The sequence below is a fragment of the Hyperolius riggenbachi genome, chromosome 2 (assembly GCF_040937935.1).
Source record: "Hyperolius riggenbachi isolate aHypRig1 chromosome 2, aHypRig1.pri, whole genome shotgun sequence".
In the NCBI taxonomy this organism is placed as follows: Eukaryota; Metazoa; Chordata; class Amphibia; order Anura; family Hyperoliidae; genus Hyperolius; species Hyperolius riggenbachi.
This window is the reverse complement of record NC_090647.1, coordinates 544,365,280-544,509,458: the sequence shown is the minus strand read 5'-3', so window position 1 is coordinate 544,509,458 and position 144,179 is coordinate 544,365,280. Positions and strand designations below refer to the sequence as shown.

The following is a 144,179-nucleotide window of genomic DNA, read 5'->3' as shown; positions in this document are numbered from 1 at the left end:
GCATGAGGGGAAAGCCTTGCCCACAGTCGGCGGGGAGAGGGGAAGTTCCCCCCTCTCCCTCACCTCGGGGCTCTCCCCTCTGCGCTCCCCTCCAGCTAGTGAATGTGTGTGGGCAGCGGCGGCGGGATACATACCTTCTTCCTTGCGTTCCATCGCCGCCTTCTCGCTCTAGCGGCTGACGTCACTTCCGGAAGCGGAAGTGACGTCAGCCGCTAGAGCGAGAAGGCGGCGATGGAACGCAAGGAAGAAGGTATGTATCCCGCTGCTGCCCGCTGCCCGCTGCCCACACACATTGAAATTCTGCAGGGGGATTTTCAGGTGTCTGCTGCCCACCTTATGATTTTCAGGTGTCTGCTGCCCACATTATGATTTTCAGGAGTCTGCTTCCCCCTATTACGATTTTCAGGTGTCTGCTGCCCACATTACGATTTTCAGGTGTCTGCTGCCCACATAACGATTTTCTGGTGTCTGCTGCCCACATTGCGATTTTCTGGTCACTGCTGCCCACATTACGATTTTCAGGTGTCTGCTGCCCACATTGCGATTTTCAGGTGCCTGCTGCCCACATTACGATTTTCAGGTGTCTGCTGCCCACATTACGATTTTCTGGTGACTGCTGCCCACATTACGATTTTCAGGTGCCTGCTGCCCACATTACGATTTTCAGGTGTCTGCTGCCCACATTACGATTTTCAGGTGTCTGCTGCCCACATTACGATTTTCTGGTGTCTGCTGCCCACATTACGATTTTCAGGTGTCTGCTGCCCACATTACGATTTTCAGGTGTCTGCTGCCCACATTACGATTTTCAGGTGCCTGCTGCCCACATTACGATTTTCAGGTGTCTGCTGCCCACATTACGATTTTCTGGTCACTGCTGCCCACATTGCGATTTTCTGGTCACTGCTGCCCACATTACGATTTTCAGGTGTCTGCTGCCCACATTGCGATTTTCAGGTGCCTGCTGCCCACATTACGATTTTCAGGTGTCTGCTGCCCACATTACGATTTTCTGGTGACTGCTGCCCACATTACGATTTTCAGGTGCCTGCTGCCCACATTACGATTTTCAGGTGTCTGCTGCCCACATTACGATTTTCTGGTCACTGCTGCCCACATTGCGATTTTCTGGTCACTGCTGCCCACATTACGATTTTCAGGTGTCTGCTGCCCACATTACGATTTTCAGGTGTCTGCTGCCCACATTACGATTTTCAGGTGTCTGCTGCCCACATTGCGATTTTCAGGTGTCTGCTGCCCACATTACGATTTTCAGGTGCCTGCTGCCCACATTACGATTTTCAGGTGTCTGCTGCCCACATTACGATTTTCAGGTGTCTGCTGCCCACATTACGATTTTCAGGTGTCTGCTGCCCACATTACGATTTTCAGGTGTCTGCTGCCCACATTACGATTTTCTGGTGTCTGCTGCCCACATTACGATTTTCAGGTGTCTGCTGCCCACATTGCGATTTTCTGGTGTCTGCTGCCCACATTACGATTTTCTGGTGTATGCTGCCCACATTAGGATTTTCTGGTGACTGCTGCCCACATTGCGATTTTCTGGTGACTGTTGCCCACATTGCGATTTTCTGGTGACTGCTGCCCACATTGCGATTTTCTGGTGACTGCTGCCCACATAAGGATTTTCTGGTGACTGCTGCCCACATTAGGATTTTCTGGTGTGTGCTGCCCACATTATGATATTCTGGTGACTGACTGCTGCCCACATTAGGATTTTCTGGTGACTGCTGCCCACATTACGATATTCTGGTGACTGCTGCCCACATTAGGATTTTCTGGTGACTGATGCCCACATTGCGATTTTCTGGTGACTGCTGCCCACATGGCGATTTTCTGGTGACTGCTGCCCACATTGCGATTTTCTGGTGAACTCTGCCCACATTACGATTTTCTGTCACACATTACGATATTCTGGTGAATGCTGCCCACATTACGATTGTCTGGTGAATGCTGTCCACGTTACAATTTTCTGGTGACTGCTGCTCACGTTACGATTTTCTGCTGAACTCTGCCCACATTATGATTTTCTGGTGAACTCTGCCCACATTATGATTTTCTGGTGAACGCTGCCCACGTTACAATTTTCTGGTGACTGGTGCCCACATTACGATTTTCTGGTGAACTCTGCCCACATTATGATTTTCTAAAGGCCCACATTACGATTTTCTGGTGAACTCTGCCCACATTACGATTTTCTGGCCCACATTACGATTGTCTGGTAAAATGCTGCCCACTTTACAATTAATTTACAGTGAAACGCTGCCCCATTACGATTATTTGGCACCTATGGGGGGGGGCCCCATCCAAATATTCGCAGGGGGGCCCAGTGATTTCTAGTTACGCCCCTGCCTTGTAGTACATTATCCTTGTAGTACATATCCGGGATACAAATCCGCTTCATCAGGCAACAATTATATTAACAAATATATTACATATATTACAACAAATATATTACATTTTTATGCCACTATTGAGATATATTCATAGCCAAATCAATGTCCGAATAATCAGAATGAATTTTGCCAAAGCACTACAATTCCATTTACTCTATTGTCTCTGTTACAGCTGTTTACTCCTATCTGTTGTTGCCTGATGAAGCGGGTTTGTATCCCGCAAAACGCGTTGCACTTTATTTAGAGTATCCAATAAAATTGTTTTGACTGAAAATCCACAGTCGTGTGTTCTGCTTGGAGGAGGTGAGTCCACCACTGCCTCCTCTGTTACCAAGATGGGTTTTTAAAGAGACTCTGAAGCGAGAATAAATCTCGCTTCAGAGCTCATAGTTAGCAGGGGCACGTGTGCCTCTGCTAAACCGCCGCATACGCGCCGCTAAACAGGGGTCCCTTGACCCCCAAACCCCCCACTGCGACACTTGGTCGCAGGCTTGGTCGCTCCTGGAGGCAGGGCTAACGGCTGCAGCCCTGCCTCCATTCGCGTCTATCAGCCGCGTATTGCCGCCTCTCCCCCGCCCCTCTCAGTGAAGGAAGACTGAGAGGGGAGGGGGAGAGGCGGAGATACGCGCTGACAGACGCGCGTGGGGCAGGGCTGCGGCAGTTAGCCCTGCCCCAACCAGGAAGCGCTCCCCCGCATTACGGAGGGGATTTGGGGGATCAGGGACCCCCGTTAAGCCGCGGGATAGCGGCGGTTTAGCAGGGGCACACGTGCCCCTGCTATATATGAGGTCTGAAGCGAGATTTATTCTCGCTTCAGATTCTCTTTAAGTTCTTTTAGTGTTTTTTCTTTTATCCTGTTGGCACCTCTGTTATCCCATTATCTAGCTAAGGCTAATAGCTGACCAGCAGGCAGCAGCTGGCCTGGTCTGTGCACAGCACACACACAGACACATAGCAGCTGCAGCAGCCCTGCAGCACACACTCTGACTGTCACACAATGAAATCAAACTAATTAACAATACAACAATAGTGTAGTGATAGTGAAGGGGTTAATCAATGAACAGCTTTAGGTTTATCACTGTGTACAGCACTTGCTAGGCCAGCAGCACTGGAGCATGTCTCTCAGTGAGCATTCACAAGCAAGGACGATATGTCTCATCATGGCAGCCCTCCTTATTATACAGGGGGGCTGGCCAGTGTTCCTTTCTGTGATTGGGTGCCAGGGCTTAGGCTGGGAGCCCTCTGATTGGCTCTATGACGTCCTGGGTGTCATACAGTATCTCAATAGTCGGATTTCTGTGGATATCCGCGGATATCCGTATTGCCAGCCAACTATCCACAGATAGCTATCCAGATTTCCACAGAAATCCGGTATCTGAATCCGAATCGGATAGCTGAAAAAAGGTCGGATATCCGGGTTACTTGGATATCTGGAATCTGTATGAGCAGCACTGGTTCTATGTTCACGACATCTCTATAAGCACCAAATTAGGAGGTGCTGTTATAGAATACATATGGCTGCAGGGTTCCGGGAAGGTGCTGCTAAGAAAATTATGCCTAAACCTCCCACCTATTGCCAAACCATAATTCCCCAAAAGGTGCTTAACCCTCTGCCTATTGCCTAACCATATCCCAGTAGGTGCCTACCCCCCCCCCCCCCCCCAAACACACACACACCTGCCAAGAAACCCTAACCTCCCTGTAAGTGCCTAATCTTAACCTCTATTAAGTGCTTAAAGTGAACCAGAGATGAAGCACCCTCATGTATTTTACCATATATATCAGTGGGAACATTAGAGAAAACACTTACCCTGCTCTCTGTTTCATTCTTCACTGTTCAGCTTGCTTGTTACCAGCCCTGATTAAAAGTCCCCTACTGAGCATTCAGTCTGGCTTTGCTATAAACGACTCAGCCATAATGATTCCTGAGCAGAGACAGAAGGGGGCAGGCTTGGGCTTGAAAAGACATCAGAGAAGACAGACTCAGCTATAATGATTCCTGAGCAGAGACAGAAGGGGGCAGGCTTGGGCTTGAAAAGACATCAGAGAAGACAGACTCCGCTATAATGATTCCTGAGCAGAGACAGAAGGGGGCAGGCTTGGGCTTGAAAAGACATCAGAGAAGACAGACTCCGCTATAATGATTCCTGAGCAGAGACAGAAGGGGGCAGGCTTGGGCTTGAAAAGACATCAGAGAAGACAGACTCCGCTATAATGATTCCTGAGCAGAGACAGAAGGGGGCAGGCTTGGGCTTGAAAAGACATCAGAGAAGACAGACTCCGCTATAATGATTCCTGAGAAAAGCCAGACTGAATGCTCAGTCGGGGATTTTATCAGGGCTGATTAGAAGCAAGCTGAACAGTGTAGAATGAAACAGAGAGCAGGGTAGGTGTTTTCTCTAATGTTCCCACTGATATATATGGTAAAATACATGAGGGTGCCTTGTCTCTGGTTCACTTTAAAATTAAACTCAAAACCCTGGCACCCAAATGACCATTAGTTTCTATATAGTAGCCAAACAGCCACTAACTGCATTATGCACCCAAATCACCGATAGGGCGCCTGATTACCACAGGCATACGCAGCCCTCGTAATGAAGCATCTGCCAATCAAAAGGACAGGATGCAAAAAAATAATTAATGGCTTTTTTTGCTTGTAAATGCTGTTATCTGTATAGCAACACCTGGAACCCTTTTTAATGTGATGCTCAGAGTTCACACTAATGCATTTAAAGCACTTTGTTTGGGTGTTGAGGCCATATTACAACACTGTTTATTTACAGAGGATTTTTTACTGGTAAGGAGATATTTGCCTTTCCCTTGATCATCTGCTGCGGATATCCTGCATCAATAAATGTCTTTATCCCCATAGTGAGCTCAGCGGTGCTATAGTGTAGTGTGGCATTTGTGTCAAGCATTTGTGTCAGTCTATTCGCAAGGCAGCAGTCATGGGGCTGGTTCACACTGCAAGAGCTTTTACCAAGTGCTTGTGATTTTAAAGTGTACCTGAGATGGGAATGTAAAGAAAAAATATACATACCTGGGGCTTCCCCAAGCCTCCTCCAGGCTTATCGCTCCCACGCCTTCCTCCACTGCCTGATTCATCTGCAACTCGCCCTGGAAAATCCTCCAGTCGGGGCCAGTCAGCGCAGGAGTAGCTTATCTGTGCGCCCTCCCTCGTCGCCTGTTTCACACTGCTGGAGCTTTTTTTTTTTTTTAGCACTTCTATGCCAGTGATAGGAGTGTGCGCGCAGGGGCGTAACAATAGACCCTGCAAGGGATGCAGCCGCAGGGGGAGCCCAGAAGCCGCAGTGGGCCCCATGGGGGAAGATGTTTCTTTTCCCTGTCCTGAGAGACTGACAACTAAGGAAACAGAGAGAAAAAACTTTCTGCTCTCTGCACAATTGTTCTAATGACTGCATCTGCTCAGCCACTGATAAGGAATCATACAAAGTGTTGCAGACAAACAATTGTAGACAGTCCCTATTCAGTGTGCCACAGGGTCTTGTGTACAGGCCCAGCCCCCAACCTCTCTACCCCTCCCCAAGTTCTGTGTACTGTAGTGATGCTGGAGAAGTCTGTAGAGCCAGCTCTGCTCCATCAATGATGGACAGAGTGAGTGTAATAAGCTGAGGCTGGGAGTACACTCGTCTGTCAGTTTTCTGTGTGCGTTTCTGTATGCTTTTTCTGCACACCATGGGCTCGATTCAAGAAAGTGTGATAGCTGCTATCACAGCAGTTATCAAGCGAGCTGCCGCGCAAAGGTTAGCACATGAACCGCGTTACTTTGCGTGATAAGCGAAGGTTTGCGCTTTTCACGTGAATAACTGATGTGTGTGATAACTGCTGTGATAGCAGTTATCACACTATCGTGAATCAAGCCCCATGTGTGTCTGTATGGGTGAAAACATGTACGTTTTATCACAGAAGCTAATGTAACTGATAGAGAAAATGCCTGTCGTGCTTCACTGCTGTTTTATCTACATAGAGAAAATACATTTAGGTGTGCACTAGCCAGTTGAATTACATTGTTCTCAGTTTACCTGTGCAGAAAGCGGTGGGAGGGGGCCCCCCATCCAAAGTTTTGCAGACGGGCCCAGTGCAGTGGCGTATCTAGAGGGGTGCTGTCATAGCTCTTGCCATGGCCACCACAGCACTATGGGCCATGCCATGCCTGTCCTCATGCTGCGCCCAGCATGCCTGCCCCAGTGTCTCCCTGTCATTCAGACCTCAGAGCAGCGGTGACCGAACAGAGAGAGACAGAGGGTGCACAGTGACCACAGACATGGAACACTTCATTTGCGGAAGTGACGTCATTGGTCATTTGTGAAGTGTTAGGGTGGACATTGGGAGATCTAAATTACCCCGCCAGGTGTTTTTGGGTACCCCTAGGAAAGGGACCTTTCCATGTCTCAATTGCCAGCATTGCAATGGCATCATAAGGGAGCCCAACATACAAAGTACTAGATCGGTTAAGCCGATTCCTATTAGAGATTTCGCTACTTGCGATTCGACGGGTGTGGTGTACTTAATCAAATGCCCTTGCGGTCTGTCCTATGTTGGCTAGACTTCAAGGGACATTAAAACTAGACTTAACGAGCATAAGAGCAACATTCGCCACCCCGAAGCGTGTAAAAAGAAAAAGGATGAGGAGAAAAAACAGGAATATCCCCTCGCACGCCATTTAGCGGAATTTAATCATGGCGTGAGCCAGCTTCGATGGCAGGTACTCGAAGTGGTTCAGCGCCAAGAAGGTAGAGAATTTAGGAGTGCGCTGTTGCGGCGTGAGGCTTGGCGGATGGACAGGTTGGGGACGCAGTCCCCCAGTGGCCTTAACGAGGACTTCAGTTTAAAGTGCTTCTTATGATAAATGGTTGTCCTTTCAGGAGTTAGGCCCGGTTCACATTAGCGGTCGCCGTCCGGAATCGCCGTGTCGGAGCCGGACCACATGCAGAACGGACGGAACGGACGCACGGCATAGCAATGAAAGCCTATGCGTCCGTTCACATGCGTCCGTTTCGTCCGGACCGGATCCGGACTCCGGCATAAGACCCAACATGCGCTATTTTTTGGTCCGGCTCCTCCGGCAGCCGTATCCGGAGCGGAGCCGGACTGCACCATCCGGCCAATACAAACCAATGAGAACCAGAGATCGCACAACACACTGGCTAAAAATCCGGATGTTCTACCCCACTTCCTATGCGTATTGTAGCGGCGATTTTGGATGGGGACACATGGGCAAGCATTTTGGAGTGGAGCAGCAGTGACTTTAAACGTGCTGGAGATGTTGGCAGTATGTCGGAGGTGGAGGTGAGTGCTAAACAGCGGAGGGCCTGATTCCACAGGTCCACCTTCTGCTGACCTCCCAGACCCCAACATTTTTATTCGGTTTCTACTATCTTTTGCCAAACGGATCCGGATCGCATCCTGATGAACACCTGATGCAACCTGACCGGATCCGGATCGGATCCGGATCAGAACCGTACGGTTCCGATCCGGATCCGGTCCGTTTGGCAGAGAACCGCAAGTGTGAACCGGCCCTAAGGGTTATTGTTCTGGAAAAGTTTTGTGCCCGCCCCTTAATGCTTTGGAGGGGTGTGTCAATATGTGTGTGTTTATATGAAGGTCTAAGTTTGTTCAGATGGTTAAGCACTTGAGAAAGGGCATGTAGCCCGAAACGTTGTGCTTTTTTGTCTGCTGTATAACCGCATACATTATTACAATACATTCTGAAGATTATTCGTGCAAGGGTTGAGTCCGGAATCGATTGTGTATGGACTGGATTATGATTGGAGGCTTGATGGACCTCCTACGATGATCTGTGACTCCCCGAAATTAACAGAGTGATTCTTGAGGTCTGTGGACAACCCCCGTTGTGTTTGTCCACGCTGGTACTGTGTGCCCGCTCTCTCTCTCTGGTGATCAGTGATCTGAGGTCTGTGTGCGTAATGGAGAGCTCACTGACACCAATGCAATGCCCCAATGAGGGGAGGGAGGGGGCTACCTATACTAAGAGGAGCTTAGGGGGAAAGGAGGGGGAACTGAGGGCACCTCTCACTACCTACACCGGGGGGCTACATATACAGGGCACCCCTGTCTACCTATACTAGGGAGGATAGCTCTAGATACCTACACTAGAGGGATAACTCTGTCGTAATATTGGGGGCACCTCTGGCTACATAATACTGGGGGGCACATCTGGCTACCTATTAGTATTGATGGTGGAGTTGGGAGGGGGGTGCAATTTCAGTGTTTGCCATGGGCGCTATATTGCCCATACACGCCCCTGGCCCAGTGATTTCCAGTTACGACCCTGCGTGCACAAGTGTCCTGGACAAGCATGAGCAGTTGGCCCCAGACTGGAGAACTTTCCGGGGCCAATTGCATAAAAAACACAGGAGGCAGAGGACAGTGAAGGCGCGACAAGCCTGGAAGGGGCTGGAGGAAGCCCCAGGTATGTATATTTATTTATTTACATTCCCATCTCAGTTTCTCTTTAAAAGCTCTTGCTAATGTAATGCCATTTTATAAAAATCAGCCATAGCATTGCAATAGCAGTAGCTTTTCAAATAACTAGTGCTAAAAAAAAGCTATTGCAGTGTGAACCAGGCCATACAGACTATCTGCAGGAAAGAGGTCATACAGACTATCTGCAGGGCAGCAGTCATACAGACTATCTGCAGGGCAGCAGTCATACAGACTATCTGCAGGGCAGCAGTCATACAGACTATCTGCAGGGAAGCAGTCATACAGACTATCTGCAGGGCAGCAGTCATACAGACTATCTGCAGGGCAGCAGTCATACAGACAATCTGCAGGGCAGCAGTCATACAGACTATCTGCAGGGCAGCAGTCATACAGACAATCTGCAGGGCAGCAGTCATACAGACAATCTGCAGGGCAGCAGTCATACAGACTATCTGCAGGGCAGCAGTCATACAGACTATCTGCAGGGCAGCAGTCATACAGACAATCTGCAGGGCAGCAGTCATACAGACTATCTGCAGGGCAGCAGTCATACAGACAATCTGCAGGGCAGCAGTCATACAGACAATCTGCAGGGCAGCAGCCATACAGACTATCTGCAGGGCAGCAGTCATACAGACTATCTGCAGGGCAGCAGTCATACAGACTATCTGCAGGGCAGCAGTCATACAGACTATCTGCAGGGCAGCAGTCATACAGACTATCTGCAGGGCAGCAGTCATACAGACTATCTGCAGGGCAGCAGTCATACAGACTATCTGCAGGGAAGCAGCCATACAGACTATCTGCAGGGAAGCAGTTATACAGACTATCTGCATGGCAGCAGTCATACAGACTATCTGCATGACAGCAGTCATACAGAATATCTGCAGGGCAGCAGTCATACAGAATATCTGCAGGGCAGCAGTCATACAGACTATCTGCAGGGAAGCAGCCATACAGACTATCTGCAGGGAAGCAGTCATACAGACTATCTGCAGGGCAGCAGTCATACAGACAATCTGCAGGGCAGCAGTCATACAGACTATCTGCAGGGCAGCAGTCATACAGACTATCTGCAGGGAAGCAGTCATACAGACTATCTGCAGGGAAGCAGTCATACAGACTATCTGCAGGGAAGCAGCCATACAGACTATCTGCAGGGAAGCAGTCATACAAACTATCTGCAGGGAAGCAGTCATACAGACTATCTGCAGGGCAGCAGTCATACAGACTATCTGCAGGGCAGCAGTCATACAGACTATCTGCAGGGCAGCAGACATACAGACTATCTGCAGGGCAGCAGTCATACAGACTATCTGCAGGGCAGCAGTCATACAGACTATCTGCAGGGCAGCAGTCATACAGACTATCTGCAGGGCAGCAGTCATACAGACTATCTGCAGGGAAGCAGTCATACAGACTATCTGCAGGGCAGCAGTCATACAGACAATCTGCAGGGCAGCAGTCATACAGACTATCTGCAGGGCAGCAGTCATACAGACTATCTGCAGGGAAGCAGTCATACAGACTATCTGCAGGGAAGCAGTCATACAGACTATCTGCAGGGAAGCAGCCATACAGACTATCTGCAGGGAAGCAGTCATACAAACTATCTGCAGGGAAGCAGTCATACAGACTATCTGCAGGGCAGCAGTCATACAGACTATCTGCAGGGCAGCAGTCATACAGACTATCTGCAGGGCAGCAGACATACAGACTATCTGCAGGGCAGCAGTCATACAGACTATCTGCAGGGCAGCAGCCATACAGACTATCTGCAGGGCAGCAGTCATACAGACTATCTGCAGGGAAGCAGCCATACAGACTATCTGCAGGGAAGCAGTCATACAGACTATCTGCAGGGAAGCAGTCATACAGACAATCTGCAGGGCAGCAGTCATACAGACTATCTGCAGGGCAGCAGTCATACAGACTATCTGCAGGGAAGCAGTCATACAGAATATCTGCAGGGCAGCAGTCATACAGACTATCTGCAGGGAAGCAGCCATACAGACTATCTGCAGGGAAGCAGTCATACAGACTATCTGCAGGGAAGCAGTCATACAGACGATCTGCAGGGCAGCAGTCATACAGACTATCTGCAGGGCAGCAGTCATACAGACTATCTGCAGGGCAGCAGTCATACAGACTATCTGCAGGGCAGCAGTCATACAGACTATCTGCAGGGCAGCAGTCATACAGACTATCTGCAGGGAAGCAGTCATACAGACTATCTGCAGGGCCGCAGCCATACAGACTATCTGCAGGGCAGCAGTCATACAGACTATCTGCAGGGAAGCAGTCATACAGACTATCTGCAGGGCCGCAGCCATACAGACTATCTGCAGGGAAGCAGTCATACAGACTATCTGCAGGGCAGCAGCCATACAGACTATCTGCAGGGAAGCAGTCATACAGACTATTTGCCATGCACTGGGCCCCAGGCACCTGCCTAGGTTGCCTTGTGAAAAATCCTGCTTTGCTTTGCCTTTATGTGTACAACACTAAATAGATAAAGCAATGCTATTCAGTGTATTAGGATGTCAAACAAGAGAAAGGTGTTATAAAGAAGTCTCCTGCTGTTCACGCTGGTTAGCTCCATTCCACCCAGTACTCTTCCAAATATAGCTATTTTTAATGCTATTTCTTTGAAAAGAGCAGGATTATTATTAACAGTAACTCTGTGTGAAGTTAATGTGTCACTGTTGCTGGCAGGAAGCATGCGCTGACTGAGCACCTCCATAAGTTTTATTAACTAGTGGTGGAATGGCCCAAACTTCTGAAGTTTGCATTCCTATGTGTATACATGGTTGAAAGTGCTCTTAGCTTTCCTGCTACTCATACAACCCACCAATGCCCAGCGCAGAACACAACTTTAGTCCAATGCCTCAGTTCTTACTTCGCTGTTTTACCACAGAACATTGGCAACCCCATCTTCTGTGGCCAACAAAACATGGACAACGAGGCCACATTTCCACTACAGGGGACAGCATAGTGGCGTATTGGATAGCATTCTCCCCTGCTACTCATAAAATTACTCGATAGAGTCTGCAGATTCTAAGCTTAACTCCTTCATGTGAGCAGCTATACTGTTTTTTTCTACAGAGGATTGGGTTAGAATCTCCTCTAGGAGATAGAGGGTCCAGTTATCGCTAATTCAAAAGCATATCTCGCATTCAAAAACATATCTAGCATCCGACCATTTCTCACTCAAGATACAACTAAAATGTTAGTACACGTGCTTATAATATCTCGTATGGACTATTGTAATATACCTCTTTGTAGACTACCAGCTAACAGACTGGCATTGATCCAAACCTGTACTGAACTCGGCTGCTCATTCATCTTTCTTCGTCTTAAACGCTTCCTGAAAACACACTTTTTCCGACAAGCATACGCTGGATCTATGGCCATTTCCCCTTTTGACCATTGGCCAATTTGCACTCCTGTAGTATACTCCACAATTCCTCAGCGCTCCTTAAAGGGAATGTCCAAGCAAAATAAAAAAATGAGTTTCACTTACCTGGGGCTTCTGCCAGCCCCATGCAGCCATCCTGTGCCCTCGTAGTCACTCACTGCTGCTCCAGTCCCCGGCTGGCAGCTTGCCGACCTCGGAGGTCGGGGGCCGCATTGCGTACAATTTTACGCATTCCCGCTAGTGCAGGAACATTAACACATACATTTTTACGCATTACTGGTTCATTGCGTAAAAATGTACGCATTGAACCAGTAACGCGTAAAAATGTATGTGTTAATGTTCCTGCACTAGCGGGAAATGCGTAAAAATGTACGCAATGCGTCCCGCTCACCTCCGAGGTCGGCAAGCTGCCAGCGGGGCACTGGAGCAGCAGTGAGTGACTACGAGGGCACAGGATGGCTGCATGGGGCTGGTAGAAGACCCAGGTAAGTGAAACTCATTTTTTTATTTTGCTTGAACCTTCCCTTTAAAGCGAATTTGTCACCATAAAAATCAAATTTCAACAGCAACTGGTCTGAGTGTATTAAGTGATAAAGATGCTAATCCTGCATTCAAAACTTGCAAAACTTTTTCTGCTGTTATGGTTTGTAGTTATCACATACTTTAGGAGCACTGGCCCTAGTGCCAAACAGTGCCAAAGAGTTGATTGCTGGGAGTTCTTTTTATCTATAATATATTCCTCCTCTTCCATTTATTTTCCTGCCTAGCTCCTTATCAGAAACACCCTCTGATCACTTGTGCTTGCAAGCAAGGCTGAGGTGACTCAGTGATTGGATGTGTAAATAAAAAAAAGACAGTGCAGTTCCTCGTATACACCTCAGTGGGAGTGTCTGAAGACTCTGGGAGGAGGGCAGCTAATGAATACACAATGAGCCAGAGAAGGGAGGGGGGAAAACAAGAGTCAGGGAGGATATGATGTCAGCATTAGCCTGGCAAGATGGCCACTGCCTAGAAAAGGATTTTCTGCTTTTCCTTTATAAAATTCACAGGAATCATTACGTGGATAGCACAATACAGTACATCTGTTATGTAAGTAGAAGTAGTATTTATCTACTTATATCTGTGTTTTTTATTTCTAGGTTAGCATGGGTGTCGCGTGTTCTTTAATATGGCGATTTGCAGTCACCCAGTGTAATAGCCACTCAACAGGTGTCCACCACCAAATAAGCCAGCATAGAGATGGGTCAGATCACACTATACCACTTAATATCACAGGTTCATAAAACAGCAATAACAGTTACAAACATGAAAGCTGATACTCACATTGTGGGTCCTTAAAGAGACTCTGTAACAACAAAAACCTCCCCTGGGGGGTACTCACCTCGGGTGGGGGAAGCCTCCGGATCCTAATGAGGCTTCCCACGCCGTCCTCTGTCCCACGGGGGTCTCACCGCAGCCCTCCGAACAGCCGGCGACTGTGCCGACTGTCAGTTCAATATTTACCTTTGCTGGCTCCAGCGGGGGCGCTGTGGCGACTTTCGGCACGGAAATAGACGGAAATACCCGATCTCCATCGGGTCCGCTCTACTGCGCAGGCGCCAGAAACTTGCGCCTGCGCAGTAGAGCAGACCCGACGGCGATCAGGTATTTCCGCCTACTTCGGCGCCGAGAGGCATCAGAGCGCCTGCGCAGGAGCCAGGAAGGTAAATATTGCGTCACCGCTGCACGGAGGGCTACAGCGAGACCCCCGAGGGACGCAGGACGGCGTGGGAAGCCTCATTAGGATCCTGAGGCTTCCCCCACCCGAGGTGAGTACCCCCCAGGGGCCGTTTTGTCGTTACAGTTCCTCTTTAAATACAGGACTAGAGTTGGGCCGAACGGTTCGCCGGCGAACGTAGGTGGTTCGCGTGCGGGTACCGCACGCGAACCTTTTGCGGAAGAAGTTCGGTTCGCCCCATAATGCACTGAGGGTCAACTTTGACCCTCTACATCACAGTCAGCAGGCCCAGTGTAGCCAATTAGGCTACACTAGCCCCTGGAGCCCCCCCCCCCCCTTATATAAGGCAGGCAGCGGCGGCCATTACGGCCACTCGTGTGCCTGCATTAGTGAGAGTAGGGCGAGCTGCTGCAGACTGTCTCTCATAGGGAAAGATTAGTTAGGCTTAACTTCTTCCTGGCTGCATACCTGTTCTGTTCAGTGAGCCCTCAGCCCACTGCATACCTGTACTGTGATCCTGCCACTGCATACCTGTTCAGTGATCCTGCCACTGCATACCTGTTCTGTTCAGTGAGCCCTCAGCCCACTGCATACCTGTACTGTGATCCTGCCACTCCATACCTGTTCAGTGATCCTGCCACTGCATACCTGTTCTGTTCAGTGAGCCCTCAGCCCACTGCATACCTGTACTGTGATCCTGCCACTCCATACCTGTTCAGTGATCCTGCCACTGCATACCTGTTCTGTTCAGTGAGCCCTCAGCCCACTGCATACCTGTACTGTGATGCTGCCACTCCATACCTGTTCAGTGATCCTGCCACTGCATACCTGTTCAGTGATCCTGCCACATGCAAGATGTTTTAAAGCACTTTAGGCCTGTCATTTAGCATTCAATGTGATTTCTGCCCTTAAAACGCTGCTTTGCGTCAAATCCAGATTTTTCCCGGGGACTTTTGGCGTGTATCCCACTCCGCCATGCCCCCCTCCAGGTGTTAGACCCCTTGAAACATCTTTTCCATCACTTTTGTGGCCAGCATAATTATTTTTTTTTTTCAAAGTTCGCATCCCCATTGAAGTCTATTGCGGTTCGCGAACTTTAACGCGAACCGAACGTTCCGCGAAAGTTCGCGAACCCGGTTCGCGAACCTAAAATCGGAGGTTCGGCCCAACTCTATACAGGACCCAGATGGAAAAATGCGCCTTTAACACCCTCGGTGTACAACGTGCAAAATGCACTAATCCTTAGGAGAGTCTTTGCCCACCTCTCCACTCCCTACCAGGTTTCGGCGTAAGCCACCATCAGGGGATCCCAATTATGCCTAAACATTTTATTCATCATGTTACCTTTGTCGCTCGCTGTAATTACCAATCCTGTATTTTGTATATTGGTGTATACCATGTTCCGTATTATTATGTACCCCATGTTTGTTTTACTTTGTACAGCACCACAGAATATGTTGGTGCTTATAAATCCTACTAATATAATAAATGGGAAAGTTCGGATGTTTGGATGTTTGTTACTCGATCACGCAAAAACGGCTGAACGGATTTGAATGAAATTTGGCACACACATAGTAAATTACCTGGAATAAAGTATAGGATACTTTTTATTCTCATAACTAAAAAGAGACAAATACAAATTTCACTGGAAAATGTAAACTGCAGCCATTCTTACACTGTTACACTGGAGGTGTGTTTAGCTTCTAAGGGTAGAATGGTTAATTTGCATATATTCAGCAGTGATGCACTGGGAGACATCGCAAGCTCACTCCAACCTGAATTATCGCAAAATTCTTTCTGTTTTAAGAAAGCAAACTTTTGTTTTTCTTAACATCTTAGTAAGGGGGCTTTTAGGACCATTGTAGTCCCTTACACACTCCAATGAGTTCTGGGTCACCATGAGCTTGCTGGGTAGCCTGTACCTCTCGGTGTTACAAGCCCTACTGCATAGAGCCAAATTAATCCATACCATGCACTGATGAGGATCAAACAATCCAAAACAGTCTGTATGCATGTTGGATTTTTATGCTCTGTACAAATTAACAAACTGACACATCATTTCATTCCAACAGTTCTGGAGGTGTGTTTAGCTTTTAAGGGTAACAATGGTTAATTTGCATATATTCAACAGTGATGCACTGGGAGACATTTTAAGCTCACTCCACCCTGAATTATTGCAAATTCTTTCTGTTTTAAGAAAGCAAACTTTTGTTTTTCTTACTCTGTCAATAGCAGGTTTCTTAAACTTTGCACAGTTGGTCACTGGGTGACTGGGATTAATATTCAGAAAAGTGGGTGGAGCCTACAAAAGCTAATCAATATTCACCTATTGATTTTCAAAGGAGTGGAGCCACAGCCAATTAGATTTATTTCATTTCAATGCCAATTATTGATGCCAAAGACTGCAAAGCTCACAAACTAGGTCATCCTTGAGTAATTGTGTGTTAGGATTAGAAAAAGTGGGCAGAGGTAACACTAGCCAATTACATACCCGGGCAACGCCGGGCGACCAGCTAGTCAATAATAATAATGACTACATTTCCAATGCCTCTCTTATAACACAATCTGCTACCAGGGATGGATCTGGGGGGGGGGGGGGGGGGGGGCGGACGGGTCTCTTGCCCCAGGCGCAGTTTGTTGAATTCTTAAAAAGGCGGCAAAATTTGGATGGGGAATGGCAGTTTAGGTGCCAAAACCTGACCTTTAGGCGCCAAAACTGGATGGGGAATGGCAGTTTAGGCGCCAAAACCTGACCTTGCCCCAGGCGCAACTTGGTCTAGATCCGTCCCTGTCTGCTACAGAATTAAAGGACCACTAAAGTGAAAAAAAGTGAGCAGTTAAAATCTGACAGAACCGACAGGTTTTGTAGAAGTCTATCTTCTCATGGGGGATTCTCAGGGTTTTCATTATTTCCAAAAAGCATTTTCTGAATGGCTGTTGCTAAATGTAACTGCCAAAATAGTAAGATACCAGCCAGCCTTCCTACTCACTTGCACACTGTTTTGGCAGTTAGACTTCGCAACTGTCTTCCAGGAAATACTTCTGAAAACAAAGGAACCCTCATCAGGAGATGGACTAGTCCAAAACCTGCTGATTCTGTCAGATTTTAACTTTTTCTCTGTAGTCGTCCTTTAACAGAATTCTTCCAAATTTCTGTTTTGTAGAGCTTACTTGATAATATATCAATGACAGTAAAATCCCTTTATAATCCAATACACACTCCAATGAGTTCTGGGTCACCATGAGCTTGCAGGTTAGTCTGTACCTCTCGGTGTTACAAGCCCTACTGTATAGAGCCAAATTAATCCATGCCATGCACTGATGAGGATCAAACAATCCGAAACAGCCTGTATGCATGTTGGATTATTATGGCTCTGTACAAATTAACAAGCTGACACATCATTGCATTCCAGCGGTTCTGGAGGTGTGTTTAGCTTCTAAGGGTAACAATGGTTAATTTGCATATATTCAGCAGTGTTGCACTGGGAGACATCTCAAGTAGTGTTGGGCGAACAGTGTTCGCCACTGTTCGGGTTCTGCAGAACATCACCCTGTTCGGGTGATGTTCGAGTTCGGCCGAACACCTGACGGTGCTCGGCCAAACCGTTCGGCCATATGGCCGAACTAAGAGCGCATGGCCGAACGTTCCCCGAACGTTCGGCTAGCGCTGTGATTGGCCGAACGGGTCACGTGGTTCGGACCCGAACGCGCTCTGATTGGCCGAACGGTCACGTGGTTCGGGTAAATAAATACCCGAACCACGTCATATCTCCGCCATTTGTCTGTGGGTTTAGCTTTGGGTAGGCAGGCAGGGTAGTTCGCGCTCCAGCCACGCTAGCCAGGGTCCCCCCTGTCATTGTGTCACTGCTGGGAACAGTAGTACACCGCTTGCTCAGCCACACTATATAGCATTCTGTTTACTGCCACTCTGTGTACCTCGCTCAGCCACACTATATAGCATTCTGTTTACTGCCACTCTGTGTCTGCTGGGAATAGTAGTACACCGCTTGCTCAGCCACACTATATAGCATTCTGTTTACTGCCACTCTGTGTACCTCGCTCAGCCACACTATATAGCATTCTGTTTACTGCCACTCTGTGTCTGCTGGGAATAGTGGTACACCGCTCGCTCAGCCACACTATATAGCATTCTGTTCACTGTTCTGTGTCTGCTTGGAATAGTGGTACACCGCTCGCTCAGCCACACTATATAGCATTCTGTTTACTGTTCTGTGTCTGCTGGGAATAGTGGTACACCGCTCGCTCAGCCACACTATATAGCATTCTGTTTACTGTTCTGTGTCTGCTGGGAATAGTGGTACACCGCTCGCTCAGCCACACTATATAGCATTCTGTGCACTGTTCTGTGTCTGCTGGGAATAGTGGTACACCGCTCGCTCAGCCACACTATATAGCATTCTGTTCACTGTTCTGTGTCTGCTGGGAATAGTGGTACACCGCTCGCTCAGCCACACTATATAGCATTCTGTTTACTGTTCTGTGTCTGCTGGGAATAGTGGTACACCGCTCGCTCATCCACACTATATAGCATTCTGTTCACTGTTCTGTGTCTGCTGGGAATAGTGGTACACCGCCCGCTCAGCCACACTATATAGCATTCTGTTCACTGTTCTGTGTCTGCTGGGAATAGTGGTACACCGCTCGCTCAGCCACACTATATAGCATTCTGTTCACTGTTCTGTGTCTGCTGGGAACAGTAGTACACCGCTCGCTCAGCCAGAGTATATAGCATTGTGTTTACTGCCACTCTGTGTACACCGCTCAGCCAGACTATATACCATTGTTTACTGACACTCTGTGTACACCGCTCAGCCAGACTATATACCATTGTTTACTGCCACTCTGATTCTGCTGGGAACAGTAGTACACCGCTCGCTCAGCCAGACTATATACCATTGTTTACTGACACTCTGTGTACACCGCTCAGCCAGACTATATACCATTGTTTACTGCCACTCTGATTCTGCTGGGAACAGTAGTACACCGCTCGCTCAGCCAGACTATATAGCATTGTGTTTACTGCCACTCTGTGTACACCGCTCAGCCACACTATATAGCATTGCGTACTCTGCCAGTCAGTGTGTATATTGCTGGGATCAGTAATACTCCACTCACCGTCAACCACTATATGAGCTCAACATGAGTTCCCCAGAGACCTCCGCTGTGAGCAGCACTCCCAACAACAGCAACAGCCAACGCCCCACGCAAGCTATAACATCCACCCCAGCAGCCAGTGGTCAGCAGCAGCCCTCCCCGGAGGAGAACGTTGTGTCCATCAGTCCGTCGCCAGAGCGATTAATGAGGGCTGCCATTGAGGAGATGATGGGGCCTGATGTGGAGGAGGAGGTCTGGCTCAGGCCAGCATCCCAAGTTAATGTTGAGGACGATGAGGGGTCTGTGTCTGGGGATGTTGGGGTGGCAGAGGTGGTGGGTGGGTCAGACTCAGGAGAAGAGTTGTATGATGAGGATGATGATCGGGACCATCTGTATGTGCCTCAGAGTCCGACCCCGGAAAACATGTTGTATCGTGTGTTTAGGTACTAAAATCTGCGTTCCCTCCCAGTAGTGTTGGGCGAACAGTGTTTGCCACTGTTCGGGTTCTGCAGAACATCACCCTGTTCGGGGTGACTATATAGCAGACTATATAGCATTGTGTTTAATGCCACTCTGTGTACACGGCTCAGCCACACTATATAGCATTGTGTTTACTTCCACTCTGTGTCTGCTGGGAACAGTAGTACACCGCTCACCCGCCACTGTATAGCATTGTGCTCTGTGTCACTGCTGACAATAGTGGTACACCGCTCACCCACCACTGTATAGCATTTCTGTACTGCCACTGTACTGCTGCCAGTCAGCGTGTACTTTAAGGATAAGTGAAATGAGGAAGAAATCCGGTGAAAGAGGGAGGGGCAAGGGAAGAGGTGTTTCCCCTGACGGTTCACGTACAGGCCACAGGGGAGCACCCAAGAAAACCCACTCAATACTGCCCATGTTGTCCAGGACAACAACCCTCACAGATCCAAAAGAACAGGACCAGATAATTACTTGGATGACCTCTCAAGCGTCCAGCAGTGGGTTAAGCAGCACCAGCACATCACGCACGAGGTCCGAGTCCTCAGCCAGTTAAAGTCTGGGCTTTCTTTGAAGACTGCACTGAGGATGTTACCATGGCGATTTGCAAGGTGTGCAAGACCCGCCTGAGCAGGGGGAAAAGTATTAACAACCTCTCCACCACCAGCATGAGCCGCCACATTCTATCCAAACATCCCACTCTGTGGGCAAACGCGGCAGGACAGGGTACCACCAGCAACACTGCCTCCCTTGGGTTCACCAGACTCACCACCAGACCCGCCTCAGCAGCAGCAGTAGCCCAGCCATTGCGTGGTTCACAACATTCACAAACATCAGACGATGCTGACACTGTCACTTTCCGGACTAGTGCTCTTGAGGTCTCCCAGTGTTCATCAAACACAACAACCAACAGCCCTTCGGTGTGCAGCGCTACGGTTGAGTTGTCTGTCTCTGAGATGTTTGAGCACAAGAGGAAATTGCCAGCAAATGACCCCCGGGCCGTGGCAGTAACAGCCAGCCAGCATAGCCAAGCTTCTGGCCTGCGAAATGCTGCCATATCGAGTGGTGGAGACAAACAGCTTCAAGGGCATGATGTCAGTGGCCATCCCACGTTACGTTGTTCCCAGCCGCTACCACTTTGCGCGCTCTGCAGTGCCTGAGTTGCATGAGCACGTGGTCAGCTAAATAACCCGAAGCTTGAAGAATGCCGTTGCCTGCAAGGTTCACCTCACCACTGACACCTGGACGAGTGCGTTCGGCCAGGGTCGATACATCTCCCTTACCGCGCACTGGGTGAACCTTGTGGAGCCTGGCAGCGATTCCTCACCTGCTACGGCGCGGGTGTTGCCCACGCCGCAAACAGCTGGATAACAACAGCAGCACCTACCTCTCTGACTCCTTCTCCTCCAACGCATCTCAAAGCTGTACCTCATCCGGAAATGCTAACCCAGCACCAGCAGCAGTAGGATCGTGGAAGCAGTGCAGCACAGCTGTTGGCATGCGTCAGCAAGCGTTGCTGAAGCTGATCTGCCTTGGGGATAAGCAGCACACAGGGGAGGAAATTTGGAGGGGAATAAAGGAACAGACGGATTTGTGGCTGGCACCGCTGGACCTGAAACCGGGCATGAAGCTAGACACCTGGCACGAACTGGCAATGTACGCAATAGAGGTGCTGGCTTGCCCGGCAGCCAGCGTTATGTCGGAACGCTGTTTCAGTGCTGCCGGAGGCATCATCACAGATCGGCGTATCCGCCTCTCCACAGAAAATGCAGACCGTCTGACTCAAATTAAAATGAATCAATCCTGGATTGGAAACGACTACGCAACACTCCTGGACCCCAACCAAGTAACATGACCGATGAACATCTGGGATGGTTTAGCGTTTCCGGTCCCTGTTTATTGAACCTCTCATCTGTATTACATTTATGACTGCATGGCGGCAAAAAGCATTGCTGCTATATCCGCACGCTTTTTGTCCTCATGCAAGGCCTGGGTTGTTGTGTCTCACAAAGCGTGGCCTTCTCCTCCTGCGCCTCCTCCTGTTCCATCACGTGTGCTGCTGCTGCTGCTGCTGCTGCTGGGTTACCGTTGCCGGTCCCTGTTTATGGAACCTCTTATCTTTATTACATTTATGACTGCATGGTGGTACAAAGCATGCTATCCGCACGCTTCTTGTCCTCATGCAAGGCCTGGGTTGTTGTGTCTCAAAGCGTGGCCTTCTCCTCCTGCGCCACCCTCCTCCTGTTCCATCACGTGTGCTGCTGCTGGGTTAGCATTACCGGTCCCTTTTCCTGGAACCTCTTATATGTATTACATTTATGACTGCATGCCGACAAAAAGCATGTTACCTGTGCAAAGAAAACAGACATTTCCCGCATTTAAAAGACAGTTTTCCCTTTGAAACTTTAAAATCGATTTTCTCAAAAACTATAAGCTCTTTTTGCTAAATTTTTTTTTCCTCTTGTACCCACTCCCAAGGTGCACATACCCTGTAAATTTGGGGTATGTAGCATGTAAGGAGGCTTTACAAACCACAAAAGTTCGGGTCCCCATTGACTTCCATTATGTTCGGAGTTCGGGTCGAACACCCGAACATCGCGGCCATGTTCGGCCTGTTCGGCCCGAACCCGAACATCTAGATGTTCGCCCAACACTAATCTCAAGCTCACTCCAACCTGAATTATCGCGAATTCTTTCTGTTTTAGGAAAGCAAACTTTTGTTTTTTTTATCCAATGTAGGGAGAGGAAACTAGCACAATTAATTTGTCTGTGATGCAAGAGCGCCACCCAGTGCATACAATATAGTTATCGCAGGAGGGATTACAAAAAGGTAACGCAGAAAGGCAATGATTCATCAAACCTGCAAGCAAAATCTTTTCCCAAGAGCTTGCAGAAAGAGAAAAAATAACTTGTACTAGCGTTTACTCCTTTGACTGCCTGATGAAGCGAGATAGAACCTGCAAAACACAGGTTAAAACCATAACAGATTTCAAAAACTGTAATGTTGAAAACGATATTTATCGACCGCCCTTTTTCCTGCTTTGGGCGCTATATTAATATATATTATTATATTAGGTGTGATATTTGCATTAGCAACTATGGCGGCACCCAGATTGTACACTAGCCACTGGTGCCCTTTTTTCCTGCTACCCTGTGACCCTGTATTTGTAAAGTGCCACAAAATATGTTGGTGCTGTGTACATTTATAATAATAAATAAATAGGTACAATGAATAACTACTTACTGCTTTGTCCCCAAGAGCTTTTTTGAGGCTTAGTCGAACTTTAAAGGCTTCTGGTACACCTGTGGGTAGGAAAACATTGAATATAATTTCCCATATTTATAGCGCGGTTAGGCCCCTTTCACACATAACACAATTAGTGTCCGATTTTCCAGATGCAATTTTGGCTGGTTGGTTTGGCTGGTATTTATGCTTTTTTTTACAATGAACATGTGATTCACTTATCAATGTAAGTCATTGAAAATGCAGAAAAATTACATTTATGTCATAAAAATCACATCTGACTTTGAAACGTATTACAGCTGAGTCCCTGTTATCTGGAGCTCAGGAAGCCAAATGTCTCCACTAACTAGCACGCCTGAGTGGATAAAGGGGAACATCCACATCCACTTACTGCTTGCGTACCCAGCTGACCTGCTCCTCCATCGCTCCCTCTGCCTCTTCCTCTGCACCCCCCCCCCCCTCAACCATTCAGCGAGGCAGGTATCCGAGCTCTGCTGCAGCCATGCCACCACTCCAGCCTCTCCACAATCCGCAAGGACCCACAGCGGCACCAGGACCATAGTGGCGTTGCCAGACATCCAGTCACTAGTCATTAAACGGCAGCGGATTACCCCCCCATGGTCCTTCTCCTATGTTCTGCTTGTTGTATTTTGTTGTATTTTTCTATCTGTGCCTTTATTCGATGCACATGCACATGCACTGGTACTACTGTATGCATTGCACCTACTGTATGTAACTATATTTTGTATATCTACTGTATGCACGCACTGTATGTTAAATGTACTTTCCGCTACTGTTCCACCACCGACCCTGCTTGTGCCAAAATCAATTTCGGGTACAACTGTCATTGTACTTGGCGAAATAAACATGATTCTGATTTTGGGGGGTTTGCAGGTGGTTTTGCAAGGAATGAAATACTTACCGAGCCTCCCGCGCCGTCCTCTAACCTTCCTTTACCTCCTAGCTGCTTTCCAGCGTCTGTACACAGCTCCCAGTATGTCACATGATGCGGGTCAGGTGACTTGCTAGTAGCCGTGCACGGAGGACGCTGGAAAGCCACTAGGCGCTACAGAAAGGTTAGAAGATGGTGCCTGGAGGCTCGGTAAGCATTTAATGCTGACCGCTACTGGACAAATGGGAGCCCCTGGAAGTTTACGATCCCGCTACAGTCTGTGAACAAGTGCAGCTGCACTGTGCATACACAGGACGCCTTGCATCTGCACAGCAGCATGGTGCTAGCATGGCAGATAAAGTCAAGCCCAACTAGCAGGTCCAGGCCGAGGCAGAGGCAAGAGAGGCTCCAGCCTCAGGGCGCAGTGTAGGAGGGGGCGCACAACTCATTCAGCTATCATTCCTCTATTGTGTTTGAAGCAGAGAGAAAAGGGGATACATGGCAGTGACTGCAAGCCAGATAACTAGAGATGAAGGTGTTGGGGGCCCTGAGGCACCTCTTACTCTAATAGCAATCAGTGTGTGACAGCTGGAGTGGGAGGGATGGAGGGGCGCACTTTGGTGTCTCAGCCTTGGGTGCTGGAGGACCTTGTCCCGGCTCTGCCAATCGGTCCTGTGCTCAGCAAAAGCGCTTTACAAAAAAAATCACAACGTGCAGGTAAGTGCCGCTAATACAAATTGCGCACAAAATTGCAAAATGCTGGCGTCAGCGATGGCGATTTATGATGTGAACAAGGCCTAAACGAGCTGTGAGCTGCAATTCTATCTTTGTTTTTTTGTATGCAGTAATTAGCAGGGTTCTGCCAAATATTGTCCAGTTCACACCAAAAACCGCTAGCAGGTCTGCTAACGCTAGAGGCTTTTGGAGCAGATTTCTGAGCCATTCTAGGCATGTTTAGAGACGTTTCCTAATCATGCCTAGCGTTTTTGGGAGCGTTTTTGTGTAGCAGATTTCATACATTGTTACAGTAAAAGCTGTTACTGAGCAGCTTCTGTAACAAAAACGCCTGGAAAACCGCTCTGATCTAGCGTTTTTCAGAGTGGTTTGAGCTTTTGCTACACTTTACATTGAGGCAGAAATGCTTCTGCAAACCACAAAAGTGCTGCAGGACCCACATTTGCGGTTTGCTAAAAATCGCAAACCGCCTGTGTGCACCAGCCCATTGAAATACATTAGGCAAGCGTTTCCCAAAAAAAAACAAAGAAAAAAAAAACACTTATATAGCGCTTTTCTCCTGGCGGACTCAAAGCGCCTGAGCTGCAGCCACTAGGACGCGCTCTATAGGCAGTAGCAGTGTTAGGGAGACTTGCCCAAGGTCTCCTGCTGAATAGGTGCTGGCTTACTGAACAGGCAGAGCCGAGATTCAAACCCTGGTCTCCCATGTCAGAGGCAGAGCCCTTAACCATTACACTATCCAGCCACTGGATAGTGCAGAAGCGGTTTGCGGATCGCTTCAAAAACCGCTCGGTGTGCACCAGGCCTATGTCAGATTTTGAGAGGAGGGACACATTTGACCTGTGTTTTGAGATATTACTTGAAAATAAAGTCAGAACAATAGCTGCATTCATGTGTGATCTGTGCGTAGTGTGTGCAGCCGAAACAACCGGCATGGAGCGATTTAACGGATTATCTAATGACATGGTACAAAGCGCACTAATGAATTGTAATCTGTAACAGTCACATTTTTCTGCCCATCAGTCTAACTTGTACATTTTGATTAGTCTTATATTTCCTCTTGATTGGTACCACTGTATTCATTTGTTTACTGTGTGAGCCTGATTATTATTTAATTGGATTGGAGATACTCAAGACACAGAAAAATCTGATCTGGTCAATGTCATTTCTCTTTCCTTCACTGCACTGATATACTCCAATAATGTGCAGCATCTCTGAATCCGAGGTGAGAATGATATCGAGGCTGCCATATTTATTTCCTTTTAAACAATTCTAGTTGCCTGGCAGTCCTGTTGATCTATTTGGCTGCAGTAGTAAACTGAATAACACCAGAAACAAGCATGTCAGTTCTGACAATAATGTCAGAAACCTCCGACTTGCTGCATGCTTGTTCAGGGTCTATGGTTGAAAGTATTAGAGGCAGATGATCAACAGGGCAGCCAGGCAACTGGTATTGCTTAAAAGGAAATAAATATGGCAGCCTCCATATTATTATCACCTCGGGTTCCCTTTAAAGGGAAGGTTCACACAGTTACAAAAATCCAAATCCACTTACCTGGGGCTTCCTCCAGCCCGTGGCAGGCAGGACATGCCCTCGGCGCCGCTCCGCAGGCTCCCGGAATTCTTCGGTGCCCGACCCGACCTGGCCAGGCCGGCTGCCAGGTCAGGCTCTTCTGCACACCAAAATGCAACTCACGGGGGCGCGCTGACGTCATCGGACGTCCTCCGGGCTGTACTGCGCAGGCGCAGAACTACTGCGCCTGCGCAGTACAGCCCAGAGGACGTCCGATGACGTCAGCGCGCCCTCTTGAGGCGCACATTGGAGCGCAGAAGAGCCTGACCTGGCAGCCGGCCTGGCCGGGTCGGGTCGGCCACCGAAGAAGACTGGGAGCCTGCGGAGTGGCGCCGAGGGCACGTCCTGCCTGCCACGGGCTGGAGGAAGCCCCAGGTAAGTGGATTTGATTTTTTTTTTATTTTACCGCGGATCTTCCCTTTAAGCTTTGAGGACTTTGGAATCATAGTGCTAAATCTCACGTGTGTGCAGAGGCCTCTCAACATCACCCAAAGTTACGGTTTACAGCGGAACTGTCTGTAACCAAGGATTGCACTTCATCCCAATCAGTAGCTGATTGTAGCTGCCTGATTCCCCACTTTCCCATGAGAAATCTTTTCCTTTTCTCAAATAGATCACGAGGGGGGTCTGTGCGGCTGATATTGTGGTGAAACCCCTCCCACTGTGTGATGTCAGGACCATGATCCTGACAGTTTCCTGTCTGTGAGCTTGTTACATTGTGGGAAATATCAGCTGTTTCCAACTGCCAAGCAACCAGTATCTCCCTCTGTGCAAATGTACTGTGTATCTATAAAAAAAACCAACCTTTTAACCTATCACATTGTTAAGGGGTGGAGTTATAAATAATAGCAGTTGGTGCTGTCTAGTTGTTTTCATGTCTGCCAGTAGTAAAGATGATCACTAGCAGGCTGATTGTGGATCAAACAACATGAACAAATTACATGGTGAACATCAACCATGTATTGATCTCTCTTCTATTTTTATAACTTCTGACTTTGCAATGTATAGATTTATTTTTTCCCCCTTTTCGCTGGACCTTTCAAATTACATGATCTCTCTCTCTCTCTTTTTTTTTTTTTTTTTGTCTAATTGACTGTTTACTGTATTCTGTTTTTATTTCTAAATAAAGTTACATTTATTTTAACCACTTAAGCCTAACTGGACGAAAATTTTCGTCCAGTTAGGCTGCGCGCACTCCCGCGAGTCGCGCGCGCTCCCGTGGCCCCCCCCCCCCCCGTGCGCGCCCCCACTGCTGGCCGCTAGCCCACCGATCAGTGAAAGGGATTATAAATCCCTTTCGCTGATCGGACCCCCCGGAGAAAAGCCGACAGCGTCTCTTCACACGCTGCGGCTTTTCTGAGCTCTGGTCTCCTTTCTTCTGCCTGGGAGCGAGATCGATCGTTCCTAAGACTTTTTGATTGTGGCCATCTTGTGGCCAAATAGCAAATTACACCAAAAACACACAGTATTAAATAAACACATTTAAATACATTAAAAAAAAACCCTGTTTACCTCCCACACCAAAAAATACCCACATACAAGTTTAAATTAAAAAAAAAAAATACAATAATAAAAAAATAAATAAATACATAAATAGTTACCTAAGGGTCTGAACTTTTTAAATATACATGTCAAAGGAGTATATCAATATGATTTAATAAATTATGGGCTTCTAAATAGTGATGGACGCAAATTGAAAAAATGCACCTTTATTTCCTAATAAAATATTGTCGCCATACATTGTGATAGGGACATAATTTTAACGGTGTAATACCCGGGGCATATGGGCAAATACAATACGTGAGTTTTAATTATGGAGGCATGTATTATTTTAAAACTATAATGGCTGAAAACTGAGAAATAATGAATTTTTTTCCGTTTTTTTCTTATTCTTCCTGTTAAAATGCATTTACAGTAAAGTGGCTCGTAGCAAAATGTACCCCCCAAAGAAAGCCTAATTGGTGGCGGAAAAAACATAGATATAGATCAATTCATTGTGATGAGTAGTGATAAAGTTATTGGCAAATGAATGGGAGGTGAAAGTTGCTCGGATGTAAAAAAAATGTCAACCCTGTAGGCTTAAGTGGTTAAAGGACCACTTTAGTGAAAAAATGTAAAATGTAAAATACATGTAAACACATACAAATAGTACAAAGTACATTTATTCCAGAGTAAAATGAGCCGTTAATTACTTTTCTGCTATGTTTCTGTCACTCAAGCACAACACACACCATACAATCTTGGTTGTACAGATTTACCAAATCTATATAGTATAAGGGCCAACAGATTGAAAATACCTTGAATGATTGATTGGATAAGCTCTTATACTACATGAAAGTGGTAAGATTGAACAACCAAGATTGTAAGATGTGTGTTGAGCCTTACAGTAGGATGTAGAAATCTGACAGAAGCGACAGGTTTTGGGCAAGTCCAATTCTTCATGGGGGACTCTCAGCATGGCCTTTATTCTTCATAAAGACACTCCCTGAAAAGGATTTCTTGCATAAACATGGCGGCATACTAACATGGCGGCATACTAACATGGCGGCATACTAATGGGGTCAGGGGGCGGAGCCTAACCCATTCGTATGCCGCTATTGTTTATACAAGAAAAGTTACGGAAAGGTGAGTATTGTATTCAGTTTTCTAGTTTCTTGCATAAACAATGGCGGCATATGAATGGGTTAAGCTCCGCCCCCCTGACCCCATTAGTATGCCGCCATGTTAGTATGCCGCCATTGTTTATACAAGAAAAGAAAATTACGGAAAGGTGAGTATTCAATTTTCTAGTTTATACAAAGATGCCGGCCAGCCCCCACTCTTTTCACACTTTTTTGGCAGTTGGACGGAGCAACTGCCATTCACTAAGTCTTTTTGAAAATAAAGAAAACCCTGAGAACCCCCCATGAGGCAATGGGCTACTCCAAAACCAGTCAGTTCTGTCAGATTTTTACTACCTACTGTAAGAGACAGCAGCATAGGAGAAAAGTAATTTGTGGCTCATTTGACTCTGGGAGAAGCGTACTTCTTATCTGTATGTGTTGACATGTATTTTAAATTTTACAATTTTCGCTATATTGGTGCTTTAATAATAATTAATTACATTCAACTAATGGGGAAAAAAGGTACAGCATGAGGGAAAGTGCAGGACGCTGATGTCCCAGTCTCATTAGACAAACTTTCATGTTGGTGGTTTGAGAGGTCAAAGGTTATTTTTTTTATTTTTTTCAGTCATGAGCCCTTATTCAATTTATTTTGTCTCCTATGTTTCTCCAATGGGATAATATTAGTAATAATCGTAATCTGCTAATTATGATTATGCAAAATGTTGCATATTTTTTTCACAACTATGGCCATATGTAATTATGATTTGGACATTCAAAGGATTTTGCAGAATTTGTTCATAATTTTGTGAAATTTCATGGAATTTTGTGCTGATTTTAGCGGTTAATATCAAAGCCCCCATACACATACTGTTGTCACAAAAATTGCTCCGTATGTTAAGGGGAAGAGTGGAAAGTGGAAAGTCTGACAATTTAAAAAAAAAAAAAAGACCCTGTAGGTTGTGAGATAATCAATTTTGAAAATGCAAAGGAAAAGGTTTTTTAAGCCCAGAAAATTGTCAGTTTAAAAAACATTTCCCTTATGCATGTTTAAAATCGATTCTCTCAAAAACTACAAGGTCTTTTTGAAAAATGTATTTTTTTACTTGTTCCCACTCCACACCTCAGAATGTTGGTGACAACAGCAGGTATGGGAGCTTGGATATTAACCGCTAAAGTCGGAACAGAACTAGGTGAAAATTACATGAAATTTAAATTACGGTTCCTGATTACCGTATATACTCGCAAGCAAGCCGACCCGCATATAAGCCGACCCCCCAACATTTACCTGAAAAAACAGGAAAAATTGATTAACCCTCATATAAGCCAGGGGTAGGAAATGCTGGCCGCATGATCCCCCCCAGTGTGTCCCAGTATAGCTAGTATAGTGCCCAGTATGGGTAGGTAGTGCCTCAGTATAGCTAGTATAGTGCCTCAGTATAGCTAGTAAAGTGTCCAGTATAGCTAGTATAGTGCCCAGTATAGCTAGTATAGTGCTAGCTAGTATAGTGACCAGGATAGCTAGTATAGTGCCCAGTATAGCTAGTATAGTGTCCAGTATAGCTACAATAGTGCCCAGTATAGCTAGTATAGTGTCCAGTATAGCTACAATAGTGCCCAGTATAGCTACAATAGAGCCCAGTATATCTAGTATAGTGCCCAGTATAGCTAGTATAGTGTCCAGTATAGCTACAATAGTGCCCAGTATAGCTAGTATAGTGTCCAGTATAGCTACAATAGTGCTCAGTATAGCTAGTAAAGTGCCCAGTAAAGCTAGTAAAGTGCCCAGTATAGCTAGCATAGTGCCCAGTACAGCTTGCATAGTGCCCAGTATAGCTAGTAAAGTGCCCAGTATAGCTAGTAAAGTGCCCAGTATAGCTAGTACAGTGCTCAGTATAGCTAGTATAGTGCCCCAGTATAGCTAGTATAGTGCCCAGTATAGCTAGTAAAGTGCCCAGTATAGCTAGTATCGTGCCCAGTATAGCTAGTAAAGTGCCCAGTATAGCTAGTATAGAGCTCAGTATAGCTAGTATAGTGCCCCAGTATAGCTAGTATAGTGCCCAGTATAGCTAGTATCGTGCCCCAGTATAGCAAGGATAGTGCCCCAGTATAGCTAGTAAAGTTCCCAGTATAGCTAGTAAAGTGCCCAGTATAGCTAGTATAGTGCTCAGTATAGGTAGGTAGTGCTCAGTATAGCGCCCCAGTATGGGTAGGTAGTGCCCCCCCCACCCCCACGGCCATGAGGGAGGAAGCCGTAGAGAGAGTGGCTTCCTGTAGCGGCGGTGTGTATCGCCGTTACTATGGGAACCGCTCTCTTTCTACAGCTTCCTCCTTCATCACACAGCAGCCTCCGTGGGGCGAGCTGCTGTGAATTATTTACACGGGGCGAGCAGGAGACGGAGAGGGGAATAGAGGAAGCCGCCAGGTAAGCTAATAGCAGCGGCGGTCGGGGTGGGGGCTATCGCGGACCAACATGACTCGCAAGAAGCTGACCCCCCAACTTTTGGCACACTTTTTGGGGGTCAAAAATTTGGCTTGCTTGCGAGTATATACGGTACATTTATTTATGAAATTAACTATGAATTTTCCCAAAACTTAGCGTTATGAATTTGCACTGTAATTGCAAGTTAAGATGCGAAACTACGATGATGCGAAATTTGTGCTCATTACTATATCATTTTTCAACTTCCTTTTAAAATAACTTTTCAGGACTCTGAAATTGAAAAACTACCAAAAAGTAGGTGCTGGGTATTTTCCTGCTTTCTGGTGGCTTAAAAGACATTTTATTAACAAGACGTGAATATATCACCTGGGAAAAAACTCAGGAGAAAAAGTTAATTGTGTATGGGCCTAGTATTTAAAGAGAATCTGTAACGTTAAAACGTCCCCTGGGGGGTACTCACCTCGGATGGGGGAAGCCTCAGGATCCTAATGAGGCTTCCCACGCCGTCTGCCGTCCCTCGGGGGTCTCGCTGTAGCCCTCCGTACAGCGGTGACGTAATATTTACCTTTGCAGGCTCCTGCGCAGGCGCTCTGGCTGCTTTCGCTCCGAAGGAGGCAGAAATACCTGATCTCAGTCGGGTCCGTTCTACTGCGCAGGCGCAAGTCTCCGGCGCCTGCGCGGTAGAGCGGACCCGACTGAGATCGGGTATTTCCGCCTCCTTCGGAGCGAAAGCAGCCACAGCGCCCCCGCTGGAGCCTGCAAAGGTAAATATTGAATTGAACAGTCGGCACAGTCGCCGGCTGTTCGGAGGGCTGCAGCGAGACCTCCGTGGGACAGAGGACGGCGTGGGAAGCCTCATTAGGATCCTGAGGCTTCCCCCACCCGAGGTGAGTACCCCCCAGGGGATCTTTTTGTCGTTACAGAGTCTCTTTAAAGGACACCCAAGGCGAAAATAAACTAATGAAATAAATGATGGTATCTATCTTCCTTATTCTAAAAATGACTTTTTAAGATATTCCACAGTTTTAGTTTATGTTTAAATCTACGTTTTAAGTTTTTTACTGTTTTATTTTTTTGCTCAATGACACATTCATTGAAGTATGCCAGAGCTAAAATCTATTAACTATTGACCCTTGTTATCTCTTTTCAGCTCCCAGAAGCCATTTTCTTCTAGGAAAGTGTTTTATAGTTGTAATTTCTTTTCATTGAGGGTCACGTTGTAGTCACTTCCTGTCTGAGTCAGGACTGAGACAGCCACTTACATACCTGATATTTAACTCTTTCAGGCAGAGAAAGAAAAAAAGGAACAGAGCCTAGTTATTTGTGTGCTAGGCACTGTACATACCCCATGTCTATCTCATCATGTCACATGTCACCTCGGGTATCCTTTAATACAATGGGCTCGATTCAGTAAACGGTGCTAACCCAGTTAGCACGCCTAAATGCTTTGGGCTTGCTAACCAGGGTGCTAAGTATTTAGCACATACAAACTACTTAGCACCGTAGTTAGCACATGCAAACTTAGCACCGTAGTTAGCACATGCAAACTACTTAGCACCATAGTTAGGACATGCAAACTACTACTTAGCACCGTGCTAACTAGGGTGCTAAGCTCCATGGTTAGATACCCCTGGTCTTGCTAATTATGATCTTGTAAAAGATAGAATATTTGGAAATTTAAATTCAATCTGAGCTCTATGTATTATGTGACGATCATTATATTATTGTTAACAATACATCTCATCTTCCACAGTGATAATTGATGCTGAAGTTACTGTTGGAAAAGTTAGGAGGCGCACTGCTACACTGCATATTCTGTCATATGTTCCTTTTCTTTGTTGAATAAACACTGATTTTTTTTTAAAAACTAGGGTGCTAAGTAGTTTACATGTGCTAACTACGGTGCTAAGTAGTATATATGTGCTAACTACGGTGCTAAGTAGTTTACATGTGCTAACTACGGTGCTAAGTAGTTTACATGTGCTAACTACTTAGCACGTGCAAAGCATGTTAGCACATGTAAAGTGGCTTTTCACTGGCGTGCTAACACTTAGCACCCTTTTCTGAATCAAGCCCAATGTGTATGCTGTGTAAAATAAAGTATTTATACTATTTTTAGCTCTGGATGGGCTTGCATTCAACTTCTGCCTTTTCTTGTCCTTTCCTCTGTATTTAATTTATATCTTTTAGCTTATTTTACCAAACCTACCACACATCATTCGATTTTCAAAGCAATTAACAGAGGCGTAGCAATAGAGGGTGCAGAGGTAGCGATCGCATCGGGGCCCTAGGGCCAGAAGGGCCCCAAGGGGCCCTCCCTCAGTTACAGTATTAGCTCTCTATTGGTCCTGTGCTCATAATAATCACTTCTATAGATACTTTGAATAGTGGTAATCATTAACAAGCTGTTCCCCATCCCCTTCTCGCACCTCTGACACTGTAGTTGCCATTGGCAGGTTTTGGTGCGTCGTATCAATTGTTATGTATAGAATGCTTGGGGGGCCCCAATGTAAAACTTGCATCAGGGCCCACAGCTCCTTAGCTATGCCACTGGCAATTAACCTAATTTTTCCAATCCCATCTTTATTGAAAAATACAACAACAACAAAACAACAACAGGTAGATTTTTTTTCTCAATCTAAAACATGTTTTCTTTTAAAAAAAAAATTCTAATTTGATCATCTTTATAGAAAAAAAAATTGTAAAATTAATCGATTTGATTGTATCGTGAATGGCCAACTTAATAAACAATCTCCTGAAACTGAACCTGTTTGTAATTAGGGGGCCACCTGTAATACAACATATAAACTGCACTAATGCTACACAATCTGCACATCTCCAATAAGATCACCAATCAGAACGATGCATGACTACAAAGCTGTACACTAATATTAATGACCCGCTATTACCTTCTGTGCACAGATCGGCATACGCACAGCTGATCAGCGAAGAAATAAGAAATAGAACAATTCCCAGCATCCTCATCTCATCGGCAAAATCCTCAAGAAAGAAAGAATTCTGGGTCAACGAGAGGCTGTCTTAAAAACGTAGCCTGTGAGAAGGGCTTAATTATTAATCTCTCAGTGCTGAAGCAAACTAAGGTGCCACGGCAGTGTTAATCGGGCAATTTGTCATTAGTTATTAGACAGCAATTATAAAAATCTGTTTGTGTTTTATCAACACTGTTGGATGCACCCCAAACAGCAATTATTACACTGCTATAAAGATATGCCAGAATTAGACAAATCGTTCTCTAATTCAACATTAAAGAATCACTCCAGGTATAGAGGATTTCCTAGATCTGTGTAGGTCAGTGCAGGAGTGTCAAACTCAATTACAAGCTGGACTGATATTGAACACTGGGACCAAGTCGCAGGCCAACCTCAGTGTTTAGTGGCCAACTCACATTCCTACACAGGTCCCTGGTGTCTAGTGCCCCCCCCCCCTTGTACAGTTCCCTGGTGTTTAATGCCCGCCTCAGTCCCCTATACAGTTACTTGTTGTCTAGTGGCCCCTCTCCCAACCTTAAACAGTTCCCTGGTGTCTAGTGGCCCTCCTCTCTCCCATAAACAGCTCCCTGGTGTCTAGTGGCCCTACTCTCTCCCCTAAACAGTTTCCTGGTGTATAATACCTTCTCCCTCCCCTATACAGTGCCCTGGTGTCTAGGGGGGAGGGGGGGCTGTAATTTTCCCTGGCGTCTAATGGCCCTTTATACAGTTTCCTGGTGTCTAATGCCTCCTCCCTCCCCTATACAGTTCCCTTTTGTTTAGTGGCTACCTCTGTCCCCCATACAGTTACTTTGTGTCTAGTGGCCCCTCTCCCACCTTTAAACAGTTCCCACATGTCTAGTGGTCCCCCCTCACGCACCTAAACCATTCCCTGGTGTCTAGTGACTCCTGATCCCTCCCCTATACAGTTCCCTGGTGTCTAGTGGCCCACCTCCCCCCTATACAGTTCCCTGGTGTTTAATGACCTCCCTCTGTCCCCTATACAGTTACTTGGTGTCTAGTGGCCCCTCTCCCACCCTTAAACAGTTCTCAGGTGTCTTATGTTCCCCCCTCACACACCTAAACCATTACCTGGTGTCTAGTGACTCCCAATCCATCCCCTATACAGTTCCCGGGTGTCTAGTGCTCTCCCTCCCCCATATAGCTTCCCTGGTGATTTAGGGATTCACCCCCAATATAGCTTTCCTGGTGGTCTGGTGTGGGCCAAACATAATGCAACGTGGGAAAAGCAAAACACATGAGGGCCCAATCTGATGGCTCTGCAGGTCAGATTTGGCCCGCAGGTCAGAGTTGGGCATTTATGGTGTAGGTAGTCAATGACAGAGCAGGTTATTATCTGTCTATATTCTGGTAAACAAATCACTTTTAAAGAAAATCTAGGCACTCCAGCCCTACAGACTGTCTGTGCTGGAGGTGGAAATCTTCTCCTGTGCTTTCAGTCTGTGCCCGCCCCCCCTGCAGTATGAAAAGTAGGATACTTCAATCCAAGCAGCAGTAGAAGCCCCACCCACAGAGTCTAATGCTGGGAATACACAATGAGTTTTTTCGGCAGAATTACTAACCAATTGATTCTCCGATCGATTTTCTGATCGTTTTTCTGATTTCCATTGACTTCTATGAGAAAATCGATCATAAAAAGTTAAAAACGGTCTAAAGCAGATCTGACCTGTAGGAAATTATCTATCGAGCCATCTATCTGCCGAAAAAAACCTCAAGTTGTATTCCAAGCATTATACTGGCTCCCTTAACCCAGCTGTTCCTGGTCATGTGGTCAAAATCTAAAGATTGTATTTTAAGCTGTAGAATCCTAATTCCACACAAGACGGTAATATGAGAATTTTAATTTGTAAGCTATTAGATATTATTTTTACATTTGTACCTGGAAATGGGCATAAAGAGAAATATATGTACACTACATTCATTCATTTATTTTCAAAGGGCTTGTTCACACTATGAGCGTGTGCAGATTTTTTTAAGCGCTGGCAATTTTGTAAACTGGACTAAGAGCGCTTGTGCAATGATTTCCGATGAGCATTTCGATAGCTTTCCGCTCGCAAAAGCACTACATGTACCATTTTCTGAGCACTTTTGCTATAATGGAAGGTATAGGGAAATCGCAAAGCAAGTGAAAAATCGCTTTGTATAGCATTTTCCCAAGCGCTTTTAAAGAGACACTGTAACATCAAAAAATTCCCCTGGGGGTACTCACCTTGGGAGGGGGACGCCTCAGGATCCTAATGAGGCTTCCCACGCCGTCCTCTGTCCCACGGAGGTCTCGCTGCAGCCCTTCAAAGGCGGCCCGACAGATCCGACAGCCTGTTCAATATTTACCTTTCCAGGCTCCAGCGGGGGCGCTGTTGCGGCTTTCGGCTCCGAAGTAGACGGAAATACCCGATCTCAGTCAGGTACACTCTACTGCGCAGGCGCCGGAGACTTGCACCAGCGCAGTAGAGCAGACCCGACGGCAATCGGGTATTTCCACCTATTTCGGAGCCGCCAGCCGTCAGAGCGCCTGCACAGGAGCCGGGAAGGTAAATATTTACATCGTCACTGCACGGAGGGCTGCAGCGAGACCCCTGAGGGACGGAGGATGGCGTGGGAAGCCTCATTAGGATCCGGAGGCTTCCCCCTCCCGAGGTAAGTACCCCCCAGGGGAATTTTTGATGTTACAGATTTTCTTTAAGAATAAATACATTGGCCTCAATTCACTAAGATCATGCTGGAGATAATAAAGCAAGAGAAAACCTGCCACCACACAGTGAGAGAGTTATCTTATCTCTTCATTCCTTACGTTACCTCTTCTGTAGTTAATTTACCTCCTCTGTAGTTATTTTCACACGCAGTTAATTAACAGCCTGGGCCATATGCAATTACATTTTTCACCTGTGTTTTCCCCAAGGTGATATAACTTAAAATAAAACGCCTTTTAAGCCACCAGCAAGGAAACAAATACTCAAAATATTTTTACAGTAATGTTTTACCTACTTTTTGGTACTTTTTTCCATTGCAAAGTGCTAAAAAGTTATTTTAAATTGAAGATTAAAAATGATCTCCTAGGAGAAAACTCAGGTGAAAAGGTGAATTGCATGTGGGCCCCTGTCTTTAACTCTGGAGTTATTTTAAGGATTGGAGAGTTAACTTAAAGACAGAAGAGTTAACTTTAGGCTTGCCTGAGGTAAAATGTTTCCTGAATACTACAGGCCTTATCACCATGGTAACAACTTTAGAAACGTTATGAAAGACAGGAGATAAGCTTAGTGAATTGAGGCCAAATTATTTATTCTTTTCCAGGTCAAAGAGTTCACTTCCTGACTGTCATCAGGAAGTGAAAATCTCAATCGCTCAGCAAAAGCGCTTATAATAGCGCTTTTCTAAGTGCAGGGAAAAGCGCTTTAAAAAGGCTTAATAAATCACTCAGCGCTGGCGATTTATAATGTGAACAAGGCCAAATTCTCCTTCAGCTAGTTATGGATGACTAAAATTGCCAGATCATTTAAAGCATACATGTCAAACTCCGGTACGGTCGACAAATCTGGCCTGCAGAGCTATTAAACTTGACCCACAAGTGCTTTCCGTAGAGTGGGCCATACATTGCATTATGTATGGCCCACTCTAGACCACCAGGGAAGCTATATTAGAGGTAAAGCCCTAGATCACTGGGGAAGCCATATGGGGGAAAGGAGGGGGAATGCAATAGACACCAGGTGTAACGATCGGTGTCAGCTCACAGAGAGAATCCGGTTATTGGTGATCTGCAGTATCAAAGTACAAAGACAGAAGGCTGATTCGGTATCCAGGGCAGGCAGGGTTTGGCAACGGAATATCAGATATGTGTGGTACCGAATCAGAAAGCAGAGGGATAGTCAGGAAAGCAACAGGTCATAACAATTATCAAACAATGCCTAGTCTTGGGTGTGAGGTCCGTGGTCTCTACACCCTGGAACTAGTCTGATGTATAACAGAATGATAACACAAGTTCCCTAGTCTTGGGTGTGAGGTCCGTGGTCTCTACACCCTGGAACTAGTCTGAAGTATAACAGAATGATAACACAAGTTCCCTAGTCTTGGGTGTGAAGTTCGTGGTCTCTACCCCCTGGAACTAGTCTGAAGTACACAAGTAATCTGGCTCAGTGTGAATTCCCAGGTCCTCCTGGTTCAAACACACTGTTGGATCTGACTAAGGTCTGAGTGCTTCCACGTAGTGTTCGCAACGACAGACAATTTGAGAGTGGCCAGCAGTAACCATATATAGAGCAGTGCTCTCTGGCGCCACCCTAAAGTGATCAACCAATGGTTACCAGCTCTGAGGTCAGCTGACTGGCCTGGTCAGCTGATCCTCCCTTGGCCATCATAAAAGTTCTGCCTCTCAGCGTGCGCGCGTGTATTCCTAAACCTATGTGAACTAACAGGCTCACCCACCCCAGCTGCACGCTGCTGCATGCAAACCGCTGCGCTGGACGTGGAACCAGCCGCCTTGCCATCAATACATGCGGCGGCTTTTCCGCGTTCTGCCATGTCACTAGATGCACGCTTCCGCGTGCAGACCGCCGCGTTGGACACAAAATCAGCCGCCTTGCTGCTAGTACACGCGGCGGCTTTTCCGTGTTTTCTCACACCAGGGAACTCTTTTTTAAACTCTTCCCACCTCTTGCCCCCCCCCCTTCCATTCCTTTAGATTGTAAGCTCGGAAGGGCAGGGCTCTCTCACCCTTTTGTGTCTTGGAATTTGCTGTTAATTTCATAGCTCACACTCTGCTGTACATTTTATTCATCACGTTACATTTGTCATTGTAATCACCAGTTCTGTATTTTGTACCCGTGTCCCTATTTGATGTATATCATTGTCTGTATCATTATGTACCCGGTATGTTTTTCTACTTTCTACAGCGCCACAGAATATGCTGGCACTTTACAAATTACTGTATTTTTTGGACTATAAGACTCACTTTTCTCGGCCCAAAAGTGGGCAAAAAAGTCACTGCGTCTTATAGTCCAAATGCAGGGAGCTCCTGACTTGTGAACGCTGCCGATATGAACCTCCAACCTGCCACAATGTCTGGTGTCGGGGACTCTCTGTACTGTGCCCATGCAGAGGAGGACACGGGGATAAATGGAGGACACATGGTGGACACAAGGGGAACAGAGGAGTCACAGGAGGTACAAGGGGGGCATAAGACACAAGATACCCCTTCACAATAGATGCACCAAGTTTATATATATTTTTCCCCCTGTTTTTTATCCTCTAAACCTAGTTGTGTCTTATGGTCAGGAGCGTCTTATAGTCTGAAAAATAATAATAGTAATAAACTGATTTAAAGGGTACCTGAAGTGATATGTGACATAACCTTGTTAATGCAAGTCCCAAACCCACATTGAATGCGGCTACGTTTCTTTATTAACATTGTATGAGTTAAAGGAAACCTAAGTCCCGGACTTTAATTTGGGCAGACAGTGGAATGGAGGGACCTGAAAAACCACTGAGGGATCTCATAGACTACGGGGAACTGGAAGAAGGCCCAGGAAGTAAAAGTCAACTATTTTTCACCCAGCCTCAGTTGTTCTTTAAATCCAGGGCTATAATACTGATATTAGCACTCTGCAATTGAAAAAGTACCAAATGTAAGTGGCGGAAGTATTGTCAAAATTATTCTGAGTATTTTTTTGCTTGCTTTTGGCTTAAAGCAGAATTGTCAGCCACAAAATCAAATTTCATTTACCCACTGCTCTGTGTTTATTATGTAGTCTACAACCTGACCCTGCATTGTGAGCATTTCAATATAATCATAAATGTTTCTGCTGACAAGAATGTTATCTCAATCAGTCTGGCTCTATTCTGGTACATTGTTATCTACCCTCCCACATTCCTGATCCTGACTGATTGGCTAAGGGCAGTTCAGTGTGACAGCCTGAGAACAGAAATACACCTTGCCCCGTCTGCAGAAGCTGCTGAAATACGATCTATGCTGTGCTCACGTGTGTTTGCAAAGCAAGCTACATACGCTGTATATCAATGCAGTTTCTAGGAGGATAAAGAGTAATGGAGGAAATGGCATCAGGATTGTCTTCAGTCAGAGGCAGTAAAGATGGAAAATGCCTGGAACAGTTTTCTCTTCATTTACTATATAAAATTCACTGAAATAAAAAATTTGGGCAGTACAATACATATGTTATGTAGGTAGTAGAACAAGTATGTATCTACTGATATATGGAAAAAAGGTTAGTGACTAAGGGTCATGTATGTGAAATGTCCTTATGATCCATCAGTAGAGAACGAGTGAACAGTGTAAAGTTCACTTTGCCAGCATTTGTGTTAACAGAAAGTGCTGCTGTGGTGAATTTCACAGTGATGTGATCCTGTGAAGAGATTTCTTGGAGAACGTACAAGTTCACTAATTCACTGACACATAGGGGAATGGGTGCGTGGAATTTGGCTTCCTCACGGGGCCAGTATTTTTTAACCACTTCACCCCAAAAAGGTTTTTACCCTAACGATCAAGAGCGATTTTCACCTTTCAGTGCTCATCCCTTTCATTTGCCAATAGCTTAATCACTACTAATCACAGTGAAATGATCTTTATCTTGTTTTTTTCACCACCAATTGGGCTTTTTGGAGTTGATATTTGTTTTCAGTAATTACTTTATTTTCTATGCATTTTAAAGGCAAAAACAAGGAAAAAATGAAAAAACACACAATGGGCTTGATTCACAAAGCGGTGCTAACAGTTAGCACGCTGGTGAAAAGCCCTTCATCATGCCTAAACTCAGTTTAGGCATGATAAGTTTAGGTGTGATAAGTTTAGGTGTGATAAGTTTAGGCATGATAAGTTTAGGTGTGATAAGTTTAGGCATGCTAAGTTTAAGCGCCAACTGCGTTAGCACCGCAGTGCACAGCTGATCAAAAGTTTTACGCTAGCAAAGACTGGTGCACTTTGTATAAAGTTTAATGGCGCTGCTTTGCGTGCGGGACTTTGCAAGCGATCTAAACTTATCTAAACTTAGCATGCCTAAACTTATCACACCTAAATTTATCACACCTAAACTTATCACGCCTAAACTGGCTTTTCACCAGCATGGTGCAATGGTTATCATGCCTAAAGTCTTTTAGGCATGCTAACTGGGTTAGCACCGCTTTGTGAATCGAGCCCAATTTCTCCAATTTCATCCCCTATAGTTTTAATATAAACACTGCTACTGTACATAAAACCCACACATGTTATCTGCCTATTTTTCCTGGCTATCACAAGATTTTGATTATGTCCCTAGTACAAAGTATGGTGACAATATAGTATTCGGAAATAAAGGTGTATTTTTTTCTACAGAGTTTTTTTTCTTCACTATTTTCACGTGCACATGCACGGGAATGCTGGAGCGCGCACGTGCATGGCGGCAGCAGCACTGTCTGACTTATAAAAATGTCCTGGAGCCGTTAAGAGGCTCTAGCAGGACATTTTTATGAGTCAGCTTGTCATTAAGTGGTTAAAATACAAAAATATTTTTGTTTTATTTTTAGCTAGTACAGCGTTTAAAGAGAATCTGAAGCCATAAAAAAAAAAAAAACGGCTTTTTAGCTTATACAGTGGCTTGCAAAAGTATTCGGCCCCCTTTAAGTTTTCCACATTTTGTCACATTACTGCCACAAACATGAATCAATTTTATTGGAATTTCACATGAAAGACCAATACAAAGTGGTGTACACATGAGAAGTGGAACGAAAATCATACATGATTCCAAACATTTTTTACAAATAAATAACTGCAAAGTGGGGTGTGCATAATTATTCAGCCCCCTTTGGTCTGAGTGCATTCAGTTGCGCATAGACATTGCCTGATGAGTGCTAATGACTAAATAGAGTGCACCATAGAGTGCACCTGTGTGTAATCTAATGTCAGTACAAATACAGCTCTCTTTAAGTACCACCTGAGCTGAAGAAGTTAATCTGGGTGCCCGGTAAAGATGAGTAAATTGGGGTATGTCAGTCATGGCTTTCACTACACCCCTTTCTCCTATAATAACTTCAACCTGCAATTATCAACTTTTTTATATACCAGCCATTATCATTTAAAGTAGACCTGTACTCTTTCACAGAACAGAAGGAAAAGGGAGAGAAATGTACCCTGTATGTATTTAGAGAGTTTAGCCTGTCTAATTTCCCCTCATATGTGACTAATCACAAGTGTAATATGGTCTCTCAGTTGTGTCAGTAGGCTGCCTTGGCAGAGCAGCTAATTTGTAAACACAGGATGTTAACCCTAAGGGCCTGATTCACAAAGCGGTGTTAACAGTTAGCACCCTGGTGAAAAGCCCTTTATCACGCCTAAACTCAGTTTAGGCATGTTAAGTTTAGGCATGATAAGTTTAGGCGTGATAAGTTTAGGTGTGAAGTTTAGGCATGATAAGTTTAGGTGTGATAAGTTTAGGCATGATAAGTTTAGGTGTGATAAGTTTAGGCATGATAAGTTTAGGTGTGATAAGTTTAGGTGTGATAAGTTTAAGCACCAACTGGGTTAGAACCGCAGTGCACAGCTAATCAAAAGTTTTGCACTAGCAAAGTCTGGTGCACTTCGCATAGAGTTTAATGGCGCTGCTTTGCGTGCGGGACTTTGTGCGCGATCTAAACTTATCTAAACTTATCACGCCTAAACTTATCACGCCTAAACTTATCACGCCTAAACTTATCACGCCTAAACTGGCTTTTCACCAGCGTGGTGCAATGGTTATCACGCCTAAAGTCTCTAACTGGGTTAGCACCGCTTTGTGAATCGAGCCCTATGGCCTCGATTCACAAAGCGGTGATAACCCAGTTATCACGCCTAAAAGACTTTAGGCGTGATGACCTTTTCACCACTGAGTTATCACCGATTTTTCCTGCTCTTCGCGCGAAGTTACCGCGCGTAAGCGCGTTCGCGCGTACGCGCGTAAGAGCGCGCGCAAAGTCCCATAGGGCTTAATGGGAGCTTCGGCAACTTCGCGCGAGTTTCTTCTTATCATGCCTAAAGTGACTTTAGGCGTGATAAGGGCCTTTTCACCATGGTGCTAACACTTTGCACCGCTTTGTGAATCGAGCCCTATGTCTGTTTCCATGACAGCAGGAAATAGACACACTACAGATGTAATGCAGGATTTGTATTGGCTGTAACAAAGAAATGGTTTTCTTCAAAGGTTATTATGCCTTTGCTTATCTTTTAGAGTAGAGAGGAAGTTCTGAGTACAGGTCCACTTTGAATGTAAAAAATGTTTCAGAAAATAGTACTTGAAATGTTTCCATGTTGCACACTTGGAGCCGTGCCCACAAATAATAAAAGTGTAGCATGAATGGACGTAATGTGTCACTAAAGCCAACGTTGGCAGATCCGGGCTGAGTGAGTCCTCTTCACCATTTGTTAATTAACAGCCAGGAATGTGCTGAGCCTTGTATGCTTCAAAGGTGATAAACTGACAAAACTGAGAATGGTGGTAACTTCATTTTAACAGCAAATAAATATTAACTACCACCTTTAGCATTCATTATACGGAATCAGGGCAGTGGGGTCTGTACAAGAATCTTCTGACTCTGACTTCTGACTCAGTTTATGGGCTGGTGCGCACCAAGAGCGGTTCTGAGAATGTTTTAAAAAACCGCTTGGCTAATGAAAGTGAATGGGCTGTTGCACACAGGGCCGGCCCGCTCATGAGGCGGGGTGAAACTTTTGCCTCAGGCGGCAAATTTCCAGGGGCGGCATCCGCCCGTCCGTGCGGGGAGCCGGCCGCCGAGCTGGAGGGGTAGCTGGCAGGACGGGGGTATTGGGCCTAGCGGCGGGGAGGGGGGGTCGGAAAAAATTTTTTTGCCTCAGGCGGCAAAAAGTCTAGGGCCGGCCCTGGTTGCACACCAGAGCGGCTCGTTTTTCCCCCAAACGCAAACTCTGCAGCATTTTTGAGATTTCTGAGGCATTTCTGCCTCAATTTAAAGCATAGCTCCCAACTGTCCCTCTTTCGGAGGGACAGTCCCTCTTTGGGAGCCCTGTCCCTCTGTCCCTTTTTCCTCCTCATTTGTCCCTCTTTCAGAACTTTGTCCCTTTTTCTATGTAAATATATATATTTCTCTACTAAAAATGTGTTTGATTGACTCTAAACTTTATCCCCATCCTTTAAATTGATATATTACTAATTGTAAAATGTTAATATGAAGGAAAATGAACCAGGACCAGTGTGGTTTGAATTATAAAACAACATATTTTTCTTATGAAATCTTTATGGTATGTGTGACTAGGGGTGTGATGGGGGCGTGGTCAGGGCTGTGGCAGGGGTGTGGCTTAACTGTCTCTCTTTCTCATCTCAAAATGTTGGGAGGTATGGTAAAGTATAGGAAAGTGGAAAACTGCTCTAAAAAACGCTAGATCAGAGCGGTTTTCCAAGCGTTTCTGTTACAGAAGCTTTTCAGTTAAAGGTTAAAATATAAAATCTGCTACACAAAAACACTCCAAAAAACACGCTAGGCATGTTTAGAAAATCTCTCTAAACATGCCTAGAATCGCTCTGAAAAACAACTTTAAAAACCGCTAGTAGTTTTTGGTGTGTAACAGCCCTATAAAACCACCGACTCCAACTCCAGGTTCCCAAAAACTGCTCCAACTCCACAGCCCTGTTCAAAATAGAATTGTTGATCACAACAGAGACACTGGGATGGTTACCCTGCAGGCCCAAATTTACATCACTAGTACCTATAGGCACAGGTGTCATGGCCCCATAAACTTCACCCTCCATGGACCTATAAACCCCACAGTGAGTCCGTCCTTTGCAGCAGAGAATGTACCAGGGCTTGCTGGGCCATTTCTAGAACAATTTCTGATATAGTAAACTTCTTTTGTAGTAAACTGCTTTTCCTGGTCCTTTGGAGTTTACTATAACAAGATTATAATGTAGTGATTGCTTGCCAAATCAGGTAAACACTGTAAGGACAGCATTATAGTGAACCTCCAGACTAAAAATCCATTCAGCAGCACTGAAAATGCTTGGTGTTTCTTTAACAGTTTCACAGCATCAGAACTTTGTTTTTAGCTGCACTGAAGAAAACTGCCCGGGCATTTTTCCCCTTATGCCGTGCAAAGCATGATGGGATTTCTGATGATGTTGTTCTCCTTCTGCTGGTTTGGTGCACAATTTTTTGTTTCATTTTGAATTTGAGATTTGAAGCCTGAGTTCTGCAAGTGAGAGGGGTAATCAGGTCACAGGACAGTTTGAACTGTGTCTCATGCTGAACTGTGTCTCATGCTCCCTGTCACCTCCTTTTAACCAAAAAGATGGTTGCCTCCATGAAAAAGATGGCTGCTTTATGAAAAAGATGGCTGTCCCCATGAAGTCACAAACTTTTGCCTGTTTTTTTAAAACAGGGTGGGTAAGAGATTATATTACCTATTTTAATTAACATAACTAATGTAACTTAATGACAGTATGTTTGTTTAGGCTGAAGTTCCCCTTTAAAGTGAACTTGAGGCGGCAGAAAAAAACAAACCCAGACACGCTGCCAAAAACATGCCCGGTCGATGATGCAACCAATCTCATGTAGCGATCGGACTTGCTGTAAAATCTCAGGCCGACATGCTCGATCGGGTGCGCAGCAGTAACGATGCACGATAATTGCGAATGTCAGGAAGTGATCGGGAATAAGGATGCAAGTTTATAGCAGCCAACAGATCTCTCTCGGATCAGATAGAGATCTGTCTATTGGTCGATCGACTGCCAAAATCGATAGATTTTGGCGGCCTTAAAGGATTTCCGAGGGGAAAAAAATAATTGTAGTTTACTTACCTGGGGCTTCTTCCAGCCCCAAGAAATCATTTGTGTCCCTTGCCACAGCTCCAGTCTTCTTCTAGGTCTCACTGACAGGCTCTCTTCTGCGCATGCATGCTCCTGCTCCACATGAACACATCCATGTCAGTAGGAGTGTACTCAGGGCCGGCCTTAGGTTTCACAGCGCCCTGAGCGAACCAGATTTTGGTGCCCCCCCCCCCATTCATCCTCTTCGCGTGTGAGCGCACCACACACATACACTAATATGGGGGGGGGGGGGCTTAGTAGTGTGTAGGTAGATAGGTAGGTGCCCCCAGTACAGGTTAGATAGGTAGGTACCTGCAACATAGGTTAGATAGGTAGCTGCCCCAGTATAGATTAGATAGGTAGATGCCCCCAGTATAGATTAGATAGGTAGCTGCCCCCAGTATAGGTTAGATAGGTAGGTGCCCCCAGTATAGATTAGATAAGTAGCTGCCCCCCAGTATAGATTAGATAGGTAGGTGCCCCCCGTATAGATTAGATAGGTAACTGCCCCCAGTGTAGATTAGATAGGTAGCTGCCCCCCAGTATAGGTTAGATAGGTAGCTGCCCCCCAGTATAGGTAGGTGCCCCCAGTATTGGCTATATAGGTAGCCGCCCCCAGTATGGGTTAGATAGGTAGCTGCCCCCCAGTATAGGTAAGTGCCCCCAGTATTGGCTATATAGGTAGCCACCCCCAGTATAGGTTAGATAGGTAGCTGCCCCCCAGTATAGGTTAGATAGGTAGGTGCCCTCCAGTATAGGTTAGATAGGTAGCTGCCCCCAGTATATATTAGATAGCTGCCCCCAGTATAGGTTAGATAGGTAGCTGCCCCCCAGTATAGGTAAGTGCCCCCAGTATTGGCTATATAGGTAGCCACCCCCAGTATAGGTTAGATAGGTAGCTGCCCCCCAGTATAGGTTAGATAGGTAGGTGCCCTCCAGTATAGGTTAGATAGGTAGCTGCCCCCAGTATATATTAGATAGCTGCCCCCAGTATAGGTTAGATAGGTAGCTGCCCCCAGTATAGGTTAGATAGGTAGGTGCCCCCCAGTATAGGTTAGATAGGTAGCTGCCCCCAGTATAGGTTAGATAGGTAGCTGCCCCTAGTATAGATTAGATAGGTAGCTGCCCCCAGTATAGGTTAGGTAGGTAGGTGCCCCCCAGTATAGGTAGGTGCCCCCATTATTGGCTATATAGGTAGCCGCCCCCAGTATAGGTTAGATAGGTAGCTGCCCCCCAGCGTAGGTTAGATTAGGTAGGTGCCCCCCAGTATAGGTTAGATAGGTAGCTGCCCCCAGTATAGGTTAGATAGGTAGCTGCCCCCAGTATAGGTTAGATAGGTAGCTGCCCCCAGTATAAGGTAGGTAGGTAGGTAGGTAGGTGCCCCCCCGCATAATGGAGGGGGGAGCCGCGGGGAGGGCAGCCCGACCTCTCCGGGCCATCCTCTGTGCTCCCCCCTCCGATGCAGACTGCAGCAGAAAGAACTCACCTCCCTGGTTCCGATCGCCGGCGCCTCTCACTTGCCGCTGGTATCTTCTACATAGTTTACCGATACACACTAAACTTCCTGTTAAGCAGGAAGTTTAGTGTGCATCAGTACAGGGCCGGATTACCGACCAGGCAACAAAAGCAGTCGCTTGGGGCCCCATTCAGAGTCAAAGGGGCCCCATCAGCACATAAACCAGCCCTCGCCATCCTGTCAGTGGTGGCTGGATGGTATAATGGTTAAAGGGACTCTGAGTAGTGCAGTAACTATGGAAAGATGCATATCATTTTAAAGCTCTCTTTCTCCTCTTTCCAATGATATATAAACGGCCGCCCTATGCCTTTTAGTTTTTGCTATTTTCGAGATTGAAATCGTGGCCACAGGACGACTTTTCTCCAAAGTCGGCAGCTCGATTCAGCACAATGCAATGAAATATAAGGAACCCAGGGGGATATAATTACAAACATCATGCTGGTAGGTGTGAGGAAGGTAATTAATTAGTTGTGGGTATGCTTAAAGGCATACCCACAGGCACTGCTCGGAGTCCCTTTAAGGGCTCTGCCTCTGACACAGGAGACCAGGGTTCGAATCTCAGCTCTGCCTGTTCAGTAAGCCAGCACCTATTCAGTAGGAGACCTTAGGCAAGTCTCTCTAACACTGCTACTGCCTATAGGGTGCGTCCTAGTGGCTGCAGCTCTGGCGCTTTGAGACCGCCAGGAGAAAAGCGCAATATAAATGTTATATGTCTTGTCAAATGATGCCGTGCGCTGCTGATTGTCTTCAGAGCCAGGCTCTCCTTCTAGGTCCCCCTCCTGCTACTGTGCGCTCTGCCGCTGCCCACTCCGCCCTCCCTTCCCACAGAGAACCACAGCTGCAGCAAGAATGATAGCAGCAGATGGCAAACGCTCACTCACCAATCCATGATCCAAGCGATACAGATCCCGTCATCTGAAAACCCATCTTTCTCTTCTACAGTGCAGCTGCTTGCTCTGAACTTCCTGATTCTCAGATCAGACAGGAAGTAGGAAGTAGTAATAGTAGTAGTAACAAAGCGGCAGCACTCTAGAGGAGACAGATGGGCTCCGGATGACGGGACCTCTATTGCTTGGATCGCAATAGGTGAATGTGAGTCATCTGGTGCTGTCATTCTCCCCTGCTGCGGCTGCCTTCTCTGCTGGACTATCGTATTCACTGGGATGGATGCTGCATGGTGGCTGTCTAGTTTGGGAGGAAATCGGTTGTTCGGTGGTGGGGGTGGTTATGTAATTCTGTCTGGGGAACGGCTTCCGGTTTGGCGGTGTCCAGAGCTTTCTGCTATTGCCAGGCTGGAGATGCAGGGGGAAAGTGCTGCTGCTGTGATATCTGGGGCCCTCTTCACAGGGGTGCCCCAGCCCCTGAGTGCAAATGTCCCAGCCATTCATCTCTCACTCATTTTGCCGCTGCTATTCCCTGCATTGTGCACCCACAGAGGAAAGCAGGCTGTTGCCCATAGCAACCAGTAGCTTGGCTGCCCCGGTGTGTGTGGCATGTTGCTGTGCAGCTGCATCTTCTGATTCTATTACGACATGATGGGGGGCCCAAATCAGTTACTTTGCTTAGGGCTCCATTTAGCCTTAATCCGGCTCTGCATCAGTAACTAATGTAGAAGATACCAGCGGCAAGTGAGAGGCGCCGGCGATCGGAACCAGGGAGGTGAGTTCTTTCTGCTGCAGTCTGCATCGGAGGGGGGAGCACAGAGGATGGCCCGGAGAGGAAGGGAGGGAGAGGTCGGGCTGCCCTCCCCGCGGCTCCCCCCTCCATCACGGCGCACGCACATCACCCCCAGCAGCGGCACCAGGGGGCGGAGCGGGAGTACCCAGCCGGGGCCGCAAAAACACGCAGCCAGGGGAGAGGAGCGCCCCCTGGAAGCCGGCGCCCTGAGCGATCGCACCGGTCGCTCAGGTCAAAGGCCGGCCCTGAGTGTACTGCACCTCCCAGTGATGTGGGCACACTCTAAAATGGGGCGGGCTCATGCCCGTGCATGTGCAGACGACGCTGAGCCATCAGGGGTCATCAAGGCTTTAGAGCATACATCTCAAACTCTGGCCCGCGGGCCAAATCTTGCCCCCGGAGCCATCAAATTTGGCCCCCAAGAGGTTTCCCCACTTTGCATTATCTTTGGTCCTCTCTAGACTAGATGCTCAAATACCCCTTTTTAAAATTCGAGTTTGGTCGAATTCGAATAGTAAATTATTCGAGGTCAGTCGAATATTCGAGTCGAATAATTTTTACTATTCGATTCGACCTCGGACTTCGAGCTCACTATTCGAGTCGGTATTCGAGCTAACTATTCGAGCTGACTATTCGAATTGGCCTTAAATAGCTTCCAACACTTGTTTTGAGGGTGAATGATGCAAGAAACCTCTTTTTTTCCAAGTAACAACAGCAAGTGATTATGTGGGGATGTTCCTTTAAAAAAAAATGTGGAAAGAGAAGTTGTGTCCTTAATTTTGTTCAGTAGTGTTACTGTATATACTTGTTCTTCTTCTTCTTTATCTTTCTTCTTCTTCTTCTCGATCTTCTTCTTCTATATCTTCTTCTTCTTCTTCTATATCTTCTTCTTCTTCTTCTATATCTTCTTCTTCTTCTTCTATATTGTCTTCTTCTTCATCTTCTTCTTCTTCTTCTTCTTCTTCTTCTTCTTCTTCTTCTTCTTCTTCATCTTCATCTTCATCTTCTTCTTCTTCTTCTTCTTCTTCTTCTTCTTCTTCTTCTTCTTCTTCTTCTTCTTCTTCTTCTTCTTCATCATCATCTTCTTCATCTTCTTCTTCTTCTTCTTCTTCTTCTTCTTCTTCTTCTTCTTCTTCTTCTTCTTCTTCTTCTTCTTCTTCTTCTTCTTCTTCTTCTTCTTCTTCTTCTTCTTCTTCTTCTTCTTCTTCTTCTTCTTCTTCTTCATCATCATCTTCTTCTTCTTCTTCTTCTTCTTCTTCTTCTTCTTCTTCTTCTTCTTCTTCTTCTTCTTCATCTTCTTCATCATCTTCTTCATCTTCTTCTTCTTCTTCTTCATCTTCTTCTTCTTCTTCATCTTCTTCTTCTTCATCTTCTTCATCTTCTTCTTCTTTTTCATCTTCTTCTTCATCATCTTCTTCATCTTCTTCTTCATCTTCTTCTTCTTCTTCATCTTCATCTTCTCCTTCCTTTTCAATATCGTCTTCTTCTTCTTCACGTATTTCTCTTTTCAATTTTTTTTTTAAAGGAATGCAGCTATTTTTGAGCGTAACAAATAGCTGGTGGGCGCACGCATGTTGGAAGCGCCATTGTATGTGCTCCCTGGCAGTGGAAACACAAAGACAGCAGGAGGTAAATTCAGCAGCAGGAGGAGGAGGATGAGTGTGTGGCAGCAGGCAGTCAATGAGGCAGGCAGCTCGCCGTGACATAATAGCCCTGGTACCTAGCGGTGATACCAGGGCTGTAAATAAACACAACAGGAGGTCCCAGACAGCGGTCGTGCAGCCCACATTGTGTCCAATACACAACTGGGACAACACAGTTTTCAACCCGGGCACCTCAGAAAAATTAAACCTTTTTTTTTTTTTAATGGTTTGTTTGGTTTTGGTTTTGCAACCAATATAGCTATTGTTTGACGTAATAGCTGGTGGCAGAGTGGCAGCAGAAGGTAATTCTGTGTACCCTGGCAGTGGGAAACACAGACAGACAGCAGCAGCAGGAGGAGGAATGGAGGAGTAGGCGAGCAGCTATTGTTTGACGTAATAGCTGGTGGCAGAGTGGCAGCAGAAGGTAAATCATCTGTGTACCCTGGCAGTGGGAAACACAGACAGACAGCAGCAGCAGCAGCAGGAGGAGGTATGGAGGAGCAGTGTGAGTGTGGCAGCAGGTAGGCAGCGTGACATAATAGCCCTGGTACCTAGCGGTGATACCAGGGCTGTAAATAAACACAACAGGAGGTCCCAGACAGCGGTCGTGCAGCCCACATTGTGTCCAATACACAACTGGGACAACACAGTTTTCAACCCGGGCACCTCAGAAAAATTAAACCTTTTTTTTTTTTTTTATGGTTTTTTGGTTTTTGGTTTTGCAACCAATATAGCTATTGTTTGACGTAATAGCTGGTGGCAGAGTGGCAGCAGAAGGTAAATCATCTGTGTACCCTGGCAGTGGGAAACACAGACAGACAGCAGCAGCAGGAGGAGGAATGGAGGAGTAGGCGAGCAGCTATTGTTTGACGTAATAGCTGGTGGCAGAGTGGCAGCAGAAGGTAAATCATCTGTGTACCCTGGCAGTGGGAAACACAGACAGACAGCAGCAGCAGCAGCAGGAGGAGGTATGGAGGAGCAGTGTGAGTGTGGCAGCAGGTAGGCAGCGTGACATAATAGCCCTGGTACCTAGCGGTGATACCAGGGCTGTAAATAAACACAACAGGAGGTCCCAGACAGCGGTCGTGCAGCCCACATTGTGTCCAATACACAACTGGGACAACACAGTTTTCAACCCGGGCACCTCAGAAAAATTAAACCTTTTTTTTTTTTTTATGGTTTTTTGGTTTTTGGTTTTGCAACCAATATAGCTATTGTTTGACGTAATAGCTGGTGGCAGAGTGGCAGCAGAAGGTAAATCATCTGTGTACCCTGGCAGTGGGAAACACAGACAGACAGCAGCAGCAGCAGCAGGAGGAGGTATGGAGGAGCAGTGTGAGTGTGGCAGCAGGTAGGCAGCGTGACATAATAGCCCTGGTACCTAGCGGTGATACCAGGGCTGTAAATAAACACAACAGGAGGTCCCAGACAGCGGTCGTGCAGCCCACATTGTGTCCAATACACAACTGGGACAACACAGTTTTCAACCCGGGCACCTCAGAAAAATTAAACCTTTTTTTTTTTTTTTATGGTTTTTTGGTTTTTGGTTTTGCAACCAATATAGCTATTGTTTGACGTAATAGCTGGTGGCAGAGTGGCAGCAGAAGAAGGTAATTCTGTGTACCCTGGCAGTGGGAAACACAGACAGACAGCAGAAGGGCAGTACACAGCAGCCCACTGTAGGTGTAAAATGTGTGGCTGCAGGTGACGTAATAGTCAAAGTGAACCAGGCTGGCTTAGTGAGCAGGAGCCAGGAGGTGGTAAAGGGTGGTAAGGCACATTAACGATGGTTCCGGCAGCCAGTTCATGTCCCCCTCTCGCCGACAACAGGGGCCAGGAACTCGCCTTCCACCCACGCCTGGTTCATCTTGAGAAACGTCAGTCTGTCCACAGACTTGTGAGACAGACGTGAGCGTTTCTCGGTGACCACGCCACCAGCTGCACTGAAGCAGCGCTCGGACAGCACGCTGGAAGGGGGGCAGGACAGCACTTCCAGGGCGTACTGCGCCAGCTCGCTCCAGATCTCCATGCGCTTGACCCAATACTCCATGGGATCAACAGGGGCATCGCTGTCAAGCCCGCTGTACGACCCCATGTAGTCAGCCACCATGCGGGTCAGGCGCTGGCTGTGACCGGAGGAGGATGCTGCTGCATGCATCTCCTCTCTAGTCACTGCTGCCGGAGCCTCTACAGTCCTGTAGAGCTCGTGGCTGAGAGACAGCAGGTCTGTGGGGCGCTTGCTGCTGCTGGATGCAGGCACCTGCTGCTGCCTCTGTGCTGGCTGCTGGACAGTGGGGGTGGAAGGCTGGGGGAAGGCTTCCTCCAAGCGCTCAACAAGGGCCTGCTGCAAGCTCCTTATTTGTTGCGCTGGGTCTCCTCCTGCAGGCGGCAGGAACTGGCTCAACTTCCCCTTGAGGCGTGGGTCCAACATCATGCTGATCCAGATGTCCTCCCTCTGCTTCATCTGGATCACCCTGGGGTCCCTGCGCAGGCACGTCAGCATGTGCGCTGCCATTGGGAAGAGGCGGGCCACGTCTGCTGGCACATCGACGTCAGTGCTGTCCTCATCCTCCTCCTCTGCCGCCTCATCCTCTCTCCACCCCCGCACCAACTCAGCTGCGCTGTGCTGATCCCCCTCATCAGCTGCCAGGTCAGGGACCTCCACCAAGTCCTCCTCCTCCTCCCCCTCAGAGGTGGACTGCGCAGCTGGTTGCCGCTCCTGCTGGTCCAAGGCTGCCGCTCCCTGTTCCAGCAAAGCATCGAGGGCCCTGTTCAGCAGAGAAACCAGGGGCACCCACTCGCAGACCATAGCATGGTCCCTGCTCACCATGTTTGTGGCCTGCAGGAAGGGTGCCAGCACTAAGCACACCTGCTGCATGTGCCTCCAGTCATCATCGGGGACGATGGACGGGATGTTGCTGGTCTTGTCCCTTCTCTGAGCTGCGGAAACAGTGGCCAGGGCAAGGTACTGTTTGACAGCGCGCCTCTGTTCAACCAGACGCTCCAACATCGCCAGGGTGGAGTTCCAGCGAGTCGGAACGTCAAGGATCAGCCGATGGCGTGGCAGATCCAGCTCCTTTTGCACGTCTTCCAGGCTCGCACAGGCTGCAGCCGAGCGCCGGAAGTGACGCACAACATTCCTTGCCGTTTCCAGCAGTTCGCCCATCCCCTGGTAGGTGCGCAGGAACTTCTGCACCACCAGGTTCAGCACGTGGGCAAGACAGGGGATGTGGGTCAGGTTTCCCCTGTCTATTGCGGCAACCAGATTGGCCCCATTGTCGGCCACCACCTCTCCGACTCTGAGGCCTCTGGGGGTCAGCCAAATCCTCTCCTGCTCCTGGAGTTTGGCCAACACATGGGTTGCCGTCAGCTTGGTCTTCCCAAGGCTGACCAAGTGCAGCAGCGCTTGGCAGTGGCGGGCCTTCACGCTGCTGCTGAGGCGGGGGGTTTGGCCAGGTGTGCCGGAGGATGGCAGAGGATCGGAGGAACCTGCTGCAGTTCCCCTGAGCCTGCGGGGTGGCACCACCCACTGTGTTGCTGCTGCTGCTGTGCCCGCTGCTGCTCTCCCATCCTCACCCCCTTCCACCAAGCTGACCCAGTGGACAGTGAAGGACAGGTAGCGGCCTGTCCCGAAGCGGCTGCTCCAGGAGTCCATGGTGACGTGGACCCTTTCACCAACCGCGTGCTCCAGCCCTCGCTCCACATTGGCCATCACAAAGCGGTGCAGTGCAGGAATGGCCTTGCGGGCAAAGAAGTGTCTGCTGGGGAGCTGCCAGTCTGGGGCTGCGCAAGCAAGCAGCGCACGAATGTCGCTCCCCTCCTGCACGAGCGTGTACGGCAGGAGTTGGGAGCACATGGCCCGTGCCAGCAAGCCGTTCAGCTGCCGCACGCGACGGCTGCTGGGAGGCAGAGCCCTAACCACCCCCTGGAAGGACTCGCTCAAAAGGCTCTGGCGTGGCCTTTTGCTGACACGGGAATCAGCAGACACAGCAGAGGAGGCCACTGAGGACTGGCTGCCAGAACAGGCCTCAGTGTCGGCGGCAGGAGTTGCAGAGGGGGGAGGAGCAGTGCGTTTCCGCACTCCTGCTGGTGCTGCTGGAGGAGCAGGAGGGCGGGTGGCTGCTGTTGCTGCTGCTGCTGCTGAAGGCTGTGCAGTGATGGGTGTGGTGCCACTGCCAGCAGCAGATGCCTTCAGCCTCTGGAACTCCTCATGCTGGTGGAAATGTTTAGCCGCAAGGTGGTTGATGAGCGAGCTGGTGCTGAACTTTAAGGGGTCTGCACCTCTGCTTAACTTCCGCTGACAGTGGTTGCAAGTGGCGTACTTGCTGTACACAGTGGGCATGGTGAAAAACCGCCAGATTGGTGACAGAAACTTCCCCCTACGGCATGGAAGCGCTGCTGCCTGTCTCCCTGTGGTGGTTGGGGGGGGGGCTTGGGTGCGGCTGGGGGTGGTACTGGCTGATGCTGCTGCTGCTGCTGCTGAGCCTGAGACACCAGCAGGCTGTGGGACGCTGCCAATGCTTGCAATGATGCGCCTCCTTGCAAGGCCCACAAGCGCATCCTCCTCCTCCTCCTCAGAGCTGCTGAGGACGACATCCCCTGGAGGTGGTGGCACCCAGTCTCTGTCTGTCACCGGGTCATCATCATCCTCCCCCTCCTGAAACATGTCCTGCTGGGATGAGGACCCCCCAAACTCCTCTCCTGATGCATTGATGGGCTGCTTGACTGTCGCCACAGTCTTGCTGTCCAATCCCTCATCCCCCAAAGTGCCCATCAGCATCTCCTCCTCAAGATCGCCAACAACAGCAGACAATTTACTCATGATGCCTGGGGTCAAAAGACTGCTGAATGACAGGTCGGCGAGTGACGGTGAACTGGCCTCCTCCCCAGACCCTGCTGGGCGGCTGCTGCGAACAGGGGTGGTGGTGGTGGTGAGGGTGGAGGCCTCGGATGCAGAGCTGATGGCGGGCTGCTCATCCTCCGTCATGAGTTGCACCACAGTGTCTGCATCCTTTTCCTCAATGGGACGTTTCCGACCCGGCTGGAGGAAAATGGGAGCAGGTGCTACACGCTGCTGCTGCTGTCTCTCTGCAGCGTGAGTTGCAGATGCTCCTGCTGGGCGGCGCCCAAGGCGTCCACGGCCAGTGGCTATGGGAGGAATGTTAGCCACTGACGCTGCTGCTGCTGCTGCTGCGGAACTGTGCATGGTGGCGCGCCCGCGGCCGCGGCTTGCCACAATGCTGCTCCCTCTCCTCCTGATTCCCTTGCTGCCCTTCCCCTTGCCCAAACCGCGCTGGCTGCCACTTCCAGACATCTTAAATGTTTTGGGCGTATAGACAAAAGTTTTGTAAAAGGGCGGGTGAAAAGTGGGGTACTTTAATGGAGTGGGTTGGTTGGTGAGGTGACTGAGTGAGTGTCCCCTAGTACAGTAAGTAAGTAGTAACAGTCAGGAAGTACAACTAGCAGTTACAATAATCAGTAGTAATCACAAGTAAATTTAGTGTGTGTACACTCAGACAGTGAGTGCACGCACGCAGGAGCTAGTAGCCTATGAACACAGTGACTGAGTGTCCTAGACTCCTAGTACAGTAAGAGTAAGTAGTAACAGTAAGTAGAACTAACTAATTACAATAATCAATCAGCGATCAGAAGGAAATGGAGTGTGGGTGTGTGTACACTCAGACAGTGAGTGACCGCACGCAGGAGCTAGTAGCCTATGAACACAGTGACTGAGTGTCCTAGACTCCTAGTACAGTAAGAGTAAGTAGTAACAGTAAGTAGAACTAACTAATTACAATAATCAATCAGCGATCAGAAGGAAATGGAGTGTGGGTGTGTGTACACTCAGACAGTGAGTGCACGCACGCAGGAGCTAGTAGCCTATGAACACAGTGACTGAGTGTCCTAGACTCCTAGTACAGTAAGAGTAAGTAGTAACAGTAAGTAGAACTAACTAATTACAATAATCAATCAGCGATCAGAAGGAAATGGAGTGTGGGTGTGTGTACACTCAGACAGTGAGTGCACGCACGCAGGAGCTAGTAGCCTATGAACACAGTGACTGAGTGTCCTAGACTCCTAGTACAGTAAGAGTAAGTAGTAACAGTAAGTAGAACTAACTAATTACGATAATCAATCAGCGATCAGAAGGAAATGGAGTGTGGGTGTGTGTACACTCAGACAGTGAGTGCACGCACGCAGGAGCTAGTAGCCTATGAACACAGTGACTGAGTGTCCTAGACTCCTAGTACAGTAAGAGTAAGTAGTAACAGTAAGTAGAACTAACTAATTACAATAATCAATCAGCGATCAGAAGGAAATGGAGTGTGGGTGTGTGTACACTCAGACAGTGAGTGCACGCACGCAGGAGCTAGTAGCCTATGAACACAGTGACTGAGTGTCCTAGACTCCTAGTACAGTAAGAGTAAGTAGTAACAGTAAGTAGAACTAACTAATTACGATAATCAATCAGCGATCAGAAGGAAATGGAGTGTGGGTGTGTGTACACTCAGACAGTGAGTGCACGCACGCAGGAGCTAGTAGCCTATGAACACAGTGACTGAGTGTCCTAGACTCCTAGTACAGTAAGAGTAAGTAGTAACAGTAAGTAGAACTAACTAATTACAATAATCAATCAGCGATCAGAAGGAAATGGAGTGTGGGTGTGTGTACACTCAGACAGTGAGTGCACGCACGCAGGAGCTAGTAGCCTATGAACACAGTGACTGAGTGTCCTAGACTCCTAGTACAGTAAGAGTAAGTAGTAACAGTAAGTAGAACTAACTAATTACAATAATCAATCAGCGATCAGAAGGAAATGGAGTGTGGGTGTGTGTACACTCAGACAGTGAGTGCACGCACGCAGGAGCTAGTAGCCTATGAACACAGTGACTGAGTGTCCTAGACTCCTAGTACAGCAAGAGTAAGTAGTAACAGTAAGTAGAACTAACTAATTACAATAATCAATCAGCGATCAGAAGGAAATGGAGTGTGGGTGTGTGTACACTCAGACAGTGAGTGCACGCACGCAGGAGCTAGTAGCCTATGAACACAGTGACTGAGTGTCCTAGACTCCTAGTACAGTAAGAGTAAGTAGTAACAGTAAGTACAACTAACTAATTACGATAATCAATCAGCGATCAGAAGGAAATGGAGTGTGGGTGTGTGTACACTCAGACAGTGAGTGCACGCACGCAGGAGCTAGTAGCCTATGAACACAGTGACTGAGTGTCCTAGACTCCTAGTACAGTAAGAGTAAGTAGTAACAGTAAGTAGAACTAACTAATTACAATAATCAATCAGCGATCAGAAGGAAATGGAGTGTGGGTGTGTGTACACTCAGACAGTGAGTGCACGCACGCAGGAGCTAGTAGCCTATGAACACAGTGACTGAGTGTCCTAGACTCCTAGTACAGTAAGAGTAAGTAGTAACAGTAAGTACAACTAACTAATTACGATAATCAATCAGCGATCAGAAGGAAATGGAGTGTGGGTGTGTGTACACTCAGACAGTGAGTGCACGCACGCAGGAGCTAGTAGCCTATGAACACAGTGACTGAGTGTCCTAGACTCCTAGTACAGTAAGAGTAAGTAGTAACAGTAAGTAGAACTAACTAATTACAATAATCAATCAGCGATCAGAAGGAAATGGAGTGTGGGTGTGTGTACACTCAGACAGTGAGTGCACGCACGCAGGAGCTAGTAGCCTATGAACACAGTGACTGAGTGTCCTAGACTCCTAGTACAGTAAGAGTAAGTAGTAACAGTAAGTAGAACTAACTAATTACAATAATCAATCAGCGATCAGAAGGAAATGGAGTGTGGGTGTGTGTACACTCAGACAGTGAGTGCACGCACGCAGGAGCTAGTAGCCTATGAACACAGTGACTGAGTGTCCTAGACTCCTAGTACAGTAAGAGTAAGTAGTAACAGTAAGTAGAACTAACTAATTACAATAATCAATCAGCGATCAGAAGGAAATAGAGTGTGGGTGGTGTGTGTACACTCAGACAGTGAGTGACCGCATGCAGGAGCTAGTAGCCTATGGACAGTGACTGAGTGTCCTAGACTCCTAGTACAGTAAGAGTAAGTAGTAACAGTAAGTAGAACTAACTAATTACAATAATCAATCAGCGATCAGAAGGAAATGGAGTGTGGGTGTGTGTACACTCAGACAGTGAGTGCACGCACGCAGGAGCTAGTAGCCTATGAACACAGTGACTGAGTGTCCTAGACTCCTAGTACAGTAAGAGTAAGTAGTAACAGTAAGTAGAACTAACTAATTACAATAATCAATCAGCGATCAGAAGGAAATGGAGTGTGGGTGTGTGTACACTCAGACAGTGAGTGCACGCACGCAGGAGCTAGTAGCCTATGGACAGTGACTGAGTGTCCTAGACTCCTAGTACAGTAAGAGTAAGTAGTAACAGTAAGTAGAACTAACTAATTACGATAATCAATCAGCGATCAGAAGGAAATAGAGTGTGTGTTGTGTGTGTACACTCAGACAGTGAGTGCAGTGCGCACACGCAGGAGCTAGTAGCCTATATGAACAGTGACAGTGAGTGTCCCTACGGGTACAGTAAGAGTAAGTAGTAAGTAAGTACAACTAACTAACAATAATCTATCAGTAATCAGAAGGAAATAGAGTGTGTGTACACACAGACAGTGAGTGAGTGCACACACGCAGGAGCTAGCTAGTAGCCTATAAACAGTGACAGTCAGTGAGTGTCCTACTCCTAGTACAGTATAACTACAATACTATTAGTAAAGGACAGCAGAAATACTGGTATAGATGAGAGAAATAAACAGAGGACAGCTGCCCACAGAGGCAAGGCCCCCCTGAGGCCTAAACCTGTAAGCTTGCAGCAGCTGCCTGTCTCTAATGTAACACACAAGCTACTAACTAAAATACAATGTCTATCTAACTAACAACAATATAGGTGTATATGGCAGGTGTAGGTGAGCAAAAACGCTAGGTAAATGATCACAATAGAGCACTTGCTAAGCCAAAGCACAAAGGAGCAACTCTCTCTCTGTACAAGTCTCAGGCAAGCATGGAGAAACGGAACATGGCGGCCGCTATTTATAGGGTAGGGGCTGGCCAGGGTCCCCCTCTGTGATTGGCTGCCGTCAGAGGGCCTGGGAGCCCTCTGATTGGCTCTAAGGACATCAATCTGGGCTATGACGCTATTCGAGCTCGGTACCGAGCTCGAATAGCGCCGGGTTGCTCGAATAGCTCGAATAGTGAATGGGCTATTCGAGTGTACTCGGATAGCCCATTCGAATAGCTGCAGCTATTCGGAGCTCGAATACCGAGCTCGAATAGCTGAAAAAGAGCTCGAATATTCGAGCTACTCGAATATTCGAGCTCTGCTGAGCACCACTGCTAGACTACCAGGGAAGCTATATTGGAGGTGAAGCCCTAGATCACCAAGGAAGCATCCGAGGGAGAGCGGGGGAAAGCACTAGACCCCAGGGAACTGTATAGGGGAGGGAGGGGGTTTCAAGACAACTGTGAACTGTATAGGGGAGAGGAGGAGGGCCACAAGACACCAGGAAATTGTATAGGGGAGGGAACGGGCCACTAAACACCAGAGAACTGTATAGGGAAGGGGGCCACTAGACACCAGGGAACTGTATAGGGGAGGGATGGAGGCCACCAGACACCAGGGAACTGTATAGGGGAAGGATGGGGGCCAGTAGACACCAGGTATCTGTATAGGGGAGGGAATGGGGCCACTAGACACCAGAGAACTGTATAGGGGAGGGATGGGGGCCACTAGACACCAGGGAACTGTATAGGGGAGGGGGGGCACTAGACACCAGGGAACTGTATAGGGGAGGGATGGGGGCCACTAGACACCAGAGAACTGTATAGGGAGGGATGGGGGACACTAGACACCAAAGAACTGTATAGGGAGGGATGGGGGACACTAAACACCAGGTATCTGTATAGGGGAGGGATGGGAGACACTAGACACCAGAGAACTGTACAGGGGAGGGATGGGGACACTAGACACCAGAGAACTGTATAGGGGAGGGATGGGGGCCACTAGACACCAAGGAACTGTATAGGGGAGGGAGGGGGGCCACTAGGCACCAGGTATCTGTATAGGGGAGGGAATGGGGCCACTAAACAGCAGAGAACTGTATAGGGGAGGGATGGGGGCCACTAGACACCAGGGAACTGTAGAGGGGAGGGAGAGTGGCCACTAGACACCAGGAAACTGTATAGGGGAGGGAGGGGGGCCACTAGACATTGAGGTTGGCCCACGACTTGGTCCCAGTGTTCAATATCAGCCCACTTTGTATTTGAGTTTGACACCCCTGCTTTAGAGGCTGTCAGTGAGACCCAGAAGACCGGAGCTGTGGCTGAGGGAGAAAAATGACTTCTAGGGTTTGGAAGGAGCCCCAGGTAAATGAAGCTACATTTATTTTTTAACTGCGGGATTCTTTTAAGCTACAGTAGTCGATTTGAACCATTCATTGGGCATTCCAGAACACACTCCATTGTCTCCCGATTCAATAAAATGACCAAACTGAATAGTCAAATGCAGGGGCATAACTAGACATCACTGGGCCCCCCTGCAAAGCTTTGCATGGGGCCCTCTCCCACCAAGGGGGCAGGGTGCTGAGCCTGATGCACACTGAATGTCTACAAATATTTGTCTGCAAACTTTGTATGATTCCTTATCAGTGGCTGAGCAGATGCAGTCATTAGAACAATTGTGCAGAGAGTAGAAAGCTTCTTCTCTTCTTGCCCTTAGTTTTTAGTCTATCAGGATGGGACCCCTGTGGCTTTTGGGGCCCCCTGCAGCTGCATCCCTTGCATGGTCTATTGTTACGCCCCTGGTCAAATGTATAGCTCCCAACTGTCCCTCTTTCATAGCTCTGTCCCTCTTTCCTCCTCATTTGTTCCTCTTTCAGGACTTAGTCCCTCTATGTAAATATATATATTTCTCTACTAAAAAAATGTGTTTGACTCTAAACTTTATTCCCATCCTTTACTGATATACTACTCATTTTAAAATGTCAATATGAAGGAAAATGAACCGGCATAGAAAGGATCAGTGTGGTTTGAATTATAAAACAACATATTTTTCTTATTAAATCTTTATGGTATGTGTGACCAGGGGTGTGTGTGATGGAGGCGTGATCAGGGTGTGGCTTAATTGTCCCTCTGTCTTTCTCATCTCAAAAAGTTAGGAGGTATGTAATCCTATAGCCAGATCGCTAGATGCATGGTAGCCAGGTAACCTAGGTAACATCACAACGCTCCTCACTTAGGCTACTATAGCTACAAAAGGCGCATGCGCTCTGCGCACTAAACAAGGGTTGTTTAGTGCGCAGGGCTGTAGAATCCGCTCAACTCGCCGCGGCTCTGTCAGCCCTATGGCAATTTGAAGTCACCTGACGCCATGTGACGTCACGCCAAGCGACTCCTCGGGCATGCGCACTGTCATTGCGGCGCGTCCCCCTCTAGGCTTCCGTAGAGCGTCTTTTGCAGGGAGGAAAAAATAAAGATGAAGTAAGTGCGGAGCGTGGTGTGATATACGGGGCTGTATGCTGTATATACATGGGGCAGACCTCAGCGGGGACAAGGGAGCCACACAGGGGTCACGTGGGCTATATGCATGCAACCTATCAGTGGCAGGGAGACCTCAGACTCCTTAGTCCTCCTGTACATCCTACACTCATTACCTCCATGTGTTCCCCCTCATACATCATAGTACTAGCACAGTTGTCCCACAGTGTTCCTGACAGGAGCTGCCAGAAGGGAGTGTCACAGCCTGCTGATGGCTAGCAAGTCCAAGAGATTGAAAGTGGGTTAGGACTGGAACCCTTTAAAGGGGCCCATACACCGATTTTTTTCCTGCTGATATACAGCAGATTCGATCACTGATCGAATCTGCTGTGAAATCGTTGCGCAAACGCTGACAGAATGATTGATTTCTGTCCGAAATCAATCGTTCCCGTCGATCCATCTGTGCGGAAGATTTCGCTCGATCGCCGGCGGGTCGGGAGTGCGTCAATAGCGGCGTTTGAATGCCCGACGACCGACGCTAGCTGCAATACATTACCTGCTCCGCCGGCGCGTGTCTCCGCTCTCTCCGCTGTCTTCTCCGCGCTGGGCTCGAGTCCGGCTGGCTTCACTGAACTTACTGTCCCGACAGGAAGTTCAGTGAAGCCAGCCGGACTCGGAGCCCAGAGCGAAGAAGACAGCGGAGACCAGGGGACTCGCGCCGGTGGAGCAGGTAATGTATAATCTGTTTGCAGTAAAGGCAGCCATACGATCCCTCTCTGATCAGATTCGATCAGAGAGGAATCTATCTGTTGGTCGATCTGATGGCAAATCGACCAGTGTATGGTTACCTTAAGGCAGTGGTCCTCAAACTAAGGCCCTCGGGCTGAATGTGGCCCCCTGAGGCTTTTTTACTGGCCCCACACACACAAAATGTATTACTTATAGATGCGGTCAGCTACATCTTTAAATATTGGTGGTCCGCATATAGAATAGCAGTGCTGGCAGCACCCATCCACATGGAAGATAGAAAGCAGTAATTTGCTGGTTTCCAATCAAATTCTACATCAGGTGACACTGTTGTCCACTGCAGGTTGTCACCTGGGTATGCTTCGGTGTCTGGCCCACCAAGACTTTTACATCATTTTATGTATACTCTGCCCCCCCCCAGCAGTCTGAAGTATGGTGACCCGGCCCTCGACCCAAAGCGTTTGAGGACCCCTGCTTCAAGGGCTTGTTCACACTGTAGGAGTTTTCATTTTTTTTTTTTACACGCGGGCGATTTTTATAATCGCTTACCAAACACTTGTGCAATGAATATTTATGAGAAGGTTCACATCAGCGCGGGTCGTGTGCTGTGCGGTTATCATTGGACCATTTTCGGGGCGATTCTGCCTCAATGGAAAGTATAGGAAAAACGCAAAGTGCTTACAAAATCGCTTTGTGCAGTGAATGCGTTTGTGTTTAAAATAAATGCATTGTATTTATTCTTTTCTGGGTCAAAGAGTTCACTTCTTGACGTCAGGGAGTGAATTACAAAACCGCTCGGGAAAAACGCTTAGAAAACCGCTTAGCACAAAAATTCAACGCCCACCCAAAGGCCGGGAATCGGGGAAAAAAGTAAGCGTCAAAATCTGCCCACTGCTAACGGCCACGCTAACGGAATGCAATGTGAACAAGGCCTAAACAAGCTATGCCAGCCCTTGCTGATTGGCAAAGCGCTTTTCCAATGGATCGAGATGGGGGTGGTCCCACAAGCACACCGCAAAACGCTGCTACCGTTGTAGCAACCACTGAACCATCGCATCAGTGGCTACAGTAGCCAAATCGTGTTAGCTCCAGGAAATCGTGGCACTTTCGTGATTAAGGGCTCTTTTCCACTAGCCGCGATCCATTTGGACAAGCGGGTCCGCGGCGTTTCACAGTTCACAGTGATTTACATGTAAATCGCGCTGCACTTTTTCCATTAGCGCATTTTGATTTTCCCTGAGTGCAATCATGCTGCGTGATTATTGCTGCGATTGCGTGTTGCTCCCGACGGTGAATGTTACAATCGCGTCGACTGGAAAAAGAAGCTTTTGCAAATGCATTTGCGATTGCAAGTGGAAAAGGAGCCTTAGAGAAGTGCAGGCATTTTTGCAATCACGCAAAGCACTTGTTGGGGGATCGTGGTCTTAGAGTCCTCTTTTCCTTGAGCAGCTGAAGGAATTTAATTCACCATGTCAGCTACTCCTGTCCACCTGCCAGGCACTTGCTTGCGCTCTGCACTGGAGCTGGACTGCCCCCCCCCCCATCAAGTTGCATCTGAGTACGGTCGTTGAATGTTCAGAGACGCAACATGAGACTCTCTTTGGCTGCGTTATCGAATCGGTTGTAAACAGGGACAGGGAGTTCCCGGCGGCCGAAGAGGACACTAATTATCCGCATGGAGGGGGAGAAGCCTGGCCGCCGGGTCCTTGAAATCAGAGCGGGGACATGGGGATCTATAAACTTTTGACCCTTTTTATCTCTTTCCTGCTCTCGGAAGCCATTTTCTGCTAGGAAATAAAGTTTCACTTCCTCCCTTCACTTCCTGTAAGCGTGATCGCATGCTTACAGGACGGAAAACAAAGACTGAGGCCATCTTGTGGCCGAATAGTAAAATTACATCTAAATACATTTCATTATCATTCAAAAATACACACGCCTACATGTAAAATTAATTGCTTCCCTCCCACACTCTCCCTTAGTACCAATTTTTTTTTTTTTTTTTGCATTTAAAAAATATAAAAAAAACCCTTATAAATGTTTACCTTAGGGACTGAACTTTTTAATATGTATGCCAAGAGGGTATATTAATGTTATTTTTTTTTAATTAAGGGCTTGTAAATGGTGATGGATGCAGAACTGAAAAAATGCACCTTTATTTCCAAATAAAATATTGGCGCCATACATTGTGATATCGACATAATTTAAAAGGTGTAGTAACCGGGACAAATGGGCAAATGGGTTTTATTTACAGTAGCATGTATTATTTTAAAACTATAATGGCCGAAAACGTAGAAATAATGCATTTTTTCAAATTTTTTTTCTTAATTTTCCCATTAATATGTAGGGTGAAATAATTCTTAGCAAAATGTACCACACAAATATAGGCGGAATGTTGGCGGAAAAAACAAGATGGAGATAATTTTGTTGTGATAAGTAGTGATAAAGTTATTGGCAAATTAATGGGAGGTGAAAGTTGTTCGGATGCATAAGGTAATAAAACACTGAAGGCTGGAAAGGTTAAACTGTGCTTTCCATGAGACAATGTATGCGTGCTCAAACACCAAATTTAACCCTAGCAAGTCTGGCTTTGCAAATGTGGCCTAATTGGCTATTCATGAGGCAATGCTCATGCAAATATGCATTTGCTTTCGCATGCCAGACTATGCAGGGTCAAAAAACCAATACCGCAAAGCGATCACCCTGCGAAAATTAGTTCATGCTACATTAGCACTATCCAGGAGCGCCACGGGGAGGCTTCCCAATGCCCCCTTTTTATACAACCGGGGGGACCGCGGGTTCCCAGGCTCTCTCACTGCCTGGGAACCACAGCAGCACCCCGGAGGGGGAGGCTGGGAGGTGCAGGCGACCCCCCCCCCCCCCAAGTGGTTAAACTGTGCATACTGTTCTGTGCAGTACTAGGACTGCACCTGCGCTGACTGGCTCTGACTGAAGGACCGGAGCTAATTGCATTGGATCCAGGCAGCGCAGGATGGCAAGGCAGCGATCAGCCTGGAGTGGCCTGGAAGAAACCCCAAGAATGTATAATTTTTTTTAAATCTGCTCAATAATGCTCATTGATTGACCACTGCGTCTATCCAAGCCCCCCATTGACAAAAATTTTCCAACCTGTCTGATTTTGATCAATTGAAGGTCAAAATCAATTGAAAAATCGATTAGGCATGCCTGGTCACATCAATTTTTTGGGGTAGATTTGATTGAGTCTGTTGGATATCAAACATGAAAATGGTAAGTGTATGGCCAGCCCTGGCTTGTGTGAATAGGCTCCCGATACGGAGCCTGAACGCTACAATTAGCAGATGTCGCTTGTATAGGCCCCGAGGATGCTTATTGTACTATGAAAATACATTGTTTTTTTTTTTTTTTTTTTTATATTTCAGCCACAAGCAATCCAGAGCTCTTCTGAAGAAGGAGAAAAGAAAGAAGAAAAGACAAGCGCTTGCAAAATTAAGAGAAGCTGGTAAGCGACAGGAACTCTCTCTCTATATATCTGTAGCTATGGTGAACCATAGGTGAGACCGTGAGAGGGCTATGGAGGCCGCCATATTATATAGATCACACAGGAGGCAAACTACTAGCATGAAAACAGGCAGGAGGTGAAACTGCACTAAAGGACAACTGAAGCGGGAGGTATATGGAGGCTGCCATATTTATTTCCTTTTAAGCAATACCAGTTGCCTGGCTGTCCTGCTGATCCTCTGCCTTTAATGCTTTTAGCCATAGACCCTGAACAAGCATGCAGCAGATCAGGTGTTTCTGACATTGTCAGATCTGACAAGACGATCTGCATGCTTGTTTCTGGTGTTATTTAGATACTACAATAGCCAAATAGATCGGCAGTGCAGCCAGGAAACTGGTATTGTTTAAAAGGAAATAGATGTCAGCCTCCGTATTTTCACTTCAGTTGTCCTTTAAACAATGCAGATTGCAGGGCTGTCCTGCTGATCCTCCGCATCCAATACTACTAGCCATAGACTCTGAAAAGGCATATGCAGATCAGATGATTTTGATAAAGATCTGCTGCATGCTTGTTTCAGGTGTGTGATTCCGACACTGACCAGAATGATCAGCCAGGCAACTGGTATTGTTTAAAAGGGAATAAATATGGCAGCCATCATATGTTTCTTTTAAACACATTTTCGTTTTTATTCAGCCAATGTGATCATTCATGACGACAGCTGACAATTTCGATCTTCTTCTTTTTTTTTTTTTTTCGTTTGCTCAAATGAAAACTTACTCTTGTAACCAATGTACCACACACGTTTGTTCGATTTTGACACAATCACACAAAAACGATTGAATAAAAGATATAAATTAGATGCAATAATATATGCATTTTCATTTATAAATGTGTATGGTGTGGAATGCCAACACTGCTATGTATAAAGGCGCACAAAACAAATAACCTTAGAATAATTACTGTATATACTCGCGTATAAGCCTAATTTTTCAGCATGAAAAATGTGCTGAAAAGTTACCCCCTCGGCTTATATGTGAGTCAGTGGAGCAAAACAAGACTACCTGTGTCCCCTGGCTTGTGGAGCGGAGTGTGCAAACGACGTGTCAGCGGTGCAATGATTTGGGATTCTTCCTGTGAGGCAATCGCTGTGTCTCATCTCTATGGCGACATCTAGTGGCTTCTTGAGGCACAGTTGTATGATCCTGGGGCACATCTGGCTATGGGGAGGGGCCTATATTGGGGAAGGGGCTTATACTTTAGTCCAGTGTTGTCCAACTGGCGGGCCGCATCCGGCCCGCCAGGCCTTCTGCTGCAGCCCCCCTGCTGTGGCAGTGTGAGCTCCCGAGGGAAAATCCTTTTCCCCCATGCCTTGGCTGCTGTAATGTGAATTTACAGCCCCCCGCCGCCGCCGCCTCACCTCAGATCGGCGGCAGGCAGGAGATAGGAACCAACCACACCGACGCATGGCAGCAGCACAAGGGACTTTAAATGCTGGACGTGACCGATGATGTCACTTCCTGCGTTTAAATTCACCGTGCGGCTGCCGTGCGCTGGTCTGGCTGGTTGCTATCTCTTGTCTGCCGCTGATCTGATCTGATCTGAGGTGAGGAGGCGGCGGCGGCAGCAGCAGCACGGGGGGAATGAAGGGAAGGGGGGCTGTAACTACTGGTATTCCATTGTAGCAGCTGATCTGAGGTGAGGCGGCAGCACGGGGGGAACGAAGGGAGGGGGGCTCTAAATATTTCATTATAGCAGCCGATCTGACGGCATTTTGTGGGTAAATGTGCAGCCAATCCTCAATGCATTTTGTGGGTAAATGTGCAGCCAATCCTCAATGCATTTTGTGGGTAAATGTGCAGCCAATCCTCAATGCATTTTGTGGGTAAATGTGCAGCCAATCCTCAATGCATTTTGTGGGCAAATCTTCAGTCAATCCTCAATGCATTTTGTGGGTAAATGTGCAGCCAATCCTCAATGCATTTTGTGGGTAAATGTGCAGCCAATCCTCAATGCATTTTGTGGGTAAATGTGCAGCCAATCCTCAATGCATTTTGTGGGCAAATCTTCAGCCAATCCTCAATGCATTTTGTGGGCAAATCTTCAGCCAATCCTCAATGCATTTTGTGGGCAAATCTTCAGCCAATCCTCAATGTATTTTGTGGGCAACTCTGCAGCCAATCCTCAATGCATTTTGTGGGCAAATCTGCAGCCAATCCTCAATGCATTTTGTGGGCAAATCTGCAGCCAATCCTCAATGCATTTTGTGGGCAAATCTGCAGCCAATCCTCAATGTATTTTGTGGGCAAATCTGCAGCCAATCTGAATGCGTTTTGTGGGTAAATATGCAGCCAATCTGATTGCATTTTGTGGGCAAATCTGCTCCCAATCTGATTGCATTTTGTGGGGAAATCTGCTCCCAACCTGATTGCATTTTGTGGGGAAATCTGCTCCCAACCTGATTGCATTTTGTGGGGAAATCTGCTCCCAACCTGATTGCATTTTGTGGGGAAATCTGCTCCCAACCTGATTGCATTTTGTGGGGAAATCTGCTCCCAACCTGATTGCATTTTGTGGGGAAATCTGCTCCCAACCTGATTGCATTTTGTGGGGAAATCTGCTCCCAATCTGATTGCATTTTGTGGGGAAATCTGCTCCCAATCTGATTGCATTTTGTGGGGAAATCTGCTCCCAACCTGATTGCATTTTGTGGGGAAATCTGCTCCTAACCTGATTGCATTTTGTGGGGAAATCTGCTCCCAACCTGATTGCATTTTGTGGGGAAATCTGCTCCCAATTTTTTTTCCTCCGCGGGGGGGGGGATGGTTGGGGTTTGGGTATGCCAGCCCTCCACCATGTGGCCTGGAAAAAAAAGGCCCTCCATGCCCGCGAAGTTGGTCAGCACTGCTGGGCAAATCTGCAGCCAATCCTCAATGCATTTTGTGGGCAAATCTGCAGCCAATCCTCAATGTATTTTGTGGGCAAATCTGCAGCCAATCTGAATGCGTTTTGTGGGTAAATCTGCAGCCAACCTGAATGTGTTTTGTGGGTAAATATGCAGCCAATCTGATTGCATTTTGTGGGCAAATCTGCTCCCAATCTGATTGCATTTTGTGGGGAAATCTGCTCCCAACCTGATTGCATTTTGTGGGGAAATCTGCTCCCAACCTGATTGCATTTTGTGGGGAAATCTGCTCCCAACCTGATTGCATTTTGTGGGGAAATCTGCTCCCAACCTGATTGCATTTTGTGGGGAAATCTGCTCCCAACCTGATTGCATTTTGTGGGGAAATCTGCTCCCAACCTGATTGCATTTTGTGGGGAAATCTGCTCCCAACCTGATTGCATTTTGTGGGGAAATCTGCTCCCAATTTTTTTTCCTCCGCGGGGGGGGGGGATGGTTGGGGTTTGGGTATGCCAGCCCTCCACCATGTGGCCTGGAAAAAAAAGGCCCTCCATGCCCGCGAAGTTGGTCAGCACTGCTTTAGTCAATCACATTTTCCTGGTTTCTGAGGTTACTTACCCATAAGTCAGCGGTCCTGATGCGTTCCAAACATCTTGCACGCATCCTATTGGACGCATGACTCACTACGCACACTTCCTCCTTCCGGCTTGAAGAGGTTTGAAACGCATAGAGGACCGCAGACTTACGGGTAAGTAACCACCTTTCTCCTAGCCGCACACCTGAGGCAATTAAGCCTCATTTTAATCACGGATTCGAACACCGTGTTTCCCTGAAAATAAGACAGTCTTATATTAATTTTTGCACCAAAAGATGTGCTAGGGCTTATTTTCAGGGGATGTCCTATTTTTCTGAACACACAAGTTCCTGTGCTGTGTCTCCTCCTGCCTTCCCCACTGTGCCACCTCTTCTTCTCCTGGATCCATCTCTTGTGTGCCCCTGTGTCCTCCTTGTGCCTTTAGTGTCCTCCTGGTGCCCCCTCCCCCTGTACCAGTGCCCTCCTTTGTCCCGCTATGTCCTCCTAGTGTCCCATGTGCCCTCCAGTGTTCCCCTGCATCCTCCTCTTACCCCCAGCTCCATGCCACACTGTACCCTGTGTTCTCTGATGTCCCCCTGCATCCTCTTCTTCCCCCCAGCTTCATGCCGCTGTGTCCCTGATTTTCATCCTATGAGGAAGAAGTACGGCAACTTGTGTTTTTACTAGAGCTGATTGTCTCACTGGCAGAACCATGGCTTCATCCAATCATTGAACTAATTGATAAGCAGCTAGTGCAGTGATTGGCCTAATGATAGAGCCATGGACCTGCCTGCAAAACCATCGGCTCCTGTAGAAACACAAGTTGCCATGCTTTTTCCCCCTTACTGCAGCTGGGGCTTACTTTCGGGGTAGGGCTTATATTTCAAGCATGCTCAAAATTCCTGCTAGGGCTTAGTTTCAGAGTATGTCTTAATTTCAGGGAAAGAGGGTAGCTCACAACTCGTGAACTCATTACTACATGCTACGTAATGTGTCACTTTGACAGATAAAGTTTCTTTATTCTTGAATGTAAACTTAAAATTAGGTCGATTGATTTTCATACAACCCACCACACACCATTCAATTTCTGACAAAATTGATCTCATTTTTCCAACCTTTCCAGTGTTCTCCACAGAATTTCCAGCCGGGTGGCATGAAGAAGTAGCCGGGTGGGGCAAGATGAGAGAATACAGGGCTGGTGCTTCTCTGCACAACTCTGCTTACAGCAGAGGAGGAAGTGATCTGATGACAGCCGGGTGCTCACCAAAACTAGCCGGGTGGAGCACCCAGCTAAAAGAGCCTGGGGAGAACACTTCTTTCTAATTTATTTAAATCGGAAAAAAAATGGCAATTTTGATTTATCGATAGAAAAAAAAAATATTTTCTCTCGACTCTATCACACAATTGAACGTTTTAATTGTATTGGGGTATAATCGAACAGAAATATTGTAACAATTGTGGCCTCCGTTAGGCTCCCTAAGCCCATTGTTGTCCTCCTGTGTCCAGCGAAAAGATCAGCATGCATTGAAATGGGCCTGCATATCTTTGGTTGTGTTACTTCACTTGTAATAACAATAAAGTTTTCTATGTGTGACAGAATTGAAGCAGACTGAGGCTGAAGATGATAAAGATGAGGAGGAGGAGAAGGAGGATGATGATGATGACCTACAATATGAGATTGAAAGGTAAGAGGTTATTTAATTAAAACGATTAGCCTGTCATTTTAAAGGGCGTATCCGTTATTTTTGAACATTTTATGCAAAGTTATAGTTCATGCTTTTCTTATGCATATTGCATAGAGTAGAAAATGGAAGAGATGAGTCTGGCACTGTCAAAGTAATGTTTGCTCTTTTATTCCTTAATGCGGACCTGAACTCAGAACTTTCTCTCTGCTCTAAAAGATAAGCAACGTCATAATGACCCTTTAGGCCTAGTTCACATCTAAAATGAAAATCGGTGACGGCGATTTTCAATTTTTTTTTGCGTTTTTTCCCCCTCCCGGCGCTCCACTGCACGCTACGATTTTGTACAAAGCGCTTTGTAAGCACTTTTGCAGTGCAATTCCGTTTTTTTTCACTTCCTGATGTAAGAACTCTGTCACCTGGAAATGAACAGACTACCCAGCTAGCTCATGGTGACCCAGAACTCATTGGAGTGTGTAAGGGACTACAATGGTCCTAAAAGCCTCCTTACTAAGATGTTAAGAAAAACAAAAGTTTGCTTTCCTAAAACAGAAAGAATTTGCGATAATTCAGGTTGGAGTGAGCTTGAGATGTCTCCCAGTGCATCACTGCTGAATATATGCAAATTAACCATTGTTCTAAGGATACAATGGTTAATTTGCATATATTCAGCAGTGATGCACTGGGAGGCATCTCAAGCTCACTCCAACCTGAATTATCGCAAATTCTTTCTGTTTTAAGAAAGCAAACTTTTGTTTTACCTGGAAATGGAAAAATACAATGTATTTATTCATAAAAGCGCAAACTCAATCGCCGAATAAAGCAATTTGTGAGCATTTTGCGTTTTTCTTATACCTTCCATTGTAGCAAAATCGTTCCAAAATGGTACAGGCAGCGCTTTGTTGAGCGGAAAGCGGACGAAATGCACTAATATGAACTATCGCATAAGGATTTATTGCACTAGCGATTTCAGGGCTTTTTAAAAAATCACCGGCGCTCAAAAAGACCCCGAAACGCCCTAGGTGTGAACAAGCCCTCAAAGAAGAACAATTACAGTGGGTTGCAAAAGTATTCAGCCCCCTTGAAGTCTTCCACATTTTGTCACATTACTGCCACAAACATGCATCAATTTTATTGGAATTCCATGTGAAAGACCAATACAAAGTGGTGTACATGTGAGAAGTGGAACGAAAATCATACATCATTCTAAACATTTTTTACAAATAAATAACTGCAAAGTGGGGTGTGCGTAATTATTCAGCCCCCTGAGTCAATACTTTGTAGAACCACCTTCTTCTGCAATTACAGCTTCCAGTCTTTTAGGGTATGTCTCTACCAGCTTTGCACATCTAGAGACTGAAATCCTTGCCCATTCTTCTTTGCAAAACAGCTCCAGCTCAGTCAGATTAGATGGACAGCATTTGTGAACAGCAGTTTTCAGATCTTGCCACAGATTCTCGATTGGATTTAGATCTGGACTTTGACTGGGCCATTCTAACACATAGATATGTTTTGTTTTAAACCATTCCATTGTTGCCCTGGCTTTATGTTTAGGGTCGTTGTCCTGCTGGAAGGTGAACCTCCGCCCCAGTCTCAAGTCTTTTGCAGTCTCCAAGAGGTTTTCTTCCAAGTTTGCCCTGTATTTGGCTCCATCCATCTTCCCATCAACTCTGACCAGCTTCCCTGTCCCTGCTGAAGAGATGCATCCCCCGAGCATGATGCTGCAAACACCATATTTGACAGTGGGGATGGTGTGTTCAGAGTGATGTGCAGTGTTAGTTTTCCGCCACACATAGCGTTTTGCATTTTGGACAAAAAGTTCCATTTTGGTCTCATCTGACCAGAGCACCTTCTTCCACATGTTTGCTGAGTCCCCCACATGGCTTGTGGCAAACTGCAAATGGGACTTCTTATGCTTTCTGTTAACAATGCCTTTCTTCTTGCCACTCTTCCATAAAGGCCAACTTTGTGCAGGGCACGACTAATAGTTGTCCTATGGACAGATTCCCCCACCTGAGCTGTAGATCTCTGTAGCTCGTCCAGAGTCACCATGGGCCTCTTGACTGCATTTCTGATCAGCGCTCTCCTTGTTTGGCCTGTGAGTTTAGGTGGACAGTCTTGTCTTGGTAGGTTTACAGTTGTGCCATACTCCTTCAATTTCTGAATGATCGCTTGAACAGTGCTCCGTGGGATGTTCAAGGCTTTGGAAATCTTTTTGTAGCCTAAGTTTGCTTTAAATTTCTCAATAACTTTATCCCTGACCTGTCTTGTTTGTTCTTTGGACTTCATGGTGTTGTTGCTCCCAAGATTCTCTTAGACAACCTCTGAGGTCGTCACAGAGCAGCTGTATTTGTCCTGACATTAGATCACACACAGGTGCACTCTATTTAGTCATTAGCACTCACCAGGCAATGTGTATGGGCAATTGACTGCACTCAGATCATAGGGGGCTGAATAATTACGCACACCCCACTTTGCAGTTATTTATTTGTAAAAAATGTTTGGAATCATGTATGATTTTCGTTCCTCTTCTCACATGTACACCACTTTGTATTGGTCTTTCACGTGGAAATCCAATAAAATTGATTTAGGTTTGTGGCAGTAATATGACAAAATGTGGAAAACTTCAAGGGGGTCGAATACTTTTGCAAGCCACTGTATTTGTTACAGCTGATACAAATCCTGCAATAAATCTGCAGTCTCTACTTCCTGCTTTCATGGAAATAAAGAGTTAACATCCTGTGCTTACCAATTGGCTCTCTGCTGTGACAGTCAGTTGACACAGCTGAGAGATCAAATTACAGTGGTGATTAGCTACAGAGGAGGGGGAATTAGACAGGCTAAACTCTCTAAATACATACGGGGTGCATTTCTGTATATTTTTCTTCTGTACTGTGCAAGAGTTCAGGTCCAGTTTAAGACCTATATGACACATAATGCACTGTTACGATGTTTTGGATGACGAACCTTCTTTTACAATACGTGTCAAATGTGTGATGACAGTACAACATTTCAAGCCTTTTATACTCTCCAACATGGAAATCTAGCCAACCACCTGTGGTGACTAATCCCCTCCATTTCTGCTATGCGTTCCTGATGGGAGACTGTATCTCTATCCAGAAACACATTTGAGAAAGACACACAGCTCACTAAATCTCCTGCCATTGGAGGGTGATGAACACAAAGCAAGCCACCAGCTTTAACTCTGCAAACCAATCAGCCTCCAGCACCTAGATGACATCAGCCACGTCATGCTGTGCTGTGCAGCCGACCTGATGGGGAACTTAGAGACTCGGGGGAGGCAGCGTCACCGCTACCTCCCCTCTCCTCGTGGCCTATCAGGGAGACTACATTCCCGACCACTCCCCTCTAGTCCTGAACACAGGTTGTTAAAGTGTACCTGAGATGGCGAGGGAGAGAAAATTTATACTTACCTGGGGCTCCCTCCAGCCCCCTCCAGGATGATCACTCTTTTGTTGTCCTCCGCCGCCGCCTCCTGTATCTTCCGCAATCGTCCCTGGTAAGTTGACCAGTTGGCGCAGTCTGGCCGCTCGCGGTCCCCTGTCGCGCTCTTGTAGCCTGGAGCATTCTGCGCCTGGGCAGAACACTGCCAGCGAAGGTAGCCCAATGGGGGCCACATGCGCAGCCAGGCAGCGCATGTGCAGTATGCCCCAGACCAGCAGACTTACCAGAGCGGATTATGGAAGACCCAGTGAGCAATCAGCCTGCAGGGGCTGGAGGAAGTCCCAGGTATATATAAATTTTCTCTCCCTCGCCATCTCGGGTTTACTTCAGCCCTATGTCTGCTTCCATGATAGCAGGAAGTGGACACAATGCAGATTTATTGAAGGGTTTGTATCAGCTGTAACAAATGTTTTTTCTTTAGAGAGAGCCTGAGGTGGGCTCAAAAAATGAAAAAGAAAATTGAGTTCCTGATCCGTGGTGCTGAGCGGATCAGGTAGCCGCAAAAAACGCTACTCCCGTGGGCCGCAATGGCCTGCTTTTACTTTCGTGACCTCTGGGTCGCGACGCTGCACTTGAGAGACTGTGTGTCTCTCATAGCGTGCAGGAAGGCAGGGGAGCGGCAGGGGGCACGGCAAGGGAGAGAGAGCTCCCCAACAGCAGCTCAGGAAACCCTGTAGGAACGCCCCTGGTGGGCATTTTGAACAGGGAAGCCCTCTCCCTGTGTTCACCTCCAAGTTAGTGACACATCTTGTCACTAAACTCGGGGGGCTATAGCGTGTGGGGGGGGGGGGAGCAGAGAGCGGCAGTTGGGGGACACAGAGCTATGACTTTAGGCAGAGAACATGCCTCTGTGTCCCATCTGCCCCTATAAGATCCACCTTGGGTTCTCTTTAAAGGACTTCCGAGGCCAGACATGCAAAAATAGATCATTACCTGAGTGCTTTTTAAATCCATTAGGAAGCCATCGGCGCCCTCCGTTCCTTACCGCCGCAGTTATTCACTTAGAACTGGCCCCAGGTTGGGTCCCGACCCCACTGCACGGGTCATTTCATTATTCCCCTCCAAAGATGGCCGTCGAGCTGAGCCGCGGCTGGCAGTACGCATTGATGCGAGTGCGGCTGTGCAGCTCTCAGCCCTCCTCCTGCCGTGTACTCGCTCCCCGCGTCCTCCTAGAGGGCTGAGAGCTGCACAGCCGCACTCGCGTCAATGCGTACTGCGTAGCCGCGGCCCAGCTCAATGCGTACTGCGCAGCCGCGGCTCAGCTCAATGCGTACTGCGCAGCCGCGGCTCAGCTCAATGTGTACTGCGCAGCCTCAGCTCAATGCGTAGTGCGCAGCCGCGGCTCAGCTCAATGCGTAGTGCGCAGCCGCGGCTCAGCTCAATGCGTAGTGCGCAGCCGCGGCTCAGCTCAATGCGTAGTGCGCAGCCGCGGCTCAGCTCAATGCGTAGTGCGCAGCCGCGGCTCAGCTCAATGCGTAGTGCGCAGCCGCGGCTCAGCTCAATGCGTAGTGCGCAGCCGCGGCTCAGCTCAATGCGTAGTGCGCAGCCGCGGCTCAGCTCAATGCGTAGTGCGCAGCCGCGGCTCAGCTCAATGCGTAGTGCGCAGCCGCGGCTCAGCTCAATGCGTAGTGCGCAGCCGCGGCTCAGCTCAATGCGTAGTGCGCAGCCGCGGCTCAGCTCAATGCGTAGTGCGCAGCCGCGGCTCAGCTCAATGCGTAGTGCGCAGCCGCGGCTCAGCTCAATGCGTAGTGCGCAGCCGCGACTCAGCTCAATGCGTACTGAGCAGCCGCGGCTCAGCTCAATGCGTACTGCGCAGCCGCGGCTCAGCTCAATGCGTACTGCGCAGCCTCAGCTCAATGCGTACTGCGCAGCCTCAGCTCAATGCGTACTGCGCAGCCTCAGCTCAATGCGTAGTGCGCAGCCTCAGCTCAATGCGTAGTGCGCAGCCGCGGCTCAGCTCAATGCGTAGTGCGCAGCCGCGGCTCAGCTCAATGCGTAGTGCGCAGCCGCGGCTCAGCTCAATGCGTAGTGCGCAGCCGCGGCTCAGCTCAATGCGTAGTGCGCAGCCGCGGCTCAGCTCAATGCGTAGTGCGCAGCCGCGGCTCAGCTCAATGCGTAGTGCGCAGCCGCGGCTCAGCTCAATGCGTAGTGCGCAGCCGCGGCTCAGCTCAATGCGTAGTGCGCAGCCGCGGCTCAGCTCAATGCGTAGTGCGCAGCCGCGGCTCAGCTCAATGCGTAGTGCGCAGCCGCGGCTCAGCTCAATGCGTAGTGCGCAGCCGCGGCTCAGCTCAATGCGTAGTGCGCAGCCGCGGCTCAGCTCAATGCGTAGTGCGCAGCCGCGGCTCAGCTCAATGCGTAGTGCGCAGCCGCGGCTCAGCTCAATGCGTACTGTGCAGCCGCGGCTCAGCTTGGCGGCCATCTTTGGGTGGGGAATAATAAACCAACCCGTGCGGTGGGGTCGGGCCAGTTCTAAGTGAATAATTGCAGCGGTAAGGAACGGAGAGCGCCGATAGCTTCCTCCATGGATTTAAAAAGCACTCAGGTAATGATCTATTTTTGCATGTCTGGCCTCGGAAGTCCTTTCATTATTATGCTGTTGTTTATGTTTTAGAGCAGAGGGGAAGTTATGGGTGACATAATCCAGCATTGTTATCTTGGCTGATGGGTGAGACAGAGTGTATGACTTGTCACATTGTCCACACAGGCAGAGGCAGCACGAGGAGTGGCTCCTCAGAGAGCAGAGAGCTCAGGAAGAATTCAGGCTTAAACAAGCAAAGCTGGAAGCGGCCCGCCGGCAGGAAGAAGAGGAGGTACATCTATACAAACCCCATAGATTTTATGTTAGAGATGAATAGAGAGATACTAATCCATCCGGCTTGTATGCCAATATTGTATAGCTTGGCATTGGGCCGATCGGAATCACCAGGAAGTGCATTTAACTGGCCCAGTTTGAAGAGGCATACGATTTGCATCAATTCTTCATGCAAGCCAGAATTATTAGACAAGATAGATAACATTTATATCGTGCTCCAGAGCTGCAGCTACTAGGATGGAGGACTAGGATGCACTCTATAGACAGGAGCAATGTTGGGGGGAGGGGGGGGGGGGGGTGTCTCGCCCAAGGACTCCTTACTGAATAGGTGCTGGCTTACTGAGCAGGAAGTGCCGAGATGTGAACCTTGGAGGCAGAGCCCTTAACACTACACAGTAGGCCTGAACGATAAATCGTTTTTGAATCGAAATCACGATCACGGAAAAGACGATTCCGTGATCGCCATAGCGATTTTTATCCCCCTCTTCTGTCAGCCCAGAATTCCCCGCTACCGCTCGGTGCAGCAGCGGTTTGGGGTGGCTCAGCGCCAGTACTTTCAGTCGCCGTGACGGAAGCTGCTCAGTGTCTCCAACTTCCGCCTACTAGTGTGCAGCCAATCAGCAGAACGGATGGCAAACTCCGCCCACGGGCTCTCACACTAGCTGCGGGTGTCTCCTACTAGTACCTCAACATCACTGGTCCCCAGCCCCCGGCCCATTATCGGGCTGTGGCTACATCCCCTGCCTCTTCACTGCAGTGTGCAGCCGCAGCTATAATGTAATTTAAACTCTGGCTGGAAAGCCTCCAGTCCCGCCCCCTCCATCACAGCTCCTGCATCAGCCGCGTCATGTGCACGTCCCGCCCCATCCTCTCTTTTCAGCTTGTCAATCATGGACAGCCCACCCCCTCCATTGCTGCTCATTCCATCGGCTGCAGCTTGCCAATTATGCACGGCCCGCCCCCTCCATCCTCAGTTTGTCGCTAGTGTGCATGGCCATGTATGTGGCCATGCAATTTAGAATTGTACAGTCCTGCACCCTCCCTCAAAATAGCCAATCACGGGCAGCGGGACTTTTTAGGAACCATGGGGGGAATGTAATCACAAGAAGTCCACAGATTACAGCAAGCAGGTAAACCTCTCATTACTTTGTGCAATATTTTGGTTGTTTATTCCTCCTGATTGTACTTGCAACCATTGCTGAGGGAGATTTAAGGTGGCCATACATCTGCAGATTTGGCAGCCAATCGACCCATCTAATTTGATAATTATTATTGAATTGGATGACAATCTGCGCTGTCAAAGACATGCTTGATCAACAATGCAACTCGCCCTCCCTTTTCCTAGTAATGTACATTGTGAATTTAGTGCTAAATCTTGATTTAAAGAAAATCGTGAATCAAATCGAAATCGCAATTTCTGACAGAAATCGTGCGATTCAATCTTTTCCTAAAATCGTTCAGGCCTACTACACAGCCAGACACATTAACATCTTATTGACCATCTGTAGTTTGGCGGTGTGGGAGGATGCTTAACCTACCTGGCGGTATCCCTGAGTCAAGCTCGGGGTGGAAAAAAGCAGCCAGGAGCGGTAAACCCGAGCCTGACTTGTGGTAGCCGCTGGCAGCCTTATGCGCAGTGGGCGTTTTTACTCACCTCTCCCTGGGATCCAGAAGCCGGCAGCCATTCTCCTTCCTGTCTTCAGAGGCTCTGCATCCCTCTGGTGAGATGACTCTGTCGTTATGATGACAGACGGCAATCTCACTACGGGGTTACAGCGCCACCCGGAGGACGGAGGCAGAATTGGAGGTGAGTAAATGCTGGGCTGCCACAGACCTCTCCTCAGTGTGATTTAGCACCCCCCCAGAATTTATCATCTTCAAGCATGCTAAAAATTTGCACCGTTTCTAGACCCTACAATCTGGAGATAATCAAACTGCCAGGGGGGTTAACAGACCCCCCTCGCCTCCATTTATCCTGGTCTAGTCACCTTCCAGGGCCTACAGATAAGGGTTGCTTCATCCCTGTACAGCCACATCCAGGTTTATAAAGAAGTAGAGGAGATGGAGGAGGCAGTGCTTAGGTCCTGGATGTAGGTACTGCTGGCGCCTGTACCCACACTAGATAAAACTGCTGAGGCGGCCAATAACTACCACCTTTGCCGAGAATCCAGTGTATATACAGTGACTCCTGAGGGCCACCCGGCCATTCATCAGCCTGACAGATCACTTTGGCCGAGCACCGGCTGAGAGCTTTGTTTCCCGACTTGCCAGACTACTGTGTGACGCTGCTTGCACGCCGCTCGGTCGGCCCTCTGCTTCCCCCATATAGCAACAGGACACATTGCTAGCCTGTAGGCTAGCGAAGTGCCTTTTAATTGTCAGCCAGGCACCATAAATTTTAATAATCAGTTAAGTTTTAACCCCCTACTTAACCTCCCTGGCGTTCTATTTCCCCAGGATTTCCGTGCAAGAAGTGGTTCAATTAATTTCCAATCATTTTAAACTTTTTTTTTTTTGCAATCATTTTTTTTTATTTGGTCGGGATCCCCCTTCTGGGGGGGGGGGGGGGGGGGGGGTCCCTGTTCTTTTCAGGCTGTTGGTGGCCTTTGGGGACCCCCCCTGCTGTCTCCAGCGGCGGCGGCGCAGAATCCCTTCTTCCTCCATCCCCGAAGTCTCATGCTCTGTGTAATTACCGCTACGAGGCTTGGTGACGTCACTGAGCCTCGTAGCAGTAACGTCACAGGCCGGGACTTCGGCGTTAGAGAAAGAAGGGATTCTGCTGGCGCCGCTGGAGACAGCCTGGTGAGTAGAACAGGACTCACACCGAGGGAAGGGGTTCAGGGGGAAGGGGGGGCTTGCATGGGGGATGGGAGGGGGGAGGGAAAGGCCACCCACAGCCCGCAAAGGACGGGGACACCCCTCCGCCCAGAAGGGGGGTCCCCGCCGGCCACTACCAGCCAGCATAGAACGGGACACCCCCCCCCCTTGCTGCACAGAGGGGATCCCCGCTGGCCACTACCAGCCCGCATAGGGAATCCCCCTGCACAGAGTGGACACCCGTCCGCACACATAGGGGGAATCCTTGCACGCAGCACATTCTCTGCCCCGCCAGCTGCACAGGGATTCCCCAGGGTGGCTGGATGCTTGTTCTGTATGCTGGGGGTAGCACAGATCGCTACCCGCAGCGTGCAGTCAGGCATCCAGCCATCCTGGGGAATCCCTCTGATGAGGGAAAATTGCAGCGGGCGGTGCAGAGAAACAGGAAATCTCCCTGGCGGGATTGACGAGCTCAGCTCGTCCAAAACACTTTCAGCAAGTTTTTGCTGGACGAGCTGAGCTCGTCCAGAACGCTAGGGAGGTTACCTATAAACCCCCTGTTAACCCTCTTGTAATGTGTATACCTGTTTATACAGCTTCAATGCCCTACACCTGTAGCGATCGGATGCGATCGATATGGCGAATGCTCTACAGATGCATCTCTCTGCCGTTGCCTAGCGATGCATCTGTACAACACTATGGCCCCCAAACTGTGATACGTGATATAGTGTGAGTGATTTTTGTGTTTGTTTTTCCCCTTGTGTTTCCAATAGAGACGGATGATACAGGAATGGCGAGAACAAGAGATGAAGGCGGAACATCCAGAACTAGAGAAGAAGAGAGAAAGAGAGGTGATGCCTGCGCTGGGAGGATAGAGACACTCATATCCTGCTGCAGCTCTAGTCGCATGCTTCATGTGTCACACACGGAGGCACAGGGCCTACATGTATGATGGTGTTTGAGGGCTGGAACTCACTAGAGCGTTTTTTTGAGCGTTTAGGGAGCGCTTTCAGTCGCTAGCGATTTCCCTAAACGCTCTGCCAATGTAAATGGATGGGACAGATTCCACTGACTAGATTGCAATTAGGGAAATCGCAATAGCAGGACATGCAGCATTTTGGATGTGTTTCTATTGTAATGAATGGTATAGGAGCAGGAAAATCGCTCCCAAAATCACTTGCAAATCGCTAGCAATTGCGATAAAGCTTTGCGCTTTCTAGTGGGTTCCAGGCCTGATGGGAGAGTTCTCCCATAGTTTGTATGCGCTCAGATTCTTCTCTTGCGTGTCATTAAACAGTTTGGTTGGTAAGGTCAAACATTCTTCACTCGGTTTAATAAAGCCCACCGTAATTCCACCACGGGTTTCTCTAACCTGTGGCTTTGCAGTGGATAGGGAACTAGAACTACCAATCCCAGCATTTCCTCCTAGACATGTCCTGACTGTGTGGTCCAGGGTGGTTATGCATGCTGGAATCGCAAGTAACAAAAGTCTCTTCTAGGATATATACAACTACTGAAGGTCAATGAGAGGCAAATAATGAAAAAGCCAGGGAGGACACACAGCAGGGACAGAGTTAGGCCTCTTTCAGATGGGCGGCTGAACTGCTTGCTTATCGAGCAGGTCAGTGTTCCATCTGCCGCCTTCGATTGCCATTCAGGTGCAATTAAAATGCAGCCGAATGGCAGTGGTTGTATAACCATGCTTGACAGCAGTTGATATTCTGTGGTATTACCTGGTGGCAGGGAACCGCAGCATGTGACGTCTAAACACTGCTGATGCGGGAGGAGGGGGGCGCTTTTCTACCGCCAGTACTGAGCACTATCAAGCTCCCGGACGGTACAAGAAAGCAGATGACAGTCGGTGCATCCACCGCCTTCAACATTTCTTCAGTAGACAGTGTTTATATATGTAATGTAAAGTAGACATGTGCTGGTCTTGGCAATCCAGCATAAAAAGGCCTATGGTCAGGGCCACCCTTTTTGGTTCCTGACTACCTCATCCGTAAGTTTTACATTTGGGGTGACTTGCAGCAAAGCAGAAATTTAATTTAATTTCACTGATCAGGCTGGAAGAGGGGTGAGGGTGCAGCAATGCAAATGTGGGTAAAATGAAGCCTCCCCAGACTTCTTCAGGATAGTTGGGGGGGGGGGGGGGGGATAATTTTGTCTTTAAACAATTTTGAAGTTTGTTTGGCTAAAATCTAAATCTAGGATATAAAGGTGTAGAGATGCTAATAATTTGGAGGTGATGCAAATCTGTCTTAAAGTGGACCTAAACTCAGAACATAATAACCTTTAAAGAAAAACATTTCTTTGTTACAATTTATAGAGATCCTGCAGTGTTTACTTCCTAGATATTCCTGGGAGCAGAGAAAGGGTTAACCTCCAGTGTTTACATATTAGCACAGAACTTAGGTACAGCTGACGGCCCTGATCTCTCTAAACATGCACACAGTGAATTTCTCAGCAACTGTATGTGTTTTCCTTGTCTGCTGTGCTAGAATTTAGGTCCGGTTTAAAACCAATCAAATTCATCAGTTGATAATTGTGCTTGGTCCAATTCCAAGCTTAAAGCGCACCTGAGATGGACATTGTGGGTGTACTTTATACTTACCTGTGGCTTCCTCCAGCCCCATTAGGTGCGTGTGGCCCCTCGTCATCCTCTCTGGCCAATCTGTTCTCTAGTAAATCCCCCCCCCCCGTAATCCGGCCAATTGCAGCCAGTCTTGTGCTTCTGAGCATGCCTGACCATCCCCCCCCCCCTCCCATCCCCGGGAGCATTTTGCGCCTGCGCAGTACTACTCCAGTCTGTGGGATCAAGACAGGGGTGTATGCACGCAGCTAAGCTGCACATGCGCAGAAGAGCGCGGCCAGCCAGATTACCGGGGGAATTTACTAGAGAATGAAGCAGCCAGAGAGGTCGGCGAGGGACCACATGCACCTAAAGCAGCTGGAGAAAGCCACAGGTAAGTATAAATACACCCACAACGCCCATCTCAGGTACACTTGAAAGAGAACCCGAGGTGGGATTTTATTATGCTAGTGGGGCACAGAGGCTGGTTGTGCACACTAACACCAGCCTCTGTAGCCCCATGGTGGGCCTCCAGGACCCCCCTGCGCACCGCTTTACCCCCCGCAGTGCTGGCGACACACAACGTGTCGCCAGCACAATGTTTACCTAAGCGCTGTCTGTTAGCGCCGCTCCCCCGCCTCCTCCGTATCGGCGCTACCCGCCTGCGTTACTTCCCTCCAAACATCCGGAGGGAAGGGACACGGCGGGTAGCGCCGATACGGAGGAGGCGGGGGAGCGGCGCTGACAGGCAGAGGTAAACATTGTGCTGGCGACACGCTGCGTGTCGCCAGCACTGCGGGGGGTAAAGCGGTGCGCAGGGGGGGTCCTGGAGGCACACCATGGGGCAACTGAGGCTGGTGTTAGTGTGCACAACCAGCCTCTGTGCCCCACTAGCATAATAAAATCCCACCTCGGGCTCTCTTTAAAACATGAAATTTGCTCCGGGCCAAAATGATCATCATTTCATTGACTGCCTCTAGTTAACAGTGATGTCTTTTTATAAATGTTATTGTAGAGCTACTTGTAAAGCATTCCTTAACTCTGTCTTCACGTGTTGAGCTACCAGCTAAGCCTATCCATCTTCACAGCCACAAGATGTATCTTTTTCATGGAAGTTTCTGATTTAGTGCATGTGTGAGGAAAGCAGGGGTAAAAGTTATACTTCCCTCAACAATGTGTAGGGTCTCCTGACACCTCTGGCTCCTTGCTGTGTCCTGCTTCTTGGCTGTCTTGCCGCTGTAGCCCCTGTTTGTAGTTCCGACTAGTCATGCTTTTCTGAGTAGCTAATGAGTGTGTAGCTACTGTATATACTCGAATATAAGTCTAGAGATTTAGGTCTGCTTCACTTCATAAGAGTATAGGGGGTCGACTTATACGCGAGTCACAGGCAACACTGAGCACACTGAGTAATGCGTGTACTAATAGTGACATTCCCATTTGCAGTAATGTACCCAGTGGTAAGTTATACTTTGAGGAAAGGAAATGGCAAGAAAACACAGGTGTGAAAGTCCTGGCCACAACAATTAACAAGGAAAGTGGCAGGGGGGTATACTGGGCTACATAAAAGGGCGTGAATAATTGCAGCACTTTGGGGCCTGGAGGAGGTATTGGCTGCACTTAAGGGACAGGAGGGGTTAATGGCTGCATTACTTTATGCAGTGCAGTCATTATCTCCTCCTGAACCCCAAGTGCAATCATCAACTTTGCTGGGTAGACTTATACTTGAGTCAATAAAAATTCCGGCTTAAGAGGGTTGAATATTGGACTCGACTTATGTACAAGGCCGACTTGTATTTGAGTATATACTGTACTTTTATTCGAAATGTAAATTAAACTGCTGTGACCTCGGGAGACGGGGGGGGGGGGGGGTTAACTTACCCATGCGTCTGTTGAATCCTATGCGTTTCATTTGTGTCACATGTCACGCTCTATGATGCTTCCACCTTCAAGCCGGAAGGAGGAAGCGCGGGAATGACGTGGAACGCGGCATGTGACACGAATGGAACGCATAGGATCCAACGGACACATGGGTTAGTTAACCCCCCCCATCTCCCGCAGTTACAGCTGTATCATTTGCATTTTGAATCCAAGTAGCTACATAGGCTACGCGGCAGAGCACCGCTAGCTCCGTCTGGGACCAATCATAGCCTGGCGCATGTGCTGTCCTCTCCCCGCACCGCCGTGTTGTGCCCCTGTGCAGTTTTGTGCAGCATCCATTGCCAAGAGCAGCCTGGGCACGCATAGTTTGAAAATGATCGGAGCTGCGCATGCCCAGGACACTTCTGGCAGCAGCTGCTACACGCAGCCACGCAAGAGCGTGTAAAGAGAGGGCGCGCGGGCGGACTGTGCATGCACCTCGGAAATTCCAAACGGGTAGCGGCAAGGCGGAGCCTGGAGGTGTCATGAGAAGCCTATGCATTGTCAAGGCAAGTATATCTGTTAACCCTTTATTCCTCCTTCCTTTTTACTTTCATTTGCTCATTAGGATGTGTATAAATTATGTATTTTCACGCTTTTTGATTGATTGTGATCGATCAAAAAATCCTGCAAAATGCTGCATGTAGCGGGTTTGCGTTTCGTGCTAATTGCAAATCACCAGCGATTCAAAGGTGCTAGCAATCGCCAGCGATTAGCGCTAAGACCCCGCTAATCCCCCAAATGTGAATGGGCCCTTACAGTTTTTTTTTCTCCAATTCTGTGCTTTTTCGGTCGGCGCAGAGCTTTGGCGCAGCTGCTGACACTTTCCAGTTCAGAGCATCTGCATAGGGGTTAGCTTACTTTATCCTGATTAGTTTTAGTGAAGGGTTATTTATAGTGTAGGGATAGAAAGCGTTAGGGCCTAGTTGCTTTATTGATTAGAGGAGTATTGCAATTGATTATTTTTCCCTTCCTCCTAATATGCTTTGAAAGACTGATGAAAACCGTATTGGAAACGCTGTGTGTTGCGGAGTTATTTTAAATGGACTTTCAGAATGAGGTTAATGTATGCCTCCTTTTGTGTTGATGATAAACTGCTTGGCCCAGCTCAAAGCTGCAATGCAAATACACTTCTGTCGGTAGTTTTCTCTTGACTCATTTTAATAGGTCAGCTGGTTAGGTAGATTAAAATGTTTTTAGAAGTTAAAAATGACAAAATCTGCTTCGATTAAATGCTTGATCCAATTAAGTTCTAATTTAAAGGGAACCAGAGACGAACGAGGATGAAAAATGGAAAAAAGATTTTATACGTACCTGGAGCTTCCTCCAGTCCCATCTGCATGGATCGCTCTCACTCCGCCTCTATCGCCAGTACCAGGTCCCGTCATTTCCGCCGGACGTGGCCAGTTGTATGCATGTGCAGAGACTCCTCCCTCTCGCCGGCACCTGCTTTACGCATGCGCCTGCGCAGTACGGAGGGAGCGCACTGCGCTTGCGTCAACTGGCCCTGACTGGCCGAAATGACGGGACCCGGTACTGGCAGATAGAGGCAGCGGAGAAAGGCGGCATGGGAGGGATCAAGGCTGATGGGGCTGGAGGAAGCTCCAGGTATGTATAAATCTATTGTTTTATTCGTCTCTGGTTCTCTTTAAAGTGAGCATTAGGCATTGCTTCTTGGGCTGTATTCGAACTGGATCCAGTTCATAAGATTTATAAAGTTAGTGGTAAGAATAGTTTAAAGAATTAATGTTAGAGTAAAGGTGGCCAAACATCAAGCGGTTGTTTTTCCGGGCCAATAGACCTTCCAATTCGATTATCTTATTGAATTCGAAGGAAAATCGGTGCTGCAATATGTCCGCTTGATCAATGTTCATATCGATTTTGGGAGGATTGGACATTGATGTGCAGTGTATGGTTGGAATCTGTTGCTTCAGAAAGGAATAGATTGTTTTGTGGCCATACACTTTATAGTTTTCCATCGAATGTTCCAAATCGATTGATTCCTTTCTGAAAATACCGTAATTGATTCCTACCATACACATCAATCTCCCATAGATTCCAGCAGAGAACCTATTGAAAATCGATCAAACTGCAGAGTTGCACTGCCCGATGCAGTGCTAGGCTATAGGCCATCAATCTGCCAATGTTCTTGCCCCAATCTAAGTTGTTTTAAGTTTTCCATACTGCCTGATTGATACTCTTAATCAGTTTTTAGTCAAAATCAATCTGACGTTTTGGGGAATTGAGTCCCAGCATATGAATCAAATCTGCAAGGAATTGAATGAGAAAATTGATCTGTATGGCCACCTTAACCATTAGACGACTGCTCCACGCAAAGTGGCGTGGACGCGGCGGCAGCCCCAGAACCACCTAACATCGATCAGCGTGCAGTCCTGGGGGCGTGTGTTGCATGAATGATGGCGCTCCACTCCGCCATCAGTCTCTCAGCGGCGATCGCCGCTAAGAGACTATTAGATGCCAAAACTGCCGTCTAACAGTGTACAGCGCTGCAATCTAAGGCAGTGCTGTACTGGGGACAGCCGTGTGGCTGAAGCCTATGACAGCCGACCGCTGTAATTGGCTGGCTGTGGGACGGAGAGAGGGTGTTTTACAAAATAAAAAAATAAATAAATTACAAAATGTATTGAAAGAAATATTTATGAAAAATAAATAAACATACTGGGAGAGATCGCATAAAAGTGGGGGGGGATCACTTGTATGCTGACTTGTGCGGCCCTGCAGCAAGGCCTTAAAGCTGCAGTGGCCTATTTTGAAAAACAATGGCCTGGTCACTAGGGGGGTGTAAGCCCTGGGTCCTCAAGTTGTTAAAGAAAACCAGAGATGGGGAGTTACAAAGTTTTTTGTTTTTTATACTTACCCTGGGCTTCCTCTATCCCCATAAGCACAGATGCGTCCCTCTCCGTCCTCCCGCAGTCCTCCATTTACTGGACATCAGCCCCGGTAACTGGCTCAGTCAGCTCCAGTCTGAGTCAGGCGGGGTCTTCTGCGCATGCGTGGACCTCCTGTGCATGCGTATAAGCCCCCTCCCCCTGCTGATGTCACTGATCCAGTTACTGGGGATGATTACTTCTTAACTGAGGCGTTCAGGAGGACAGTAAAGGACACATCCGTGCTCATGGGGCTGGAGGAAGCCCCGGGTAAGTAAAAAAAACTTTGTAGTGTGCCGTCTCTGGTGCACTTTAAGTTCACCGCTACCTCCTTTCTAACTGGATTTTAGTGTTTCTTAAGTGGCGCCTTTGTTTAGCCACGTTATTTCAACCTGTAAATTGTTAGCCTGTCCTATTACAAGCATGTCGCCGTCATTGGTTTACATTGTTATGACACCAGACTGAGTATTGTTGTGTAAGTTCTATGTGTTGTAGGTTCTTAACCCCTGAAACAGATACTGTGCACCATGGAGGTTCTTACTAGCCCTGTGTTTACACCATTTCTAGGAGGCCGTGCAGAGGATGCTGGATGAAGCAGAGAGTCAGGTAAGGCTCATGTCCTCGTATCATTGATAATTGCTATGGTTACCCTTTATGTGAAAATTACCATCACGTGGCAGAACACAGCGCAATTCAAATGGTTGTACTGCATTCAGGAAGTGGACTACTTCAGATTTTCTATTTGCAGAATCTCTCCTGCTTCTTTCAGCTTATTGGTTCCCTATACAGAATAGGGCAATATGGCTTCAGGGAATTTGGGCGCACCAAGCGCCACCATAGGCCGTAATGTGAATTACTGCTTTAGCGGCCCTCAGACAGTAACTTGGGTGCCGTCAACAGAGTCCAAATTACTTTAAAAACAGAGTAATGCGGCCGCCAGAAATAGCTGGCAGCCGAGTTACATCTTACCCCTCAGTCTACAGTAGCCTGCAGGGGGAATAGTAATTAACACTGCCGGGACTTGTGCAGGAGCAGGATGAGATGTTTTTCGGCCTCACAATGTGCCCAAATTTACTGGCACCATTTTTGCATGTATGCTTCCCTATATACTGCACATAAAAATGTTGATGATGCTGCAGTGATTAGTCTGCACAGTAAGAACACCTGTCAGAAGATACCCATTAAAGTGAATGTATAGTGAAAAGAAAGGGAAGACTCTGGATCATATAGAGTAGTGATGGCAAACCTTTTAAATACTGAGCACCCAAAATGCAACCCAAAAGTCACTGATTTATCACACTGTAATTAACACTGAAGGTGTAGAAAAAAAACTGATGTTTAGAAAAAAACATGTGCATTAAAGGAAGCCCTACATTTAAAATGCAGCAGTTACCCCACATATGAAATGCAGCAAGTGCCCCACATATGTAAAGCAGCAATTACCCCACATTTGAAATGAATGCCAGGCCTGCAGCATCCATACTGTGAAGGGGCGAAGACAAACAATTGGACAATTGGGTCTTAAAGGACAACTGTAGCAAGAGAGTTATGGAGGCTGCCATATTAATTTCCTTTAAAACAATGGCAGTTGCCCGGCTGTCCTTCTGATCCTCTGCCTATAATACTTTTAGCCACAGGCCCTGAACAAGCATGCAGCAGATCAGGTGTTTCTTACAGTATTGCCAGGTCTGACAAGATTAGCTGCATGCTTGTTTCTGGTGTTATTCAGACACTACTGCAGCCAAATAGACCAGCAGGGCTGCCAGGCAACTGATATTGTTTTAAAAGGAAATAAATATGGCAGCCTCCATATCTCTCTCACTTCAGTTGTCCTTTAAGGTAAGTTACTGTTAGGCATTGGTAGAGCGACTGTGAGGGTAAGGTTGCCTGTATTTTACTATCTGAATTAACTATGAGTATTGGTGATGCTACCGATATTCTAATAATGGTGACTCTGAGAACAGCTCAGAAAGAGCTAGGAAATTAGAATTTTTATTGAAGCACATTCAAAACTAACATATGCTGGAGTCAGCCACAGAGCTGAATCAGAGGTGAGAGAGGCTCCAGCCTCGGGGCGCAGTGTAGGAGGGGGCGCACACCTCACTCAGCTATCATTCCCCTATTGTGTTTTAAGCAGAGAGAAATAGGAAAAGTGGATACATGGCAGTGACTGCAACCCAGATAACTAGAGATCAAGGTGTTGGGGCCCTGTGCCGCTTCTTAGTCTAATAGCAATCAGTGTGTGATGGCTGGGGTGGGAGGGATGGAGGGGCGCACTTTGGTGTCTCAGCCTTGGGTGCTGGAGGACCTTGTCCCGCCTCTGGTCAGCCAAATAGCGCTGGGGCAAAGCGAACCACCCAATTTAAAGAAAACAACAACTTTGCCTTATAAACCTAAATCTGGGGAGGCTATATACAACCACCACCAACCAACCGCATTTAAACACCACAGCAAAAAGTCCTTTGTGGTTCCACAGATTATAGAATTTGTGCTCGGCTTGGCACTTTAAAGTGTGCCTGAGCTAGCAGGAAAAAACAATTTGATACTTACCTGGGGATTCCTCCAGCCCCATAAGCACTTGTGAGTCCTTTGCCGCCGTCTCGCAGTCTGCCTTTCAGTCGCAATCAGTCCCATAACTGGCTCAGTCGCGTCAGTCGGCGGTCAGAACAAATGGAGGGGAGGGAAATGGAACAATCTCACCTTCCGCTGCTTGTCATCACAGATGGTCACTCGCGATTTCATACTGGAATTGATCAGGAATCGGCCTGCGGTTTATTGCAGCCAACAGATTTCTCTCTAATCAGAGAGAGCTATCTGTCTATTGGTCGATCGGCTGCCAAAACACCTGAAACAAGCATGCGGCCAGTGCAGTCAGACTTCTGTCAGAAACACCTGATCTGCATGCTTGTTCAAGCTCTATGGCTTGAAGTATCAGAGACAGAGGATCAGCAGGACAGCCAGGCAATGTGCATTGTTTACAAGGGAATAAATATGCCCACCTCCATAATATCCCTCCCACTTCATGATCTAGCGTAGATGGTAGTTACATCTATCTCAATGCACCCTTTAAACTCATGTATTAGTTTGGGTTTCCCCCACAGCTGGAGAATGGTGGTGTGTGGCAAAACCCAGAACCGGTGGACTACGGCACGGAGAAGGACCGAGCCAATTGCCCGTTTTACCTAAAGACTGGAGCCTGCAGATTCGGTGACCGGTAAGCTTTTTTTTCCCCCCTAGTTTTTGTCCTCTAAACCTAGGTGCGTCTTATGGTCAGGAGCGTCTTATAGTCCGAAAAATACGGTACTCTTATGAAATAATGCATTGTATGTGTAGTACAGCTAAGAAATAGAACATTATTAGCACAGATATGAGTCTCATATTGTTTCCAGTTCAGGAAGAGTTAAGAAACTTCAGTTATTATCTATGCAAAAGAGTTTCTCTGGGTTCTCCGACCCGACTCTCCCATCCAACTTGGGTTAGAGGCAGTCCTACTTTCTGGAGCACTTATACATCAAAGAAACAGTGAGAGACCGTTCAGATAAAGTTTTTCTGCAGGGAAGTTTAGAGTCATTATCTCTGCTCTGTTACAGGCCTCGTTCACATTGCGTTCTGATCGTGGTTATGTTTGTGGTAGGCTTTTTTGATGCTTTTTTTTTCCCCCTTTCCTGGCGATTTCTGTGACTTGGGTGGTTTTGGTAAGCGTTTTTGTAAACGTTTTTGCGGAGCGATTTCATTTTTTCACGTCCTGGCGTCAGCCAGGAAGGGAACTCTTTGATCCGTAAAAGAATAAATACAATGTATTGATTCTTAAAAATGCGAACGCAATCGCTGCACAAAGCGATTTTGAGAGCGTTTTGCGGTTTTCCTATACCTTCTATTGAGGCAAATCGCCTAAAAAAAATGGCCCCAGCAGCGCTTCTCTGAGCGAATCGGAAACTAACCACTCAGATGTGAACTCTCATAGGGAATCATGGCACAATCGCTTTCAGGGCGATTTTGAAAAATCGCCAGTGCTTAAAAAACTCCAAAAGCGCCTCCAGTGTGAACGACGAGCCCTCATAATTTAAAACACATTTATTGTGTGGTTTGTAATTGCAAATATGACCGAATGATGCAATGTTATAAATTAGGCTATATAACTGAAAATAAATATGAGACTTGTTTCTTTGCTACTAATGTTATATTCATTATCCGTACTACACATACAATTCATTATACCATAAGGGGTTCTTTTTTATGCTTCAGTGTCACTTTAAGTACGATGTTATGTGACTTTTTTTTTTTAAAGCGGATCCGAGATGAAAAACGAACTATAACAAGTAACTTGTCTATATATCTTATCTAAAGTTTAGATAGTTTACACAGCAAATCTAGCTGCAAACAGCTTCAACAGTTTGATTGTATTTATTCCTGTGATATGAGGGCAGCCATGTTCTGCTTGTCACATTACACACTGGCAAGCTGATCTGCATCTCCAGCCCTCAGCCTGTGACAAATTTACTCCCCTCTCCTCCTCCCTCCTTCCCTCTGCCTCTGAAATCTCTGGCTAGTAACCTCCTCCTCCTCCTGCCCAGACTGAGCTCCCATAAGCCCTTGCTACTAAGGCTAAAAGTGCCAAGGCTCTCTGGAGAAGCTGTGGGCGAGTCTTGTTTAGTTTATATGGAGTATTAACCCCCTTGGCGGTATGCAGTTTCTGAGGCTGCGTCCGCCAGGAGGTTTTTTGCCCCCAATTTTTTTTTAAAACGCTTTAGCTAGCATTTCGCTAGCTAAGCGTATGTTAAAAGTTGCTCCGGTCCCCCCCCATGCCCGCCGATCGTCTCCGGCTATACATACCTTGCCACGATCCCACAAAAAGCGCAGTTTCCCGATCGGCTTCCGGCGTTGCTATAGCGACGATCGGAGATGACGTCATCGACGTCAGCCGAAATCCCGATTGCCGTCATCGCGAAGGTGGAGCCGATTGGGCGGCTGCGGTGGCGTGGGAACGCTGGGGGGTACGTATAGCAGAAGGTATTGTGGGCGATCGCGGGGGACCGGAGCAACTTTGTGCAGATGCTTAGCTAGGGAACCGCTAGCTAAAGCGTGTGCCTCCATTTTTTTTTTTAAAGTCCTGGGGCCCCCCTCCGTGGGGGCTACCCCGTGTGTAGTACGGTGTTACCGCCAAGGAGGTTAAGACAAAACCAAAAAAGCATTTGGCTTGTGGAATGCCCTATACACTATATGAAAGGAACACTATTATGCAATGAGTAAAAGTTTATCTCGGATCCACTTTAAGTGCAGTAAGCCAATTTTTAGGTATACAGGGTGAGTGTGGCGCGCTTGATCAATTATCCTCTCTAAACAGATAAAGCTAGCCTAGCTAATCCAACGCTTTCCCCCCTGTAACGCACAGGTGTTCCCGCAAACATGCGTACCCCACCTCCAGCCAGACGATGCTCATCCGCGGCATGTTCCTCACCTATGGCATGGAGCAGTCCAAGTGGGACGATGACGACGCCAGCTTGGAATACGGAGATGAGGAGCTTTATCAGCAGTTTTTAGAATTCTATGATGACGTTGTGCCCGAATTCAAGGGCATCGGACAGGTGATCCAGTTCAAGGTAAGAGTCATCCGGGTCACCTGTCATTAAATGTCTTTCATTATGTGTGTCTGTTCCAGTCTGGTGAGCAAGACTGGCAGTGCTGAGGATACGTGAGACTTGGTGGAGAATAATGGGCCCGGACAAGTTTTCGTTTAAACTGCAGTTCTATATTATGACTGCAGGTGTCAGTCTTGCAATAATGGTCTAAGTAGAATTTCAAAGACTTTATTTAAAGGGAAACCAAAGTCTAGTTAAAAAAAAATACTAGAAGCCAATTCTACCTGGGGCTTCTCCTGGCCCCCTGCAGTCGCCCCATGATCGTGCTGGTACTCAACGATCCTCCGGTCCTCCGTCGCGGCGCAGTTTCGCTTTTGCGGACTGAGCCAGTCGATGGCCACTGTGCAGACCTGGCCGCACAAGTCGTTGTCCACAGTCCCGTAGCCGGGAGTGTCCTGAACAGTAGAGATTTTCTCATACTGCACCTGCGCAGGATGCTCCCTGTGATGGAAGTGCGAACATGGACAAGCATGGCAAGGGCCGAACAGGTGCAGTGGTCATTAACTGGCTCAGTCCGCAAAAGCGAAACTGAGCCATGGCGCCTGGGGGCAGCCACTGCCACGGCGCCTGGGGGCAGCCACTGCCACGGCGCCTGGGGGCAGCCACTGCCACGGCACCTGGGGGCAGCCACTGCCACGCCCCCAATTCTCCCCACATCTACTGCCTTGCCCCGTTTTCCCACATCTATTGCCATGCCCCCAATTCTCCCCACATCTACTGCCTTGCCCCGTTTTCCCACATCTATTGCCATGCCCCCAATTCTCCCCACATCTACTGCCATGCCCCCAGTTCTCTCCACATCTACTGCCATGCCCCCAGTTCTCTCCACATCTACTGCCATGCCCCCTGTTCTCTCCAAGTCTACTGCCATGCCCCCAGTTCTCTCCACGTCTACTGCCATGCCCTCTGTTCTCTCCACATCTACTGCCATGCCCCCAGTTCTCTCCACATCTAGTGCCATGCCCCCTGTTCTCTCCACATCTAGTGCCATGCCCCCTGTTCTCTCCACATCTAGTGCCATGCCCCCTGTTCTTCCCACATCTACTGCCATGCCCCCAGTTCTCTCCACATCTACTGCCATGCCCCCTGTTCTTCCCACATCTACTGCCATGCCCCCAGTTCTTCCCACATCTACTGCCATGCCCCTTGTTCTCCTTACATCTGCTGCCATGCCCCTAGTTTCCCCACATCTACTGCCAAACCCCCTTTTCTCCTCACATCTACTGCCATGCCCCCAGTTCTCCCCACATCTCTTGTTGTCCCGGGGACCATGTAGTGTGTTGCAGCAGAGTGTACTCACCTGTCCGGCAATGCGCACCTCCTGTGTCTCATTCCCCAGTCATGTAAGGTACATACAGGCAGGTCACAGGGTACAGGCGCACAGAAAGGCGTGTGAGTGCACTCAGTTGCCAGTGGCAGACAGGTAAGTATGCCCTGCTGCCAACACTCTGCACAGGTCTCAGGGAAACACATTTTAGGTGCGGGGATTGTTCTGGATGTAAGCCTGGCTTCAGGGACATAGAGATAAATTTCCTATTCAAGAGTGATGCATCATGGGAAACGATACTTGCTCACTTAAAGCGGATCTGAGCTAAAAAAAAACAAGCAAACAAAACTATTGCACCAGCAGCCTTATAAATAAAAAGTACATCAAAACTACCTAGCTAAAACTCACTCATAGTTGAACATTTCTAATAAGTGGGTTCTTATATCAAATTCAGCATACCACCATATTAAAAACGTAACCTAAGAAGTTGCAAAACTATTCTGCTAGTCTCTCCCAGCAACACTTGGGATTTTGGAATCAGGAGAGCCTTGGCAGTAGATAGATGAGGTGGAGAAGCTAATTACATTAACCTCCCTGGCGGGAGGTTTTTTTTAAACCTATTTTTTTTTTTATAGCATGTAGCTAGCCTAGCGCTAGCTACATGCGTCCCCCTGTACCGCCTGATCGCCGCCGACAATCATGCCCATCCGGAAATCTCGTTCTGAACGGGATTTCCTTGAGGGCTTCCCCCGTCCACCCCATAGCGCAGCCTGGCGGCAATTGGCCAGGCTGCGCAAGGGGTATGTGGGGGGGCAGGCCCTGTATCACGGCGGATGGGCGGCGAGCGGCGGCAAACGGACCAAACATGCAGCTAGCAAAGTGCTAGCTGTGTGTTTGAAAAAAAAATTATGCAAATCGACCCAGCAGGGCCTGAGAAATCCTCCGTGGCGGCTTACACCATGTCCAGCACGGGGTTACCGCTAAGGAGGTTAAAGGCAGGGCTGTGGAGACGGTCCAAAAATCCACCGACTCCGACTCCGACTCCTCAGTTTAGGATTCCACCGACTCCGACTCCTCTAATTTGCATATTACAATTTTGTTGATTAAAAGTATGTAACACGAAATTCGTCTCTTAACTGCCAACGCTTAGGAATTTTACAAGACAACTGAAGTGAGAAGGATATGTAGACTACTATATTTATTCCCTTTAGACTAAAACTAGTCCTTGGTAAGAGTATTTGTAAAAGGTACAAACCGGAACAAAGAACATCTATCAGGCCCAAGGCAATGTAAGTGTGGGTACATGTAAGAATGATGTGCAGGTACTCTGCAGGGGAATGAGGAGATTCTTCCTCTATTACACATTCTTCATGCACAATCTGAACAAGGTTTATGGGTGACAGACAACACCTCTGTGTTCAATGTGCACAACATTCTCAGTGGATTCCCTGCAGCTCTGTGGGGAGTGCATATGTAGAGTATAGTACTACTGTGTAACAAAGTAAACCTGAGACAGATGAAATTAAAGTTTTATACATACCTGGGGCTTCCTCCAGCCGCCTTCAGGATAATCAGTCCCTCGTTGTCCTCCTCCACCACCTGGATCTTCTGCTATGAGTCCAGGTACTTGAGCCAGTCGGGCGTAGTGCGCATGCACACACTCCGCCGCCAGGAGCATACTACACCTGTGCAGCACTATTGCGCAGGTGCAGAATGTTCCTGGCTGTGGGAGCGGCATGCGGCCGGACAGCGCTGACTGACTGAATTACCAGGACTCATAGCAGAAGATCCGGGTGGTGGAGGACAGCGAGGGACTGATTAGCCTGAAGGGGGCTGGAGGAAGCCCCAGGTATGTATAAAACTTTACTTTTCATCCGTCTCAGGTACCCTTTAATTTGTAGTCACCAAACCAAATTTTAACAACATATCAAATTATTTGATTTCATCAGCAAAGGGAGTGCATACATTTGCATAAATCAGCATCAGTGCAGAATTATTTCCATCTCATTGACCATCTCTATTAGTGACACAGCTACACATCAGGCTTTATTCTTACAGCATAGATGTTATTTAGTATATATAAGAGATTCCTGTGTACACATCATATATACAGTCACAATCAGATATGTATATCTGACCTTAAAAATACGGGGACTGCTTTATTGAAGCAGCACAAGTAACTAATTTTGATTGGTTTATTTCATTTTTGTGGACTAAGCACAGCTATTACTGTATATATACTGTGTATATATACATTATTTTTAATGACTATTACCTGAGAAATAGAACATTTTATCATATTTTCTATTTTAATTACAGTTACAAATTCATTAGGAGTCGGAGTCGGTGCATTTTTTCCCGACTCCGACTCCAGGCACCCAAAATTGCCCGACTCCACGACTCCGACTCCGACTCCACAGCCCTGGTTAAAGGGGAAAAAAATGTTGTGTGTGTGTCCGTTGGGGTATGTGTGTGCGTGTGTCTGTGCGCATGTGTGTGTCTGTTGGGGTGTGTCTGTGCGTGTGTCTGTTGGGGTGTCTTTGCGCGTGTGTCTGTGCGTGTGTGTCGGGGTGTGTGTGTGTCTGTTGGGGTGTGTGCGTGTGCGTGTGTCTGTTGGGGTGTGTGCGCGTGTGTGTGCGCGCCTGTGTGTGCGTGCGTGTGTGTGTGTGTGCGTGCGTGCGTGTGTGTGTGTGTGTGTGCACGCGCGTCTGCACACCTGCATTTCTTTTGCGGGCCTCACTCCTGTCCTCTCACATCTGCTGATTTGTGCATCTGAGACCTGTCCCCCACCTTTCAGACCAACCAATCGAGCATCCAATTAGATTATTATAATCGAATTGGATGAAAACTGGTGCTGCCAAGTGCATGCCCGACCAACAAAGCTAACAATTTCGTGGATGGAAATTGGCCGCATGGTCGATCGCGCATGCTGCAAGATGTTGGGCCGAAGTTGGTTGGTCGGGTGCGTGGCGGTACGACGGTCGATATGTAAACGAACGACGAGACAACGAAACAACTGCCACCGCAGTATATAAAGGTATGTAGTGTGTGCCTTTATACATTACCTGTACGGTGTCAGCCTCCACGCGGTTTCTGTCCATCTCGCCGGGTTCCACATACACAGCGCATAGAGTCTGACATCAGATGCTATGTGCCGCTAGCGTGTATGCGGCTGTTACCCGGTGAGATGGACGGACACCGGGGAGGCTGCGACAGGACAGGTGAGGTATAAGGCCCATACACACGTCGGATTTTTTGCGAACGACCCGTCGTTTGAACATTCCGTCGTTCGCACGTCAAATCCGGCGTGTGTGCAGACCATCGTTCAGGTGATAAGACTGGTTTTCAGCGATCCGCCGGTCTTATCACCTGAACGATAGTCTGCACACACGCCGGATTTGACGTGCGAACGACAGAACGTTCAAACGACGGATCATTCACAAAAATCCGACGTGTGTATGGGCCTCTAAACGCACACACACTACATACATTTATTCATTTTGGGGGCAGCGGCCGGGCGAACGCGGCGGGCTCAGCCGATTCCCTGAGGATTTCATGCTGAAATCAGATGGGAATCGGCCTGTAGTGGATGGGCAGATTCCACCAAGAGACAAATTTATCTCTAATCAATTCTGTTTAGGAATAAATTTGTCTCTTGGTCGAATCTGCCCATAATCCTCTGATTTGTGGCCACCTTTAGTAATTCTTTGTGGTGTGTACACTACTTAGCATAAGTGGGTTTATGTATGTGTTTTGTGTCTAAAGGTGGCCATACACCTAGCGATGTATGGGCAGATTCGACCAAGAGACAAATCTCTCTCTTATCGAATCTGATAAGAGAGAGATCTGTCAGCTGCCCATACACCACTATACACCACCACCATAAATCACACTGACAGCAGAGCATACACAAAAGCTGAAAAATGACAGGCTGGAAAACGCAGGCAGACATTACATACACAGGCGCAGCCAGATGACATCACTGTAACTGACACTGTACACTACCACAGGCTAATTTGCATACTGCACAGTGATTGGAGAAAGGAGCTGCTTGAAGAAGGAGGGGTAGAGGAAGTAGAAATCAGCTGGATGGAACTGTAAACTTGCCAACCAATATATGGCTGCATACTGCAGTGTGAATGCAGTAACAGAAATAAGGACATCTGATACTTATATTACAGCAAACATACATTTGTATTTATTAAAGCAGTATTAAGCAACACATCATATATTTTTATAGTATCAAATTTTAAGGTCAGTTCCACTTTAAAGGGAACCAGAGATGAAGCACCCTCATGTATTTTACCATATATATCAGTGGGAATATTAGAGAAAACACCTACCCTGCTCTCTGTTTCATTATTTACTGTTTAGCCTGCTTCTAATCAGCCCTGATAAAATCCCCGACTGAGCATTCAGTCTGGCTTTGTTCAGGAATCTTTATAGCGGAGTCTGTCTTCTGTGCTGTCTTTTCATTGCCCAAGCCTGCCCCCTTGTGGCTCTGCTCAGGAATCCTTATAGCAAAGCCAGACTGAATGCTCAGTGGAGGATTTTATCTGGGCTGATAAGAAGCAATCTAAAAAGTAAATAATGAAACAGAGAACAGAATAGGTGTTTACTGTCATGTTCCCAATAATATATACGGTAAAATACATGAGGATGCTTCGTCTCTGGTTCACTTTAAAGCTGAATTATAACAAACTAGCCGACCCGCGGCGTACCATACGCCGCATAAAAGGGTAGAGGGCAGGAAGGGGGTATTGGGCACAGCGGCAGGGAGGGGGGTTGGACCCCCCCTCAACTGGGTTCCCCATGTGTGCTCTACCTCCAGCCTAAGCTCAGCAGGAACCCCCCCCCCCCTCACCTGGGTCCCCCATGTGCACTCTCCCCCCCCCCCCCCCTCACCTGGGTCCCCCATGTGCACTCCCCCTCCTGCTTAAGCACAGTAGCAGCCGCCACTATTACTAAGAGGCAGCGGGCGGGGATGACTCACCTCTTCCGTGTTCCATCGTGCATTCCACTGTCGTCACTTCCTGCAATGCCGCACACTGTATTGGTGTAATTTGCCTTTTTAAAACAGAAGGAAATCTGCAATAATTCAGCTTTAAGTGAACATTTGTGGTTACCCACAATGCACTGCTACTAAATATGCAAATTACCCCTTTTCCCCCGTGGTAAGCCAAGCAAGCATCCAGAGCCGCTGGTGTATAGCAAGCATATAGCTTTAAATTTTACACAGTCATATCAAACCCACATGTAGACAGCCTGTTTCAGACTTTTGGTCCTCATCAGTACATGGCAGGGATTGATACGGCTGTATGAGATAGGGCTTGGACCAGTACAACAGAGTAACCAAGCAGCTCAGGGTGACCCAAACCACTCGGAATGTATAGGGGGATAAAAGGGACCAAAAAGACCTCCTACTAAAAAAAGCAAAGCTTGATGTAATTTGCCTTCCTAAAACAGAAGGAAATGTGCAATAATTCAGCTATAAGTGAACATTTGTGGTTACCCACAATGCACTGCTACTAAATATGCAAATAATTCCTTTTCACCCTTGATAAGTCAAGCAAGCCTATAGCTTTAAAGAGAGTCTGAAGCGAGAATAGATCTCGCTTCAGACCTCATAGCTAGCAGGGGCATGCGTGCCCCTGCTAAAACGCCGCTATAGCGCGGCTTAACGGGGGTCCCTGTCCCCCCAAACCCCCTCCGAGCAGCGGGGGAGCGCTTCCTGGTTGGGGCAGGGCTAACCGCCGCAGCCCTGCCCCATGCGCGTCTGTCAGACGCGTACCTCCGCCTCTCCCCCGCCCCTCTCAGTCTTCCTTCACTGAGAGGGGCGGGGGAGAGGCGGCGATGCGCGTCTGATAGACGTGCTGGGAGGCAGGGCTGCAGCCGTTAGCCCTGCCTCCAGGAAGATCAGCTCCAGCGACCTTTTTCCGACCCAGGTTTGCGGGGGGTGGGTTGGGGGTGAAGGGACCCCCGTTAAGCCGCGGGATAGCGGCGTTTTAGCAGGGGCACACGTGCCCCTGCTATATATAAGACCTGAAGCGAGATTTAGTCTCGCTTCAGTGTCTCTTTAAGTTTTACACAGTCATATCAAACCCACATGTGACAGCCTGTTTCAGACTTTTGGTCCTCATCAGTACATTGCTTGGTAAGCCAAGCAAGCATCCAGAGCCACTGGTGTATAGCAAGCATATAGCTTTAAATTTTACACAGTCATATCAAACCCACATGTAGACAGCCTGTTTCAGACTTTTGGTCCTCATCAGTACATGGCAGGGATTGATACGGCTGTATGAGATAGGGCTTGGACAAGTACAACAGAGTAACCAAGCAGCTCAGGGTGACCCAAACTACTAAGAATGTATAGGATGATAAAAGAGACCAAAAAGCCCTCCTACTAAAAAAAGCAAAGCTTGGTGTAATTTTCCTTCTTAAAACAGAAGCAAATCTGCAATAATTCAGCTATAAGTGAACATTTGTGGTTACCCACAATGCACTGCTACTGAATATGCAAATTATCCCTCTTTGCCCTTGGTTTAATATGACACTACTTCTTGCTTGGACCAGCCCTGGGGGCAGGGCGCTACTTCTTCTTCTTGTTTGAAGGTTGAGGCACTTACTCTATTATATAATTACTATTCCCCCTCCAGGCCGCCATGGATAGTGGGGGAATGATATAATTCGGCTTCCAGCGATTGCTGGAGGTCGAATTATTGTGTTTTTTAAGCAACTTCGGCTCCGTCTTCTGACGGCGCCGACGTTACTCACTGAGCGCCGCTATAGACTGATTCCCATTACAGTCTATGGCGGCACTCGCTGCGCCCAAATCTAGCAGTGCTGAAAAGCACTGCTCCACGACCGCTTTGCAGTATTGGTTTTTTGACCCTGCATAGTTTGACATGCGAAAGCAAATGCATATTTGCATGAGCATTGCCTCATGAATAGTCAATTAGGCCAGATTTGCAAAGCCAGACTTGCTAGGGTTAAGCCTCCTTTCCACAGACTGTTAATAGGCAGTGAAATGCCTCTCAAACTCTCTCAACTGCTCACTGCTGCCTAGTAACTGCTCACTGCTGCCTGGTAACTGCTCACTGCTGCCTAGTAACTGCTTGTTGCTGCCTGATAACTGCTTGTTGCTGCCTGATAACTTCTTACTTGTGCCTGGTAACTGCTTGCTGAGCACACAGCTCAACAGTCCGTGGAAAGGAGGCCTCAAACTTGGTCTTTGAGCACGCATACATTTTCTCATGCAAAGTACTTCTTCTTGCTGGAAGGTTGAGGCACTTACTGAATTATATATATATAGATAGATACCTTGTTTTACGAAGGCAAAATTATTTTTAGCATGAGCAGTATGTGTGTCCTCTAAAATCTTATCTCAGAGCAGCACTTTGCAAACTGTGTTTTTAATATTAGTCTTTTTGCTCAGAAGCGCCATCTGCTGACTAAAAGTGGTAAATGTAAAATATCTTTGAAATATTACGTTTTGAGTTTTTAAAGCGGACCTGAACTCGGACTTCCTCTCTGCTCTAAAAGATACACAACAGCATAATGACCTTTAAACAAAAAACATGTCTTTGTTACAGCTGATACAAATCCAAAAATAAATCTGCACTGTTTCTACTCCCTGATCCATGGAAGCAGACATATTGTTTACAGCCTGTACTTTCAAATGGGCTTATCTGCCATAGGCAGTCATGTGACACAGGGAGGAGGATCAGATTACAACGTGTGATTAGACATAAATGAGGGGGAATTACACAGGCTAAACTCTCTAAATACATACGGGGTGCATTTCTCTATGTTTTCCTTCTGTCCTGTGCAAAAGTTCAGGTCCACTTTAAAGTAAACCTGTAATGAAACAAGTGCTCCTAGGGCACAGGTGTCAAACTCAAGGCTCACGGGCCGAATGTGGGCCTTCTTGCCGTTTTATGTGGCCCTCGAGAGCTTCCAATATGCATCATTGTATGCAGTAAAAGAATGACAGTACACTGCCTTCCCAGCCAGAGGAACACACTTGTGACAGCGTTTCTGGATTAAAACATTGTTAAACATCCCAGTACATTTAGAATGGGGCCCCCTTCTGAGATCCAAACCCCCTCACGTAAAACACACCTACCTTCCACCCCCCACAATGCAGAGTAGCACAGCGGAGCAGTGCAGTATATACCTGCTCCAGAGATGCTTCTGGTCTGTTCTCCCCATGGCTGCATGCTTTATACTTCTATACCTCCAGCTTCCGATCATGTGACATGAACCTGGAGTCAGAGGTATGCAGCACATGTGGCTGCCAGGAAGATCAGAGTAGTCCCTAAGCAGCCCTGGAGCAGGTAAATATTTAACTACTTAATGGTATATCTTACTAAAAAAGTTGGCCCGCAACTTAGACTATCTGTTAGATTTTGGCCCCTGACGTGATTGAGTTTGACACACCTGGCCTGGGGTGTACTTGCCTCGGGAGGGGGAAGACTCAAGATCCTGAAGAGGCTTCCCTTGTCCTCCCGTTCAGCCCCGTTCCTGCACTGGGAACCCCCGAACTCTTCAGAATCATAACAAGCCAGTGACGCCTCGCGCAAGCTCACTAGCGACTTACTGCCTCGGCTCCGATTGGACCGCTCTACTGCCCAGGTGGTATAGAATGGACCTGATCGAGCTCGGCTGTTTCTACCAGAGCCCAGGCAGTAAGCCACTAGTGCGCCTGCGGGAGGCGTGTCACAGACTTGTGATCTGAGCGCAGACCAGCCTTGTCGCTTAAAGAGGAACTTCAGCCTAAACAAACATACCCTCATTAAGTTACATCAGTTATGTTAATTAAAATAGATAGGTAATATAATCTCTTACCCACCCTGTTTTAAAACAACAGACAAATGTTTGTGATTTCATGGGGGCAGCCATCTTTTTGGTTGAAAGGAGGTGACAGGGAGCATGAGACACAGTTCCAACTGTCCCGTGTCCTGATCACCCCTCCCAGCTGCTAGGCAACGAGAATAACAACATCAGAAATCCCATCATGATTTGCACAGCATCAGGGGAAAAATGCCCGGGCAGATTTCTTTGATGGGGCAGAGCTTGGCTTCTGTGCAGCTAAAAATGGGTAAGAAAAACAAAGTTCTGATGCTGTGAAACTGTTAAAGAAACACCAAGCCTTTTCAGTTCTGCTGAGTAGATTTTTAGTCTGGAGGTTCACTTTAATTTCAGGAAAGGGAAAAGGAGGGGGGGGGGGGGGGTGAGAGGATGAGAAAAGCCTATTTAGGATCCAGGATCCAGAGGCTTCCCACTCTCGAGGTAAGTACACCCTAAGAGCACTATTATCCATACAGGTTCACTTGGGGGGGGGGGGGGGGGGGGTAAGCATTTTATAAACTAGTCCTAAACTTCAGGCAGTAGAAGCCGTGTGCGATCCTTGCAAGCTGGCAGCTGGGGCGCGCTTGCTGTTTCTTTCAGATGCTTTGTCTTCCCGGCCCCATTGTGTGACTGTCTCTCCTTTAGTATTTGCCGTGACTCTCGCAGTGACAACCTGACAGATGAATTATTCAGACGTCTCCTCCTTGATCTTCTCCTCACATGACCATCAAAGGCTGGAGATGGGCAGCGTGTGATCAGGCACTGAGTCACTGCCGAGCGAGGCCACCGGCCCCACGCTGTGATGTCTTCTGTGTAGAAGCGGAGGGGAAAAAAAAGACAGAAGATGTTGTGCACAATCCAGCATGGCCTGTCCAGCGCTGATAAGTTTCAGGTCCTGGCACTCTATTTCAGCTACACACAGAATCCCAGAGCAGCTGAGGGTGACCCAGAACCTCTAGGAAAGTATAAGGGCTCATTTCCACTATAGCGAATTCGCATGCGTTTTTCGCATGAAAATTCGCATAGCAATACAAGTGAATGGGACTGTTTCCACTTGTCAGGATTCCTTTGCGTTTTTCTGTGCAGAAAAAATTTGTATGGCAGAGCCATCAGATTTCGCATACCGCATACCGCTATGCAAATCGCATACAATGTATTTAATAGGAAATTCGCATGAGGTTTGGGCATGCGAATTTTCATAGAAACAATGGAAAAGCACACCAGCACTGCCATGGTTAAATTCGCATACATCGTCATCCATGCGAATTCGCATGCGAATTCGCATGAAAATTCGTATAGACCCGCATGCAAAATTCGCATCCGCATGCGAATTTTTACCGCGGCGATTCGCACCGCACAAATGGAAATGCAGCCTGAAAGAGACCGGAAAGCCCTCCTACTAAAAAGCAAAGCTCAGTGTAGTTCGACTTCTTAAAGTGTAACTGTCGGGCATAAAATAAAAAATCAATTCTTTATTTTTATCTGGTAAACAAGTAATTTGGATGCTAACTGGGCAATTTAAACATTAAAGAGACACTGAAGCGAAAAAAAATATATGATATAGTGAATTGGTTGTGTACTATGAATAATTACTAGAAGATTAGCAGCAAAGAAAATATTCTCATCTTTTTATTTTCAGGTATATAGTGTTTTTTTCTAACATTGTATCATTCTATAAAATGTGCAGATTACACAACACTCAGCATTCAAAATTAGTCTTTCAGAGCAGTCTGTGCACTAATGACCTCTCCTCTAGCAGAGGAAAAGAAAACAGTTCAATTACAGTTGAGATAATAAAAGTCAGATAACAGCCCTCTCCATGACTAAAGGCCCATACACACGTCGGATTTCCGCGAACGACGGGTCGTTTGAACGTCCCGTCGTTCGCCCGCTAAATCGGGCGTGTGTACAGACTCGTTCGTTTGATAAGAGTGGGCTTGAGCGATCCGACTTAGTCGGATAGTTAATGGCTTGTTTACATAGAGATAACAACTGGAGTTTCTTAACTCTTCCTGTACTGGAAACAATTAGACTGATGTATCTGATCTTAATGTTTTATTTCTTAGCTGTACTACACATACAAATCATAATATCATAATTTTTTTCCGCTTCAGTGTCTCTTTAAAATCACTATTACTTTCCTTGTTGATAAATGATCATTCCCCAGCTTACCCGAATCTTATTTGGTACGCAAATAGGAAGTTGCAGGGCATGCTGGTTTGTCCTTTTTTGCTTCCCTACTTCCCCCTCAGACTTAACTAATGCAGCCTGATTGGCTGAAGCCTTTTTCCCTCCTGTTTTTTGCCTTCCACATCTCTGTTCCTCTCTGATTGGCCAATATTTCTCATGCTGAGACAATGCACTTTCTATAGTGAAGGGCATACACAATTAAGCAGAGGAGAGTAAGGGAGGAAATTACATCAGGATTGATTTCAAAATAGCCACGCTTAAAATGGGAAATGCTAAGGAGGATTTTCTCTTTTTTTTACTATAGAAAAATCACTGAAATCAAAGCATGGACAGTGCAATACATATGTTATGTAAGTAGAGCAAGTATTTATCTACTTATATATGTGTTTTCTGAGATAGTATGGCTGACAGCTGCTCTTTAAAACAAAGTATTTGCAATAATTCAGCTTTTAAGTGAACTACTGTGGTTACCCACAATGAATCACTACTGAATATGCAAATGATCTCTTTATGCCCTTGTACCTGCTGGTGTATAGCAAGCCTATAGCTTTACATTTTACAGAGCCACACCAACCCAACATGCAGACAGCCTGTTTTGGACTATTGGTCTTCCTCAGTGCATAGCAGGGATTGCTATGGGTCTATGGGATAGGGGCTTGGACCAGTACAACAGAGTAACCAAGCAGCTCGGGGTGACCCAAACCACTAGGAACGTATAGGGGGATAAAAGAGACCAAAAAGCCCCCTACAAAAAGCAACGAGCAGTGTAGTTTGCCTTCTTAAGGGTCGGTTCAGACGGACGTCCTCCAGTGCCCCGTTCAGCGGCGTCTCGTTCAGGGGCCTGCGCGGGCTTTCAGCAGAGATTCTCAGCGTCCCGTTGTGATCAGCGATTTTCGTCCCTGCAGGGGGACATGAAGACGTGTCAGCTAATCGACCAGAGTCGCCTAGAACGACAGGGAAAATTTGGATTGGAACGCTGTGTTTATGTAAACAACCGTAAATGGCTAAAATAAACGCTGTGATTCACTTGAATGGGAGCGTTGTATCAGATGCCTGCAGTAATCGTCACCAAGCATCCGTGTGAGCCGGTCCTAAAAAAAAAACTTTGTCGACCCTCCAACCTAGCCCCCCCCACACACCCACACACACACACAGAGCAATACAGCGCGTTGTGTAGCTCATAGGTTCTCAACGTGTGGTACGCGTACCCCAGGGGGTACTTCTGAGGGTTCTAGGGGGTACTCGGGCTTGATATACTTAACCAAAAATAACAAATTTCGAGTTTTAGAAAATGATAAATCTTATTTAAACAACCCCAAATTAGTATTTTAGCTAATTAAAAGCAATAGTAAATGCTTGGAAATTGTTTAGAGCCAGTTATAATGTACTAGGATTAAATCTATATTTGTCAAGGGGTACGTGTGATAATGTTTACCATGCCAGGGGGTACTTGGTGAGTACAGGGTTTTAAAAGGGGTACATACCAATAAAATGTTGAGAAACACTGGTGTAGCTGACATATGTCTATACAGCTGAGCCCAGCTATGTCGCCCAAGAGGATCGGGTTCTGATCCCCGACGGTGCAGCGACGTCAGTAGTTTGGTGTGTACGAGATACCATAAATGAAGTAGTCCAAGGCTTTATGTGCCACCTCAATAGTCCCGGTAACAGTTGTTGGGTGTGGAATGAGACACATCAAACAAGCAAGTTTGCAAGCCTTGCCTAACTACTGTTCTCCAATGGTATGAGCAGCATAGACACTGTCCTGCCTGCTTACTCGTAAACGTAAGAGCTTGGCAATGCTGAACATAAGTGCTGGCTATGCTGAACATAAGTGCTTGGCTATGCTGAGCATAAGTGCTTGGCTATGCTGAACATAAGTGCTTGGCTATGCTGAGCATAAGTGCTTGGCTATGCTGAACATAAGTGCTTGGCTATGCTGAGCATAAGTGCTTGGCTATGCTGAGCATAAGTGCTTGGCTATGCTGAGCATAAGTGCTTGGCTATGCTGAGCATAAGTGCTTGGCTATGCTGAACATAAGTGCTTGGCTATGCTGAGCATAAGTGCTTGGCTATGCTGAGCATAAGTGCTTGGCTATGCTGAACATAAGTGCTTGGCTATGCTGAACATAAGTTCTTGGCTATGCTGAGCATAAGTGCTTGGCTATGCTGAGCATAAGTGCTTGGCTATGCTGAACATAAGTGCTTGGCTATGCTGAGCATAAGTGCTTGGCTATGCTGAACATAAGTGCTTGGCTATGCTGAACATAAGTGCTTGGCTATGCTGAGCATAAGTGCTTGGCTATGCTGAACATAAGTGATTGGCTATGCTGAACATAAGTGCTTGGCTATGCTGAGCATAAGTGCTTGGCTATGCTGAGCATAAGTGCTTGGCTATGCTGAACATAAGTGCTTGGCTATGCTGAACATAAGTGCTTGGCTATGCTGAACATAAGTGCTTGGCTATGCTGAACATAAGTGCTTGGCTATGCTGAGCATAAGTGCTTGGCTATGCTGAACATAAGTGCTTGGCTATGCTGAGCATAAGTGCTTGGCTATGCTGAGCATAAGTGCTTGGCTATGCTGAGCATAAGTGCTTGGCTATGCTGAGCATAAGTGCTTGGCTATGCTGAGCATAAGTGCTTGGCTATGCTGAACATAAGTGCTTGGCTATGCTGAGCATAAGTGCTTGGCTATGCTGAACATAAGTGCTTGGCTATGCTGAACATAAGTGCTTGGCTATGCTGAACATAAGTGCTTGGCTATGCTGAACATAAGTGCTTGGCTATGCTGAGCATAAGTGCTTGGCTATGCTGAACATAAGTGCTTGGCTATGCTGAGCATAAGTGCTTGGCTATGCTGAGCATAAGTGCTTGGCTATGCTGAGCATAAGTGCTTGGCTATGCTGAGCATAAGTGCTTGGCTATGCTGAGCATAAGTGCTTGGCTATGCTGAACATAAGTGCTTGGCTATGCTGAACATAAGTGCTTGGCTATGCTGAGCATAAGTGCTTGGCTATGCTGAGCATAAGTGCTTGGCTATGCTGAACATAAGTGCTTGGCTATGCTGAGCATAAGTGCTTGGCTATGCTGAGCATAAGTGCTTGGCTATGCTGAACATAAGTGCTTGGCTATGCTGAACATAAGTGCTTGGCTATGCTGAACATAAGTGCTTGGCTATGCTGAACATAAGTGCTTGGCTATGCTGAACATAAGTGCTTGGCTATGCTGAGCATAAGTGCTTGGCTATGCTGAGCATAAGTGCTTGGCTATGCTGAACATAAGTGCTTGGCTATGCTGAACATAAGTGCTTGGCTATGCTGAGCATAAGTGCTTGGCTATGCTGAACATAAGTGCTTGGCTATGCTGAACATAAGAGCTTGGCTATGCTGAACATAAGTGCTTGGCTATGCTGAACATAAGTGCTTGGCTATGCTGAACATAAGTGCTTGGCTATGCTGAACATAAGTGCTTGGCTATGCTGAACATAAGTGCTTGGCTATGCTGAACATAAGTGCTTGGCTATGCTGAACATAAGTGCTTGGCTATGCTGAACATAAGTGCTTATGTAACTGATGATGATCTGTTTTTTGCAAGAAGTTAGCAATGAATTGAGAGCAGAGCATATGTCAATTTGTTGTTTTGTTCATTTTTTCAGGTTAGCTGCAACTTCGAGCCTCATTTAAGAGGGAATGTGTATGTTCAATACCAGACGTAAGTTTTCATGTTCACTTGTGTCCTGTGAATTTCCTGCCTTGCTTGCCGTCCATTACGACTTGTGTGTTTTGGAATGAGGGGAATGGATCATGTGGTTTAGGATCACTGTCTTGATGGGAAGATTAGTGTGTGGCGCATTATCTTGCGCTGCTGTGTTGTGCTAGACGAGCACAGTGCAATTTCCTGTCTGATTAACCGGATCGTGCCAATTGTTTCCGACATGTCCGATCGTGGTCGATATTTGGACATTAGAAAATCAATCCCAGCATGAATCGGAAGCCAGTGGCGGTTGCAGCTTCACATTTTTAGGGTGGGCACAAAGGGGGCACTGTGGCTTGCTGGTGGGGCCCATTTGGATGAACAAAATCATTGTTTGTATGGCGAGGTTTAGATATAATTAGCCTAATTCATGTGATAAAATTAAGGCTATCTAGTTCAGCAATGATAGCAACCAAATGTAAACATCACAATCAGAACTCAGGCTTTTGAGCAGAGCAGATTGTCCAAATGATGGTGCTTTTATTGAAGAAAAGTTAGCTACAGATGTACTTGACTAGTTTGTTGGCATTCTCTAATCCTTACTTGCTAGCAGTAGATATTGCAAGGATTGTGAGGTATTTATGGCAAACAGATAAGACCCTTGGTTTTGGATATTGCAAGGATTGTGAGGTATTTATGGCAAACAGATAAGACCCTTGGTTTTGGATCTTGCAAGGATTTTGAGGTATTTATGGCAAATAGACAAAATCCTTGGTTTCAAGCTGACATGGAAACTTTTTTTTTTTTTTTTTTTTTTTACAGACCCTATCCTGGGTTCACTGTATGCTCCTGAAACCATTAACTTTATGTTACTGGGGGAGGGGGCACAATAATTCCTGGAGGGGGCAGTCACCCAGTGTAGCGCCCCCTGTGTCAGGAGCAGTTTGGACATGTACATACTGTGCAACTTCCTGTCCAATTACCTGTCAATCGGAGGGAAGATTGCGTCGTGTGTACCTAGCATTACACTGATGAAATCATTCCCATTACCAGAAATCACGATCCTACAGCAGAGCCTGGAGCTCAAGACAAGTCACAGGACATTTTATATTGCGCCAACCACTTACGGCGCACTCCACAGGCGACTAGGATCATTAGGTAGTTTTGCCCAAAGACTCCTTGCTGTTTTACGTACTGGCTTGAGCCGGGATTCCAATCCTTGGCTAAGGGCTTTAATCAAAGGCACCAGCCTTAGGGCCCCTTTACACTTAATGCGTTGATGTGTATTAGTATGCATTAGTACACGTTTTTTCCATAGTAGTGCATTGTGAAAAAGCTTTTGGATAAAACACGTATAGTGGGAACTGTGCCATAGGAAAACATGGGTATTACTTTGAAAATCAGTTTTCTTCCAGTTTTAACTGAGAGCAACTGATGAAGTGTAAAGGGGCCCATGGCGTTTCGCTGTCCAGCTGAACCTCTAGTGGCTGGTTCAGAATCTGCACAGGACACTAGAGGATGCAAGCTATACACTGAAGCATGCTGCTCAACGCACTTCGCACACGTTGGTACTCTCCAATTGGGGTTGAGATCAGCCAATCAGCGGGCCATAGCCTTAGGCCTATTTTTTTAGGCCAAAATATGTGCGTTGACATTAGTGCATAGTAGCTTATCCGCGGTTATATACAGTATGTTACAAACATTGAATCTGAGGTATGAGGAACTTGCAATGATGATGTGAGGTGCAATAGGCCTACAGATTGGACACTGTAATGTGCTTTTAAAGAGTCCCTGAAGTGTTAAAAAATACCTCTTTTTATTTCAGAATCCTGTTCAGCAGTATCAGCAAAGATGATTCACTGCATCCTTGCGGCCGTCCGAGATCTTTACCCCCCCCCCCCCCCCCCCAAATCCTGGAGCAAAATTCTACAACTTTGAAAGTCGCAGATTTTGCTGCCCGGGGGGAGGCAGAGCTTTGTGCTACAGCAGCCCCGCCTCCTGGCCATTCAATCACTGCTGCTGATCGCCGCCTCTCCCCGCCCCTCTCCGTGAAAGAAGACTAAGAGGGGCGGGGAGAGGCGGCGATCAGCAGCAGTGATTGAATGGTCTGGAGGCAGAGCTACAGCCATTAGCTCTGCCTCCTACAGGAAGTAGCGGAGAATTTAGCCCCGGGCAATTTGGGGATGGGAATAATCTTGGACGGCCACAGGGATGCGGCGAATCATCTTTGCTGATACTACTGAACAGGATTCTGAAATAAAAAGAGGTATTTTTAACACTTCAGACTGTCAGTAAAGCAAACAAGCAAGCAAGCAAAAAAAAGCACATGATATAATGAATTATATGTGTAGTACGGATAATAAACAGAAAATTAGTAGCAAAGAAAAGAGTCCCATATTTTTATTTTCAGCTATGTAGCTTATTTTTTTTTTTATGTAACATTACTTCATTCCGTCACAGTTGCAGTTTAAAAACCACACTCTATTTTTTTATCTATAAAACAAAGCAGAAATAATGACCTTTTGAACTTTCCTGCAGTAAAGCCTCATCTCAAGCTGTCTCTCGCTATTTCTTGGCTGTTTACGTGCTCAGAAAACAGGACTGTATTCCACCCAGGTTGGGTGGAATAGCTTAGAGAATAGATAACTGAAGATTTGTAACTCTTCCTGTACTGGAAAACATTATGAGACTCTTGTCTTTGCTGCTAATGCTCTATTTCTTAGCTGTACTACACCTACAATTCATTATCGTAAGTTTATTTTTTTGCTTCAGGTTTGCTTTTTAAAGATGAAAATAGATTTAGATGTGAACTTCTAGTTCTGTAAAGGTGACATTTCATCTAACATCTTGGTTGCTATGGAATCACAATGCAGTTGACTGAGGAGAGGACCGATCTTACATTAAGCAGGAGGCCGCTGGGAAGCTTTTTTTGCCGGAATATATTTGAACACTCTTGGATATTCTCTGTGTAATAGCTGCTGCACAGCATAAGCCGCTTTCAGTCGTGTAACGCATAAAACTGCTGCAGGGCCAGAGACAAATGAAAGCGTTTTGAATTGAGGTTTTGTATTTTTCCTATTCTAGTATGACTCGTGCTTCAGAGTACTCTGTGTGAAGCTCGGAGCAAATACAGATCTGAGCTACGTGATATTTTTTTTGGGGGGCAGAACTCAGCTAAACATGTCTTGTGGCTTCTGAGACTACTGTAGGTGTAAATACAAATAAAGCGTAAATATTCACTTAGAGGAATGTTTAGCTTTTACTAGACTGTAAGAAGGACATGTGGACTGCAGTTCATGAAAATGAAGAGGTGGGACTGGAGATGGTAACTGGAAGAGGAGCTGGGATGGAAAGTAACCCTGACGAGGAGCTGGGGATAGAGGATGCTGCTATCGGAGTAGCCAGGAGGAGGAGCTGGGGATAGATGATGCTGCTAGCGGAGTAGCCAGGAGGAGGAGCTGGGGATAGATGATGCTGCTAGCGGAGTAGCCAGGAGGAGGAGCTGGGGATAGAGGATGCTGCTAGCGGAGTAGCCAGGAAGAGGAGCTGGGGAGAGAGGATGCTGCTATCGGAGTAGCCAGGAGGAGGGGCTGGGGATAGAGGATGCTGCTATCGGAGTAGCCAGGAGGAGGAGCTGGGGATAGATGATGCTGCTAGCGGAGTAGCCAGGAGGAGGAGCTGGGGATAGATGATGCTGCTAGCGGAGTAGCCAGGAGGAGGAGCTGGGGATAGAGGATGCTGCTAGCGGAGTAGCCAGGAGGAGGAGCTGGGGATAGATGATGCTGCTAGCGGAGTAGCCAGGAAGAGGAGCTGGGGATAGAGGATGCTGCTAGCGGAGTAGCCAGGAGGAGGGGCAGGGGATAGCGGATGCTGCTAGCGGAGTAGCCAGGAGGAGGAGCTGGGGATAGAGGATGCTGCTATCGGAGTAGCCAGGAGGAGGAGCTGGGGATAGATGATGCTGCTAGCGGAGTAGCCAGGAAGAGGAGCTGGGGATAGAGGATGCTGCTAGCGGAGTAGCCAGGAGGAGGAGCTGGGGATAGCGGATGCTGCTAGCGGAGTAGCCAGGAGGAGGGGCAGGGGATAGCGGATGCTGCTAGCGGAGTAGCCAGGAGGAGGAGCTGGGGATAGATGATGCTGCTAGCGGAGTAGCCAGGAGGAGGAGCTGGGGATAGATGCTGCTGCTAGCGGAGTAGCCAGGAGGAGGAGCTGGGGATAGAGGATGCTGCTATCGGAGTAGCCAGGAGGAGGAGCTGGGGATAGAGGATGCTGCTATCGGAGTAGCCAGGAGGAGGAGCTGGGGATAGATGATGCTGCTAGCGGAGTAGCCAGGAGGAGGAGCTGGGGATAGATGATGCTGCTATCGGAGTAGCCAGGAGGAGGAGCTGGGGATAGATGATGCTGCTAGCGGAGTAGCCAGGAAGAGGAGCTGGGGATAGAGGATGCTGCTAGCGGAGTAGCCAGGAAGAGGAGCTGGGGATAGAGGATGCTGCTAGCGGAGTAGCCAGGGGGAGGAGCTGGGGATAGATGATGCTGCTAGCGGAGTAGCCAGGAAGAGGAGCTGGGGATAGAGGATGCTGCTAGCGGAGTAGCCAGGAGGAGGGGCAGGGGATAGCGGATGCTGCTAGCGGAGTAGCCAGGAGGAGGAGCTGGGGATAGATGATGCTGCTAGCGGAGTAGCCAGGAAGAGGAGCTGGGGATAGAGGATGCTGCTATCGGAGTAGCCAGGAGGAGGAGCTGGGGAGAGAGGATGCTGCTAGCGGAGTAGCCAGGAGGAGGAGCTGGGGATCGAGGATGCTGCTATCGGAGTAGCCAGGAGGAGGAGCTGGGGAGAGAGGATGCTGCTATCGGAGTAGCCAGGAGGAGGGGCTGGGGATAGAGGATGCTGCTATCGGAGTAGCCAGGAGGAGGAGCTGGGGATAGAGGATGCTGCTAGCGGAGTAGCCAGGAAGAGGAGCTGGGGATAGAGGATGCTGCTAGCGGAGTAGCCAGGAGGAGCTGGGGATAGAGGATGCTGCTAGCGGAGTAGCCAGGAGGAGGGGCAGGGGATAGCGGATGCTGCTAGCGGAGTAGCAAGGAGGAGAAGCTGGGGATAGATGATGCTGCCAGCGGAGTAGCCAGGAAGAGGAGCTGGGGATAGAGGATGCTGCTATCGGAGTAGCCAGGAGGAGGAGCTGGGGATAGAGGATGCTGCTAGCGGAGTAGCCAGGAAGAGGAGCTGGGGATAGAGGATGCTGCTATCGGAGTAGCCAGGAGGAGGAGCTGGGGATAGAGGATGCTGCTAGCGGAGTAGCCAGGAGGAGGGGCAGGGGATAGCGGATGCTGCTAGCGGAGTAGCCAGGAGGAGGAGCTGGGGATAGCGGATGCTGCTAGCGGAGTAGCTAGGAGGAGGAGCTGGGGATAGAGGATGCTGCTAGCGGAGTAGCCAGGAGGAGGAGCTGGGGATCGAGGATGCTGCTATCGGAGTAGCCAGGAGGAGGAGCTGGGGATAGAGGATGCTGCTAGCGGAGTAGCCAGGAGGAGGGGCAGGGGATAGCGGATGCTGCTAGCGGAGTAGCCAGGAGGAGGAGCTGGGGATAGAGGATGCTGCTAGCGGAGTAGCCAGGAGGAGGAGCTGGGGATAGAGGATGCTGCTAGCGGAGTAGCCAGGAGGAGGGGCAGGGGATAGCGGATGCTGCTAGCGGAGTAGCCAGGAGGAGGAGCTGGGGATAGCGGATGCTGCTAGCGGAGTAGCTAGGAGGAGGAGCTGGGGATAGAGGATGCTGCTAGCGGAGTAGCCAGGAGGAGGAGCTGGGGATCGAGGATGCTGCTATCGGAGTAGCCAGGAGGAGGAGCTGGGGATAGAGGATGCTGCTAGCGGAGTAGCCAGGAGGAGGGGCAGGGGATAGCGGATGCTGCTAGCAGAGTAGCCAGGAGGAGGAGCTGGGGATAGAGGATGCTGCTAGCGGAGTAGCCAGGAGGAGGAGCTGGGGATCGAGGATGCTGCTATCGGAGTAGCCAGGAGGAGGAGCTGGGGATAGAGGATGCTGCTATCGGAGTAGCCAGGAGGAGGAGCTGGGGATAGAGGATGCTGCTATCGGAGTAGCCAGGAGGAGGAGCTGGGGATAGAGGATGCTGCTATCGGAGTAGCCAGGAGGAGGAGCTGGGGATAGCGGATGCTGCTATCGGAGTAGCCAGGAAGAGGAGCTGGGGATTTCGGATGCTGCTAGCGGAGTAGCCGGGATTAGGAGCTGGGAATGGAGAGTGCTGTTAGAGGAGTGGCCCGGATGAGGAGCTGGGAATGGAGAGTGCTTTTGGCAGAGTAGCCGGGATGAGGAGCTGGGGATAGAGGATGCTGCTATCGGAGTAGCCGGGATGAGAAGCTGGGAATGGAGAGTGCTGTCAGTAGAGCAGCCAAGATCAGGAAGACGGTCTTTAGGGTTAAGTACTGGTTGGTTCTTAATTTTAGGTGGGGTTTGTGGTTTAGGGTTAAGGTTAGGCACCACCTGGGGCGTTTAAGGGTTAGGAATAACCCAGGGGGCAGCGGTTAGGGTAAGGTTAGGCGAGGACATAGTAAAATATTGGTAATATTTGAATATCGGAATTTACTTGAGGAATATCGGTAATGTACTAATATTATAATTCTAAAATAAAAAAAATGGCTGGAGCTGTTCTGCAGTCCAATGTCTTAGTGTTATGTTTGCCTTATTTTATTATATAAGTTCATGTTGCTGGTTTCCTCCCTGCAGGGAAGAAGAGTGCTCACAGGCTTTCTCTTTGTTCAACGGCCGATGGTACGCCTCCCGCCAGCTCCAGTGCGAGCTCTCGCCCATCACCAAGTGGAGATCCGCCATCTGTGGTAAGATAACTCAACTTCAAATACAGCATTTCCCCAACAGCGAAACAAACAATAATTCCAGAAATAATCAAATACAGTACATCAACACTTTGAGAAAAGTAACAGAAGATCTTATGCAGCACAAATGACCTAAAAGGTCCCAGGAAAGAAACCCATGAAACACTATAAAATGCAACCACCAGGTATCAGATGTATCAGAGGTCCCCAAACTTTTTCGGTCAAGGGCCAGGTCAACATACAGACTGCTGGGGGGGCCACAACACATAAAATGATGTTGAAAAACCAGGGCTGTGGAGTCGGTCCAAAAATCCACCGACTCCGACTCCTAAGTTTAGGATTCCACCGACTCCGACTCCTCGACTCCGACTCCTCGACTCCGACTCCTCTAATTTGCATATTACAATTTTGTTGATTAAAAGTAGGTAACATGAAATTCGTCTCTTAACTGCCAACGCTTAGGAATTTTACAAGACAACTGAAGTGAGAAGGATATGGAGACTACTATATTTATTCCCTTTAGACTAAAACTAGTCCTTGGTAAGAGTACTTGTAAAAAAGGTACAAACCGGAACAAAGAACATCTATCAGGCCTTAGGCAATGTAAGTGTGGGTACATGTAAGAATGATGTGCAGGTACTCTGCAGGGGAATGAGGAGATTGTAAACAGACAACACCTCTGTGTTCAATGTGCACAGCATTCTCAGTGGATTCCCTGCAGCTCTGTGGGGAGTGCATATGTAGAGTATAGTACTACTGTGTAACAAAGTAAACCTGAGACAGATGAAATTAAAGTTTTATACATACCTGGGGCTTCCTCCAGCCGCCTTCAGGATAATCAGTCCCTCGTTGTCCTCCTCCACCACCTGGATCTTCTGCTATGAGTCCAGGTACTTGAGCCAGTCGGGCGTAGTGCGCATGCACACACTCCACCGCCAGGAGCATACTACACCTGTGCAGCACTATTGCGCAGGTGCAGAATATTCCTGGCTGTGGGAGCGGCATGCGGCCGGACATCGCTGACTGGCTGAATTACCAGGACTCGTAGCAGAAGATCCGGGTGGTGGAGGACAGCGAGGGACTGATTAGCCTGAAGAGGGCTGGAGGAAGCCCCAGGTATGTATAAAACTTTACTTTTCATCCGTCTCAGTTACCCTTTAATTTGTAGTCACCAAACCAAATTTTAACAAGATATCAAATTATTTGATTTCATCAGCAAAGGGAGTGCATACATTTGCATAAATCAGCATCAAGGCAGAATTATTTCCATCTCGTTGACCATCTCTATTAGTGACATGGCTACACATCAGGCTTTATTCTTGCAGCATAGATGTTATTTCGTATATATAAGAGATTCCTGTGTACACATCATATATACAGTCACAATCAGATCTGTATATCTGACCTTAAAAATACGGGGACTGCTTTATTGAAGCAGCACAAGTAACTAATTTTGATTGGTTTATTTCATTTTTGTGGACTAAGCACAGCTATTACTGTATATATACATTATTTTTAATGACTATTATCTGAGAAATAGAACATTTTATCATATTTTCTATTTTAATTACAGTTACAAATTCATTAGGAGTCGGAGTCGGTGCATTTTTTCCCGACTCCGACTCCAGGCACCCAAAATTGCCCGACTCCACGACTCCGACTCCACAGCCCTGTAAAACATTACATTGAGGTATTGATTCCTCCCCATCATGCCCGGAGGAGAACTCCCAGCACAGCAGCAGCCAGTCACGCGGCACCCGAAGAACGTCTTTGTGCACCAGCTCGTGAAGCATACCCTAGTGACAACCTGCCGGCCAGTTGGACAGCAGTGTCACCTGATGCAGAATTGGATGCTCGCTGCAGTATGTGGATGGGTGGTGCAAGCACTGCTATTCTATATGCAGGCTGGCGATATTTAATGGTGCAGTGGACCACAGTTCTACATTTTGTCTTTGGGGGCCAGTGAAACAGCCTCAGGGGGCCGCATTCGGCCCACGGTCTGTAGTTTGAGGACCATTGAGTTATATGTATTAGGGGAGTATGAAACCTGAAGCGAGTTTTCTCCCTTTATGTAGATGGAAGGCTATGGATACAGTGGAGCAGAGGTTCTCAGTCACCTGTGCCTATTCTATTTCTCCTGCTGATCGTGTCTCTCATCTGGCCCGACAGTGCGCGCGGCGATCAGTGGCACCTCCTCTCCTTAACTCCCCCTCCTAGTGCCAGATTTTCCTGATCGCGTCATTACACACGACCGGCACTAAGGAAGAGTGAGGGAGAAGAGAGGTCTCTGATCTCTGCTGGCTCCCAGGATCAGGTGAGACACGCAATCAGTTGGGGGGACACGGAGGACACCGGAGACAAAGGGGGACATAGACACAGGAGACAAAGGGGGACACGGAGGACACAGTAGACAAAGGAGGACATGGGACAAGACACAAAGGAGGATGGAGGATGACACGGAGGACAAAAGACAACACAGGAGACAAAGATGTACACAAAGTGGGTCGAACGAGGATACAAAGGACGAACGAAAAGATGGATGGAGGAGGACAAAGGAGGACACTAAGGGAGATGAGAGGACAAAGGAGGACACAAAGGGAGATGAGAGGACAAAGGAGGACACAAAAGGGGGGGGAGGAGAGGAGGATACAGGGACAAATAACGGCATGGGGACACAAAAATGGAATGGAGGACGACACAGGACAAACAAGGACACCGTGAACCATAAAGGGGGGATGAAGGAGCACACAGGAAAAATGGGGATACCGGTGCACAAATGGGCGCAGAGGACAACACGGGACAAAGGAGGACACACGGGGACTGAGGACGACACAGGACAATGCGCAAAGTAACAACTCTTTGCTTTTATCTGCCATGCAAGGTATTCTTTCAGTGTAAATTAACTTGCATCTGGTTAATCTTTTCTCCCTGCACTGCTTGTCACATGACTGCAGAATGCCATTCATTCTTTGTTTAGCAGCATTAACATGAAGCGCCCATCCCCAATTCCTCCAACTCCTAGGAGAGGAGTGTGATGCTACAACAAAGGGCTTGAAAACCTTTTGAAAAGATATGAGATATGCTTAAATAAAGGAAATTATTATGGAGGAAAATATTTTGAAGATTCATTGCCTAAAATAATACAAATAAAATGTTTCTTTAATTGAAAATGGCTATTTCCACTTGACTCCACGACAGGTCCACCAGGAGACTGGACCGCCCATCCCTGGGACAGGAAGAACAGACAAAGGTTATTTTAATAATAATAGGAACAAGAATAGACAGCATTTGTGCGGATTCGAAAATAAATGGGGTCCATACATGGTGGCATTAGCTGAACCTCATATTGGGATAGCTGGATAAAGTACTCTAGACTAGCCAAATGAGGTGCGTTTAGATGTTCCAATGCGTGCCAATACGGTTGTGTTCGGCATAGCTCATTGACTCTTTCTACTTTAATTTAAAAGAGACTGTCCTAAGAAAAAAGTCCCCTGGGGGGTACTTACCTTGGGCGGGGGAAGCCTCAGGGTCACAATGAGGCTTCCCCTTCCCTGTAGCTGCAGGCAATCCAGCGCTGGCTCCCTTGAATCGTCCTGCAATCCTGGCTCGACAAACCTTGATATATTTACCTTCCCTGACTCCAGCAGGTGGTGCTGTTGCGGCTCTCAGCACGGAACTAGACGGAAATAGCCGATTCCAGTCGGGTCCACTCTTCTGCGCAGGAGATTTGCGCCTGTGCAGTAGAGCAGACCAACAGAGATTGGCTATTTTCGAGCGGAGAGCCACTACTACGCCTGCACTGGAGCCGGAAAGGTAAATATTTACATCCCCGCTGTTCGGAGGGGCACAGCGAGACCACCGTGGGACACAGGAGGATGGGGGAAGCCTTGATCAGATCCATAGGCTTCCCCCAACCAAGGTCAGTACCCCCCAGGGGATTGTTTTTAGTTACAGATTCTCTTTAATAATATTTTACACAATTTGAAAGAAAATGTTCCTTTTTTTTTCACTTTGGTCCCTGATGGCTTACATTTTTTCCTCTTCTGTTTGGTAACAGGGTTGTTTGAAAGGCAAAAATGCCCCAGAGGAAGGCACTGTAATTTCCTCCACGTCTTCAGGAACCCAACAAATGAATTCTGGGATGCTGACAGAGACCTAAATATTTCTTCAGATCGGAATAACTCTTCTGATCGCCGAGAGAAGTCGGCACGACACGATGGTTATGTTCTTCCCAGGAGATTCCTTAGCCCTAATCAGGACAGCAGGAGAAATGGGGACTCGAGCAGGAAGAAGGGCAACCAACACAAAAACAAGAAGAAGCATCGCTCACGTAGATCAAGAAGCAGAGAGAAAAGATCACGCAGCAGGGGCAGAAAAAAACGCAAGCGCAAAAGTCGAAGTGCATCCCGGTCTAGAAGTCCAAACAAGAGAGGCAGAAGTCGTTCAAGATCCAGAGGCAGGAGAAGCAAAAGTCGGTCTAGATCCAAAAGCCAAGGTAGGAAGGCAAGCCGCTCCAGAAGCAGGGGAAGAAGGGACAAGGCTCGCTCTAGATCCAGAGGCAGGAAGCGGAAGAATCGGTCCAGAAGCAGAGACAGGAAGAGCAGGAGTAGATCGAGAAACAGAGTCAAAAAGAGTAAGAGTCGTTCCAGAAGCAGAGACAGGAAGAGCAAAAGTGGATCCAGAAGCAGAGACAAAAAGAGTAAGAGTCGGTCCAGATCCAGAAGCAGAGACAAAAAGAGTAAGACTCATTCCAGATCCAGAAGCAGAGACAGGAAAAGCAAAAGTGGATCCAGAAGCAGAGACAAAACGAGTAAGAGTCGTTCCAGATCCAGAAGCAGAGACAGGAAGAGCAAAAGTGGATCCAGAAGCAGAGACAGGAAGAGCAAAAGTGGATCTAGAAGCAGAGACAGGAAGAGCAAAAGTGGATCTAGAAGCAGAGACAGGAAGAGCAAAAGTGGATCCAGAAGCAGAGACAAAAAGAATAAGAGCCGTTCCAGATCCAGAAGTAAAGACAGGAAGAGCAAGAGTGGATCCACAAATAGAGACAGAAAGAGTAAGAGTCGTTCCAGATCCAGAAGCAGGGGAAGAAGGGACAAGGTATGCTCTATATCCAGAGGCAGGAAGAGGAAGAGTCGGTCTACAAGCAGAGACAGGAAGAGCAAAAGTGGATCCAGAAGCAGAGACAAAAAGAGTAAGAGTCGCTCTAGATCAAAAAGCAAAGACAGGAAGAGTAAGAGTGGATCCACAAATAGAGACAGAGAGAGTAGGAGTCACTCTAGATCGAGAAGCAAAGACAGGATAGCAAAAGTCGCTCCAGAAGCCGAAGCAGAAGTGGTTCAAGATCCAAGTGTTGAGGAAAATTTCACTATGGAAGCCTAGAAACATGCCAAGGTATGCTAATTTTACTGTGACCAGACTCACATTTTACAGAGCATAAACCCTATTAAACTGCCATAGCACAATCAGTGCTGGGGGTTTGGCACTTGCAGGTGAGCAGAGTAAAGTAGACCTTACCTTGCTGTAGGAACTTTTTCAAACAAACGACAATCCAGATTGCACTGAAACGTGGATAGGGAATGGAATGTTCTCCACTTCCATTAGGCTGTATAGGCGTCCTAATGGGTCTCAAATCTCTTGAAGTAGAGCTGGAGAGCTCTCTCTCTAGAGTGGTCCTATCATCTGATCATCAAGACATGACCGTCTTCCAGCCCACTCTCCACTGTCATCTTATAAAGAAATGACCTCCTACAGCAGGTAAGTCCTGCAAAGTTCTACATACCGGGAAGTGCCAAACCCCTTACACCAGTGTTCCCCCAACCCTGCCTTCAAGGTTCAGCAACAGTACATGTTTTGTGGAAATCCACAGAGGTAGTTACCGTATTTTTCGGAATATAAGACACACTTTTTCTTCCCCAAAAATGAGGGGGAAAAGTGGGTGCGTCTTGTATTCCTAAGATGCGGTAAATGTGGCCCCGGAATAACGGATCCTTTTGCCACGATCCTCTCTTCCTCGTCTGGCTCACTTGCGCTCCTCTTCAGCTGCAGTCTCCGTCTCTCTTCATCCCAGGATGTCTTGTCATTCAATGTCTGGTCTTCAGAGCTTCAGCTGCCTGCACTCCTCTTCGCTGCAGTCTTCGTATAGACTGCAGCCTTGCGATATACATGTGCTGCCTCTGCCATCCTTCCTAGTTACAGCGTCCTCCCCCGACGTCCTCCCTAGTTACAGCGTCCTCCCGCGATGTCCTTCCTAATTACAGTGCCTCTGACTTCATGCGCACACGTGCGCCGCAGATCAACCAGCAGAGGGCACTGTAACTAGGAAGTACGTCTGACGAAGACGCTGTAACTAGGGAGGACATCGGGGGAGGACGCTGTAACTAGGAAGGATGGCGGCGGCAGCACGTGTATATCGCAAGGCTGTAGTCTATACGAAGACTGCAGCAAAGAGGAGCGCGGGAAGCTGGGGCTCTGAAGACCTTCACAGTGACTGACAAGACGTCCTGGGATGAAGAGAGAAGGTGACTGCAGCTGAAGAGGAGCGCAGCAGCTGGGACCCTGAAGACCTGCATCTTGAATGACGGGGCGCCCTCTGATGAAGAAAGCCAGATGGGGGAGGAGAGAATCGTGGCAACAGGATCAGGTGAGATGTGTCATCAGGGTTTAGCCAGTGTAGTGTATTTGGTGGTGGCAGAAGGGGTTGGTTAGTGTAGTGTAGTGTAGTGTAGTAGGTGTAACAGCAGGGGTTAGTTAGTGAAGTGTAGTGTAGTGGGGGCAGCAGGGGGAAGTGAATTGTAGTGTGGTGTAGATGGGCAGTGTATCTTAGATAGTGACAGTTTAGGGAGAAAAGATCCATAAGACCAGGGCTGTGGAGTCGGAGTTGGAGTCGAGGAGTCGGGGCCATTTTGGTTACCCAGAGTCGGAGTTGGAGTCGTGATTTCATAAACTGAGGAGTCGGAGTTGGAGTCAGAAGATTTTTTACCGACTCCACAGCCCTGCATATATTTAGCAACTAGGCTGCGCTGTCCACAACGGTCATACAATTACTATAACAAATTATTTAACAGGTTGTATGAAAGTTTTTTCCCATACAATGTCCACATGCTTCAATGGGATCGCTGTCACACTTTTCCAAAGGGTAATATCAATACAATTGCTGGACTGCACTCTCCAATTCCTATAACAACACAAAATTGCACATAGCGTGACTCTGTTTATACATATTCAAACCACCCGTGCTTCAGTGATCAAAGTGCAACACACGTGCCCGCACACTCCTTCTCTGAATCTGCTCACCGGATCTTTGCCACCTCAAACAACAGGTGGATCTAGCGTTTGTATAAATATCCACAAGGCACTTTCTTTCTTAGATCTTCATCTTTTCTTTAATGTAAAACATCCTGAATAAAACACATAAAAGCACAATAGTGTAATCCTGTTTAAAAATTTTAGCCACAATGCCCGCACACCAATGCGCACTCACATAGTGCTTTCTTGAAAACTAGCACATCAAAGCCTTAACAGCAAGGTCTGCCCGGCACCTGAGTAGATGGATGAGCGGCGTCCCGACTCCTCGTCCCTCCGCGGCGAACCAGCTGCTTAAGCGACGCTTGAAACTCCCTCTCCGAGCTCACAGTACAATTCCGGTATGGTGACGTCAGACGCGCTGGACGTGGCTCCGCCCTACGCGTTTCGACCAATCGGTCTCATCAGGGGCTGACGTCACCAGCGCGTCAACGTCCCTTTATACTAATAGACCCCTCCTCCAGACTGTGATTGGATCTCCAGCCCATAGATATGGGCTTCGGCAAAATGGATACCGCTATAATGCGGTGCTTACTAATTCGTCATTAGGCGGAAGCCCATACTCAGGCGGACATTGCTGTTTTACATCATTGCTTACAGTAATCCATTTTAATAACATTACTGGGTTACACTAATATAAAATAAAATTAAAATGATCAAGTAAAGTGCATATGTTATTCCTAGATATCAATCCGATAATTCCTCTGTTTCCATCTTGTGGTGAAATAAGGAACTCTAATCTCTATTTGATCTACGCTCCAATATATCTCCTGTGTGATACTATGCCAATGTGTGCCCTAAAACCACTAACCCACATTTATTGTTATACCCCCCTTCCTCTCTCTCATCACTCCCCTCCCATAGATTACAAATCATTATTAATGTAGCAGTTTAAATCAAACTCAATCCTCCCGGGTGCATAGTTTTCAAGTTGTAAATCCACTTCCCTTCAGCCTTTGATATCTCCCTAACCAAACTCGATCCCCTCCATTTCTTCACATATTTTTCTATTCCCATAAACCTCATGAGACTGGGGTTGGACCCATGTTTCAGTCTGAAATGATTCGATACACTATGTGTCTGGAGTCCCTTTGAAATGTTATAAATATGCTGTCCAATGCGTTTGTGAAGTGCCCTCGTGGTTCTGCCCACATACTCCATCCCACAAGGGCACCACAATATATACACTACACCCGCACTATTGCAGGTAATACACTGCTTAATGTCCCATGTGGCCCCCGTGTTCCTAGAGGTTATTTCCCTCCCCCTGACTGGTTTGGCCTCCCTGCAGCCCCTACATGGGAAGAAACCCTTCTGTCCTAGAAGGTCCCCAGTCAATGTTACAGGGGGTTCTATGTAACTGGTTACCAGTCTTGACTTAAGGTTAGGGGCCCTCCTATAGATGAAACTCGTTTTTTTTGGTAGTGTCCTCCCAAGGGCATTGTTCAGCTGCAGTATGTTCCAATGTTTCTTGACAATGTTTTCTATATCTCGATGCTGACTATTAAAGTCCAGCAATAAATCAAATTCTCCTGCCTGTTTTCCAGGTCCAGCCCTATCCTCCAGTAATTCCTCTCTATTCATGGCTGCTACCCTCTCTACTTCTAGTTCCAATTCTCTCATATTATATCCCTTTTCATAAAATCTCTGCACCAGTACCCCACTTTGTTTCCTAAAATCCTGCAGTTCCGACGGATTCTCATAAATTGGCCTCTAGGTATATTGTTTAGCCACCTGTTGTGATGGCAGCTGTCTCTGGGAATATATCCATTTTTATCAGTCGGTTTAAAAAAAGTATTAGTGCATAATTTATTCTCCTGTATATAGATATTTAAATCCAAAAAGTCAACTTTCCCCTCATCAATTTTTACGGTTATCTTTACTTCTGGCCAGTGTCTGTTAATTTCCTCACAAAAAACCTCCAGTTCGCTTCTAGGACCTCTCCAGATGAAAAATAGATCGTCGATAAAACGATTCCATGCCACTATATTTTCGCCCCCCCTCAAGCGTAGGACCTCTTGTTCCCATACCCCCATATACAGGTTAGCTACGCTTGGTGCGAATTTCGCCCCCATAGCACAGCCAGTCCGTTGCACATAGTAATCCCCCTGATACCAAAAATAATTATGTGAAAGACAGTACTGTAGTATTTCCACCAGGAATGCTATTTGGGTTTCCTTAAGGTTTCCTCCCTGTTGGAGGGCTTCCTTAACAATTTGTACACCTTTTTGATGGGGTATTACTGTGTACATGGATGTAACATCCCCTGTTACCATCAGGTCCCCCGGTTCCACCTTTATATTTCTAATTCTTTGTAAGAGATGTTTCGTATCCCTCAAAAGGTAGGGTAACTTGGCTACTTCCGGTTGCAAGAATAAATCTATGTACTCTCCTAATCTTTGTGTGAGGGATCCCATCCCACTTACTATGGGTCTTCCTGGTGGATTCTCTGTATCCTTGTGTATCTTTGGATTAAAGTAGATAACTGGTATGCGGGGGTTCGTGGGGAGTAAATATTTTAGCTCATCTGTGGATAATATTTCCTCCTTCTCTCCTTCAAGTAATTTGACCTTTAGAGAATTCTTAAATTCAGCGGTGGGATTTTTTCTCAAGATTTTATAAGTTGCTTCATCACTGAGAATACTGGTCATTTCATTTTTATATTGCTCCTTATTCATGATGACCAGACCCCCCCCCCCCCCCTTTGTCCGCGGGCTTTAGGATAAGATTTTTCTCCTGAACTAATGTTTTAATTTGTTCTCCATATCGCTTACTATTCCTCTGTTTTTTAACTTCTAGGGTTTCCAGGTCAGTTAACACAGCTCTCTTGAAAGTCTCTATAGTGCCCCCTTTAGTTTGGTCTTGTGGGTTAAATAGTGATCTATTTTTTAATTTTGTGTGCACATATTCCTGTGACACTTCTTTATCTCTCGTGATTGATCCCTGCTTGTTTAAAAAATACTTTTTTATGTTTAGGGTCCTAACATATTTATTTATCCCCAAATAGGTCTCAAATTTATTTAATGTTTTGGGTGGGGCAAAGTTGAGGCCTTTGTCCAACAAGGACAATTGTTCATTATTAAGGGGTACCCCACTGATATTAAAAATCCCTCCCCCTTTTTGTCTCATCTTAGCCTGTTGCTTCCTCCCCCCCCCCTTTTTCCTCGTCTCCTCCTCCCCAATCGTTCTCGTTTTGTGTATACCGTTGGTCCCATATTTCTCTCTGGTCCAGTCCTAAAAAATGTTCATCATAATCACCCTGATCCTCAGCCTCTTCCAATCCTTGATATCTGTTCCTTAAAGGGACCTCCCCATAATTGTCAATTTCCCCCTGTCCAACAGGATGTCTCTGTCTTAAATTGTGGGTAATCCCTGGTCTATCATATCCCCCCCCTTGATGTTGGATTTCCTCTCCTAATTGGGCTCCTCTGCGGGACTGTTTGCCAGTTTCGGTCACCTGATGTCTCCCATCTATCATGAGTCCAATTATTCCGTCGTAATTTTATGGGTTCTTTTGGTTTATTTACACCCCTAGGGTTAGGATTAGGATTTGGTGATTGTATTGGCTGCTCCCTATTGGGTGGATTTACAGTCTGGTTCTGGTGGTTCTGTCCTGTATTCTCCTGGTCATTTTTATGGTCATTTTTATCAGGGGCGTCCGGTTTTTTTTAACACTAATTGCCATTTATATGCTTTATTGCTTTTATATTCTGTCCAGTCATTTATAAATCTCTTTTGCCTCACTTCCACTACCTCTCTCTCATTTTTTGTCAGCTTAGATACCATTTGTTCCATTTCTTTCTTATATATTTCCTTGTCCTTGTATGGTTCCATATTGACTTTGATCTCATCAATTTGTTTCTCAATCTTATCTAGGCGCTGTTGTTTCCGTTTAACCAGAATTCTCAGTAAGTCCACACCACTTTTGTTCAGAAATTCCCCTAACTCCTTATCATTGGCATCACTATTTTCTCCATCATTTGCCAATATGTCCCATCTGTACCTCCTCGGGACCAAATCCTCCTCTATATATCTATTATAGCTGGCTATATCCCACCAGACCACTTGCTCTTTGGTCACGAGGCTGTACAGGTTCTTAAAATTAGTCTCCATTGTCTCAACCCTTTGACGCGCTGGTGACGTCAGCCCCTGATGAGACCGATTGGTCAAAACGCGTAGGGCGGAGCCACGTCCAGCGCGTCTGACGTCACCATACCGGAATTGTACTGTGAGCTCGGAGAGGGAGTTTCAAGCGTCGCTTAAGCAGCTGGTTCGCCGCGGAGGGACGGGGAGTCGGGACGCCGCTCATTCATCTACTCAGGTGCCGGGCAGACCTTGCTGTTAAGGCTTTGATGTGCTAGTTTTCAAGAAAGCACTATGTGAGTGCGCATTGGTGTGCGGGCATTGTGGCTAAAATTTTTAAACAGGATTACACTATTGTGCTTTTATGTGTTTTATTGAGGATGTTTTACATTAAAGAAAAGATGAAGATCTAAGAAAGAAAGTGCCTTGTGGATATTTATACAAACGCTAGATCCACCTGTTGTTTGAGGTGGCAAAGATCCGGTGAGAAGATTCAGAGAAGGAGTGTGCGGGCACGTGTGTTGCACTTTGATCACTGAAGCACGGGTGGTTTGAATATGTATAAACAGAGTCACGCTATGTGCAATTTTGTGTTGTTATAGGAATTGGAGAGCGCAGTCCAGCAATTGTATTGACACAGCCCTGCATAAGACGCCCCTGCACCATAGATGCACCTAGGATTAGTTTCTTTTTTTTTTCCTCTGATTTTTGCGTCTTATATGCCGGTACGGTAATCGGCTCTACTGAGACACTAATTACCTCACCTGTGCATGGTTGCGGTTTTCTGCAAAACATGCACTGTTGGTGGGCCTTGAGGGGACAGAGTTGGGGAACTGTGCCTTACACGGTCCTCACAGTTGAGGGTTTTACTGACCGATTGTGAGGCGAATACTCACAGAAAAGAGCTGCTGGTGTCAGAGTTCTATGACAGTGCTGAGCTAGTCAGTACTAGCTCTGATCTTCTAAAGACGGGGTTCCAACTATGGGTGTGACTATATTAGCGGAGTGTCCAGTTCATTAACCTTTCAGCAGTCTTCACTAAGTTGTGATATGCTCCAGGGGAGGGTTGAAGTTTGCTCATCTAATAGTTGAGAGGTTTTTACCATTTTTTTTTTCTTCGTGCTTAGAAAGACCAAGGGCAAAAGGAGGAGGGGCAGCAGAGAATGAGATGGTTAGATAGTATCATGAAAGCAACAAATATCAGCTTGGACAAGCTTCCAGAGGCAGTGGAGGGGCCCAGAGGCAGTGGAGGGGCCCGGCATGCTGTTGTGTCGCAAAGAGTGGGATTCAACTGAATAGCGACTATTTTGAATTTGCTGGATCAATCATCATCTCCTGACATTTGCACTGATTTCTGTGCATAGTAAATCCAGAATGCAACTCTTCGCTTCCAGGTTAAAGGGAACCTAAACTGAGAAGGATGTGGATTTTTCCTTTTAAAATAATACCAGTTGCCTGACTCTCCTGCTGATCCTGTGTCTCTAATACTTTTAGTCACAGCCCCTGAACAAGCATGCAGATCAGGTGCTCTGACTGAAGTCAGACTGGATTAGCTGCATGCTTGTTTCAGGTGTGTGATTCAGCCACTACTGCAGCCAAAGAGATCAGCAGGACTGACAAGCAACTGGTATTGTTTAAAAGGAAACATCCATATCGCACTCAGCTTAGGTTCCCTTTAAATGTTACAGCATTATCCCATTCAGGCCACATCTGACCCTTCAGGGCACTTGTCGAGGCCTCTTTTAAAGTGAGTTTAGTCTGTCTAATTCCCCCTTATCTGTGATTAAGCACAAGCTGAAATTTGATCCCTCACTTGTGTCAGCTGGCTGCCTCGACAGAGCAACTAATTGGTAAACACAGGATGCTAACCCTATGTCTGCTTTGGCGAAAGCAGGAAGTAGACAAACTGCAGATTTATTGCAGGATTTGTATCAACTTTAACAAAGAAACGGTTTTCTTTAAAAGTTGTTTGTTGCTTATCTTTTAAAGCAGAGAGGAAGTTCTTAGTTTAGGTCCGCTTTAAAGTGCTTGTCCAGGAAGGAGTTAAGCCCATTTTCCCTGGCCTTTGGAGAGATGGTGAGCGGAAGCCCCCAGCACACTGCCTTCTGCTGGCAGCCGGGGGGCGCTGTGTGCAGCCACAGCCCTCATCTATCATTACCGCTGTAGAGGTGGACTGCTCGTTAGGAGAGTCGCCGCCTCAGATGATCCTGAAACTGAGCAGGTATCTATGGCAACACCTCCCCTAACTGCGATCTGTCTCAGCCAGGCAGATCAGAGAGCAGCTCCGACTTCAGACTTGTCTCTGCTCTGCGGGAGCCGGTAATGAGCCGGGGGCCGCAAATCACTGAGGAGGGAGATAAAGGCCTTCTGGGTAATATCTGCCACAGGAGTGATACCGAGCTCTGTAAATGTTATACTTACAAAACTCTATGCTTTAAAGTGAACCTAAACTGCCCCCCCCCCCCCCCAAAAAAAAGTTTCACTTACCTGGGGCTTCTACTAGCCCCCTGCAGCCACCCTGTTCCCGCGCCGGGACAAACCAATCCTCCGGTCCCCTGCAGCCAGTTCTGGTGATTGGCCTGTCGATGGTCGCTGTGCCTGTGCTGCCCTGGCCAAGTATTTCCTCGATCCCGATTTTTTTTAATTTTTTTTTTTGGGGGGGGGGGGGGGGGGGGAGGTTGGGGGTTCAGTTTAGGTTAACTTTAAGGACAGCTTGTGAATGCATGAGGCAGAGTTGTCCTTTTCGATGAAAATAAGTGTATAAATTGCTTCCAAAATTGTTGGCTTGAGGTCATTGATGCCCATTTGCCAAAATAAACTAAATATGTATTTCTTCCAACTCCAAAATACTGGTCATGTGAACAGATTTTTCTAAAACTACTGTATATAGGTGCTTTGGAAGTGTCCTCGTTTGCTTTGTGGTGCAATTCCATCCCGCAGGTGATGTTTGTTAACTCACACATCGGAAATCTGTGTAGGTTTACAGCTGTCACTACATTAAGCTGGGAATACAGGCTCGATTCTGAGCTGATAAGATGGTTAGATAGGCCCGGTGCACACCAAAGCCCGCTAGCAGATCCGCAAAATGCTAGCAGATTTTGAAACGATTTTTCTTCTTTTCCTGTAGCGTTTCAGCTAGCGGTTTGCGGTTTTGTGTAGCGGTTTTGGTGTAGTAGATTTCATGTATTGTTACAGTAAAGCTGTTACTGAACAGCTACTGTAACAAAAACGCCTGCAAAACCGCTCTGAACTGGCGTTTTTCAGAGCGGTTTGCGTTTTTCCTATACTTAACATTGAGGCAGAAACGCATCCGCAATCCAAAATCTGCAGCAGCCCGGTAGTATGCGTTTCTGCAAAACGCCTCCCGCTCTGGTGTGCACCAGCCCATTGAAATACATTGACCAAGCATTTCCACATCCGCAATCGGATCTGAAAACGCGTCCGACCCGCTCTGGTGTGCACTAGGCCATAGATCATTTCCGACATGTCAGATCACCGTTCGATCGTTCTGCCGCTCGATTTGTCATTGAAGTGAATTGAAAAAAAGAGAAGAAAAAGGAGTGGAAGATAAGAGAATTGAGCGGTGAATATGATCGGGTGCAGAATCGACCTGTGTATTCCCAGCATTACAGAAGAGGACAGATCTCTCTATCAGTGGGCGTGTCTGGTAGTTGAACGTCAATAAACTCCAGGAACCGGGGAAAGAAAAAACGGAGTACACTAAGAGCGTGTAGTACTTAAAGGACATCCGAGGTGAAAATAAACTGATGAAATAAACAATTGTACCTTTCCGCCTCCTAAAAATTACTTTTGTTTTTAAGATAACTTAGTTTTATTTTATAATTTAAATCTAGTTTTTAAATTTTTACTGTCATGTGTACTGTACATACACATGTCTATCTCATCATGTCACCTCGGTAACCCAGGATTGCACTTCATCCCAATCAGTAGCTGATACCCCCCTTTCCCACCAGAAATCTTTACCTTTTTTTTAAATAGATCAGGGGGCTCTGTATGGCTGATATTGTGGTGAAACCCCTCTCACAATGTGATGTCAGCACCAGGGTCCTGACAGTTTCCTGTCTGAACCTCGTTGCATTGTGGGAAATAATGGCTTTTTCCAACTACCAAGCAAGCAATATCTCCCTCTGTGCATAGAACTCTCAGTAACGAACATTCCGTAAAGATCCGTAAAGATCACCTGGCAGAACTGAAGATGTCACCACCAGTGATCAATGTCAGAATGTAAATCAGGGAGAGGAAAGATTTTATAATGGACAAACACTGATTACCTAATCTGTAAATGAATGTTGTAAAAAACAAAAAAAAACACAATTTTAGTTGTGTTTTTTTTTTTTTTACAATTTTTAGAATCACTTAGCGGCCAAAATGCTGCGATTTATACAGATCACAAACACTTGGAGCTCATATGGCGTTATGGCTGGTCTATTGGAGTTTAAAGGGGCACAATGGCGAAAAATTGTAAAATTTAAAATATGTGCAAACAAAGACAAATAAGAAGTATGTTTTTTTCCAGAGTAAAATGAGCCATACATTACTTTCTCCTATGTTGCTGTCACTTACAGTAGGTAATAGAAATCTGACAGAAGCTACAGGTTTTGGACTAGTCCATCTCGTCATGGGGGATTCTCGGGCATTTATTTTCAAAAGCAAGTAGTGAATGGTAGTTGCTCTGTCCAACTGCCAAAAAACTGTGCAGTGAGCAGGGAAGCTGGCCAACATCATTGTTTAAATCCTTTTTAGGGAATATATAAAGAATATAAGCCTTGCTGAGAATCCCCTATAAAGAGATGGACTAGTCCAAAACCTGTTGGTTCTGTCAGATATCTGGGGGGGCTCAGCGCATCTCTGATTGGAGGCCATTCGGAGGCGGCCTGGTGTTGCGCTGATCCACCTTTTGCGCAATTTTCAATTTTATTTGATTAGCCGCACCCAGGCTATGCATATACATAGGTTAGGATTTAGTTAGTGTTAGGCCCCTCCCATGGAGGATTGACTTCTTCGCAGTGGGAGGGACAAGTACTTAATAGGTTGCATGCAAGCTGTTACAGGAAACCAACATCCTCCAGTGGTAGACAGGTCATGTGTATGCTCAGTGTGTATTTTATCCCATAAGTGGGGCTTGCACTCTTTTGCAGGTAGGCATTTGCCTGTTTTTAAGTAGCGCTGCTCATTTCCTTGCTCTGTCAGATATCTACTACCTACTGTAAGTGACAGAACATATGAGAAAAGTAATTTATGGCTCATTTTACTGTAGAAGAAATGTACCTCTTATTTGTCTATGCTTGCACAAATTTTAAAATTTTTCGCCATAGTGCCCCTTTAAGGCGAAATCTAACAGTAGTTCAGCTGCAGGGTTTTATGCAGGCACCTGTATCCCAGTACAGCAAGGACACCGGCAGGGACAGCCTTGTGTCGGATACATGTACTTGACTCAGCCGAAAAAGCACCCCCCCCAGATGCAGCAGTAAACACCAGGCCTCCTGCCGCTATCTTCTATCCCCCTTTAGCTCATAGCGACTTTCAGGTAGGGTTGCAGCGGTATACCGCGGTAATCATACTATGCTTCTGACTCCAGGAGCATGGTATGATTACCATGCACAATGATACCGCGGTATACCGCTACAACCCTACTTTCAGGCATCCTCCATGTACGGCTCCTGGTGTCACCTGACCCTTGTCTGGTCACATGACTTGCCAGGAGCTACAGGAATGTTAGAAGACAGCGCTGGACACTCGGTGAGTATTTTATGCCCTGCAAACCCCACCAAAAAAAACCTCACAGCACAGTCTCAATTATCCCCTCAGGTATGCCGGTTAGGTGAGACTTCTGGTTGCCTCAGTTCCGGATAATGGGGAACTCTGCTGTATATGTATATATTTTTTCTTCTCCCAGGATATGCTCTCTTCCATTCTTGCCATTTGGCTTTATTCACACGACTCCTGGATTGTATTCTGCTTCGCTGCTGCGTTACATTGTTATTCAGGAAGCCTTTGTATCAGGTTTGATTACCCTTTTTCTCCTTTTTTACTCTTTGAGGTTCCTTAAGGACACATTTTTTCCCCCATCGGTGTAATTGTTACATTAAAGCAGGCTTCCAGCTGTTACCGTGTTGACTACAGACAATAGGAAAGCACTGCTTTTTCAGGTTTACCTCACTAAGTATGTGCTGTAGAGCTTCATCGTGGATTACACAGGGACTCTTTGATTCCCGCAGTTTTAATGTTAAAGGAAACTTATGTTTTCTTCTCATAAACTTGCTACAAAGATGGATGCTTTGTGGAAAGGTAGATGCTGCACAGATGTTTTGCAACTGAATGTTACATATTCCAATTCCCAGCCAGCTAATAATATCCAGAAATGGAAACCGGTTGCACCTCTTTGCAGCTTCCGTTGGGAGTACTGTTGCCATGCAACTGTGCAGACACTCCCACCTTGCTGCAGGAGTAGTGAGCTGCACATAGCAGTAGCTTTTTTTTTTTTTTTTACCAGAATTGACCACTTGCACTAATCCATTGAATGGTAGAAAAATGGGAGCTTCTCTGGCAAATTCAGTATGAAATCCTGGAAAATGACTGGGCCTAGCTGATTATGCATTTTGTTAGCACACTTGGTGGCTCATCAAAAGAAGGACATTTGACCTACCGCATAGGAGGTCCTGATACAGAGATCTCTGGGGTGGGAGGAAGCACTTATAAAAAAAATTGTTAAAATAATCAATCTTAACTAAAGTGAGGGGAAGGGTATATAGAAAAAAATAAATACTTGACACTTAAAAGTATGTGTTTTACCTGCTTCCTCAAGACACGGTCACATTGGCCTCAATTCACTAAGATTATCTCCTGTCTTTAATAACTCTTCTAGAGTTGTTACCATAGTGATAAGGCATGTAGTATTCAGGAAACATTTTACCTCAGGCAAACCTAAAGTTAACTCTTCTGTCTTTAAGTTAACTCTCCAATCCTTAAAATAACTTCAGAGTTAGACAGGCTGTTAATTAATTGCATGTGAAAATAACTACAGAGGAGGTAAATTAACTACAGAGGAGGTAAATTAACTACAGAGGAGGTAACTTAACTACAGAGGAGGTAACTTAACTACAGAGGGGGTAAATTAACTACAGAAGAGGTAATGTAAGGAATGAAGAGATAAGATAACTCTCTCACTGTGTGGAGGTAAGTTTTCTCTTGCCTTATTATCTCCAGCATGATCTTAGTGAATTGAGGCCAATGTCTTTTAACAGAACAACAGGAACTTGGAATGCTTATTAGAGGTTGTCTGGCTCATTGCTGAGTTACATATATTTAGCTCAACACAGCCTCTAATAGGTGCTTTAATTCCATGGTGTTCTGCTCAGAGACACGTTTCGCAGGTCTTACAAGCTTCTTGGGGACAAGGTCATGATCCTGACGAAGCTGGTAAAATCTGCAAAACGTGTTGTTATTTTAAGGGTCCATTCACAGTTAAAATCGCAAAATGCTAGCCCTTAGTGCTAGCGTTTTTTGTTAGTCATTTTAGCACGATTAGCTCGGTAAAAATCACTGGACACTTCCGTGCTTTCAGAGCGATCACGGTCGGTGCTTTATAAGCACTGTACTGCGATCATTTCAGAATCTCCTCAAAACTGCTGCAGGTAATGCGTTTGTAATTGGCGCTGATCGCTAAACGCCCACAACCGGTGCCAATCGCAGCAGTGAAAACACTGCCATAGGATAGCAAAGCACTAACGCTTTAAAAAGCACTAGCGCTTTAGTGATTAGCATATGTATTGCACTGTCCACATTTAGATTTTAGTGATTTTTCTATGGAAAAAAAAAGAGAAAATCCTTCTTAGGTTTTTTCATTTTGACTGTGGCTATCTTGAAGCCAATCCTGACATAATTTCCTCCCTTACTCTATTCCTACCCAGCTCTGCAGTAGAAAGTGCATTGTCTCAGCATGAGAAATATTGGCCAATCAGAGAGGAACAGAGGTGTGGGAAGGAAAGAGGATTTAGCCAATCAGGCTGCATTAGTTAAGTCTGAGGGGAAAGTAAACAAGAAAAATAAAAACCCAGCATGCCCTGCAACTTCCTGTGCAGCAGATGTACCAAATAACAGCCAGGGAAACTGGGGAATGATGTTTTATGGAGAAAAAAAGTGATTTTTAACTTTTGGATTGCCTGGTTAGCATCCTTATTGGCAGGTAAAAATAAAGAATTGATTTTTGATTTTATGCCCGACAGTTACACTTAAATACTACGCTATATTGGCACATCTTCGGTCTGTTCTTTCTTTCCCGGTTCCTGGAGCTTATTGAAGTTCATCTTCCGGACACATTCACTGATACAGAGATCTGTCCTCAGTAATCTACTGTAATTTAGTGACTGCTGTAAACCTACACCGATCTCCCATGTGTAAGGCTCGGTTCACACTCTGTTTTCCGCAGCCTATAAACAGGTATGTTGTGTATAGGATTAGGTCACACATGCACGTTTACAATGGATCTGCAGTCTGCTGCAGTGAGAGGAATGCAGGCCTGTGCTGTGTACGATGATTACGGACACCGGATGGAAGTCGGAGGTTATACAGTATAATCTCGTTCTAATAAACGCTGATATAGAAGAACTCCGGATCTAGTATAAATGTCCAGGTTCTAGTCAAGCCCCATTATAAGTATATAGGAGTACTGCTTGGTATAGTTACCCCGAATATAATAGAAGTTGTGTTAAAGTAAACCTGTTTTTTGGCCTTGCAATATTTTGTATCCGGCTATAGTGGAAAGTGGGCGGCCGTTGTTGGTGAGTGGGCGGGCTGGCAGCCACTTGTAGCCTCCTCGCTATCTGCACACCAATCTACACACAACTGCAAGGTGTACCTCAAAAGCACCGGCCTGCTGCTGCCTGATCACTGAGGGAATTTCCTGTCATCGGTGTCTCGCTTGTGCATGGCTGCAATGCTACAGTATCATCCAGGCTGCACAGACGTGCACAGAGGAGCACACTATCAGTACTGTACCTGCATCAACTGGTGAGGTATATGTTTCCTGTGTAAGCAGCTGCCTGGTTACTAAGGGAATTGTCTGTCATCTCTGACTTGCTTGTGCATGGCTGCAATGCTACAGCATCATCCAGGCTGCACAGACATGTGGACAGAGCACACTATCAGTACTGTACCTGCATCAACTGGGGAGACCTATGCTTACTGTGCAAGCTGTTGCGTGGTTGTTCGCAAATCCCTGCGTATTGAGCACTGTGCATTTCGACCTAGCTTAGACACTGTCTGTGCTCACCTTGCTGAAGCATTGAAAAGATAAAAATACTCCCAATTATTGACTGAATTAAGATACAGTACTATAGTATACTTTATGTGCTTGAGTATGACCATTTCGAATATAGTACATTTCTGATATAATAAACTACTTTGCCCAGTCCCTTGGAGTTTACTATAGAGTGATTCTACTGTAATAACAATGCCATGTATATGTCCAATGCATCTGCTGTCATGTACACAGCACAAATTATTCATAGTGTTAACTGAGCCTAATTGTACAGTACATATATATACTTGTCATTTTCTTCATGTACTCTTTGTTTGACTTGACTTTATATGAAATCTTCTTTGTAGCTGTGCTTCTAAAGACTACGGTGAGAGGCCTGCGGGTCCATGGCTGTTACCATCCCATGGATTGCGTACCAGTTACTGCTGACAGCTCACAAGAGGCATGCCGGATCCGTGGCTGTTTTCATATGGATTGTATACCAGTTACTGCTGACAGCCCACAAGAGGCCTGCAGGTTCCGTTGCTGTTATCCTATGGATTGTGTACCAGTCAGGGCTGACAGAGGCCTGCCGGATCTGTGGCTGTTATCCTATGGATTGTGTACCAGTCAGGGCTGACAGCCCACAAGAGGCCTGCCGGATCCGCGGCTGTTATCCTATGGATTGTGTACCAGTTACTGCTGACAGCCCACAAGAGGCCTGCCAGCTTCGTGGCCGTTATCCTATGGATTGTGTACCAGTTACTGCTGATCCATGGCTGTTATCTTATGGATTGTGTGCCAGTTACTGCTGACAGCCCACAAGAGGCCTGCCGGATCCGTGGCTGTTATCCCATGGATTGTGTACCAGTTACTGCTGACAGCCCACAAGAGGCCTGCAGGATCCGTGGCTGTTATCCCATGGATTGTGTACCAGTTACTGCTGACAGCCCACAAGAGGCCTGCCGGATCCGTGGCTGTTATCCCATGGATTGTGTACCAGTTACTGCTGACAGCCCACAAGAGGCCTGCAGGATCCGTGGCTGTTATCCCATGGATTGTGTACCAGTTACTGCTGACAGCCCACAAGAGGCCTGCAGGATCCGTGGCTGTTATCCCATGGATTGTGTACCAGTTACTGCTGACAGCTCACAAGAGGCCTGCAGGATCCGTTGCTGTTATCCCATGGATTGTGTACCAGTTATTGCTGACGGCCCACAAGAGGCCTGCTGGATCCGTGGCCGTTATCACCCCATGGGTTGTGTACCAGTCAGTAAAGATGAGCTTGATCAATTTCGTAAAAAGCAAATTTGTCCTGGTGTGTGCAGGGGGCTTGGGCCACGCAGAGGGGGTTTACTCATCTAAGTGGCCAGGTAGCGTAATGGTTAAGGCAGGGAACACACTTGACTTTGTTTTCCGCGCGCGTTTTTCTGCACACTAAGTGTGTTTCCATGCAGGAAAACGCGCACGTTTTTTCACAGCAGCTGATGTAATTGATGCAGAAAACTGCCAAAATGTGCAGAATCAGGATGCAGAATGTCAGTTTTTTTTCTGCGCGCGTACAACACAGTAAGTGTGTACTAGCACATTGATTAACATGAGTTCTCAGTTTTTCTGTGCAGAAAACGCGTACGAAAACAGTCAAGTGTGTTCCCTGCCTAAAGGACAACTGAAGAGAGAGGTATATGGAAGCTGCCATCTTTATTACCTTTTAAGCAATACCAGTTGCCTGGCAGTCCTGCTGATCGTCTGCCTCTTAATACTTTTAGCCATAGACCCTGAACAGGCATGCAACAGATCAGGTGTTTCTGACATTGTCAGATCTGACAAGATCAGCTGCAGGCTGGTTTCTGGTGTTATTCATACACTTCAGCAGTCAAATAGACCAGCAGGATAGCCAGGCAACTGGTTTTGTTTAATAAGCAATAAATATGGCAGCCTCCATATGTCTCTTGCTTCAGTTGTCCTTTAAGGGCTCTGCCTCAGGAGACCTGGGTTTGAATTTCGGCTAATCTCTTCTTGTTCAGTAAGCCAGCTATTCTGTAAGGAGATCCTGGGCAAGACTCTGTAATACTGCCACCGTCTATAGAGCACACCCTAGTGGCTGCAGCTCTGGCACTTTGATTCCGCCAGGAGAAAAGTGTGTTATAAATGTTCTGTGTCTCGTTAGCTGCTGCCTCTCAATGTTGCGCTCCAAGTCGCTCTCCTCATCACCCCGACACTTCCGTCTTCACAGTGGAAGTTCCAGTTCAGAAGGCAGAGTGTGGGGAAGATGGAGGGCGGTGTGAAGGACATCGGCGAGAGGTACTGGCTTAGGGGAGTTAACCCCCCCCCCTCTGTGTAGCTCGAGCCCCCTACATGCACTGAAACAAATTTTGTGAAGTGACTTTTCCTTACAAGCGATGATCAATGATATGCAAATACTTCCCGGTTTATGCAAATATATGCAGCTTGAAATTGGATCCCAACAAGGTTTAAATTGATTGGTCCAATTTCAATCTGCATAAATTCCGAAGTATTTGTATATCATCGATCACCCCTACCAGTCAGTGCCAGCAGGCTGCTGTCACAGAATCAGCTCTGAATTCCATCATCAAGAGTCATGAAAATAACTTGTGTATTACTTTGTATATTTCTCAGGAAATGTAAATAGTGTTAAATAAATTTCTTTTTAAGTTTGTTTTCCACAATATTTTATTGAAAATAAGAGCAAGTTAACCTGCTGAGCGGTCTGGACGAGCTCAGCTCGTCCAACACCGCCAGAGGCTGCCGCTCAGGCCCTGCTGGGCCGATTTTAATGAAATAAAAAGCAGCACACGCAGCCGGCACTTTGCCAGCCGCGTGTGCTGCCTGATCGCCGCTGCAGCGCGGCGATCCGCCGCGTGCAGCGGCGAAAGAGGGTCCCCCCAGCCGCCCGAGCCCAGCGTAGCCGAAACAAACAGTTCCGGCCAGCGCTAAGGGCTGGATCGGAGGCGGCTGACGTCAGGACGTCGGCTGACGTCCATGACGTCACTCCGCTCGTCGCCATGGCGACGAGGTAAGCGAAACACGGAAGGCCGCTTATTGCGGCCTTCCGTGTTACTTCTGGCCGCCGGAGGCGATCGGAAGAACGCCTCCGGAGCGCCCTCTAGTGGGCTTTCATGCAGCCAACTTTCAGTTGGCTGCATGGAATAGTTTTTTTTTTTATTTAAAAAAAACCCTCCCGCAGCCACCCTGGCGATTTTATCAGAACGCCAGGGTGGTTAAAGGGAAATTCTGCTCTCCAGTTGAGCAAGCTTAGCAGCAGAATGTGGCTGCTTGGGTGTCAAAATTAAAAGTAAACCAGAGACTTATGCTACATACACACTTCAGGTAAAAGTCTTTGGAAAATGAAAGATCACAGACCAATTTTACCCCCTTCCATGTAATATGAGAGCCATACCTACACAGTCTATTCTATGGAGCTGCACTCCCCATCAGAGAAAAATCTTTGCAAGATGCTGCACACACAGATGGGCAGCACGGTGGCGTAGTGGTTAGCTCTCTCGCCTTGCAGCGCTGGGTCCCTGGTTCGAATCCCAGCCAGGGCACTATCTGCAAAGAGTTTGTATGTTCTCTCCGTGTCTGCGTGGGTTTCCTCCGGGCACTTCGGTTTCCTCCCACATTCCAAAAACATACGGATACGTTAATTGGCTCCCCCTAAAAAAAAAAAAAAATTGGCCCTAGACTACAGTACTTACGCTACATAATATAGACATATGGCAATGGTAGGGATTAGATTGTGAGCTCCTTTGAGGGACAGTTAGTGACAAGATATATATACTCTGTACAGCGCTGCGTAATATGTCAGCGCTATATAAATACTAAATAATAATAATAACAGATGCTGTACACATGCAACAGATCAGTATCTGCAAAAGAGGTACATGGGGGTAAAATTGGTCTGTGATCTTTCATTTTCCAAAGACTTTTATCTCAAGTGTGTATGTAGCATAAGAACTAGAACGAATCAACACTTACCCGGGGCTTCCTACAACCCCATTAGCATGTGCGGGTCCCCTCACCGGTCTCCCGCTCATCCCCGGTAACTGGCTCAGTCCGGATCTTCTGTGCTCTCCCTGCCCCTCTCAGTGAAAGAAGATTGAGAGTGGCGGGGAGAGAGACTGAGATTAATGTCACTGGAGGCAGAGCTATTGCGCTCAGCTCCGCCTCTTCCAGGAAGTAATGGACAATTTTGACCCCGAATTTCGGGGGGTTAAATACATCGTTCTGCTGCGGGGATGCAGTGAATCATCTTTGATCATACTGTTGAAGAGCTCTGAGAAATAAAGAGTTAATTTTATTGGCTGCAGACTTCCGCTCGGGAGACTGTTAGACGGCAAAATTGATGTCTAATTAACATGTACAGCGCTGCAATCTACAGCAGTGCTGTACTGGGGACAGCCGTGTGACACGGCTGTCCCCCTGGGGGAATCAGAAGTGATCCACTGTGATAGGCAGACGAGGGGACGGAGGGTAATTTGAATAATAATAAAAATTCATTAAAAAGAACACAGTAAATATTTATTAAAAAAACAAACAAACCTGGTGGTGATCAGACCCCACCAACAGAGAGCTCTGTTGGTGGGCAGAAAATGGGGAGGTGATCACTTGTGTGCTGTGTCGTGCGTCCCTGCAGCTTGGCCTTAACCTCCTTGCCGGTTATCCCGAGCTAAGCTCGGGGTAACCTGCACAGGAGGATTTCTCAGGCCCCGCTGGGCCGATTTTCATAATTTTTTTTCCCTACACGCAGCTAGCACTTTGCTAGCTGCGTGTGGTACGCGATCGCCGCCGCCGATTCGCCGCCCCGCCCCAGACCCCTTGCGCAGCCTGGCCAATCAGTGCCAGGTAGCGCTGAGGGGTGGATCGGGATTCCCTGTGACGTCCCGACGTCCATGTAGTCATCCCGCCCCGTCGCCATGGCGACCGGGGAAGCCCTGCAGTAAATCCCGTTCTGAACGGGATTTCCTGCTTACTCTGATCGCTGGAGGCCTATTTCACACAAAATGGCCTGGTCTTTGGGGGGGGGGGGGGGGGGGGGTAGTAAAGCCTGTGGTCCTGAACAGGTTAAAGGAAACCTGAGATGGCATAACTAAAAGAATTGATACTTACTGCCTCTTCCTTCAGCCCCAATGACCTCTGATGCCGTCCTCCCCGGTGGCTCTGCTCAACTGGCGCGTCTGAAGCCCTGTTGAATTTTGATTTGTGCAGCTTAAAATTCATGTGCAAGCCTGAATTGTGGCACATACATCCAATTTTGATTAGCCAATTTTACTGCTGCTATGTAGTGAGAGCTTAAACTACACAATCTCTTCATAGTGTTCAAAATCTGTATGCTCCATTACTGCTCATGGAGGCTGTAAAATTGGCCAATCAGAATTGACTTGGAATGGATAATGTGACAGATGATCAGTGTGCCGGCCTCCAGCTCCCAGCAGAGAATGTGTCCTGTCAGAGTTGCCCAGTCAGGGTTAGAGTTCCCCCACTTTACAGACGATGCTGAATTATTTATATTGGTGAATACACACACATTAGGATCTCTGTAGCCACAAGCTAATTATGCTCCTGTGTGTTTCCGGAATATGGGAGGAATCGCGGGTCTCTGGAGGAATCGCACACAAACCTCTCCAGCCACACAGATACAGAATAAAGAGTTTTCTTACCTCTGGGTGTGTCAGTGGCAGCGATTAGCCTCAGCAGCGAAATTCCTTATTAACTCTTTCATGGCCGGATGGCTCTCACCCCCTTAAAGGAAACCCATAGCAAGAGGGATACCGAGGCTGCCATATTTACAGTATTTCCTTTTAATCAATACCAGTTGCCTGGCAGCCCTGCTGATCCTCTGCCTCTGATGCTTTTAGCTATAGACACTGAACAAGCAATGCAGCAGATCAGGTGTTTCTGACATTATCGTCAGATCTGACAGGATTAGCTCCATGCTTGTTTCTGGTGTGATTCAGACACTACTGCATCCTAATAGACCAGCAGGGCTGCCAGGCAACTGGTATTGTTTAACAGGAAATAAATATGGCAGCCTCCATATACCTCTCACTTCGGGTTCACTTTAAGGACCAGAACCATCCTCTTTCCTATTGTGCACTGTGGTTACTGTGACTGGCTCACAGTAACCTCAGGGGACTGAGACAGCAGTGCGAGCGGGTGAAGCCACAGGACAGCGTGATTGTGCGGTGGTGAATGGTTGGAATCTACGTGGTGTCAGAGCCACGCAGCTACCAGTAGGACGTAGATTCCAATTACATCAGTCTGGAAGTGGTTAAAGCCCACCTGAAATGAGAGAGATATGGAGGCTGACATGTATTTCCTTTTAAACAATGCAGATTGCCTAGCTGTCCTGCTGATCCTCAGACTGGATTAAAGGACACCTGAAGCGGGAGGGATATGGAGGCTGCCCTATTTCCTTTTAAACAATACCAGTTGCCTGGCAGTCCTGCTGATCTCTTTGGCTGCAGTAGTGTCTGAATAAACACCAGAAACAAGCATGCAGCTGATCTTGTCAGCTCTGACAATAATGTCAGAAACACCTGATATGCTGCATGCTTGTTCAGGGTCTGTGGGTAAAAGTATTAGAGGCAGAGGATCAGCAAACTAACCAGGCAGCTAGAATTGCTTAAAAGTCGGTCAATATGGCAGCCTCCATATACCTCTCACTACATTTGCCCTTTAACATATAAGCAGGAGGAGGAACTAGATTGGGAGCTCCCCTGTGGATAGTCAGTAATGTGACATGAATGTGTTCTCTGTAAAGTGCTGCAGAAGATGTCAAAATATGTAGGAAATACTATAACTATGGTAGGGATTAGATTGTGAGCTCCTCTGAGGACAGTCATTGACATGACTATGTACTCTGTAAAGTGTTGCAGAAGATGTCAGTGCTATATACCGTCAATATATATTAATATGT

At 47.1% G+C, this 144,179-nt stretch overlaps 2 protein-coding genes across 4 annotated transcripts in view; one reads left to right on the top strand and one right to left on the bottom strand.

The window, feature by feature from the left end:
• The window catches only part of CLTRN (collectrin, amino acid transport regulator), a 61,718-nt gene extending 27,596 nt beyond the window's left edge, over positions 1-34,122 (bottom strand). Inside the window, exons 1-2 of the mRNA XM_068270792.1 lie at positions 34,015-34,122; positions 22,860-22,918 (exon numbers count right to left, since the gene is read on the bottom strand). Coding sequence (XP_068126893.1) covers positions 22,860-22,918; positions 34,015-34,090 — 135 coding nt within the window. The 5' untranslated portion in view covers positions 34,091-34,122. The remainder of the gene's footprint in view (positions 1-22,859; positions 22,919-34,014) is intronic.
• A 28,006-nt stretch (positions 34,123-62,128) lies between these two features.
• On the top strand, positions 62,129-139,919 carry ZRSR2 (zinc finger CCCH-type, RNA binding motif and serine/arginine rich 2). 3 transcript variants are annotated; one of them, XM_068270780.1, is made up of 12 exons: positions 62,129-62,271; positions 66,414-66,493; positions 71,567-71,654; positions 77,821-77,926; positions 81,519-81,596; positions 88,690-88,728; positions 91,224-91,336; positions 93,515-93,722; positions 109,726-109,781; positions 116,489-116,598; positions 120,653-121,986; positions 137,608-139,919. In XM_068270780.1, exons 1-11 carry the CDS (start codon positions 62,267-62,269, stop codon positions 121,972-121,974), a joined length of 2,205 nt encoding a protein of 734 aa, XP_068126881.1. In that variant the 5' UTR covers positions 62,129-62,266; the 3' UTR covers positions 121,975-121,986; positions 137,608-139,919. The 3 variants fall into 3 exon arrangements, with proteins under 3 accessions (XP_068126881.1, XP_068126884.1, XP_068126883.1); XM_068270783.1 differs by lacking the exons at positions 62,129-62,271; positions 66,414-66,493; positions 71,567-71,654; positions 77,821-77,926 and having other exon boundaries at positions 81,540-81,628; positions 88,642-88,728; XM_068270782.1 differs by lacking the exons at positions 62,129-62,271; positions 66,414-66,493; positions 71,567-71,654; positions 77,821-77,926; positions 81,519-81,596 and adding an exon at positions 84,294-84,414 and having other exon boundaries at positions 88,638-88,728.
• The last annotated feature ends 4,260 nt before the right edge of the window (positions 139,920-144,179 follow it).

What these genes read in the sequence shown, in the direction of transcription:
- ZRSR2 (XM_068270780.1), top strand. An exon ending in CTACAATATGAGATTGAAAG is followed by an intron (nt 71,655 to 77,820) that starts GTAAGAGGTTAT and finishes TTGTCCACACAG; the next exon opens with GCAGAGGCAGCACGAGGAGT. An exon ending in GACAGGTGATCCAGTTCAAG is followed by an intron (nt 93,723 to 109,725) that starts GTAAGAGTCATC and finishes TCATTTTTTCAG; the next exon opens with GTTAGCTGCAACTTCGAGCC.